This window comes from Carcharodon carcharias, chromosome 11 (assembly GCF_017639515.1).
Source record: "Carcharodon carcharias isolate sCarCar2 chromosome 11, sCarCar2.pri, whole genome shotgun sequence".
Classification (NCBI taxonomy): domain Eukaryota; kingdom Metazoa; phylum Chordata; class Chondrichthyes; order Lamniformes; family Lamnidae; genus Carcharodon; species Carcharodon carcharias.
In genome coordinates, this window is record NC_054477.1 from 75,337,878 (window position 1) to 75,455,624 (window position 117,747).

The 117,747-nt window shown below is 43.7% G+C and overlaps 1 protein-coding gene across 2 annotated transcripts; it reads left to right on the forward strand.

The window, feature by feature from the left end:
• Positions 1-45,730: 45,730 nt before the first annotated feature.
• On the forward strand, positions 45,731-115,343 carry LOC121284228 (E3 ubiquitin-protein ligase RNF149-like). Of its 2 annotated transcripts, none has more exons than XM_041199528.1 (9): positions 45,731-45,929; positions 46,234-47,130; positions 48,910-49,166; positions 87,304-87,554; positions 91,782-91,865; positions 95,219-95,301; positions 98,588-98,684; positions 105,009-105,201; positions 112,508-115,343. In XM_041199528.1, exons 2-9 carry the CDS (start codon positions 46,976-46,978, stop codon positions 112,576-112,578), a joined length of 1,191 nt encoding a protein of 396 aa, XP_041055462.1. In that variant the 5' UTR covers positions 45,731-45,929; positions 46,234-46,975; the 3' UTR covers positions 112,579-115,343. The 2 variants fall into 2 exon arrangements, with proteins under 2 accessions (XP_041055462.1, XP_041055463.1); XM_041199529.1 differs by having other exon boundaries at positions 45,731-45,858.
• Positions 115,344-117,747: the final 2,404 nt, after the last annotated feature.

Below are 117,747 nucleotides of genomic sequence, written 5' to 3' on the forward strand. Positions count from 1 at the left end.
GCAGGTGGCCACTCTTTGCAGTCATTACCACCTCCATGGAATGACTTGAGACATCATGATACTCATGTTTGAGATGGATTCCTTCAATCTCCCCCAAGCATGTGTAGTGCCTCTTTAAATGTTGACAGAACCTCCCATATTTCCCATTGCTCCACAAGTTTCCTTTCTGTGGATGATTAGTTGCAGTCATGCCAAACACAAAGGAAGGCATTTGTGATTGCTGGAGGCCAATCACCTCTGCCTCTGGACATCTCTGCGGGAGTTCCTCAGGGTAGTGTCCTAGGTCCAACTATCTTCAGCTGCTTCATCAATGACCTTCCATCATTAGATCAGAAGTGGGGATATTCGCTGAGGCCTGCAGTGTTCAGTCCCATTGGCAACTCCTCAGATACTGAAGGAATCAGAGTCCATATGTAGCAAGACCTGAACAACATTCAGGCTTAGACTGATAAGTGGCGAGCAACATTATCACCACAGAAATGTCAGGCAATGACCATCTCCAACAAGAGAAAATCTAACCATCTTGCTTTGAAATTCAATGGCATTGCCATCACTGAAGCCCCCACCATTAATATTCTGGGACTTACCATTGACCAGAAATTGAACTGGACTAGTCATATAAATACTGTGGCGACAAGAGCAGGTCAGAAGCTGGGAATTCTGCATCGAGTAACTCATTTCTTGACTCTCCAAAGCCTGTCCACCATCTACAAGGCACATGTCAAGAGTGTGATGAAGTACTTTCACTTGCCTGAATGAATGCAGCTCCAACCACACTCAAGAGGCTCGACACCATCCAGGACAAAGCAGCCCGCTTGATCAGCACCCCATACATCACATTAGACATTCACTCCCTCCACTAACTCACCAAGGCTCCTTTGACAGCACTTTCCAAACCCATGACCTCTACTCCCTAGAAGGACAAAGGCAACAGATGCAACATCACCACCTGCAAATTTCCCTCCAAGTCACACACCATCTAGATTTGGAACTATGTCCCTACTCCTTCGCCGTCACTAGATCAGAAAGCTGGAACTCCCTTCCTAACATCACTGTGGGTGTAACTACATCACATGGACTGCAGCAGTTCAAGATGGCAGCTCACAACCACCTTCTTAAGGGTAATTAGGGATGGGAAAGAAATGCTTGCCTTTTTAGCAATGCCCAAATTCCAAGAAAAAGAAATGACCTCTCATATTCAGATGTGTTTATTTGAATAGAACTTGAAGCGTCCTGTGCTTTCCAACAGGGACTCTCCACTGCTGTCCCTGCCTCCAGAGCTTGCTCCTGGTCAATTGTGATATGCACCATACAATGTGACAACCTACCTACCCCGCCTTGAGTCCCCACCAGTGTGTGTATCTGCATTGGTGGAGGTTGCGAATGAGTGTGGTGATGAATGTTTCCTTAGAGTACACAGCCTCCTCTGAGGACTCCTTAGCGTCCTTTCTCTCCAAATCCTGTGGGAAATAGGATACATGAATTTGATATGGGGCAAGATTCAAAGTCACCATTGTGCAGATGTTCACATTTCAGTGAGTGGTGATAGTAAATCAACACTGGTGATTGTTATGTGCCAAGGGGCAATGTGATACTTAATTCCGTCACCTGGACCAGAATTTTCCCAGTCATCTGGGGATAGTCTGGGAGACGAGAGGGTGGTAAATGTCAGCAAAAGGTGTCAGGAGGGAAGCTTGATGTGTTCCTGCCCCCGGGGGATATTCACAGTGGCTGGAATGGCAGCAAGTCAGCCACCCGCCTCCCAGAGGCAGTCAGACAATTAACTCAGAAAATGCTGGAAAAACTCAGCAGGCCTTGCAGCAACTGTAGAGAGAAAAACAGAGTTAACGTTTTGAGTCCATATGACCTAAGGCTCATACAGACTCAAAATGTTAACTCTGTTTCTCTCTCCACAGATGCTGCTAGACATGCTGAGTGTTTTCAGCATTTTCTGTTTTTGTTTCAGATTTCCAGCACCGGCAGTATTTTGCTTTTAAGACAATTAAGTCAATTGGTTTATTAACAACCATTTTACGAGGCTGCCAACATTTTGCCAGTGTCAGAATGGTCCCCCAATGCTTGAGGAGTTCACTTGCAATGGGACAGCCTCCCAGTGGCTTCCTGGGAAGTGGAGGCGAAGTTCCCTTTTGGATGCTCTATGACCTAAGGAGGGACCCTTCTGACAGCAAAAGCCAGCCTCGCCACCACTGCTGGAGAGTTCACCCCTCCACTTAATGGGTCTGACTGCCTGACCCTGGAACCTCAATAACTGACCTTTTGAGGGCACCTCAAAATGGAGGTGCCTGTTCCTTTTCCTTGCAGCCTCAGCAGCAGGCACCTCTATTAAATGGCTGCCACTGGTAAAATTGCCCCCAAATGCTCACAGTTCACCCAAGTGGGTCTGGGATCCACGTTTGGTCCTGACGCCAGGACACAACGAATGCCAGTAAAATCCTGGCCTAGATATCTTGGCGATCATCATTTCACCATCACCAAAAGCTACATGCTCTGTCATGCTGCTGATTTCCATGGCCTCCTCCGCAGCAGAAGTGTAGATGGTTATCGCTGGAGGGCCACCCAAGTTTTCTGTTTCTTCCTGGAGTTGTGCTTTCTTTTCTGAATCGAAGAATAGCAGAGAATAATGAGTATGAGAAATAGATTGTGTGTAGAGGATGGAATGACTATATTTGTTGAGGATGACAGTGACAGGGTGGGTGTGAGATGGTACTAAGACAAAGTTGAGTGTCACACCTACTCTGGACCAATCCTTTGTTTGTTTAATGTTATCATGACCATTCCCTTTACCTCTGGTTCCATGACATCTTTGTCATTTAATCTCCCCTGCCCTCTAATCTATTCCTGACTTTTTTGCCCCTCCCCCCTTTTCAACAGCATAAACCTAACACACCCCTACCTTTCTTCATTCCAAAAAAGTCACATTGAACTTGAAACGTTAATTCTTTTTCTCTCTCCAACAGATGCTGCCAGATCTGCTGAGTTTTTCCAGCACTTTCTGTTTTTATTTCAGATTTCCAGTATCCACAGTATTTTGCTTTTATTTTAGTTGAGTGTCAGTGTTGGCTGTTCAGTTGGGGATGTAAGGAGATGGTTGACCACAACGTCCTCCTCCAATTCCTCTCCACTGTTGTCCAGTTGGCTGGGACTGCTCTTGCTTGGTTCCATTCTCACCTATTTAATCATAGCCAGAATATCACTTGTAATGGCTTCTCTTCCTGCTCCTGCACTGTTATATCTGGTGTCCCCCAAGGATCTATCCTTGTTCCCCTCCCAATTCACATCTACATGCTGTCCCTCAGCAACATCATCAGAAAGCCTGGTACTGATTTTCGCAACACCCAGCTCTATCTCATCACCACTTCTGTCAATTCCTTCACTGTTGCTAACTTGCCAAGCAAAATAAAAGCAAAATACTGCGGATACTGGAAATCTAGAACAAAAACAAAAATACCTGGAAAAACTCAGCAGGCCTGACAGCATCTGCGGAGAGGGATACAGTTGACGTTTCGAGTTAGTATTACCCTTCATCAGAACTAAGACATATAGAAATGAAATGAAACATAAGCTGGTAGAAGGGGGTGGGACTGAAGAGCTCGATAGGGGGCCGTGGTAGGTGGAGGCCAAGAAGAGACTGCCAAAGATGTCATAGACAAAAGGACAAAGGGGTGTTGATGGTGGTGATATTATCTAAAAGATGGGGACATTACGGGAAGCAAGCTAGTGGCAGATGGCCCTAGTGCGGGTGGGATGGGGGGAAGGGATTGAAATGGGCTTAAAGGTGGAGATGAAGCAATAGTTCGAAATAAATTTAAAAATAGGAGGGAAAAGAAAAAATGTATAGTTGTAAAAAAATTATAAATTATTGGAAAAAGGGGGACTGGAAAGGGGGTGGGGATGGAGGAGAGAGTTCATGATCTGAAATTGTTGAACTCAATATTAAGTCTGGAAGACTGTAAAGCGCCTAGTCGGAAGATGAGGTGCTGTTCCTCCAGTTTGGGTTGAGCTTCCCTGGAACATTGCAGCAGGCCAAGGACGGACAAGTGGGCATGAGAGCAGGGTGGTGTGTTGAAATGGCAAGCGACAGGAAGGTCTGGGTCATGCTTGCAGACAGACCGAAGGTGTACCGCAAAGCGGTCACCCAGTGCCAGACTGCTTATCTGACATACAATATTGGACGAGTAGAAATTTTCTTCAATTAAATATTGGGAAGTCTGAGACTATTCGTTTTGGTCCCCATTCCAAATTCCATTCCCTAGCTATCCACTCTTTTCCTCTCCCTGACAACTATTTGAGACTAAACTAGACTGTTCACAAACTTGGAATCATATTTGACCTCAAGATGAGCTTCCAATCACATGTCTGCACTATCATAAAGTCTACCATTTCCTCTTCTGTAGCAGCCCCTGGCTTTGTCCCAGCCTCAGCTTTTCTGCTGTTGGAACCCCTCACCATCTGCATCCAGGTTTGTAGGACCACACACCTGCTCAATGTTTGCTCATCAGAATTCAACGGGGGGAGTTTTCCATGCCCGTAAGTGGCTTGCACGGACAATATGGTGCGATTGGTTTCACAATGGTGGGAAGGCAGTTCACGATCGTCTGCTCAGCCCGCCAATGGTGGGCAGCGTTTCCTGCCAACGGTCATCGGGGAGCTCATTGTAATACTTCAGCATATCAATAAAAGGCCATCCTGCTGGGCTCTTGGACCCCCGCCGGATCGTCCGTCCACGTTGGTGGAAAAGCACATCGACATGTTTCACGACAGCATTTAGACAACATGCACTTGGCAGACTGCACGTTGGGTCAATTGGAGATGAGTGAACAGCATCATTCTGCAGAGCTCACCAGGGTCGCCTGTCGCTTTGCAGGCTTCAGGGGCGCCGGGGGGTGGGGGAGCCAGGGTGAAGTGCTGCCCTGCCTTGGAGGTGGCTGTTGTCGGTGGTGGGGGGCGTTGGGGAGGTGGTGTCTGGGGGCAACTGCTGTCCTGGCATTGGATCCCATGCACAAGCAATTGAGGTGGGAGGCAGGGTAGGCGAGGGAAGTGGCCACGCAGTAGGGACACCTGCATAAACTGACCAAGCCTCTGCAACTGAGACAGTTCAAGTGCAGCCACAGTGATATGATTGGGGTCGGGCTCCTAGCCTGTTCACCCATGCAAGCAATGCGGAGGCACCAAAGTGCCACCAAGCGCTCTAGAGCTTACCACCACCACCACAACACCCCCCCCCCCCCCCCCCACCCCCCCAACCGCCCAGCACAGACTGCGAGTCCATGACCACTTTACTGGACTGCACCTGTTGTACAATCTCCTCGCTAACGCTGGCCATGCAGCAGTCACTGCTGGAGGCATTCACAGCCCCTTGCAATCTCAGCATCCTGATTTGGAGCAGTGTCCCCTATGTCACAAGTTAACAGGGCAGCCATGCGGCGCAGTCATCTCTGGCCATCCAAGGGGTGACCAGCACTATTTGGGAAGTGTTAAGGGGCAATCAAACAGGGCCAGGAGAGGTGATAATACAGCCATGCTAACCACATCTCTCACTCCTTCATGCTGCAGGAGGACCACAACAGGAGCATGGATCCTGGTGACCTAGCTGTGTGCCTGAAGGCCTACAGAGACCATCGAAGACAGAGGAGAGTGACTAAGACACCTGGCTGTGCAAAGGTAGGAGCAGCAACCTCAGGAAGAAGGGTTTATAGGGCTCCCACACATGCTGCCCAGGAGGGACAGTGAGCCATGGCTGGTCAGTGCCTAGTGACACCCAGGGTCTACAGACACCACCTGTCGTTCCTGTAGATGATCAAGAGCCAGTGTCGCTGATGACTGCACATGTCTAGGGAACTGGTCACTCACATCTGCCATTTACAGCAGGACTTGGTGCCAAGGGGACATGGAGGGCATCCACTGCCAGTGGCTGGAAAAGTGACCGCGGTGCTCAATTTCTATGCCAGTAGCTCCTTTCAGGGCTCCACGGGTTATCACAAGACGCCACCGACAAATGCATCCATGAGGTCACAGTTGCCATCTTCTTGAGGGCACACAACTTTGTGCATTTCACCCGGGACCAGGACAGCCAGGATGCAAGGGCCATTGGATTCGCCCTGATCTTGGGCCTCCCACAGGTGCAGGATGCGTTTGACTGCACCTACGCAGCACTCAGGTCTCCGTTGCTACACATGATGGACTACATCAACCGCAAGGGATTTCACTCACTGAATATGCAGCTGGTGTGCGACCACCAGAAACACATCCTGCAGGTGTACGCACGGTTTCCAGGGAGTGTGCATGATGCCTACGCCTTGGAGTCTTCCAGGGTCCACAGAAGCTGCAGGGATGGCTCCTTGGGAACAAGGGCTACCCACAGAAGCCGTGGCTGATGACACCCGTGCATCGGCCTCAGACTGCAGCAGAGTGACGCTATAATGTGACTCATGCAGCAGCTCACAGCTTGGTGCAGCAGACCATCAGGATGCTGAAAATGAGGTTCCGGTGCCTGGACCAGTCGGCCGGAGCCCTGCAATACAGTCCACAGAGGGTGTTATGCATCAGCGTCATCTGCTGCGCCCTTTACAACCTGGTGCTGCAATGGGGAGACGAGCTGCCTGAGGAGGAGATGGAGGAACTGCACTTCTCCTCCGATGAGGAGGACGCCAATGGGGATGAGAGTGAGGGGGTCCTCGGTGGTGACAACGATGGGGATGAGGTTCTCGTACTGGCTAGATGAGGCAGGCGCGCTCAGGAGGGCCTCATAGCTGCCAGATTTGTGGAGGATAGTGATGACATGCAGTGAGGTGACCCCATAGATCCTCACATTGCACTTATGATCGTTTGACTCCAGACTCGCTTATGGTAGTGCAAATACCCTCTGTGAGAATGCTCCTGTCATGGGGATACAGCGGAGGCCCTAATAGTCGCTCAGTTGCAGGAGGATGATGACGACATGCATTGTGGACACTCCATAGATCTTCACACAGCCTCTGAGAATGTCTGACTCTTGTCTGGCCGATGGCAGTTCGCTTGTGCTCCGTGATCAGGGTCATGTCATAGAGACGCAGCCATGAAACTTCACAAGTTCTAATGCTTTGTCTGCCTTCAGCACCTGAGCCCTTCAGGAGTTGGTGCACAGCATCCGTGGTCACAGATGTTGATGTGATGGGGGCCAGCTCCACCTTAAAGGTGCTGAGAGAGAATGCGGGAACTCTGTGGTGCCTGCCCACTACATTCTGGCAGTGATGACAAGCACTGTTGAGGTGCAAGCATCAGTAATGTTTCCAAGGAGTGCAAGGCCCGACCATCACTTCAGTCTGAAGGCTGCACAGAGCACAGGGGAGAGGCCCTGGACTGAGACACCTGTCCTTGTCTTGTGCAGAAAGATTTCACATCTGGGTGACAAGAACACTGGTTTTCAGAACAAGGAGCCATAGCCAGGGAAACATCCTTGGGAGTTTATTGGCAATATTGAACAGTTTGTACAAGTGATTAACACCCATGCCCAGGCTGTGCAACTAATTATCCTTAACTTTCCTAACCCCGCCACTACGTCTTGTTGCTCCCCGGACATCCACAGAAGAGATGGAGGCAGCCTGCTCACTGTTATACCCTGTCTGTGATGACCTTGGTGGATGTCCTCTGGAGGGCTGAGACTTGGAGGGCACTGGCCTGCTTTCAGGCTCATGTTGTGTGGCAGTGGCACCCTCCTCGGCCTTTCAGCAGTCCTCCGAGTGTCAGACACCTGGGACGTCCCTGCCGCCACCTGCTGTGGATCAGAAAGTGAGATGTGCTCACCAGGTTGTGGTCCCGGGGCTACTCTAAAACTAGGTACCACTGAGAGGTATATGTGTCTCTGTGCTGGTGAAGGGTGTGAGTGAGCGCTGTGATGAGACTTCAGGGAGGGTGCCTCCAGATTCCTCTCCAGAGATTTCTCCAGGGCTTGATTGGAGCCTCTGGGTCATAGACTCTGTCGGCTGTTTGGCAGATGTGCCTGCAAAAGCAAGGGGAGATAACTAGTGCACGGCAGTGGCCTGTGAAAGAGGACACACTACTCATGGCATGGCTGTCTGATGGATGTTGCACTGCTGGATCCTCACTTGGTAGAGCAGTGCCAACCTCACCGTCAGCGCAGAGCTGGTGCAGTTCGTGGCCGGCCCGCTGGATGGCTCTGTTTTCAAAGACTGAGAGGGTCCTGATTTTGGGCATTCCATCACTGGTCTGCGACCTCTCTCTCTCGTTGTGTGCCAACTTGTCCTGCATGGATAGGAATGGAGAAAGAATAAGCAAGACACTTGCCAGGCCAGATGATAAGAATGCCTGCCCTGTGTGGGTGGTGAGTGGTCCCATGGACTGGATGAGGATGATGACAGTGTATGTGTGTGAATGAATGAATGGTGCTGTCCCTTGTACTGGCAGTGAGTGAGGGCCCTGTGGATGTGTGGTGGGTTTGTGGGTGTGCGAGTTGGGAATGATGAGTAGAGTGACTTACCTTGGCGGAAAGGAGGAGATCATTCATCCTCTTGCGGCACTGGGTGGCTGTCTTCTTCTGAAGGGTGTTGGCGCTGACCACCACTGCAACCGCCTCCCAAACTGGATTGGTCACATTGCTGCCCATCCTGCGGCCAGAGTGGCTGTACAGGACATCCCAATGGGGCCTCCACAGCATCCAGCAGTTGCTCGAGGATCCACTGTTGAAGCGGGGGCTGTGGTCTTTTTTTCTTTGATGGCCATGTCTCCCAGGCAGCACTGGTGAGCTGGAATCAATGAGCACTGTGTGCGTGGCTGGACTTTAAATATGGCGCCTGGCGTGATGCGGCAGCAGGGTGATGGCGTGGTGAGCGAATGAGAGTCCCCCCGCCATGGAAACGGCGTGTTTCCCGGGAGTGCATAATTAATGAGGTTGGATTGGGACTATATGACATGAAAACCTGCCATGGCGGCCGGCGTGTAAAACGTTTTACCCGCATGTGCTACCGCACATAGTACAAATCTGGGAAAATTCCACCTAATCTCAGGAGATGGGAACTGCCAGCTTTGTCCAATTGTTTCTTCTATTAACACGATTCCACTGAGTAACTATGCTGAAAGCTAATTACAAGGACAGTCAAAAAACAGCCTTGTGACAGCAACACCCAGCTGAAGCCAGTTTCAGAAGGAACAAATGCTTCAATATGAGGGTGTTATCTGTACATTCATGATGTTTCTAAAGCTTTGTATCTCTGATAATGGGAGTTCAGCTGAACTACACTTAAGTGCCTCTGTAAAACCAGCACAAAATGCTTCAAGAGAACACATTGTACATAATTAAATGTTTGAATTGGTCATGTACACTCAGTATATAATAAAAAGAGAGATTATCCTTATCAGTTATGAATTCATGGTTGAGTAAAAGTTAAAATACTTCTTTCCCAACAGTCATTGCTTCATGATAAAGAGCTTAGGGCTGAAGAACAAATTCTAAATTATTAGTCTACATGAAAATCAGAAAAAAAATCATAAAAATGTCAATCTCAAATATAAAAAGTAAGAAGCCCAGATACATAACAAGTAAGCAATAGAAGACAAATAACTAACTAAAGCAATATTTTTTCACTTTGTGAATTAATTTGCTCTCCATTCACTATGGGCAGAATTTTCCCGTTGGCGTGCAGGGGCAGGCCACACATCCGCACGTAAAATGACGCAAGGTGACGTCGGGCGAGCATCCCAACGTCACTGTGCACCATCGCAATGCTCCATTGGGCAGGCGCACGATGATATCCGCTGCGTGCCCACCATTAATTAACGGGCCACTTAAGGCCCTTGACTCACCAATCAACGCTGATCTTTCGGCGTCCGTGCAATCTTCCGGTCGGCGCATGGGTGCAACAGGCAGGCAGGTGGGACACATTTGTATAAACCTCATCCACGGGCAGGATGAGAGGGCTCACTGGGGTCATGAGTGTGCTCTCTCAAGTATTGATTTTTCAAAGTTTTTGTAACTTGCCTGTGTGATCTGCAATACTTCAAAATGCATACCAGCTGTTTGGTCTGGACTCTTAATCCTCAGATCAGCACTCTACAATGAGGAACCTTTTTTGGGCCTGTAGGTTTCTGGGAGCCTTCCTATAGCCTGGGAATGGGAGCTGAACTCTCCACTGGAGGGACCTTCTCTAAGGAGGAAGGGAGGGCTAGAAGGGGGAGGAGGCCAAGAGTGCACAATCAGCCTCCGGGGAGCCATCTTTGGGAGGGCAGGTGCAGGCACAAGGAGCGCAGGGCCAAGAGATAGTCCAAGGTGGAAGGGGCCGCAGAAGTCACCACTATCCTGCTGCCAGGGTATACAGGCAGCGAAGCAGCTACCTCAGTATGTCTGAGGTGCCCTGCTGAAGGAGGTTCCATTTCTCAAGGGAGACAGTCAACACTATCTGTCAGATGATTGGGCCTGAAATCTCCGCTAACTCTGTGGGTGGACACTCCATGCCAGTGGCTCTAAAGGCCACAGCTGCCCTCAACTCCTATGCTTCTGGCTCCTTCCAGGGGTTGGCGAGTGATCTTTGCGGTGTCTCCCAATCTGCTTTCCACACTTGTGTCAAGCAGGTTACAGATGCTCTGTTTAGGCATGCATTGACCTTCATCCACTTCCGTTGGGGCCAGGCAAGCCAGACACAGTGAGCCAGAGGCTTCACAGCCATTGCTGGCTTCCCCCGTGTCCAGGATGCAATAGACTGTACACATGTGGCCATCAAGGCGCCAGCAGGTGAGCCCGGTGCCTTCGTCAACAGGAAGGGCTTCCACTCCATGAACTTGCAGATGGTGTGTGATCACAGGATGCTGATTCTACAAGTCTGTGCAAGGTACCCCAACAGCTCCCACGATGCCTACATCCTCAGACACTCCCAGGTGCCGGGACTCTTCAGTGCTCCAGGCCGGCTTGATGGATGGCTGCCAGGTGAGTCTATCCCCTCAGAAGGTGGCTCATGACACTCCTCCGCCATCCAAGAACAGAAGCTGAGCAGTGCTACAAAAGGAGCCACACCTCCACAAGGGCTGTGGTGGAGAGAACGATTGGTCTTCTCAAGATGCGCTTCTGATGCCTGGACCACCCGGGGGGGGGGGGGCACACTCCAGTACCCCCTAGATCGTGTCTCGGTGATAGTGGTTGCGTGCTGCGCTCTCCACAATCTTGCGTTGGAAAGGGGGGACGCAGTGGACGATGAGTCCAGCAGTGAGTCCGAGGATGAGGATGCACAGGGAAATGATGAGGGGGTAGACACTGACCCGGGCATACTGCAGGCTGGCAGGGACACCCGGGAGGCTTTAACCCAATGAACCTTCAGCTGGCACACCAAAGATGTACCATCAGGACAAGCCTGGGCTGTAGGCTCCATACTTGATACCTAAGTGCCACATCTTCCAGGTTAGGAACAGTAACTAAGGGCCTTGTTAATAAAGCTGAATGTTCCACAAAGCACTCCTCACATTTTTGGAAATCATACACATGCAGAAGGAAAAAGGCACCCTCAGCCATGGCCACATGTCTGAATTTAATATCACAAACATGGGTGTTCCGAGTCAAAGCAAATCATAAAGACCTCATCTCAGGCCAACACAAAAGCACCAGTGATAAACCTGTGGTGTGCTTAAGGTGCCGTATGTTTACATTTCCAGGTGCCACATCTTGGTGCTGTCCCATTGCTGGGAGTGGCATCTGAGACAGCCTGCTCATTCTGCTGTCCTGTTGGCCTCTATGACCTTGGTGGTCATCCTTAGGCCCTTGGAGCCTGTGCTGGCCCCACCTGGGAAGGAGCTGCCTGTTCCACAGCTGGCATCTCCCCAGTCGTCGCAGACTCACCGGATGCCAAAGTCACTGGGAGAGGGGCGGCGGAGCTGCCGCCCTCATTTGGAGCACCCTGAGAGATTCCCGCAGAGATGACAGGCAGCTGCTGCGCCGTGAGGTCGCTAAGGACCTCCCTGCTCACCGTGGATGAATGGGCACCAAGCTGGGAAACTTGGTGCCTACAACATCTCCCACACTGTCACTGATCAGCTGAGGTCAATGCCAATATGAGGGCTTGCTGGTCAGAGCGCATCCCCAGGAAGCCCTGATGGGTCTCCTGGAGTAGGCTCTCCACCAGGCACTGACTGGGCATGTGCCTGGTCCCCTGTTGTCCTCCGACTGCTGGCACCATGGGCACTCTCTGTCTCTGCCAGCTCCTCCAGTGACTGTGAAATGCCCTCACCACTTTGCCCCGGGACACTAGCCAATGTTCTAATTCCCACTGAGGTGCTAGTATCTGTGCTGGTGTCTGCCTGACAGAGATGGTGTGATGTTGGTGAGACTTCAGGGCCCTCAGGTGTGAGAGGGGGCCTCTGCTGCCCCTCCTCCCAGCCCTGCTCTGATGATGCTGAAAGGAAGAACAAGGACATTGGATCAGTTAACTTGGAGACAATGTCAAAGTGCATCCCTGTCCCCTGGATCATTATGCACTCATCCTTCGATAGCCAAAGGTCAAGCCATGTTGCAAAAATAAATCACTTAACATTCACCACTGCCATGGCTGTTGGGAGAACGATGCTGATCTCACTGCTGGGCATTCATACCTGGCTGTGGTACCCCAGCCTCACCAACACCAGTGGACCTGGGCACATGGCACCTCTCCAAATCCAGGGCCTTCAGCTCAAACCCATTGAGAATGGCTAACTGTGCCTGGCCACCACTAGACCTCACATGCTCTGCAGCATTATGAGCATTCTTCTTCTGAAAATGAGAGAAGAGCATTGACTTGTGCAAATTGTACCTGGACTCTCTTGGCGCATGGCCCACCCCAACCAGAGTGGGACATATCAGGGCTCCAGAGCCTCCTCACCCCGCTGCTGCTGAACACTCACACAAAGATACTAGGCCAGCTCCCCACCGTCCCCCCTAACCCTCACCTTGGACACATGCTGCCTGCATCACATTAGGCACTACACGGTATATCCTTCCATAGCAAGGAGGCACAAGCACGTGGAGTGCAGAGAGCAGCAGATGGTTCATTGCCAAGCCATCTTGAAGCTCCCCCCCCCCCCCCCCCCCCCCCCAGCATGTCATCACCCTGACTTGGACATGTCCTGCAGTTCAAGCACTGCGCCTAGGTGCAGCTCCTTCAGGCTGCCCCAAAAACAGTCATGTGGGTCTCAGTGTACCACATGCTGCAGGCACAGAACCCATCTCTTCACCACCTCCTCAGGCTGACCTTGGCATGGGCAATATCTACTGACCCACCCATCAAAGGACCTATGCCGTCAATGATTCAATGCAGTCACTACACTCAGACTTGGGGTGGGTGGGGTGCAGCAGGGTGGAAAGCTGACCTGCTGGGTTAAGTGACCCATGCCAACATTTTCCTCACCTTTCCTGAGTGCAACAAGTCATTGAAGCACTTGCGACATTGGATCCAGGTGCACTGCACCACGACGTGGGAGCTCATCACCTCTGCCACCTCCACCACCTCCTCCCAGGCACATTTCATCATGTTGGGGGAGCCTCCTCCTTCCGTCCTGGGGAACCAGCACTTCCCTCCGTGCTGCCACCTCCTCGAGGGGGGCCACAAGGCAGTCATCAGAAATAAGGGGCACACTGGCCCCCCGCCCTCTGGCCTGGCCTGCCCCGATGGCCTACCCTCCAGCCTGGCCTGTCCCAATGGCCTAACTTCCGGACTTGCATAACCTCCATTGCCTCTCTGCAGGGCCCTTTGCCCAGCCATTGCAAGCAGCCTTTCCAAGGCTCCCAGGCCTTCCATTATACAGGCTGCCGAGTCGCCATTGGACCCAGAGGGCGGAGCGCGCCCGCCGCCCACCCACTCCTGCTATCACAGGAGTTGTGAAGTATGCTGGGTGGGCCTTAATTGGTTCACCCACATAAAATGGCAGCATGGTCCCGATCGCAAGCGGCAACTGGGTCCACACCCAACCACACCCACTCTGCCCCACAACCCCCAACCCCCGCCATCCAGAAAATTCTGCCCTTTTTTCTACATAAAATCACTGAACCATTTATTCAAGCCATTCATTCAGAATAAGGGAAGAATCAATTTATCCCCTACAGTATAGGTATTCAGAAAATTGTTGCATGCACTGAGGAACAAAAAACTTTAGGATATCACATTAGCTTATGTTTTGTAGGAATATGAAACCATATGAATTAGTTGTAACAGTTTTTTGACTGAAATGTTACAATGTGAACCACTTGTTCCAAGGGTACAGGCTGAAATATATTCTGGAATACATTGCATGGTACAGACTGTGGGCTATCCATAGTTAATGCTTTGTTTCTCTTGTGCTCATCTGTAGGACAATCAACTGTTCTACCTGAAATTTAGTAAAAGGATGGCATAATTGGTTGTCTTAGGAGATGGTCATATAGAAAAAGGAGCAACTGTTATTTAAACTATTAACAATTCTGAAGTTTTACTGTTCTTTTATAGCATAATGCCAACATGATTCCACTATTTAATTTCTTGCAGAGTTTTGCAACAAGCACACATCCATCACAATTCATGGCCCCAATATTTGTAGAGAGGATGCTGGGGATGCTGAAAATAGCTAAAGATTCTGGTGACACTGGTGACAGGATGGTTCTGCCAAACTTAACAGCAGGGCTTTATTAGGATATTTTTGGTTGTTGGGGGTGGGAGGAGGGGTCTCTCATCCAGCAACCATGCACTGTAGGAGCCCTGATATCCACTGCTGTTTTAAAAAAAACACTGGGCATGTGCACACTGTACTTGGGATGCCTTTCCCATATTTAAATCTTTACCACTGCACCCCCCCGCCCCCACCTCCGATGCACGACTACCCAAGGTGAGGGAAACATAGTGACAGGAGTAGGCAATTCAGACCCCTCTTCTGTTCCACCATTCCGTGAGATCATGGCTGTCCTGTATCTTAATTCCATCCACCTGTCTTTGCTCCATATTCTTTAATAGCCTTTTCTAGCATTAATTTGTTGATCTTAGGTTTTAAAATTATTAACTAATTATTAACAGCCTTCCGGACTGAATATTGAGTTCAACAATTTTAGATCATGACCTCTCTCCTCCATCCCCACCCCCTTTCTGATCCCCCTTTTATTTTTCCAATAATTTATATGGATTTTTCTTTTCCCACCTATTTCCATTATTTTTAAATGTATTTCCATCCATTGTTTTATCTCTACCTTTTAGCCTATTTCTATCCCTTTCCTTCACCCCACCCCACCCCCACTAGGGCTATCTGTTCCTTGTTTGTCCTGCTTTCTTCCCTTAATTAGCACATTCCTTAAATAATATCACCACCTTCAACACCTCTTTGTCCTTTTGTCTATGACATCTTTTGGCTATCTCCACCTATCACTGGCACTCGGACTTGAAATGTTAACTGTGTTCCCCTCCACAGATGCTGCCAGACCCGCTGAGTTTTTCCAGGTATTTTTATTTTTGTTTTGGATTTCCAACATCCACAGTTTTTTGCTTTTAGCTTTAACCTAGGATATGACATTGGCACACCATGTCCTGTTGATCAGAAGCTTAACTGCCAAATAGAATTGCCATATAAATACAGTAACTACAAGATCAGGTCAGAGGTTGGGAATTCTGCAGCAGTAGCTCACCTCCTGACTCCCCAAAGCCTGTCCACCATCTACAAGGAACGAATCAGGAGTGTGATGCAATACTGTCAACTTGCCTGGATGAGTGCTCAAGAAACACTCAACAATCCGTGACAGAATAGCCTGGTTGATTGGCACCCTATCTACCATCTTAGATGTTCACTCCCTCCACAACCAATGCACAGTGGCAGCAGTGTGTACCAAATACAAGATGCACTGCAGCAACTCTCCAAGGCTCCTTTGACAGCACCTTCCAAACCTGCAACCTCTAACACCTAGAAGCAAAAGGGTACCTGACCCATGGCAACACTATCACCTGCAAGTTCCCCTCCAAGCCACACACCATCCTGACTTGAAACTATATCACTGTTTCTTCACTGTCTCTGGGTCAAAATCCTGGACTTCCCATCCTAACAGCACTGTAGATGTATCTACATCACATGGACTGCCATGGCTCAAGAAGACGGCTCACCACCACCTTCTCAGGGACAAATAGGGATGGGCAATAAATGCTGGCCTGATCCTCACATCATATGAAAGATTTATATGTAAAAAAAAAACAGGAAAAGGTGCTCTCTACCCTGTCCCTTCCTTTCAAAATCTCTGTCGTCTCCTTCCTGATCAATCTGCTAACCAGATTAACAATATACCTTCAGTTCCACGAGCAGTAATCAAATCATCCCTTAACCTTTTTTATTCCAGGAAATAAAAGTCTAGTTTATGTAATCTCTCCTCATAGAGTCCTGGTAACATTCTGGTGAATCTGCACTGCAATTGCTCCAAGGCCAATATATCTTTTCCAAGGTGTAGTGCCCAGAACTGTACATAGTACTCCGGATGTGGTCTAACAAGTACTTTGTGTAGCTGTAGCAAAACTTCCAACTCCTTATATTTTAGCCCTGTAGTTAGAAAGGCTCATGTTCCATTAGTCTTGCTGATGATTTTTTTTGTACTTGACTTCTACATTTTAGGAATCTGTGTACATAGACCACGAAATCTCTTTGGACCTCCACTGATCCAACTTTTCACCATTTAAATAATGCACAGTGATCTATCCTTTCTTGGTCCAAAATGAATGACCTCACACTTAGGGCGATAACTTGCCCGGAGTGGCTATCAGCATCGGATTGCCACTCCATGCCCAATTACTTACTGTAAATTTGTTCCATGCCTGTCTCGCCCAACCTTCCAACTCAGGGCGGGCGAGAGCCAGGCAGTGTAGCTGTCCTCAAGGCCCAGCGTTGCAGTCCAGCAGAGCTGGATTGAAGAAGGGCACACCCCCTTTTTTACATTTCCAGCCACAGTAAATCAGGTAAGTTAAAGGCCCAATTGAAATTGACCAGGGAGAAGGTAAGTGTCTAAGGGGTGCTGGGGATTGGAGGTCAGAGCCGGGGAATTGGTGGTCAGGGGGGATTGGAGGTTGTGGGGTATCGGAGGTCAGGTGGGTAGAGTGGTGTGGGGGCTTCGGATCTCGAAGTGGAGCAGGATTGGTGGGAGGTCAGATCGCAAGTGGTGGGGGATGGGGTCACAGACCTCAGGCGGTGGGGAATGGGGAGGTTGGACCTCAGGTGGGTTGGAGGGGTCCAACCTCACAGTGGATGGGGTCGAACCTTGGATAGGGGGGGGTCGAGTCAGTTCAGTGGGGTTCGGGTTGAGCTTGCAGGGGGGCATTGTGTCGGGTAAGGGGAGTGTCGAGCCTATGGGGGGAGTCAGGTCGGGTTGGGCCTGTGGGCTCAGGTCAGGCCAGGCCTGCAAGAAGGGGTGGGTTGGCTCAGGGGAAATCCCATGGGTGGTTGGGGGATGGGGAATACTGTGGGGGTGGGGGGGGGGTGGTTAGTCAGAGTGGTGGGGGGAGTCCCCTCGGGGATCGGCAGAGTGGGGGGAGGCCTGTTGGCAAGGGTCTTTATAAAGTTACCCAGAAGTTAGAAGAGGTTTAATTCTTCTAACTTTTTCTTTTTTGTGTAACACAGATGGAACCATCTGAAGTTTGCAATTTACATCACATTTTTGGATGGTTCCCAGCACAGCAGAGGAAGTTTGCACTTCTGGGCAATTGCCATACAAACTGTTACCTGTGAAGTTGAGAGAGATTCTCAGCACAGCTTTGGGGTACCCCCCAGTTCGACGCTGGGAAGCTCAGAAGTTACAGTCCTTAGTTGCATTGAAATCCATCTGTTACAGGTTTTGCCCATTCACTTAACCTATGAATGTCCTGTTGTACTTTTGTGTTCCTATCAACACTACTTACCAAGTCACCAACCTTTGTGTCATTGGAAAACTTGGATATGGACTTCTATTATGCTATTTAATTGATTCTTAAATAAAGTGAATTGTTGGGGCCCCAGATCCTTGTGGGATAATGCTAATCACTCCCTTCCAATTCAAGTATATACCATTATCCTTAATCTCTGTCTTCTATTTCCTGACCAATCTACAAAACAGGTCAATAATTTGTCTTCAGTTCCATGGGTATTAATTTTAGCTAACTGTCTCTTATGTGGAACCTTACTGAGTGACTTTTGGAAGTCCATATCAAGTATATCCATAGATATCTTTTGTTTACTACTTTAGTTACTTTCTCAAAAAGTTCAGTTAGGTTCATTAAACCTAATGTTTAATTTTAATTTTTTACAAATCCATGCTGGCTGTCAAATTTATCTAAGTGCTCAATCACTCTGTCCTTAATTACAGATTCCAATACACAACAGATATTAGATAATGTGTTAGATTATAATTTCCCAGTTTCTCTCACTTTCTTAAATAATAATTAATTTCAAGACCCATATTGTTTCAATCCCCTTGGGAGAACCATAAACCAAAATAACAAAATATACCAAATGTCACCCAAATGAAGAAATCACCAATAAGATTTCACTTTTATAACTTTTGCTTCAACATGAATCAGAATCAATGTAAATTAAACATGAATTAACAGGCAAGTTACACATGGAATATCAGATACAACAAAGACCATATCACAAGATTACAAGCATTTGCATCACTCCCCGCACAAATATGGCACCATGTGCAATCTCACAGTCTTTCCAACTCGGCCACCGGATTTCTCACTTTTCTCATTGAATGAATTTGGTCCTCAAGTCACCTGCAATAGTAATTCCACTCCTTCCGAATTCCCTGGACACAGTCGTCACCGAAATGGCACACTTCTTAGCTAGATTCACAAAAGTCTTGATGGTGCAGATTCCCCAGAGACTCCTTTAGCTGAGTCCTTTTTTAAACCTCGTTAAATGGTCTGGTTCACTCTGGTAGAACCGAAGCATAGCAGTGGAATTGTCCAATTCACAATCTTGGTCTAACCCTGTCTTTGAGTTTCTGTCCCTTTTAGTTGTATTACACACACACAGCTCCTTGTAAATGTGCATTTGCTGCTCTTCTCCATAGCAGCTTATTTGTGTCTGCCAGCTGCATGGTTTCTTTCTTAACTTCCTTCCTGTTGGTACTGCTTCCAGATCAAGGGTTGCCAGGTCACATGAACCAGTATTTCTCATTATCCAGGAAAATTACAATTGATCTCTTTACAATTAATGCAAACTCTTAAAAGTCCTTTTCAAACATTCTTGAAAACAATTACAGATTCCACAGTCATTTTAAAGAAATTACAAATTTTACTTATTATACTATTTCTGAGTCAAAGTTCATCTCAATATGTTAACACTTTTTACGAACTAAATAGTCATTCTATTCCTTATTCCAATGATCTGGTGGCAAAAATCTTCCAGCACCTGCAACTGGACCTATAAGATCTGTCTTGTGTGAATTTTCTTTCAGCTTGTGGAATCTGGCCAATTCATGTGTAAAGAACAGCTGTGCACGGTGAGTCTCTCTTTTTCTATATAATAGCCATTTGGGGCTACTGCCATTTTAATTAAATTTGTTGGAAGTCTTAAAAATGTAGAATATAAAAATGAAAATTAATTTTGCAATTAAGCACTTCTGTTTGTCCTTTCTGAATGATGTGATGTTCATTATATATTAAATTTCAGAGGTTCATTCTTTTTAGATACCATTCTTTTCTTGCCTGTTAAATTCAGATCAAGGAAAGGAGGTACATTGCCTACTTAAGGCTTACTTCTTTGTATTACTGTTTTGCATATAGAACAATGCTGATCGTACTATTAAGCACACTCTTTAGGCAGGATTTTCCAATCTGAGACTAAGTCCCATGATGGGGACAGGGGTTTTTCCCACTGCAGAGGCCACTTCGAATTTGCGACGTATTGCGAGATCCCAACCTTATTAAATATGCATTGGGGGTTTGCAACGTATCATGCAGGGCTCGGCTGGATGGCTCATGCCCCGCCGTCATATCTGGAACCATTTTTAAAAGGCGTCCTGACATAACCTACCATTGAAGATAGAAGGTGGACCTCTTGAAGATAGAAGATGGATTTCCAGGAACAGTCTGAAGCTGGAAGGTCCACCTGGTAGATGCACCCGCACCCCCCCCCCCCCCAACACTCTGCTGTGTATTCCAAAGTCTACGATTGCTGGAGGCCTCCATCTCAAACTCTGGAGGCTGCCCTACGCCTTCTTCCGATTTGTTGGCTGAGATGTATTCTGAATACATCGTGATTCGGCGTGATTTCCCACTGTGCGGTGTGGATGATCGGCCAGGGAGAGGTGCAATTCCAATTGGGCCTTCATCTGCATCCCACGAATGGGATGCAAATCAGTTTCACACTGGCCTCTCGTAGGAATCACGACCGCCTTAGCAGACGGGAGTGTAAGATCCCACTGTCAATTTATGCCAGCAGGAAACTGAGTTTTCAGCTTCCATTGTATTGTTCCCTCACCCCGCCCGCCCCACACTGGCTGCCATTAAACCTGCTGCTGTGGGGACTGGAAAAAGCCCACTCTTTACCCATGTTTAGAAAATTCTCACTAGTACATCATTCCATCACATAACAGACATTATGCTTCAATTTATTACAAGTATACATTAAAACATTTGTCAATTTCTGATATTTCCTTGCAGGAGCTAAGGAATTGTGAGCACCTGCCAAACAAATTGTCCATCAATAATTGCCCTCCAATTCACCACACTACCTATTTAGATCATCTCCACATGAGGAAAATCTGAACAGTAACTCTAAAATGACAGTTCACACTAAGCTTAATTCTATCTTTGCAGTTAAACATCAGCCACCTGCTCACCCATTAAGATACTGAATACCACAAGATATCACTCAGTATGTTTAAAAGAGCCTCTGTGACAGAATGCAGACTTCCTCTAATTTTTAAAAAGTCAGCAATTTTTAAAAAATAAAACACAAATGTTTGAGATCAGGTTACTTTACTTTTTTAGTTAATTCCAGAGTTTTCTGGCAGGAATGTTATTTCTCTACTATTCACTAAACAAGATTAATGGTCATGTGTTTCAGTGTTGTTAGTGGGAGATCACAGGTATGAAATAGCTTCAGCGCCTACAACAACTAATGCTGCTGACCAAAAAAAAAATTCACTGTGCGGAATGCTTTGACACATTTCCATAAGCACTTTATCACATTGTATAAATGCAAGTACTTACTTTAATTTGACTTTTTTCTGTTTTCAATAGTTTGATCATGTTTTAATCTATTCATCTATGATAATTTCCTTTTTATGAACATACACATACAGAAAAACCCAGCTTGTCCATCAAATCTGTCCCAAGACACCATGATACAATCTGTACAACCTCAATCCCCACCATAAACACAGGGTCATGTAATCTCCTGGGAGATTAAAAAAGGAAAAAATGTAGGCCACTTTGCCTTTACAATCCCTAAAGGTAATCAGGCAAGCTCTAGGAGCTTATGGTGACTAATAGTGCTGCTCCAAGCTAATCTGCCTATCTTCCATAACTCAAGATGTCTTCGACTCACAGGAACTTGCCTTTTGAAGACCTGCAGCAACTCTACACTCACCATATGGACTATCTGCTCACAGTTTAATGACTCCATAAGAAGAGTGATTCCTGGCATCTAATCTAACTACATTTTTGTAACTAATCCTCCAATACCTGTCAAGGTCAAATAACATTCCACTTGGACATAATGTCATCCTGTCAGTTCAAGGGCCTCAATCATGTCTCCTCCATATCTACACCTCTCCAGAGTAAAACACCACAACTCTCTAAGCCTGTCTTAATAAATAAGGCTCTTAATGAGGTATCAACTGAGAATGGTGCTTCTCTGAACCTTTTTCCAAGGTCACGTGGGGAGATCAAAACAGTATTCTAGATGTGTTAGAACTGAGATCATGGCATGAATTACATTTTTAGTTTTATCTTTAAATGTCCCAACATCCTATTTATTTTTGTGAAGCTGATCATGGATCTTCAATGTTTTTTTCTGATTTACAGCCTCCATTTTGTTCTTCCACTCTACACCCTGTATGTTGTATCTATGCTGGAAATGTCCCCGCCAAAATGCATCATCTTGCACTTATCTACATTGCGAGATCTGCTACACATTCCCTCATGCAACGATAATTGTCTGAAGACTATTTGTTTTGTCTTAACTCTTAATTCCTAGGCACAGCTTGTTTTAACAGTAAGCTTGGAGACTGTTCTCCCAATGCCTTCACTTACAGCATTAATAAAGATGGTGAATGGCAATGGACCTAATACCGATTCCTAGGGGACTTTTCCTGTGATTAGCTCTCATGCAAAGTTGTTACCTTATCAGTCAGCTTGAAGCCTGTTCCCCCAATGCCTTTAAAGAAGGACAGACAAAGAGGAAAAGGAGGCGGTGTTGCGCTGATAATAAGTGATGGGATCAGTAAGGTAGGATCTCACATTGGAAGAACAAAATGTGAAATCTGTTTGGGTGGAGCTAAGAAACAGCAAGGAACATTGGGAGGAGTTGTTTATAGGCCAATAAACAGTAGTGGTAGTGGGAGGCATGGTATTAATCAGGAGATTAGAGAAGCATGTAGCATGGGTAATACTGTGATCATGGGTGACTTCAATCTGCATTATAGACTGGGTAAATCTAATGAGCACTAATGCTATGGAACATGAGTTTCTGGAGTGCGTTAGGGATGGTTTTCTAGAGCAGTATGTTGAGGAACCGACTAGAGAACAAGCTATTTTAGATCTAATATTATATAATGAGAAAGGGCTAATTCATAATCTTGTTGTAAAAGAACCTTTAGGGATGAATGGCCATAATATGATAGAATTTTACATTATGTTTGAAAGTGAGGTAGTTCAATCTGAAGCCAGGGCGTTAAATTTGAACAAAGAAAATTATGAAGGTATGAGGAGCAAATTGGCTGAAATGGATGGCAAAATACACACAAAGGTATGACCATACATATGCAATGGACAGCCTTTAAAGAATTATTACATAGTTTACAGCAATTATACATTCCTTTAAGGCACCAAAACCCAAACAGAAAAGTCAGTCAATCATGGCTAACAAAGGAAGTTAGAATTGTGTAAGATTAAAAGAAAAGTCCTATAAATTTACCAAAAGTAGTAGTAAGCCTAAGGATTAGGAGGATTTTAAAATACAGCAAAGGAGGATCAATAAACTGATAAAGGGAGAATAGGATATGAATGTAAACTAGCAAAAACAAAAAAAAATGGCCAGGAAAAGCTTCTATAGGTACGTAAAAAGGGAAAGGTTGGTCAAGACAAATATAGGTTCATTACTTGCAGAGTCAGGAGAATTTATAATGGAGAATAGAGAAATGGCAGAGAAGTTAAATGATTACTTTGTGCCTGGCTTCACTGAGGAAGATACAAGGAATCTCCCAGAATTAGAAATCCAAGGGACTAGGGAGAACGAGGAATTTAAGGCAATTTGTATTACTAAGAAGGTTGTATTGGAGAAATTAATGGGACTGCGGTTGATAAGTCACTGGGACCTGATGACCTACATCTCATAGTGTTGTAAGAGGTAGCTATAGAGCTAGATGGTGGTCATCTTCCAAAATCCTATAGATTCTGGAATGGTTCCTGCAGATTGGAAGGTAGCAAATGGCATTCCAGTATTTAAGAAGGAAGGGAGAGAAAAAACAGGGAACTACAGACCTGTTAGCCTTACATCAGTAGTAGAGAAAATGCTAGAATCTATTATAAAGATGTGATAAGTGGACACTTGGATAATAATGATCTGATTGAGCATAGTCAACATGGATATATGAATGGGAAATCATATTTGACTAAGCTGTTGGAGTTTTTTGAGGATGTTACTAACAGAGTTGATAAAAGGGAGTCGGTGGACTTGGATTTTCAGAAAGCTTTCGATAAAGTCCCCCACAGGATGTTGCCTAGCAAAATTAAAGCACATGGGATAGGAGGTAATATACTGGCATGGATTAAGGATTAGTTAACAGGCAGAAAACAGAGGGTAGGATTTTCCAGCCCTGTCCACCGTCGGGATTGTCCAGTCCCAACGAAAGTCAATGGACTTTTGGCTGGGCCGCTGCATCCCTCACCATGGGTCCACAATGGGACTGGACAATCCCGGCCAGAAAGTATGAAGAAACAGGTCATTCTCGTGATGTCAGGCTGTGACTAGAGGGATACCGCAGGGATCAGTACTCAGGCCCGAGCTGTTCACAATATATATCAATGATTTGGATATGGGGACCAAATGTAATATTTCCAAGTTTGAGGATGACACAAAGCTACATAGAAATGTCCATTGTGAGGAAGATGCAAAGCAGCTTCGAGGGGATTTGGACAGACTTAGTCAGTGGACAAGAACAGGGCAGATGGAATAGAATGTGGAAAAATGTGAGGTTATCCACTTTGGTAGGAGGAACAGATGTGCAGAGTATTTCTTAAATGGTAAGAGATTAGAAAATGTAGATGTACAAAGCGTCCTGGGTGTCCTCGTCAATAAGTCACTGAAGACTAACATGCAGGTGCAGCAAGCAATTAGTAATGTTAATAGTATGTTGGCCTTTAGCGTAGGAAGGTTTGAGTACAGGAGTAGTGAAGTCTTGCTTCAATTGTATAGGATCTTGGTTAGACCACAGCTGGAGTACTGTGTGCAGTTTTGGTCCCCTTATCTTAGGAAGGATATTATTGCCATAGAGGGTGTGCAACAATGGTTCACCAAGACTTGTTCCTGGGATGGCAGGACTGTCCCATCATGAGAGATTGGAGAAACTGGATTTGTATTCTTTAGAGTTTCGAAGAATGAAAAATGATCTAATTGAAACCTACAAAATACTTAAAGGGATAGACAGTGTAGATGCTGGTGAGATGTTTCCCCTGGTTGAGGAGTCCAGAACCAGGGGACACAATCTGCAGATAAGGGGGAATCCACTTAGGACCAAGATGTGGAGAATTATATTTTACTTAGAAGGTTGTGAATCTTTGGAATTCTCTACCCCAGAGGGCTGTGGAACCTCAGTCATTGAGTTTTTAAAGTAGAGATTGACAGATTTCTAAATGTCAATGACATTAAGGGATATGGATATAATGTGAGAAAAAGGCATTGAAGTGGATGATCAGCCATCATCGTATTGAATGGCGGAGCAGGCTTGATAGGCTGAATGGCCTGCTCCTGTTTCTATGTGCATTTATATATTAATGAAGATGGTGAATGGTAATGAATCTAATACAAATCCCTATGGAACTCTTCTTGTGACTGGCTCTCATGCAAACTTACTACTATTGATAACTACCCTCTGTCTAAGTCAGGCTTGTCCAACCCGCTGGCCACGCCTCCATGTGGTCCCCGGAATGATTGAAGATCTCTTCAGGGACCTGCTCCTCCAATCACAGCCTGTTTCTCTCCTATGTTTGATGCTCAATAGTGAGTCAGCAGCAAATGTGGGAGAAAAACAGGCTGTGATTGGAGGAGCAGCGAACACTGGCTACTGTGAGTATTTGAAGGTAGAGAGAGAGACTTTGGAGTGCACGTTCACCAGGCTTTCCCATGGTTGCAGTCGCTTTTCCCCGGCTGCCAGTGCTTTGGCCCGGCTGCTTTCCCCGGTACTCCATGTGTCCGACTGGTTCTCCCCCGCATATCCCGGCTCTTGGCTCTCCCCTCAGCCGGCACCCATGTTCAGGCGCCGCTAGACCTTAGGCCTCGCTCCGCTCTCATTGCACCTACCTGAAGCCAAGTTCGTGAGTGATGGGGAGTGAGTGTGAGAGTCAGTGTGTGGGGGAGTGAGTGAATGTGGGGGTTGGCGAATTAATGTGAGGGTTGGTGAGTGAGAGTGTGAGAATTGGCAAGTGAGTGCGAGGGTTGGTGAGTACGTGTGAAAGTGTAAGGGTTGGTGAGTGAGTGTTGTGAAGGAAGTATATATTTTTTTCTTAATATTACTATGGGATACTGAAGCAAGCTTATGGGGGCTGTGTGTGTATGTTTGTGTGTGTATGACTAGTTTGCAGACAATCAGACTGCTAACATTTGCATTTGTAGGTAAGTTGAGAGGTTGTTTGATTTTCAAAGGGACATGATAAGATGTTTTACAACTGGCAAGATAGATAAGGCAAAGTTATTAGGTTTTTTTTTCCCTGAAAGTGCTGGCCACAAGAACAAAATGAATGATTTTTATATTCTGGAAAAAGTCACTTCCAAAGCAAATTTGAAACAATGGGATTTACAGATGAAAAGGGGGAAAATATATTTAAAGAAAGATGGAAAGCTGTATGGGGAGTGGCCGTGTGAGGTCTTTAAAGGTGGACTGTGTGAAACAGACCTGTGAAGAAGCAGCCTCTAAACACCCCAGAGAAGTGTCTGCTTGTTCCAGGGAGCAAAGATTTGTTCAAAGCTTTGGAATTCCATTGTCGAGTGAGAGAGAGAGAGACAGAAGCTGTGAAGTACCTCCCTTACAGCAACTGTAGGTGCTTGTGGTAATGTTTCTGGGTGTTTTATAGATTAAGAATCTATTGGGACTGTTGCCTGGAAGTGGTGTGTAGTTGGGAGCATAGTTAAGTAGAAATATTTTGGGAACTGTTGTAAGATTACGTTTAACTATGTGACTGTAATCTTGTGTGTTTAATGCTTTCTTTTGTTAGTAAATGTTTTAATTTAATCTTTAAAATCCCCAAAGGTGGTAGCAAACTCTTTAATTCTGACTTCAGTGTACAAAGTTTCTCGTAATAAATACAAATGCAAAATCTATAAGCTAGCTTGGCCAAGTTTCCCCTTGGAATTTGGTCAGCCTGGTAAATACCACTTGCCACATCATAACAGTATGAGAGTATGAGGGTTGGTGAGTGAGTGTGAGAGTTGGTCAGTGAATGTTAGGGTATGTGAAGGTTGGCGAGTGGGTGAGGGTGCATGAGAGTTGGTGAGGGGGTGGGGTAGAAAGGTGAGTGGGTGGGGGTGAGATGGAGTAAGCAGGTAAAGGGGGTGGTGGTGGAATGGAGGGTGGGGTGGGGGGGTGAGTGGGTGAGGGGGCGATGGTGGGGTGGAGGGGTGAGTGAGTGAGGGGGTCGGGGTGGGGTGTGAGTAAATGAGGGGGGTGGGGTTGGGGTGGTGGGTGTGTGTGTGTGCACGCAATTACAAGAGAGGGTGAGGGTATGCACTTATATATGTGTGTGTGTGTGTGTGTGAGAGAGAGAGAGAGGGGGCTGTTAGGGAGAGGAGAGTGTGTGTCTGGCTCACTCCCAGTTGCAGGGTTCTCATTCACGCTCACCCCCACAGACCAACAGGTACTCTCACAGTGGTGAGGGTGAGCAAGAGAGCACCCTGAGGCCTGGAGTTAGCTGGACACATGCATTCTCACACACTCGAATGGTCGTCTTCACTTATTCCTCATTTTTTAATCATCAATTTATTGTTGTGATTTTTTTAATTGCTCAACAAGTTGTTTCTAATCATACATTAGCTTTCCAAAAAAATTTATGTTTAGTATTTCACCACACCTCATCTTTCTGAAATTTGCTCATTGGCTCTGCCAATTGTGAGAAAAATTGAAACAGTGCCTCAGCGAGAAAGGATGGACAAGCCTGGTCTATATGAATGCACCCAATGTGTTAACTAACATAAAATCAACTCACCGTTCCCACAAGTCTAACTTCACTGAGCAGTCTTTTGAAAAATCTAGTTGCATAATAGCTACCCTACTTTATTATTCATGAACTTTGTAACCTCTTCAAAAGAATTCTCTCAAATTGGTGATACAGGACTTTTTCCGGAAATCGTGCAAGGATTCTCTAAAAACCTATACTTATCCTCGATAACATTTCTCCAATATTTAACATCTAACATCTTCTAGCAACTTTTTTTATAACTGAAGTTAAATTGCCCTAGTTTCTGGTTCTGACTTACTGCCCTCTTTAAAAAATAGAACCACCCTCTAGTTGGTGGGAACTATACTAAAAAAAAACTCTTAAGTATATCAGACATTCCTGTATTTTAAAGGCCCATTTACTTCAGCGTGAATCCCATCAGACCTACCAGCCCAACCTGGTTCAAGTGCCCCAATTCTAAATAAAATTATTTCTGGGTCCACTTTGACACATTAAATTTTAGCATCAACTGTACAACAGCATTAGTAACACAACACCAGTAGAAAAAGCTGGTGCGAAACTGCCATTTAAAACCCCAGCCATATCTTGGTACTTCTCCCAAATCTGATATGTAGAATCCTGTGGTAGCTCTTTATAGTTCTTAAAGATCCTGTGACACCAAAATAGCCTAATTAAATTTTTATCCCCACTACCCTATCAGTCATTTTCTGCCTTTTATTCTTTTTTTTTCATTCCTTCAGGTTCCTGCTGAGTTGACATGTGGTTTTCCTTCTTCCCTCCTTTTTGTTCCTTGAACAAATTACAAATCTTTCACATTTTTTCTTTGTCTATGCTGGCTCAATTCCCATCTGAGAAGCTCAATTGTAAATACAAATTCAATTTGAGGTGAATTTACCATATTTTAGTTCAAGTTTAACTTCACCTTAACTTATAAAATTGATTCCACTTTATCAAAATTGACCTGTAATTCAAATTTAATTTAATTTGGATTTGAATGAGAACTGAGAACGAAGTTAGACTGATGCAGCTAGACCCTTTTCTGAGCCTGTGATTAATGTGCATTGAGTATTTGAAAAGGTAGCTTTCCACTGTGTTTATGATAATGGGTTGGATCTTACAGCCCCTCACTGGGCATGTTTTTGCCGGACGGGCACGTGAAATGTGACAGGTGGCTAGCCAACTGCCTTACTGCCCATCTCCAGCCAGGTCCCCATAATATGAAAAGTGGGCTGGCACCAAAATCAGCACCCCCACTATTTTTTAAAAAATAATTAACAGGCAATTGAACTTGTTGTCAAGCAATTGACCCAAATATTACACTGTCCACGCCATAATGTGGCTCGTGTGGGCAGGTGGGTGAGATTCAGAACGTCGATTTTTAAAAAAACCTTGTTGAAAAGGCCATAAGGAAAGGGGGAGGCACATCATTATGGTGGTAGGTGTTGGGGGGTGGCGGGGGGTTGGGGGGGTGGGGGGGTGGTTGGGGGGGGGTGGTGTGTGTGTGTGTGTGTGTGTGTGTGTGTGACTTGTGCACATCAGGACCATGCAGCCCCCCAAGATGAAAAACACCCTTTGTTCCTCCTTGCCTGGCCTCCAAAACCCACCAACCTCCATGGCCTCTCCCTAGGGTGCCTGATTCCTTCCTGCCCTAAAAGCCTGGGACTGTCTTTACTCCTGGTCCTCCAGGAGCCATTGCTCCTCAGCAGCACCCGCTACTCAGTTCTGGTGCTGCTGGGAATGCCAAACTGTCTGTCAGGTCACGGGGGCCAGACTTCCTCCCACCGTGGGGGCCAGAAGTCCCACCCTCTGCTTGTTTACTCTGCCGACAGCACATTGTCACTTTTTTTTTAAGTCGCTTGGCTGGCGACCAACTTATGCAATGAGGCGTGAGCAATATGGGCCCCTGTGAAATTCAGCCCTATATCTGATTGCAAAATTTACAAAAAGGTGGCTGTGTTTGTATGAGAGGTAGAACAAATGAGTTAATGCTGTTCTCTTTTTATATTTAATGAAAGTATCAGAAATAAATAAAATAATTTGTCTTTTCCATATTATAAATGTTAGTATTAAGAAATGTCAGTACTTTACTATTAGATCCGTATTATAAATCCCCTAAATATTAATTTAACTTTTAATGCCCAATTTATTTAATTAAAGCATTGTTCTGAAGTTATTTCTAAACATCAGGTTTTGACTGTAACTGCAAAAAAGGTTTGTTCAATAAAATCACAATTATCATTCTTTTATGGGTTCTACTCTTTGTCCTGTATCAAAAAAATCAAGTTTCAACTAAGCTATGTTTGCAAATCCGTTGACCAAATAGCAATAATGATATAAGTGAATATGTATGGTAACAATAATAAATAGATAACAGTAAACATTGAAATAGAAATGAAAAGCTGCTGGATTTTGAAATGACACACACCTATGTTGTGCTGAGGCTCCCTGGCATTCTCAATGTCACCCTTAGATAGTGCTGTGGGTGCCATTTGGTACAAAAATAGCATCCATGATACACAAACACACGTCAACATGACCTGCGCTGGATGCCATTTTTGGTGATAGCATTAGTGTGTTGTTAGAAATGTGCACCAAAAGTATGCAAAGTAGACGGATCGTGGCGTCGATCAGTGTGTATCATTGATTTTATGTCAGTACTGTCATTTGCAACCTTGCTGCTCTAACACCCTCTCTTATGTGCACACAGCTAAACATGTCTTCAAAAGCAGGAAGCAGTCTCACTAGTATTATTTAAAGGATCATTAATAACTTGCAAGTTTGTTGCTGATGGATTGCCACTGTCTCTGTCTGAGTTTGTAAAAATGCTGTGAGTTTAGCACTGCTGTTTATGGTTGGTGGAGTCTGCAGGGAATGACGCTGCATGTGGAGAAGGCCTTGGTTTTGATTTTAAGGGTTCAGCTCACACCGCTCACTCACAGTCATGGATGCTGTGGTTACAAACCCTTTTGGTCGATAGCATGAGAGGGAGATTGAACAGAGGCAGCACAGAAGAGGACAAGTTGCTCACAAAGTAAGGAGGAGGAGGGGGAGAAGGGCTCTTAGATGAATGCTTTATCCACCCAGGGATCAGGGATCCTCCCAGCTGTCACAGCCCCAATCTCCAGCCTCCATCCCCAGCCTCCTTCCTCAGCCCCAATTTCTAGCCTCCTCCTCCCAGCCTCTTACCTCAGCTTAAGCCAGGAATACTGTGTGCGTCTTCTCTGCTTTATGAAGGAGGTGCTCACAGAAATCTGTCACTACTTGCAGGCAGACATGCAAATTGAGAATGGGACACTGCCAATGGCTGTGCAGCTGACTCTAGCCATGAATTACTTTGCTTCAGGATCCTTCCAGATTGGTGCAGGTGACCTCAGTAACATCTCCCAGTTTATTGTCCGATGCTGACCGACACTCATTCTACCAGAAGAGGGGAGTACACTGTGTTCTTTCTGACAAGACAAGTGTGTACATCGTTTTGCCAGGATAGTGGTCTTCCCCATGGTGCATGGTGTCATCAGCTGCATACCTGACTTTATGGGTACGATCAGAAGTCATCTAAATATGAGGCGTATTGCAACCGCAAAGAGTTCCACTCCCTTAGTTTGAGGTTGGTGTGTGACCATGCTTATCACATCATGCAGGTGAATGACTGAGATCCTATCAGTGGCCATGGTGCCTTTATTCTACATTAGTTTGCTGTTCCCTCAATGTTTGAGCCACCACATTAAACCATAGTGTGGCTGTTGGGGTGACATGGGTTCCTTGCTACTTCTTCTTTCATATGGCTGGGTATAGAGCAACAACAGTAATTATACATCAAGGTGATCAAGCCAGGATGTTATGTCAGGAGTGACGATATGTATTGGTGTAATACCTCCTTCGCATTTATGAATTGGGCATTTAGTTATTATGTGTCCATGGTCTGTTCTGGGTGACCACAGTCGCACGCAGGAGAGTTTTTAATTTTCCATTTTTGCATCAGCTGTCCACACCTGCCATGGTTTATATGGATGCCCTTGAGCTTTGTGGGAGGTCGAAACCAGGGACCTTCTGTGTCGGGTCTTTCACAAGTTGTTTGTTCATGACTTTTGTGAGGACCATTCATTTTTCCAAGCTTCTTCAGGTTTGGAATTGCATTGCCTGAGAATGTGTGCTTGTGTCCAAAAGAGCTTACGTGACTTCAAGCGGAAGTGAGGAATGTTGGATAGGGAGGCATTTGTTTTCCTCGATTTGGAGTGAAAGATGACAGCCCCACTCAATTAAGTGAGATATCATGACAAATGCCATCAACCCGGCGACCGAACATCGATCAACCATAACCCAATCTTCAGATCGTTAACTCAAGGTGACTTGCTTATGCCTCCAGTGCACATTCCAAGCAGGTGTGACCAGTCTGCAAAGTCAGTACAAAACCAATGTTATCAAACAAACCATCCAAAACTTCCTGCAAAAGTCAACTAATCACCCTTGTGCATTCCCTTAGTTCCTGTAGTGTGGGTGCTTTTGCCTGGTCTAATGTTCCTACACAGTGCTGCCCCAGTGGCTGTATCATGGTTGGTGGAAGGTTGCTGAAATTCAAACGGCTTTGCAGACACCCTCAGGCAGCTGCGGGCCTGGAAGGTCAGAGTACACAATATTGACATGGGTGGCAACAATCTGGGCTGGCTGGCTGACAGGCAACAGCAAGGGCATTGGCAGAGTGCCAGTGGTGGAAGAACAGATGCTGTCATCCTGTGAGAAAACAGAAGGTTTATACTCACAGAGCTTGTCACTTCCCCGAGTCAGTGCTTTGGCAATCTTAGGAATCCGTTGGAGAGCAGATTGTTGTCTGCTATGAGACCCTGCAAGCCCCTTTGAGCACTGGTATCTGCAGTCATGATGGCAGCAGTTGAAGGCTGCTTGGCAGCAAGCTGAGATTGCATGACCTCCATCTGAGCTTCTAGGTGGGTGTTTTCCGTTTGTGCCGCAATGGAAGCTGAGACATCAATCATTAAATGCTGCATCTTGGTTGGCTGCACAAAAGTTCTCATGGAGTTGGCCACCATTTACAAACTGGAAAGGGTGGGCTCCAAATCCCTGTAGCAAGCCGCTGCTGGACTCCTCCATGTTCCTTGGCACTGACAGCCGTCTTTCTGGCAGGTCTGCCAACTTACCAAGTATTTCATTGTGCATTCCCATCAAATTTTTGTTGTCTACCATGCCATCAAGAACCTCATCTGAGTCTTCTGCAGCAGAACTTTTTATCATTCACGGGATGTGGGCTTCGCTGGTTGGGCCAGTATTTATTGCCCATCCTTAATTGCCCTTGAGAAGGTGGTGATGAGCTGCCTTCTTGAACCGCTACTGTCCATGTGGTACACCCACAGTGCTGTTAGGGAGGGAGTTCCAGGATTTTGACCTAGCGACAGTGGAGGAACAGCGATATATTTCGAAGTCAGGATGGTGAATGACTTGGATGGGAACTTCCAGATGGTGGTGTTCACATCTATCTGTTGCCCTTGTCCTCTTAGGTTGTAGTGGTCGTGGGTTTGGAAGGTGCTGTCGAAGGAGCCTTGGTGAATTCCTGCAGTTCATCTTGTAGATGGTACACACTGCTGTTACTGTGCGTCGGCAGTGGAGGGGGTGAAAGTTTGTGGATGTGGTGCCAATCAAGTGGACTGCTTTGTCCTGGACGGTATCCAGCTTTTTCAGTGTTGTAGGAGCTGCCCTCATCCAACCAAGTGGGGAGTATTCCATCACATTCCTGACTTGTGCCTTGTAGATGGTGGACAGGTTTTGGGGAGTCAGGGGGCGAGTTACCCGTCGCAGGATTCTTAGCCTCTGACCTGCTCTTGTAGCCACAGTATTTATATGGCTAGTCCAGTTCAGTTTCTGGTCAATGGTAACCCCCAGGATGTTGCTAGTGGATGATTCAGTGATGGTAATGCCATTGAACATCAAGGGGCGATGGTTGGACTTTCTCTCTTGTTGGAGATGGTCATTGCCTGACACTTGTGTGGTGCGAATGTTACTTGCCACTTGTCAGCCCAAGCCTGAATATTGTCCAGGTCTTGCTGCATTTGCACATGGACTGCTTCAGTATCTGAGGAGACACGAATAGTTCTGAACACTGTGCAATCATCAGCGAACATCTCCACTTCTGACCTTATGATGGAAGGAAGTTCATTGATGAAGCAGCTGAAGATGGTCGGGCCTAAGACACTACCCTGAGGAACTTCTGCAGCGATGTCCTGGAGCTGATATGACTTACCTCCAACAATCACAACCATCTTCCTTTATGCTAGGTATGACTCCAACCAGCGGAAAGTTTTCCCTCGATTCCCATTGACTCCAGTTTTGCTAGAGCTCCTTGAAGCCACACTCAGTCAAATGCTGCCTTAGTCTCAAGGGCAGTCACTCTCAGCTCACTTTGGGAGTTCAGCTCTTTTGTCCATGTTTGAACCAAGGCTGTAATGAAGTCAGGACCTGAGTGGTCCTGGTGGAACCCAAACTGGGCATCAGTGAGTAGGTTATTGCTAAGCAAGTGCCACTTGATATCACTGTTGATGACCCCTTCCATTACTTGACTGACGATCGAGAGTAGGTGGTAATTGGCCAAGTTGGATTTGTCCTGCTTTTTGTGTACAAGACATACCTGGGCAATTTTCCACATAGCCAGATAGATGCCAGTGTTGTAGCTGTACTGGAACAGCTTGGCTGGGGTGCGGCAAGTTCTGAAGCACAAGTCTTCAGTTCTATTGCCAGAAAATTGTCAGGGCCCATAGCCTTTGCAGTATCCAGTGCCTTCAATCATTTCTTGATATCATGTGCAGTGAATCAAATTGGCTGGAGACTGGTATCTGTGATGCTGGGGAGGCCAAGATGGATCATCCACTCGGCACTTCAGGCTGAAGATTGTTGTGAATGCTTCAGCGTTATCTTTTGCACTTCTCTGCTGGGCTTCTCCATAATTGAGGATGGGGATATTTGTGGAGCCACCTCCTCCACTAAATTGTTCAATTATCCACCACCATTCACAACTGGATGTGGCAGGACTGCAGATTTTAGACCTGATCCATTGGTTGTGGGATCAGTTAGCTGTCTGTCACTTGCTGCTTATACTGTTTGCCATACAAGTAGTTCTGTCTTTTAGCTTAACCAGGCTGACACCTCATTTTTAAGTATGCCTGGTGCTGCTCCTGTCCTGCCCTCCTGCACACTTCATTGAACCAGGATTGATCCCTTGGCTTGATGATAATGGTAGAGTTGGGGATATGCTGGGCCATGAGGTTACAGATCGTGTATGAGTACAATTCTGCTGCCGCTAATGGTCCACAGCACCTCATTGTTGTCTAGTCTTGAGTTACTAGATCTCTTCGAAATCTATCCCATTCAGCACGGTGGTAGTGCCACACAACATGATGGAGGATATCATCAATGTGAAGATAGGACTTTGTCTCCACAATGACTGTGTGGTGGTCACTCCTACCAATGCTATCATGGACAAATGCATCTGCAGCAGGCGGATTGGTGAGGATGAGGTCAAGTATGTTTTTCCTTCTCGTTGGTTCCCTCACCACCAGCCGCAGACACAGTCTAGCAGCTGTCATTTAGGACTCAGCCAGCTCAGTCAGTAGTGGTGCTACCAAGCCACTCTTGGTGATGGACATTGAAGTCCTCCACCCAGATTATATTCTGCACCCTTGCCACCCTCAGTGCTTCCTCCAAGTGATGTTCAACATGGAGGAGCACTGATTCATCAGCTGAGGGAGGGCAGTACAGGGTAATCGTCAAGAGGTTTCCTTGCCCATGTTTGACCTGATGCTATGAGACTTCATGGGGTCTGGAGTCGATGTTGAGGACTCCCAGGGCAACTCCCTCCCAACTGTATACCACTGTGCAACCTCACCCCCTGGGGAGCTGCACCTGTGTTACACATTACCCCTGCTGCGGCTGCAGGCCACTTGTTGTTGGTGACTCCTGCACGCAGATCTTGCCTCTATTTTACCCTCTAAAATGCATGCTGTGTCAGTATTTGAGCTGCTGGCTGTGCATGTGGGATCAAGTGAAGGCGTTTTGTCATCATCAGTTTTCTCCTCCACTTGGACTTCACGCTCCCGTGCCACTGCTGGGCCAGATGGAAGCTCTTCAGTTATCTGAAAGGAGAAAGACGGAAGGATAGGGTTGTAGCGAAGGATAGAGTGAAAGCAAGGTGTGCATGCTTAAATCATCCGCAGTTTGTAAATCAGAAGAGATTGTAGGATGATGGGGAGATGGGATTTGAGAAGGTTGATTAGGTGGGCACGTACACACATTGTAATGTGACTTTCATAGTTGAATAGCTGTATGCAAGCTATAGATGCAGGTGTGATGTTTGCAGCAGTACTAAGTGTGTAAGTGTGAGGTGAAGCAATGAGTCATGGGTTGATGGAGTTTATTGGTGGGTGAGTGAAGGAGGGGATGGTATTCGGAGCAGCATGTGAGGCTTGTTAATTTGTGGCATTCGAAAAATGACATTTGAAGATGGGTTCACTGGCATTTTTTTATTCATTCACGGGATGTAGGCTTCGCTGGCTAGGCCAGCATTTATTGCTCATCCATAGTTGCCCTTGAGAAGGTGGTGATGAGCTGCCTTCTTGAACTGCTGCAGTTCATGTGGTGTAGGTCCACCCACAGTGCTGTTGGGAAGGGAGTTCCAGGATTTTGCCTAAGCGACAGTGAAGGAACAACGATATATGATGAGTGGCTTGGAGGGGAATTTCCAGGTGTTGGTGTTCCCATCTATCCGCTGCCCTTGTCCTTCTAGATGGTAGTGGTCGTGGGTTTGGAAGATGCTGTCTAAGGATCCTTGGTGAATTCTTGCAGTGCATCTTGTAGATGGCACTCACTGCTGCTACTGTGCGTCGGTGGTCGAAGGAGTGAATGTTTATGGATATGTGCCAATCAAGCGGGCTGCTTTGTCCTGGACAATGTCAAGCTTCTTAAGTGTTGTGGGAGCGGCGCTAATCCAGGCAAGGGGAGAGTATCCCATCACACTCCTGACCTGTGCCTTGTAGATGGTGGACAGGTTTTGGGGAGTCAGGAGGTGAGTTACTCATTGCGGGATTCCTAGCCTCTGACCTGCTCTTGTAGCCACAACATTTATATGGCTAGTCCAGTTCAGGTTCTGGCCAATTGTAACCCCCAAGATGTTGATGGTGGGGTCTCAGTGATGGTAATGCCATTGAACGTCAAGGGGAGAAGGTTAGATTCTCTCATGTTGGAGATTATCATTGCCTGGCACTTATGTGACGTGAATGTTATTTGCCACTTGTCAGCCCAAGCCTGGGTTTTGCCCAAGTTTTGCTGCTTTTGGACACAGAGTGCTTAAGTATCTGAGGAGTCACAAATGGTGCTGAACATTGTACAATTATCAGCGAACATCCCCATTTTTGACCTTATGATGGCCTTGACTACTAATGTGATGTGATTAAATTTCCTCCAGCACTCCCTCCAGATCCTCAAGTCTACACTACTTGCACTGACAGTAATGGCTATCGGCCCCCACTGTCTTCTCAGTATCTGTCTGAAGGGCTTCGTGTGGGAAGAGGTCCTCTCTCCTTCTGTCCACCTCTTGCAACAGCACCTCCAGTGTTGCATCTGAGAACATTGAGAGCATCCGCTTTGCCCTGTTGCACCATTTTCACTTTTATTCCTGCTCAGAATGTCTCCTGCAACTAGTTTCAACACCTATTGCAATCAACTCCCCGTTAGATAGTGCAGGCTAGCTTTCAGTGTTACAAACTTGAGACTCCTTCTGAGATGTGCAGTTACTCAGCAGAGTGTTTAGTAATGGGCTGCATACTACTGTCATATAAATTAGCAGTTTGTGTGCTGTCCCCATGTGAGCAAATGGGCATGATTTACAAATAATCATTGGTAGTACAGAACATGAGTATTGCTGAGAAAAGATATTTTGTTGAAGCTTTTCACCTTGCACTCATCTTGCTATTGTCCTGATGAGTGCAAGATGAAGAGCTTTGACAAAGTGTCTTTTTTCAGCAATACTCAGGCATGGTTTAATTGCGCATTACAATCTGTGCACCCATTTCAGGCCTAGAGACAGGAATGAAATTAGATAATGTCCCTTCAGTTTGTATTCAGGTAGGCTGAGTGTTGGAGAAAGGATGAAAGGTTTAAATGAGAATGGGATGGAGAATTAAAATGACAAGCCACAGTGAAATCAAGATCAAACTTGAGGACAGAATTGATATGTTGTCAAAGCAGAAAAAAAATGTATTTGATCTCTCCAACATAGAGATTTCATCATGAGTAGTAATGTTGCAAAAAACCTAGTTCAGAATTCATATGTTTTAGAATATAACTGACAGTTTTAGGAATTAAAGTTTTAATGGTAGCTATGTGGACACATCTGATTGTGAAACTGATATGCAACACTGCAGTAAATGCAATTCAAACAAGTTTGGAGTATATTAGTTAAAAGCTAACATATGTTTATTTTCAAGATTAGACTTAGAAGTTTAAACACTGAATGTATGACCCATTTCTGGATCTCTTGGTAGAGCCAAGGTGTCTATCGCTATCTCCATAAAAGAAGCTAAAAGCTGGCAATTCTGGGAAAAGGGCTGTAAACTCCATTAGCAATATAAATTATTCATATGGGTTACAGAATAAAAGAGCTTTGATGAAGGTAAAATAATTTGTTTACATCTCTGAGATCATCCCAAAGCAGGCCACATCGTCATACAGATGGGCTGTGGGGGTAGAAAGTTATTCTGTTTAAGTTATCTGGGTGTTTGCTGACAGAAGGAAGCAGTTCAGTTTTGGAACAGACAGAGACAGTTGCAGTTTTGCTTTGGTGTAGACAGTATCTCATTGGATAGGCAATGATAGTCAGTTAGGCCTGCAATTCAAGAAGAGAAAATACTAATTTCATTTGACACCATATGGAATGCAATAGACTCTATCTCAGCTTGGATTTTGTGAGGGAAAAGAAACCATTGAATCATAGAAGAGCTATGGTGCAGAAAGAGGCCATTCTGCCCAACATATCTGTGCCAGCCAGAAAAAGATGGAAAAAAATACTAGCAGCTCATTTTAATCCCACTTTCCAGCATCTGGTCTGTAACCTTGCAGGTTACAGCACTTCAGATGCAGATCAAAGTACTTTTTAAATGAGTTGAGCATTTCAGCCTCAACCATCAACTCAGGCAGTGAATTCCAGCTGCCCACCATCCTCTGGGTGAAAAAGTTTTTCCTCATGTCCCCTCTAATCCTTCTACCAGTCACCTTAAATCTATGCCCCCTGGTAATTGAGTCATCAGCTAGGGGAACAAGTCTTTATTGTCTACCCTATCTAGGTCCCTCATAATTTTGTACACTTCAACCCCTCAGCCTCCTCAGTTCTAAGGAAAACAACTCTAGCCTATCTAATCTTTCTTCACAGCTGCAATTTTCAAGCCCTGGCAACATTCTTGTAAATCTCCTCTGTACTCTCTGCAGAGCAAATATGTCCTTCCTGTAATGTGGTGACCAGGACTGTGCACAAAATTCCAGCTGTGGCCCAATGTCATGAAGATATTAATGTATATAATGTAATCGGAAATTATTTTAAATTGGACTTGTAGTAGGGTCTATATCTGTGGGTGTGAGTGTGTGTGGCTTAATTGGATTAAAATCAGCTATTCTGGGTGCTTTGATGTAGAGTATTTTGAGATGTTAAACAGTAAGGTAGAGGGTATATTTGCATTTTTGTTGAATAATCCATTCAAAGACCGGGGGTGAAATCTTGCACCTAGCTAGAAGACACCAAGCAATATGTTTATATTACTAATAAAATTGGTACTATGAAAGGGTTTTATTGTTAGAAGAGGTGGAGTTCAAAGGGCCTGGTGATACATTCACATTCAAAGGGAAGGCTAGGTATATACAGAAAAGAGTTTTGTGTGTATAGGTCAGAGGCATGAAATATCTAAGCAGCCTGTAAGCCATACAACTGTCTGCAAAGGAAACAAATTGAAAGGAACGTCATTTTGAATTTGTAAGATAAAATGTGCTTTGTCTGGTCTCTGTTGAAGTCTATGGGTTATTGTTGCCTTGGGGAAGTTTTACCTGGGAGTGATTAATTTGGGGATTTTTTAATAGTTATTATGGTAGTAATTTGTAGACATGTGTACAAATTTCTTGCTAAATTAATTTCTTGATAAATTAATAAATGTTTAATTTAATTTATTTAAAACTTCTATGAGACTTGGTGGTTTCATTTCTGAATTCTGAGCTGCATCTCAAACATGCCAATTGAAAATATAGGTTATGACAGTTGTTTAAAGTTTCCTTCTGGGATTTTAAATAACTCAGCCTTTACCAACTGCTGTGTCATAACACCTAACCAGCGTTTTATACTGTTCCATGCCTCATCCAATAAAGGAAAGCATTCCATTTGCTTTCTTTATCACCTTATCCACCTGTCCTGCCACCTTCAGGGACCTGTGGACATGCAGTCCAAAGTCTCTCATTTCCCCAATCCTTTGCAATATCCTCCCATTTAAAAAAGTCCTCTTGGAAAAGCAGTTGGAAGATTTGCTCTAGCTTCCAGCTAGTGGAAGAAATCTACAGTGGTCCTCATAGAGTCTTGTGGCAGAAAGCAGACAGCAGAGTTAGTTTGGAAAGCAGTGGGGAGGCAATTGAGTATCTGCCAGCAACCAGAACATGGAGCTGAGACCATTTCCCTCTTGTTCCTTCTCACAACAACAGTGTCTGAAGAACCCTTACACTCTCCTCCCTCCCCATTCATTAAATAGTCTTCTACCATTAACATGAGCCCCCTACCACAGTCTTAAAGAAAAGCTGGTAGGTCACTTAGCCAAAAAGCTAATGGAAGAATCCCCATTGAATCAGAGGATAGCAGGAACAATGAAGAAAATTAAAGTAAATTCCAGAGGGCTGTGGCATGCTTTTGGTATGGTCCCTAATGGGGGGAATGAACCTTCAAGATTGTTGTAATGTATAAGGGAATTCTTGAGGGGAAGTAAAGATAGAACAGAGTTTGTAACATAAATGCTTATAAACGATAGTGTTAAGTTAATTGTGTTTACTTTGTTTATATACAATAAAGTTCATTTTTGTTTAAAAATGTTAAATCTTTTGGTGTAACTCTGTTGGTTAATTGCTGGGTGTTTGGATTTCTTCTTTAAATGTTAACGGTCCCTAACAGGATCATGACACAATGAACGTAGCACAATAATTTGAGAAGGTATGTCCAAATCATTATTCACGTGGCAAGAGTGGTGCCCCAGCTAATGACATATGAAGAAACAATAAAGGAATTGCATCTAATACAGCATGATTACTGTACATGCCTAACAAGAGTACTTGGGAGAGGAGGTAATGGAAGAATGAACAAGGCTGTTGCAGAGGGAATAGTCCCTTCCAAATACTGTGCAGGGAGAGAAGAACCTGCTTGGTAAGGGTCTTGTGTTAATGGTAGAAGATTACTTTGTGAATGGGGAGGGAATGAAGTGTAAAAGAAGTGGGACACTGTGGCTGTTGTGAGAAGGAACAAGAGGCAAATGGAGATGTAAGTAGTTATGGACCCTGTTGATCACAGATAAGGGAAAAGGACATTTGAGAAGCACTATTATGGAAAGTGCATATCAGAGGATGAATGACAGAAATGTAGAGGTTAATGAAAAAGGATGGGGTCTTTGTGGGAAGGTTGAGAAGAATAAAGCACCCAAGTAGCTGGGAGTCTTCCTTCACTTAAAAAAAAATGTTTACATCTAATTATTTCTACCCTCAGTTATCTGTGCATATCTCATGTATTAGCATCTCCCACTTTGCCTGCCATGAAACAGGGTATAAGAACACCACCACTTGTGCATAGACTTTGTTTCCTGCCACCCTACTTCTAGTGCCAGCCAGTAGGCAATGACATTTTCTTTATTTTGCACCAAAATGATGATTTTTTTATTTTGAACTTTGAAAAAGTTCAAAAATGCATTTAAAATATTTACAGAATTTTGAAAGGCTAACAAATTTTCTTCTTCATGTTGCAACCAATCTCATCAGTAGCCTGAAATTTTTCCTCTCCACTACACAGCATTCATTCAATCAGGTGAGTACTAACCCCATGATGCATGCATCCAGCTGGGTCTATATATAGACCTAGATATTGGGCTTTCAGCATACTTTGATAGCCTGACTTTGAATTGTTGGTAAGTTTTTCCAATATCTGAGGAGTTGTTTTGCTCTATTAAAAATATAATGACTGATGGTCAGAACCATAGTTCTTTATGGGGAGGATTTTCCCCTCGTCAGGTGTGCCCAGGAATGACTGTGTGACTGCCCGTGATTGGACTTCAAACACAATTTCACGCTGGTTGGCCAATTAATGGCCAGCCAGTGTGAAAGGCGCGCTAAGAGCCTCAGTGCTGCCGGAATGGGGGCAGGAGGAGTGTGAGCGCTGAAGTGTGTGCAAGCACTGGGGAGCGTGCACTGACTGCTCCCTGAAGGCACAGAGCTGCCTCAGGGAGCTGATGCATTTTAAAAACAAAAATAAACTTTTTACATACGAGATAAACATGTGACTCTTGACACATGAAGAGGGACATGTAAAAGAGGATGTTAAAAAAGTCTTTTTTTTAGTAAGTGTTGGAAGCCTCATCCCTGCCACGGCTGAGGTTTCGTTAAAAATGCAAAGGCCACCTGACCTATTCGCCCGCCCATCAACCAAACGGTTGAGCAGGCAGTAAAAAATGCAGCTTAATTAATTACTTAAGGGCCTTAATAGGCCTCTTCAGTGTTGGCGGGTACGCTGCTGTCTCTTGCACGCACCCACCAACCGTAAGATCACGAGAGTGTGCGATGACGTTGGGACGCTTGCCTAATGTCATCACGTACTATTTCACTCCCGTTCGGGTCGGGTGTGCACCCACTCACGGGACGAAAAATTCTGCCCTATGTTTTCGATTCGTAGGTTTTCTGCATAAGGCAGCAAGGAAACCATCGAAACAGCATTTGTAAAGTATAAGATTGAAATTTTTTCTATTTCTAATTATTTTCAAAAAATTTGTCACTTTAAATTAAGATTATTTATGAAAGATAAATAAACAAGATTTAAAACACCATTGGGATGGCTCAAAATGGAACAGTCATGAAGGATAGGTGCTTGGCCCATTAAGATTCACATATAAATACTGCAAAAATTCAAACTGTACTAGGACTACAAATATGACATTATTATAACAGTGGGAACTATGACGTAAAAGGGTATCCCCACTGATGGAAATGAATAAAATATACAAAGCTTTAGAGTTTTCAGAAATGCATACCATAGCCTAGTGGTTATGGGATTGGAATAAGAATCCAAAGTTTAAATTCAAATCCCATGACAAGTTGTGAAACTGAGTTCAATTAAACAAGTAATTTGTCATTGGCAGCAGAAAAAAAATGAAAATTTGGCTCCTCTATGCAGTCTGGCCTATGTGGTTCATTCTTAAAGCTATTAGGGCAACTAGAATGAATAATACATTATGTCTTATCAATAAAATCCATAACCCAAGAATGGATTTTTTAAAAAAAGCTAGGCACAGTAATTTTATGTCAGGAACACCTGGAAGCTGTGCATTTGTAAAAGGAATAATCTCACATGAATAAGTTTCCAATTGAACTTGTCTTATTGAAATGATGTTTTGTAAAGGGAGCAAAAATCTAGGGGTTTCCTAATAGTCATTTAATGAAAACAAAAGGAGAGATAGGTTATTCTATGAAGAGATAAGGAAAGTAATTGGAAATGGTAAGGTGATATATTAGTATTGCTGAAAAAAAAGACATGCTGTCGAAGTTTTTCATCTTACAGGCATCAGATGCAAGAATGGTAAATTTCAAAGGAAGCAACAATTTATACTGCATGTGAAAAGGGTGCTGATTGGTTGTCAAGTCGACTCTGATTGGCCAAGGTGTCGCCATGAAGAGTGCACCTGGGAACTATTGTCCCCCATGTTTTTGTTTAAATCAAAATGGTGTAATGCCTGGACATGTTCTTTTTGCCTGCAGAGGACAGGTCCCTGTGTATGAATATATGTAGCTTCTAGCAAATGTAAATGAGCCACATTGCAAGTCTAACTATGAGTGCCGCATTGTGAACAGCCGAAGAGCCATGCTGTTTGATACAGTGGAAGAGTAAGGTATCTCAAAAAATTCGAGCAACAGGTGAAGCTAGCTGTTTCACGTTGCTACTACGAAGTAGCAACACGAGTGATATTTTCCACCAACAGGATGCTGCCATCAAGTCAAAAAGACGTTCTGCCTATCGCACAAATGAGTAATGTGGTAAATGAATTTCAGTACCACTGTGATGCCCCAACAACTGGTGGATCACACCAAACAACATATCCCTTTGCTGTTCGCAATAGATGGAGTATTGACTGTACTCAACCAGCCCGTGCTTGCAAAACCCAGGACATTAACATTAGATGTGATTCCACGATTGGGCAGCACTTGTTGAACAATCCCAAGTGTACAAATAGTCATTTGGTAGTACAGGACTTGAGTACTACTAAAAAAGAGACATGTCAAAGCTTTTCCTCTTGCACTCATTAGGACACTTCACAAGAATACTAATAAAAGAGCAAAACAACAATTTATACTGTATGTGAAGAGAACCGATCAGCACTCTCTTCACATACAGTAAAAATTGTATTCTTGCAAAGTGTCCTGGTGAGTGCAAGACAAAATGCTTTGACATGTCTCTTTTTTCAGCAATCCCAAGTGTGCTAAGAATTACACTAACAACCGATTAAAGATTATCAGTTGGGCTTGCAATGTGACTCACTTATGCTTACTAGAAGATACATATATTCATACACAGAGACCTACCCTCTGCAGGCAAAAGTAATGTGTCCAGGCATTGCAGCTTTATTGAATTAAACGCAAGTATGGTGGACAATAGTTCCCTGGTACATTCTCCATAGCAACGGCTTAGCTAATCAGAGTTGACTTGTCAACCAATCAGCATCCTTTTCTCATGTGGTATAACTTGTTGCTCCATTTGAAATTTCCCATTCTTGTGTCTGTCCCCATGAGTGCAAGACAAAAAGCTTTGATAGCATGTCTCTTTTTTCAGCAACTTTTTTCTGTACTACCAAGCAATGATATATTAATCGGGGTATTTTAACTGACCCCATAAACTGGAATATCTCAGCCATCCATTATCTGACCTAGTAAATGCAATGCATAACTGATTTCTGTCCTAGTACATTATGAATACCATATTTTGTAATTAATCTTGGCATGGCAATGACAAAACCCTGATAATATACTGGGAATTGAAGTAGAGGTATCTCAGGATGGCATAAACTTTATTTACGTTGTGGTTGTTTGGAGCAAATCAATACTTAATTATACGACTTTAAATGGGCCAAATTTAAAGGGTTTAAAGGAACAGGTTAATAATGAATGGTAGTATTCATGAATACCTTACCTAATGACCAATAGCTAACTTTCATTCAGAACATGGCACTGAGCATGAACATAAATACAGACTAAACAAGAATGATGCTTTTGTTCCCTCCCTCTTTGCCCTCCCATCACACAAGTCACTCACTGCAAGGCGAATTGTCCCACATCAACATGGAACAGCATGTAGTGTTCTTGCTTAAGTGGTGAGTGCTGATGACCTTAACGAGGAAATGGCTAGAATACCATTGGCCTCAACTTTGCTGATAATAGTGTTTTTGTTGGGTATTTATTATTTTCTTGCCTTTCTTAACTGTTGTGAACTCAGGTTTCTGACATTGTCACACTCAACTCCTACAATAACTCCACTGGTGTCATAAGTACGAACTCTACACAAAGTATTCAACAACATTTTTAGAGACATAGTTGAATAAAAATATGCTCTTCATTATTCTTTCTTATAAAGGGGATAGTAATAGTGAAATTCACTCTCATCTGCTGTGCCATGCAGTCAGTTATGGCTTCAATTATATCTAACTCCCCATGCTGGAAATCTGAAATAAAAACAGAAATGCTGTTTGGAAATACTCAGTAGGTCTGATAACATTTGTGGAGAAACAGAGTTAACATTTCAGATTGATGACCTGAAACGTTAACTCCCTTTCTACAGATGCTGCCAGACCTGCTGACTATTTCCAGCATTTCCTGTTGTTATACACTTGTAGCAATCTGTATCAGTCTCTCTGATGGGAATCTGTTTCTGAGTAAATTTTTTTCACTATATCCCATTTGCCGACGAGTTCGCTTCCAGCACGGAGCAGAATGATTCAAGTTCTCCTACCACCATGATTTCCCTCCCGTGGTGAGTCTCAATCTCAGTTCAGCTGATGACAGAAACAAGCAAACGGAGCTGGGATGATTCTCCAAAAGAGGGTAAATCATCTCATATTAATCTTGTAGCATCAGTTAATTTACACAGAACTATTCCCAAGGAATCAGGATTCCCTTGTAAAGAAGCATACATTGTGAAAAATGTACTGGATTTTTCTTTGCGTCACATAGTAAGATAAACTCAATCAAATCACATTGTTGTGTAGCCCGATTGTAACAAAAGTTATATATAGTCCTTCCGACATCTCCATGAAAAATATTTGCCAAATTATTTTTCATGATGACAGTATCCGTTTAATTATAAATGGTAACATTTTGAACACTTTTCCCTTGGATCATTTTTCAGGACCGTGGCACGAGAAAAAATATAGGGCAGTTTTTGCTTGCCACTCTGGAGGACATGGCATGGGTTAAATTCCGGATGCTAGGAGCAGGGAGAAGCCAGATGCTGGAGCGCCGAGCCATTGGCAATCTGCTGCAACTCCCGTTGAGCATCACTGTTCTCCCGTCTGTTACTGACGTCAACCCTTTTAAAGTCAAGTCACAACTGCATGGGAATGTAAAACAGGGAGAGTCAACAGCAACAGATTGGACAACCCTGCAGAAGAGAGTCAACAGGAAAGGATTAAAAACCCGAGACGGAGTTGAATAGACAGGCGGAATGGAGACGAGTGAATCCACAGTTAAAACAGATTGAGACGAGTCTAGGGACACAACCACCCGTGAGGACAGGGGTGGAACAGCAATAGCTCAGAAAAAGAAATTGGTGCACTCAGCAGGCACAATCTGGGAGTTAGAGACGCAGTGAGATAACACCGGAGGGATTTAAGGCAAGAGCGTATAGTGTCGGGAATTGACAGACACTGACGAAAAATAGTAAGGGAGACAGAGACTGGATTATATATAAAATCAGTGCATAAAAACAGACTGATTTATACAGAATCAAAGTGCAAATCCCGACACTGGTGTGAACAGTCAGATGGTGTGTGTGAACAGTCAGGGGCCGGTGTGAACTGAGTCGCTCAGGCCCGGGCTTGGGAAGTGGTGAAGCTGAGCTCCTCTGCCAAGGAAGCCGGTTTGGAGAGACGATGCGGTTCTGGGCCCCGAGCCTGTGCTTCCTGCTCCTGCTGCTCCTGGTGTCGGTGTCGGGCCGCACCGCCGAGTGGTACACGGCCTTCGTCAGCACTGCCTACCTGGATCCCGATACCAACATGACCGTGTCGACCAGCAGCGAGAGCGGCAGGTAAGGGTGAGGGAGGGGATAGGGCGAGGGGCATTGAGGGGGAGGGGGGAATAGAGGGGAGGGGGGGGTTAGAGGGGGGGGGATTAGGGGGATAGAGGGGAGGGGGTTAGAGGGATAGAGGGGAGGGGGGGTTAGGGGGATAGAGGGGAGGGGGTTAGAGGGATAGAGGGGAGGGGGGGTTAGAGGGATAGAGGGGAGGGGGGGTTAGAGGGGAGGGGGAGTTAGAGGGATAGAGGGGAGGGGGGTTAGAGGGGAGGGGGAGTCAGAGGGATAGAGGGGAGGGGGGTTAGAGGGGGGATGGGGGGATAGGGGCGGGAGGGGGGGGTTAGAGGGGGGATGGGGGATAGGGGCGGGAGGGGGGGGTTAGAGGGGGGATGGGGGATAGGGGCGGGAGGGGGGTTAGAGGGGGGATTAGGGGGATAGGGGCGGGAGGGGGGTTAGAGGGGGGATTAGGGGGATAGGGGCGGGAGGGGGGGTTAGAGGGGGGATTAGGGGGATAGGGGCGGGAGGGGGGTTAGAGGGGGGATTAGGGGGATAGGGGCGGGAGGGGGGTTAGAGGGGGATTAGGGGGATAGAGGGGAGGGGGGTTAGACGGGGGTTAGGGGGATAGGGGAGGGGAGGGGGGGTTAGAAGGGGGATAGGGGTGGGAGGGGCGATTGGGGGGATAGGGGTAGTGGGGGGGATAGGGGTGGGGATGGGGAGGGAGGAGGGGGGCAGGATAGGGGTGGGGTTGGGGGAGGAAGGAGGGGGGAAGGGGGGCAGGATAGGGGTGGGGTGGATAGGGTAGGGGAGGGGGATGATGGCAAAGGGAAAGAGGGAGGCGGTGGAGACGGAGGATGGGGGGTGGGGGAGAAAGACAGGGGGATGGGGGAGCGGGATAGGGTTGGGGGAGCATGCGGGGAGAGGGAAGTGTGTGGGTGTGGGGAAAGAGGTGCGTGTTGGGAGAAAGGAGGTGGGTGGGGAAGAGGGAAGGCGGGTAGGGGCCGGGAATGTGGGTAGAGAAGGGAAGGGAAGGGGGCATCAGTACAGGAGGGTTAGAGTGAGGGGAAAGGGTGTGAGGTCGGAAGGGGGTGGGAAGGCAGGGGCAGAGGGTGTAGTGAGGAGGGAAGGGTCTGGTGGGGGAGTGGAGAGAGGGATGTGGTGGGGGATGGGGGTGGTGGATTGGTGTGGGAGAGGGTTTGGTAGAATAGTCTGGGTAAGGGGGCAATGGTGGGGAGGAGGAAAAAATGGGAGGGGAGGAGGAAGGGCTGCAGATAGTGGAGAAGAGGACAGGTTTGAGTGAAGGGAGGGGTGGAGAGGGTAGCAAGGAATGGGTAGGGTGAGCAGGGTGGAAGGACAGTAAGAGAACAAGTGTGGAAAGGAGGGGAAGAGAAAGAAATTGGGAAATGGGGAGGTGTAGGACAGCATGAGGGGGGCTCAGGTCAGGGAGTGAGAAGTGGATGGGGTAAGGTATGGAAGAAGATGCAGACTAAGGGAGGGGAACAGTTGGCGAGATCGGTGTGGAGAAAGGGATAGAAAGATGGCGAAAGAGGACGAAGAAGGGAAAGGGAGTTGGATTAAGTGGATGAAACTTAGGGAGGATGTGGAGAGGAGAGGGGATAGGGTCTAGAGGAACAGAAGTGTGATAGGAGTGAAAGGAAAGGGAATTGGTGGGAGAAGGGGAGTGTCAAGGATGCAGAAGAGAGGGGGTGAGGAGTTAGAGAAACAATTTTCTTTTTAGAGAGAAAATAAAATTAGACCAGCCATGAGTTTGTTACAGTTTATAACTTGTTTTTCTAGGTATGGTGACAGTTCTCCTAAAGATAGTGTCCAGGGAGTGATTGGGATCCCCAGGACCAACCGGGACCAATTGGGATGTGACCCCAGCACAGAATACTTCATACCCAGATCAGGGGAACCATGGATAGCTCTCATTGCCAGAGGGAATTGTACTTTTAAGGAGAAGATTTTAAATGCTGCAAAAAAAATGGCATCTGCAGTTGTGATTTACAATTTTCTTGGGACTGGGAATGCAACAGTTACCATGAACCACATTGGTAAGTTTTGGTCCACCCACACATCCCACATCCACCATAATCATTTGTGAAAATAGAAAAGCATAAATGACAAATCTTGTTTTAAATTGCAGTTTGGTCCTTCAGCAAAACACAAAAAAATGTTTCTTTGCTCTAAATGCAATGATGGAGTCTAGTTACCAAAGAAATTTTGGTAATTGAGCAATTTGGTACTGCTGGAACTGAATAGTTTTTATGTTGCTGGCATGAGCAATTGTACATCAACTGTCACTTGACACTGTCAAAGCTTCCCAACCAGACTATTGTCATAGTTAAAAATCAGTAGAGCTTTAGTTACTGATATCAAAAAGGTTTGAATTGTTTGTTCTGTTTGCATAAAGGGCAGATTATGTCTCACAAAAAACAAGTCAAATTGGATGAATTCCGTGAAATAGTTAGCAGCATTATCCCTTTGAGCAAAAAAGGATTGGTTCATGATATTGCAAATACAAATGTTCACAACACATTTATATGCTAAGCATTCATAAGTTACTGTACATTTGGCCTTGTTTCTGAAATCCATTCTGTAATCAAAGAAGTGGGTGAGAAAATTACCAAAGTGTTAGTCATAACCTTTCAAAGTTCTCTTGATTCGGAAATAGTGACATTAGATTGGAAATTTGTTAATGCCACTCAGTTTCTCTCTTCCAACTATCTTAGACAACAAACATTAGTTATGAGAAGACTACTCAAACCGGTCACATATGAGCAGATCAGCAAGAGCCAACATGTTTTTGTTAAGGGCAAGTCATGTCTGAATAATCTAGTTAAATTTTATGAAGAGGTCAGTAATGAAGTAAATAAGGGAGTGTCTATGGATGTTACTAAAATGGACTCCCAGAAGACATTTGTTAATCTTGACATAACATGTTTAGCAAGAATGAGAGAACATAAAATTGCATGTAACCTTTTAACTTGGGTTAGAAATTAGTTGAGAGGTAGGAGAGAGTGTGGATAAAAGGTACTAATGGAATATATTTATTAAGCATTTAAGAATTTCTGTTCAATGGTTTACTTGAGAATTATTTGAATAGAAGTTAAAAAACAAATTACAACAGCTTTATTCTGGTAAAGTTAACTGAGTGTAAAGAAGAGACACTGGGCATTTGTGTCAGTGTGTGAGAGAATGAGGAAAGAACTGTTTGTACTGGTCATACACCAGTTGTAACTTTTGTGTTCCATAAACGTTAGAAAGCCTGTTAAACTGAGAGACAGAAAGAAAAAGGTGTTCCTTGTGTTATTATCAGGTCACATAAGACCGGTGGAATTTTTGAAACTAACTAGTTATCTAACATAAATAATAATAAAAACAGAAAATGCTAGAAAAACTCAGCAGGTCTGCAAGCATCTGTGGAGCGAGAAACAGAATTATCGTTTAGAGTCCATATGACTCTTCAGAGCTAAAGAGCAATAGAAATGTGATGAAATTTATACTGTAAAGGGGAAGCTGGATAGAAGGTCAGTGATAGGCGGGGGTTAAGGAGAGATTGACAAAGGTGTCATGGACAAAAAGACAAAGGGAGTGTTATGGTAGTGGTAAAGAGCAAAGAAGGTGCTGATAGTGGCATAAAGGTAAGAAAGCAGAATGTGTGAATAGCAGAACAAGAGTCAGCGTTCTGTGAAAGAACAACATGGAACAAGTGAGAGACAGCCCTTTTGGGGGTGGGGTGGTGGGAGGTGGTTGGGGAAAAAGGATAGAAAACGGATGAAAAAAGGGATAAAACAATGAATGAATAAATGAATAAAAATAAGTAGATAAAAAAATTATTTTTAAAAAAGGGGTGAAGATAGAGGAGAGAGTTCAAGGTCTGAAGTTGTTGACCTCGATGTTAAGTCCAGAAGGCTTCCAAGTGCCTAATCAGAAGATGAGGTGCTATTCCTCCAGTCTGCATTGGGCACCTGCTGGTGGAAGTTGAATTCTGTTAATAAATCTTGAATATAAAGCTAGACTCAGTAATGAAGGCCATGAAACTACCTTTGATTGTTGTAAAAATCCATCTGGTTCACTAATGTGCCATCCTCACCTGGCCTGGTGTACATGTGATTCCAAACCCACAGCAAGGTGATTGACCCTTAACTGCCCTCTGCAATGGCCTAGCAAGCCACTCAGTTCAAGGCCAGTTAGGGATGGACAACAAATACTCGCCTAGCCAGTGATGCCTACATCCCATGAAAGAATAAAGAAAAAAAACTGATGTGGGAGGGGTGCCAGGAAGGAGGGGTGTTGTAAGAAAGTATAGGTGATAAGCTGGAGCAGAGATTGTTGGTTGGCATGACTGAGAAGGGGTCTGATGAAGGATGCATTTTCTTCATAGAGCTTGTCCCAAATGCTATTGATGACTTCTTCCTTCACCCTGCAAAGCTTTACAACCCATCACTTTTCACCTGAAAGAGAAGAGAGAACCAGAATAAAATAGAAAGTGAAGCAAAAAGAGTGAGGGGGAGACCAGGAAATAAGAAGAGAGAAAACAGTGAAATAAAAGCAACGTCAAGACAACAAGGAAAAGTAACAATAACAGATTGCATTTATGTAATGGCTTTAGCACAGCAAAACATCATAAGACACTTCAGAGGAGTGTGATCAAACAAAATTTTACACTGCGCCACGCATGGAGATATTAGGACACATGACCCAAAGCTTGGTTCAAGAACTAGGTTTTGAGGAGCATCTGAAAGAAAAGCAAGATAGACTGGCTGAGAGAGATAGAGAGAAAATTTCAGAGCTTGGCACCCAAGTAGTTGTAGTGTCCTGATGGCTGCAAGAAGAAAAGCTTAGACATGACTTTTTTTTTCAGTAATACTCAAGTTCTGTACTACCAAATGACTATAAAAGATTTAACCAAAAGAACATTAAACACTTTTGCTGAGAGTCCACTCAATGGGCAGAATTTTCCGTGCCTGCGGGTGGTGGGTGTCATGGCGGGCATGAGTGGACAATATGGCAGGAAAGCCAAAAATCAGTTTCATGCCATCATGAAACCAGTTTGCAACCGTCCGCTCTGCCTGTCAATGGCGGGCCACGTTTCTTGCCACCAGACGTTGGGAACTTCATTTTAATAGATCTGCATATCATTATAAGCCCTGCTTACCAGTATTATCCCCCCATGAAAATTGAATGCCTACATCGGCGGGAAAACACACCAGTGCAGAACACATCTTGACAAGTGTGATGTGCTGAAATTGAGACTTACTGTCAGGGCCTTGCTTACATTGTGGACATCCGAGGAGCAGAAGATGCTGGAGCCCAACAGCAGCCGGACCCTGGGTGGATTCTCATGGACATGGCTGTACCGTGAAGCAGCTCATGGAAGGTAACCATTGAGGGTCTGCTTCGGGACATTGGTGTCTTGGCCATGTCTGCTACAGATGATTGTCAAGGGGTTGGAGAGGAAGGTCCAGCTGTGAGTGGGAGAGGAAGGTGTACCGGTGGGGTAGGAGAATGGTGTCAGAGGGGAGGAAGGTATAACAGATGAGAACGTGTCAACTGGGGAGGTAGGTGTTACGGGGAGGGAGTCCGGAGTGGGGGATGTATAGGTGAATGTGCAAAGGCGGGGTCAGTGAAGTCGCTGACTGTCTCCTGTGGAGCAAAATGAAGGTGGGCGTGGTAAGAGGGAATGTTGAGAATGAGAGGGGCCAGAGTGAGCTGGGAGGGTGAGGGTGCCGTATTAGCGGTAGAAGAGCTGGCATGGGGACTCAGAGGCAGACATGGACTCTGGGGTGAGTAGGAGGAGGCCAGGGAAGTCGGTGTGGATGGGGGTGGGATTCTCAGGAAGGCAGGGAATGTGGACATTTACCTGGACATCCTGGAATGAAAAGGGTTCTGGTTGGTAGATGAGGAGGTGGTGGAAGGTGATGCTGGGGGGGTCAACACTGATGGGGGAAAGGACATGGGTTACTGGGGAAGGGGGAAGACCGGAGGAGCTAAAGACGCACTTCACCAGTACCACAGTACCATTTTGCAAAATCGAAAGTGAAAGGAACCTCATGTTGGGCGGCAGTAGGTACTGCATAGGAGCGTAATCAGTGGATGACAGAGTTGCAGATCAGCTCAGATTGTCAACTGGAAGAGAACTCCAGCAGGCAGCATTGAAGTTGCTCAGGATGTTGAGATTAGATTGATGGAGGAAGGATCTGCGCTCATGGGAGAGTACTTGCATGAGGCTCTGAAAGGCATTGCCACACACACACTTCTCCCTCCAGAATCGCTCATGAGCCGCCTGCATGCAGCTGAACTGCTAGTGATGGGGGGATGCAGAGGAGGACTTGCAAAGCCTCTAAAAGAAGCTGAGAGTCACCATTACATATTATTCAGTGAAAGTTTCAGATTATAAAGTGACAAAATGTGTTCACCCATGCAACTGCTTGTAGTCAGAAATTCTTAACTTTTCTAGGCCTACCACTTCTTCTAGCTGCTGTCCTGACATCCGCAGCAGGGGTGGAGACAGCCTGTGCAATGATTGGCCCTGTTGCCTCTGATGCCTTCACCATGGGTCCTCTGGAGATCCGAGGCCTTGAGGACCCCGACTTGCTTTGGCTGCCACCCTGTGGGCCAGCTGCTCCCTCTGCGGTGATAGAGAACGAGGTTGAGGGGGTCACCGGCAAGGGGGACTCAGAGAAAGGACAGCCTCTGGGATTCCTGAGCGGATGATCTGGGGCGTCCAGCTGCCACTGCTCCTCCCTTTGGGTGCCCAAGCGTGCTGGCCTGACTCCTTGAGGGGAAGGAACACCTGGAGGGATGCTGAGGTGCCCGTTTTCCCCTCATGTTACCACTGCAGGAACTCACCCATGGCTACCACGATGGAGTGCAGGTCTGCACCCATCTCTGCATTCTGCTGGACCAGGGTCTCCATGATGTCTGTTATCCTTCCCATGGCGATCTCCATATGCGCACATGTGCGCACCTCTTCATCAGCGAGCAGGTCGGCACACTCCTCTGACTTGCGTGCCACTCTGTTGAGGCTTCCCACAGCTCTGTGTGATGTTCCCTCGCCTTCTGCTGACTTTCCATGATGAGTTGGAAGGCTGAATCCAGAGGCTTGTCATCTGACTTGGACCTCACAGATGCCTCTTTCACAGCAGTCCTCTGAGTGCCGAGGAGCTAAGCTGAATCTGCCTCTTTCTGCTGCAGACACGTGTCCGTGCCATGACCACCAGATTGTGAACTTCAGCCTGTTCTAGATCTAGGTCCCACCAAGGTGTGTGTCTCTGTGCTGGTGGAGGGTGTGGGTAAGCACTGTGATGGGCCTTCCAAACTGCTTATTTCCAGCTCTTCAATGAAGGAGTCTTCCTCTTTGCTGGAGGTGAGGACGTGAATGGAATTGAGGGACTGGTTGGCTGAGGGTGTCGGTGGCTTGGCAGAGCTCCCTGTGTACCAGAGTAGAGATGATTCTTGCATGGCACATAAGTAAAGCAGGAGAGAGAGCACTCACAGTTGCGTTGAGAGGGTGATGACGTGGTGCAGGATCCTCACGTGGATGTTTGCCACTGACTTCACTGTTGCCGCAGGTACAGTCCAAGCACCCCCCTTGCTAAATCCAGGGGCAGCATATTTCCTTTCTTTGGCAGCCATCCGTTCACAGCAGCTTCCTATCCCTTGAAGAATGTTAGCTCTTTCAGGGCGGCCTTTGAATATGGCACCCAGTTTACTGAAGGCCTGATGTGACGGCGGGGCAGGCAAATGAGAGGATGCCCTGCCAGTAACCTGGCGTGTTTATCGGGGATGCATAATTAATGAAGTGGGATTTGGATGATTTGGCGTGAAAAGCCGTCATTGTGGCCAGCAGATAAAACGTCCTTTTTTCCACCCACTATCACACTTAGTGCAAATCTAGGATGATTCCGCCCCATGTCTATACATTTGTTTGTTAATTTTATATTTCCATCTCCTAGTTCTGTGATTATTATTAAAGCAAAATAAACATCTACAGTTTATAGCTAGATGATGTCCTAGCCCATCTCTTCCAATGATGATTTCTGTTCTAGGAGTTTTTCTTTGTAACTTAAAGCCTCTGGTGCTAGAATGATCTTGTTGCTATTCTTTGAACTGTGCCTAATGGCAAGTAATGTAAAGGGGATTACATTTAACCATAGAAGCACAGAAAGAGGCCATTCAGCCCATTGTGTCTGCACCAGCCAAAAAAGCCTTGCAGGTTACAGCACTTTAGGTGCAAATCCAGTTACCTTTTAAATGAGTTGAAGGTTTCTGCCTCCACCACCAAACCAGGTAGTGAATACCAAACAACCACCATCTTCATGTCCCCTCTAATCCTTCTACCAATCACCTTAAATCTATGTCCCCCTGGTAATTGACCTCTCTGCTAGGGGAGAAACAGGGCATCCCTGACTACTCTATCTAGACCCTTTGTAATCTTGTACACCTCAATCGACCCCCTCAGCCTCCTCACTTCCAGGGAAAACAACACCATCCTATACAAACTTTCCCCACAGGTGCAATTTTCAAGCCCTGGCAACATTCTTAAAAATCTCCTTCCTGTAGCAACCAGAACTGTACACAGAATTCCAGCTGTGGCCTAACCAACATTTTATACAGTTCCATCATTACATCCTTGTTTTTGTATTCTATACCTCATCCAATAAAGGAAGGCATTCCATATTCTTTCTTTATCACCTTATCCACCTGTTCTATCACTTTCAGGGACCTGTGGACATGCACACCTAGGTCTCTCACTTCCTCTACCCCTCCCAATATCCTCCCATTTATTGTGTATTCCCTAGCTTTTTTCCCTCCCTAAATGCATTACCTCACACTTCTCTGGATTGAATTCCATCTGCTGCTTTTCTGCCCACTCAACCAAACCATTGATATAATTCTGGAGACAACAGCTATCCAGTTCACAATCAACTACATGGCCAATTTTTGTGTCATCTGGAAATTTTCTGATCATTCCACCCACATTTAAGTCCAAATCATTTAATATATACAACAAACTGCAAGGGACCCAACACTAAGCCCTGCGGAACACCACTGGAAACCATTTTCCATTTGCAAAAACATCCATCAGCCATTACCCTTTTTTCCCCTGTCACTGAGCCAATTTTGAATCCAACTCACCACATTCTCCGGTATCCCATGGCCTTTTTTCTTTTTTGACCAGTCTGCCATTTGGGACCTTGTGAAATGCCTTACTAAAATCCACGTAGACAACATCCACTGCACTACCCTCATCAATCCTCCTTGTTACTTCCTATAAAAGTTTGATTAAATTAGTACAACACGATCTTCCTCTAACAAAACCATGCTGACTAATCCGTTCCTTTCTAAGTGATAGTTATCCTGTCTCTCAGAATTGATTATAATAAAGTAAAGGATTTAGTAAAGACTAGCTAAATAAGGATAAGGTTAATTAAAATTGAAAAAGGAAATCTCTTTATAGAGAACGAAAGAATGACAGAGATATTGCATCATTACTCTACCTCAGTTTTCAAAGGAGAATGTGGTAGTGCAAATGAAAGGATGAATGAGATGGAACAATTAGATAATATTACTACAGACAAGGAAGGTATACTGAAAAAATGGCAGTTTGATTTGCAAATGTTGCAGTAGTCCCTTGGCAGTCAATGTAGAGTGTTCAGGAAATCCAGAGAGAAAATTGCAGAGGCTTTGACCACAATCTTTAGATTGTATGTTGTGCTCAAGGATCTGAGTGTTGCCAATGTGAAACCTTGGTTCTAAAGGGAGCCTGACGGAACAAAAGGCCAGTCGACTTAATATCAGTAGTGGGTAAGCTTTTAGAGGCCATAATATGTAATAGAATTCATACCTGCCTAACATGGGTTAATTAAGAAAATTTGTAGAAGGCAGTTCATGTTTGACAAATTTAACAATGATCTTTTAAGCAGTGTACTGATAAAGGAAATACTGGGAATGTAGACCATGTCATCTCTTCATGGCTTCACTATTGTCATTGCCTTTTCCACCTCTGTAAACATCAGCCTATCCAAAACTCTGCTGCCTGTATCCTATCCTACTTTAACACCCGGTCCTCCAACATCTCAAGTTTAAAATTTTCATCCTCATGTTTAAATCCCTTCATGAACTTATGCCTTTTTATTTCTGCATCCTCCATCGTTGCAGCCTCACCAGAGCTCCCAATTCCTCCAACTCAGACTTCTTGTGCAAATCGTCCTTTCTTTTGCCCAACACTGGCAGTAATGCCCTCAGCCACCTAGGCCCCATACTCTGGAATTTATTCTCTAAAAACCAAGAAGCCCACCTGCTAGTAGAAATCAATATTCTTTTCTGGTCCTTACCAGGCTTTCTTTCTACCATCAGGGTGGCACAGAGGAGCTCTAATTTTCAGACAATCTGTCAGGGTAAGTTACAGCTGATGTAGGCACCTACCCTGAGAATGCTAATTACCAAACACCCTAATTTGGGAAGGAGTCTGGGTTTCTTGCTCAGATGGATTTAGGGCTCCATCCATCACCCTTCCATGCACTATGATTCTGTTCTATCAATGACTTTTGAAGGTAGAATGTCAAAAATTGCACTGAACATGCTGAATGTGATCAAATAGATTTTCACAGTTAAAGTACCTTGTTTTACCTTGTTTTTACTTGCAGTTAAAAGCCAGTGTGAAGCATTTAAGTGTTCAATGGGCTTTGTTGGTATTTTCCTGCTGACCAGTTACATTTGGTGAATGGGCCGTAATCACACTTTAATCCTTATCTTTTTGCAGTTCAGCTGTTCTCACAATTCACTGTATATGCATATTTCCCACTCAAATGTATATAACCTTTCCTTTGAGTGTTAAAACCCATTTGCCATTCCAAAGCATATTGCCCTTGTTCGCGTTTCAGTTTTAATTCACTCAGCATCAATTTGTGTTTGTATGATGCCTTTGGTAAAATAAAATATCCCAAGGCATTTCACATGGACAGAGTGATAGTCAAAAGGATTAGAGAGAGTTGAATGAATGATTGATGACAAGGTCTGGGAGGAGTATTCCAAAGGCTGGGAGAGAAGTAGAAAGGATTTAAAGATTCTAGAAGTTCTACCACCAAGTGAGGAGCTACAGGATTGGGAATACATGGATGACAAATTCGGACGGACTTGGAATTGAAGAAAATTAGACTTAGGTTGTAAACTAGTTAGAAGTTTTGGTGGGAGCTGAATAAGAAAGCTTTGGTTTCCTAATATTTAATTGAAACTACTGATTATTGGAAATTTTAGAACATTCCTAGAAGTACTTTAGTAGGAATGACATGAGCAGTGGGAAAACCAGAGTGGGCTCCTCCAGGCAGAACCATTTCTATTTATTGTCACCTGCTTTGAATTAACAAGTCAACTTTCATTCAGTTAGACAATTTGTTGTTTAATGTCACGAGCCATGTTGAACTTCACCACATGCTGTCCGAAAATCTAAATGAATGGTGTCCACTGTAATACCTTCATTTGTTAATTTAAAAGATTTGAGGAATTCTACTAGAGGCACAATTTATTTTCTCTGGAACTAGTCTTTGTATGTAGGATTATGTAATATATTTAGGTTTTATTGTTGAAACAAAAAACTAGTTTGGTTTTGCTTGACAAAATGCTGGTCAAGTCACTAACATGTATATCTCTCTGACAAAACAGGTCATTGTGGAGCAACTAAAACATGAAACTTTTATATTGTAGGAATGCAACATCGAACAAATGGCTCTCCCTCCCATAAGATACAGAGAGCAATTTTGGTAAATATAGTGAGCAGATCCAATGGGGAATAGGCTGTGTTGTGATGGCACCAAACATGAAGAATTTCTCAAACTTTCTTCCTCCTTATTTTTTTGTAAACGGTTTTTATGGCACCACTATGTAACCCAGTAAATTTGAGGGCAAGTTAGACTTATGGCAAGATTTACAGCCAAGCAGGCTATCTTACAGCTAAAAAAAGCAAACAATAAAGTGGACACAGTCTATTTACAGAATCTATTTAAAAATGAACTATGAACTACAATGAACATAACTCATGACCGAAACTGCAGTAACTTCTCCCAATGAAATCACTCCAGTAAAAATGAGTGGAGGATAGTTACATAATACAAATTATGTGCATAAAATCAATTCCTCACTTGCAATCCAGGCATGATTGATGGAGGACTTAACTAATCGGCTCAATTCTGGCTGAGAATAATCCCTCTTTATGCAGCCATTTTTTTATTTCCCCTCCTCTGGCCCTCTCCAACTAGCATTGTTGACGGGAGGGAGATGGTGTCATAGTGGTAATATCACTGGACTAGTAATCACCAGGCCCAGGCTAATGCTCCAGGGATATGGGTTCAAATCCCACTAGGGCAGCTGGTGGAATTTAAATTAAATTAATAAATCTGGAATATAAAGCTAATCTTGGCAGCTATCATTGATTTATTGTAAAACTTATCTGTTATCCCTTTAGGTAAGGAAATCTGCCATCCTTATATGGTCTGGCCTTACCCTGACTCTTAACTGCCCTCTGAAATGGCCTAACAAACCACTCAATTCAAGGGCAGTTAGGGATGAGCCACAAATGCTAGCCTTTCCAGTGACTCCCACATCCCATGAAAGAATTTAAAAAATTGTTTGTTGGTTTTGTTTTTACTGACCAAGTACAAGTTACTAAATTCCAAGCTCATGGTCTACAGGGCTGCAGTGCTACCTGCCCTCCTGTGTACGTCAGAGACGTGGACAGTGTACAGCAGACATCTTAAATCACTGGAGAAATATCACCAGCAATGCCTCTGCAAAATTCTGCAAATTCAATGGCAGGATCGGTGCTCCAATAACAATGTCCTCTCTCAGGCCAAAATCGCCAGTATTGAGGCACTAGTTATGGTTAATCAGCTACGTTGGGTGGGTCACATCGTCTGCATGCTTGACACAAGACCTGCTTAACAAGTTTCTGTTCCAAGCAAGCGGTTACCAGGAGGGGAGAGGAAATGTTTCAGGGACGTCCTCAAAGCTTCCCTGAAAAAATGCAACATCTCCATCGATTTATGGGAATCTCTCACTCGAGACTGCCCAAACTGGAGAAGAAGCATCCACGAAGGTGCCAACCATTTTGAACGTCTCTGACAGGCCGAAGTGGAGGCCAAGCGCAAACAGCAGAAGGAACAAATCAAAACCTAAGCATCCCACCCATTCGCCTCAACAAACACTACCTGCACCACCTGCGGCAGAGTGTGCAGATCCAGCATTGGACTGTTTATTCATTTCAGAACCCACAGCCCCAGAGTGGAAGAAAGCCATCCTCGGTTCCAAGGGCCTGCCTAAGAGAAGATAAGTTGCTAATAAAAACAGAAAATGTGCAAAATTGTCAGCAGCATCTGATAAGATAAGAACAGAGCTAACTTTTCGGATTGGTGACATTTCATCAGAACCAGGAAAAATTAGAGATGTTACATTTGTAAGCAAGTAGAGTCAGGGAAAGATGGGGAGGGTGGTGGTGTTGGGACGTGGGTGATGGGGAGAGGAAATAACATTAGGATAGATCTGTGATAGGGTGGAAGGCAGGAGTGATTAGGTGACAAAAGAGATAATAGTGCAAGTAAAATGTGGTGGTAATGGGACAAGAAACAAAAGATGGGTTTTCAGGAGTTGTAAATGGTAACAGCAAAATTGCTAACAGGCACTGTCTGGAAAAAATGGGAGCAAATAAATGTTGTTCTATTTTGATTTTGTATAAATCGATTCTACAAACAATGTTACATGTGAACTTTCTATTATGGATGCAATATAACCATTTCTTCCCATATTTGTACACGTTAAGCATTAAGGTTTGGCCTTTTGATTTGAATTGGACTTCAGACAATTTGAATTCAATGTGGATCCAATTTTAGAACTTTTTTTAAATGCTAATTCGGAAACAATAAGTTCAAACAAAACTTTAACCATCACAAGCCAAAGATTAGAATGCAATTCATTTACATTGAAATATATTGCTAGTCATAACAGAAAGCAAGCTTTATTGACTTAGTGCATCACCGAATTGTAACAAGATATCTTGAATGCACTCCAATTCCATGCATTGGCATGTAATCGACTATGTCATCAATAGGCAGAGAGACAGGTAGGATGTGCGTCTAACAAAAGCCATGTGCGGCACTGACTGCTGGACTGACCACTACTTTATCATTTCAAATTAAACATCAAGATACATCCCCTTGATGCCCCAGGGCATGAAGGCCCGGAAGCATCTCGGTGTCACAAAGCTCAAATAGGTTGTCATGAAGGAATCTCTCTCAAAAAATTGATGCCCCATCCATTACCTTCAATATCCACTCCCTCCAACACTGACGCAGTGTGGCAGCAGTGTGTACCATCGACAAGTTGCACTGCAGCAATTTACCAAGACTCCTTCGACAGTATCTTCCAAACTCATGACCTCTATCACCTAGAAGGACAAGGGCAGCAAATGCATAGGAACACAACCTGCAAGTTCCCCTCCAAGCCACACACCATTCTGACTTGGAACTATATCACTTTTTTTTACTGTCACTGGGTCAAAAATCCTGGAACAGTTCAAGAAGGCAGCTCACCATCACCTCCTCAAGGGCAATTAGGGAAGAGCAATAAATGTATGCCCACACCCCGTGAAAGAATAATAAAAAAGAAACTCAAGAGTTGCCTGTGCACAGCAAAAATGGACACTCGCTGCTTGAGGATGACTGGGTGACCTTGAGGGATATAGCGTACTCCACTGCTCTAGTGACCCTTGGCCCTGTCCTCATATGTATCAAGATTGGTTTAATGAAAACAATGAAGTAATCAGGAAACTACTGGAGGAGAAATATCGCCTCGATAGGGTTTACCTCAGTGGCAAGACGATGCCTATAAAATATCTGCAGTGCAAACTCGGAGAGACGCAAGAAACTTGGCTAGACAGAAAGCAGACAAACTTCAATCATATGCAGACCGCAAAGACTGGAAGAGATGCAATGATGCTCTGAACTCTGTCTATGGACCCCAATCAACTGGTTCATCAGTCCACAATGCTCACAGAAGAAGCCCAAATGCTAGAAAGATGGGCAGAACACTTTAACCACATACTTAATTGCTCCTTCATTGAGGCTCTCATCCAAGCTAGCATGCCAAGCATCAACACCATATTGAGACAGTCAGAACTGAGTTGGGCTGTAGCCAGAATGCCAGATACTCGCTTACCAAAGCAATCTTCTTTAGAGAGCTTGAGTCTGGGGCGAGCTCTCATGGCAGCTAAAGGAAGCGCTACAAGGGTACTCTGCAGGAACACAGGAAATAGGAACAGGAGTAGGCCATTCCACCCCTCGAACCTAATCTACCATTCAACTAGATCATGTTGATCTTCTACCTCCATGCCATTTTTCTGCACTATCCCTATATTCCTTGATGTCTTTAACACAAAGAGTATCTGTCGACAGATTTTAGGGTCTTGATGGACTTCATCTTCAGGTCTTAAAAGATGTGGCTAGTGAGATAGTTGATACACTGGTTTTAATTTTCAAAAATTCCCTGGATTCGGGGAAGGTGCCTTTAGGTTGGAAAATAGCAAATGTAACTCCTTTATTCAAAAAGGAAGAGAGACAGAAAGCAGGAAATTACAGGCCAGTTAGCTTAACATCTGCCATAGGGAAAATGTTAGAAGCTATTATTAAAGATGTTATGACAGGGCACTTAGAAAAATTCAAGGCAACCAGGCACAGTCAACATGGTTTTGTGAAAGGAGAATCATGTTTACCCAATTTGTTGGAGTTCTTTGGAAGAGTCACAGGTACTGTGGATAAAGGGGAACCGGAGGATATACCATACTTAAATTTCCAGAAGGCATTTAATAAGATACCATATCAAAGGTTATTGCGGAAAATAAAAGTTCATGGTGTTGGGGGTAACATATTGGTATGGATAGAAGATTGGCTAGCTAACAGGAAACAGAGGATAGCCATAAATAGGTATTTTACTGGTTGGCAGCCTATAATTAGTGGTGTGCCACAGAGATCAGTGCTGGGCCCTCAGCTTTTCGCAATTTATATAAATGAGTTGGATGAAGGGATCAAACGTATAGTTGCTAAGTTTGCTGATGATACAAAGATAGTTAGGAAAGTAAGTTGTGAAGAGGACATAATGAGGTTACAAAGGGACATAGATTAAGTGAGTGGGCAAAGATCTGGTAAAAGAACATAATGAGGAAAAATGTGAAATTGTCCATTTTGGCAAGAAGAATAAAAAAGAAGCATATTATCTAAATAGTGAAAAATTGCAGAGCTCTTGAGGTTCAGAGGGGCCTGGGTTTTCTAGTGCATGAATTGCAAAAGGCTAGTATGCGGGTACAGCAAGTAATTAGGAAAGCTAATAGAATGTTATCATTTATTGCGAGGGGAATTGATTATAAAAGTAGGGAGGTTATGCTTCAGTTGTACAGGACACTGGTGGGACCAGATCTGGAATCCTGTGTACAGTATTGGTTTCCTAATTTAAGGAAGGATGTAAATGCATTAGAAACAATTAAGAGAATGTTTACTAAACTAATACCAGGAATGGGCTGGTTATCTTATGAGGAAAGGTTGGACAGGCTTGGCTTTTATCCACTAGAGTTTAGAAGAATAAGAGGCGATTTGATTTAAACATACAAGATCCTGAGGGGTCTTGACAGGTTGGATGTGGAAAGGATTCTCCCTTTGTAGGAGAATCTAGAACTAGGGGCCAATGTTTAAAAATAATGGGTTGCCCCTTGAAGAGGTTAAGTGCCTTGTCATGGAGTGCACTGTTACAGAGTGGATTTGCTGCGAGTTTGGTCAGGAGGGGAGGGAGGTGCTCTTTTCTTTTTTTCTCTCTTTTTCTCAGCCTGTAGGAGACCAGGAATTAAAAATCTGCACCAGAGGGCTGAGTTTTGAAAACATCCAAGAGTGACATCACAGGAGGGACACAAGTTCATCAGTTAGTGAGAAACTGCTGTTAGGGAGGATCTTCAAGTAGCTGAAAATTAAAAAAACACTTTCTTAAATGAAGGTGCTACTTCGACCTTAGTAAGAATCACAAGCAATAGGGAAGTAAAGTTAAGTCAAGGCCAGGTAAAATGAAGTAGTATTTGTAAACCAAGTAAAATAAAGTTAATATTAGGGGAGTAAATATTAGGGGAGTAAATTGTAGCAATGACAGGACAACTCGGTTTGTGGAATGCGCGTCCTGTGATATGTGTGGTCATGGACAGTACGGTATCCTAGATGACCACATGTGCAGGAAGTATCACCAGCTGCAGAACCTTGAGCTCCGAGTTTCAGAGCTTGAGCAATGGCTGGTGTCACTGTGGTGCATCCATGAGGCTGAGAGTTACGTGGATAGCATATTCAGAGAGGTGATCACACTGCAGCTTAGGAGCCTTAAGGTAGAAAGCGAACGGTTGGCTACCAGGCAGTCCATGAAAACTGGGCAGGTAATGCAGGAGTCCCCTGGACTCCCGTTCGCCAATTGGTTTTCCGTTTTGGATACTGGTGAGGGTGTTGGTTCCTCGGTGGAGTGCAGTCAGAGCCAGGTTTGTGGCACCACAGGTGGTTCTGCTGTACAGAAGGAGAGGAAGAAGAGGGGAAGAGCAGTAGTGATAGGGATTTGTTAGTTAGGGGAACTGACAGGCATTTCTGTGGCTGTAGACGTGACTCCAGAATGGTATGTTGCATCCCTGGTGCCAGGTCAAGGATGTCATGGAGCGGCTGCAGGACATTTTTTCGGGGAGGGTGATCAGCTAGAGGTTGTGGTCCTCGTTGGTACCACCGACATAGGTAGGAAAGGGGATGAGGTTCTGAAAGCAGATTTCAGGGAGTTAGGAAGGAGATTGAAAAGCAGGGCCTCTATTCTTCCATTTCTATACTCGCACGTGGGACTGGGAGTAATCCTGAGATTACTGCTTTAGAGGTTCTAATTGAACATGTCGCTGGACAGCTGGTGTAGGAGGGAGGGCATCAGATTTCTGAGGCTTTGGGACCGGTTCTGGGGAAGGTGGGACCTGTACAAGCTGGATGGTCTACACCTAAACAGGACGAATGTCCTTGCAGGGAAATTTGCTAGTGCTGTTGGGAGGGGTTTAAACTAGATTGGCAGGGGGTGGGGAACGTCAGTGCAAATTCAGAAGACAACTAAAAAAGAAATAAGGAGGGAGAAGATTAAATACGAGGGTAAACTAGCCAGTAATATAAAAGAAGATTGCAAGAGTTTTTTTAGATATATAAAGGGTAAGAGAGGGACAAAAGTGGACATTGGGCCGCTGGAAAATGACGCTGAAGAAGTAGTAGTGGGGAGCAAAGAAATGACGGAGGAACTGAATAGGTACTTTGCGTCAGTCTTCACAGTGGAAGACACGAGTGACATCCCCAAAGTTCAAGAGAGGGGGGCAGAGGTGAGTATGGTGGCCATTACCAAGGAGAAGGTGCTAGGAAAACTGAAAGGTCTGAAGGTGGATAAATCAGATGGATTACACACCAGAGTTCTGAAGGAGATAGCTGAAGAGATAGTGGAGGCGTTAGTGGTGATCTTCCAGGAATCACTGGAGTCAGGGAGGGTCCCAGAGGACTGGAAAATCACTAATGTAACCCCTCTGTTTAAGAAGGGAGTGAGGCAAAAGACGGGAAATTACAGGCCGATTAGCCTGACCTTGGTTGTTGGTAAGATTTTAGAGTCCATTATTAAGGATGAGATTTCAGAATACTTGGAAGTGCATGGTAAAATCAGGCAAAGTCAGCATGGTTTCATCAAGGGGAGATCATGCCTGACAAATCTGTTAGAATTCTTTGAGGAGGTAACAAGTGGGTTAGACAAAGGAGAGCCAATGGATGTTATCTACTTGGACTTCCAGAAGGCCTTTGACAAGATGCCGCACAGGAGGCTGCTCAGTAAGATAAGAGCCCATGGCGTTAGAGGCAAGGTATTAACATGGATAGAAGATTGGCTGTCTGGCAGGAGGCAGAGAGTGGGGATAAGGGGGTCCTTCTCAGGAGGGCAGCTGGTGACTAGTGGAGTTCTGCAGAGGTCAGTTTTGGGACCACAACTTTTCACTTTATATATTAATGATCTAGATGAAGGAACTGAGGGCATCCTGGCTAAGTTTGCAGATGATACAAAGATAGGTGGAGGGACAGGTAGTATTGAGGTGGGGAGGCTGCAGAAAGATTTGGACAGGTTAGGAGAATGGGCAAAGAAGTGGCAGATGGAATACAATGTGGGGAAGTGTGAGGTCATGCACTTTGGTAGGAAGAATAGTGACTATTTTCTAAATGGGGAGAGAATTCAGAAATCTGGAATGCAAAGGGACTTGGGAGTCCTAGTCCAGGATTCTCTTAAGGTTAACTTGCAGGTTGAGTCGGTAGTTAAGAAGGCAAATGCAATGTTGGCATTTATTTCGAGAGGACTAGAATATAAAAGCAGGGATGTGCTGCTGCGGCTTTATAAGGCTCTGGTCAGACCACATTTAGAATTTTGGGCCCCGTATCTCAGGAAGGCTGTGCTAGCCCTGGAGATGGTCCAGAGGAGGGTCACAAGAATGATCCCAGGAATGAAAGGCTTAACAAATGAGGAACATTTGAGGACTCTGGGTCTATACTCGATGGAGTTTAGAAGGATGAGGGGTGATCTGATTGAAGCTTACAAAATACTGAAAGGCCTGGATAGAGTGGACATGGGGAAGATGTTTCCATGAGTAGGAGAGACTAGGACCCAAGGGCACAGCCTCAGAGTTAAGGGAAGACCTTTTAGAACAGAGATGAGGAGAAACTTCTTTAGCCAGAGAGTGGTGAATTTATGGAATTAATTGCCACAGAAGGCTGTGGAGGCCAGGTCATTGACTGTATTTAAGACCGAGATAGATAGTTTCTTGATTGGTAAGGGGATCAAAGGTTACGGGAGAAGGCGGGAGAATGGGGTTGAGAAACTTATCAGCCATGATTGAATGGCGGAGCAGACTCGATGGGCCGAATGGCTTAATTTCTGCTCCTATGTCTAAGAAAAAATAGTGCAGGGAATGTGAGATAGAGAATTCGTGAGTGACTCTGAAAGATGGAAGAAGCACAGGTTAAAAAGTGTACAGCACAGGAATTTGGCAGTGTTAAAGGTGTATATGTAAATGCAAGGAGTATAGCAAATAAAGCCAGTGGGCTGAGGGCACAGATAGATACATGGCAGCATCATATCATCACTATAAAGCAAACTTTGCTTAAAGAGGGAGAAAAATGGCAGCTCAACACCCTTCAATATAGAGTTTTCAGACAGGATAGGAAAGGGGATAAACAAAGGTGGGGGTGTAGCATTATTGGTTAAAGAAACAATTACAGCTGTGAGGAAGGATGATATACTAAATGAAGCACCAAATGAGGCCATATGGGTTGAGCTCAGAAATTTAAAAAGGGCCGCCACATTGCTAGGAGTGTACTATAGACCCCCAAATAGTGGGAGGGAGTTGGAAGAGCAGATATGTAGGCAAAAACAATAGGGCAGTAATAGTTGGAGACTTCAACTACCCTAATATTAATTGGGATGCGAGCAGTGTGAAAGGCACAGGGGACACACAATTCTTGAATTGCATTCAAGACAACTTTTTCAGCCGGTGTATAACGAGCCCAATGGGAGGAGGCACAATTCTAGATTTAGTTTTAGGAAATGAAGCTGGGCAAGTGGATGAAGTAGCAGTGGGGGACCATTTTGGGGATAGTGACCATAATACAGTTAGATTTGGCATAATCATGGAAAAGGATAAAGATAGAACAGGAGCAAAAGTTCTAAATTGGAGGAAGACAAATTTTACAAAGCTGAGAGGTGAACTGGTGAAGTGGACTGGATACAGCTACTAGAAGGGAAAACTGTGTCAAATCAGTGGGAAGTATTCAAAAGCAAGATTCTATGGGCGCAGTGTAGACATGTACCCACAAAGAAAAAGGGGGATACTGCCAAATCTAGAGCCCCCTGGTCATCCAGAATCTTACAGGGTAAGATGAAACGGAAGAAGAAGAAAGCTTATGACAATCACAAAATGCTTAATACTGTAGAAAGCCTAGAGGAGTATAGAAAGTACAGGGGTGAAGTAAAAAAGGAAATTAAGAAAGCAGAGAGAGGATATGAAAAAGTAGGCAGTTAAAATCAAAGCAAACCCAAAAATGTATTTACCAGTACATTAAATGCGAGGCTAACTAAGGAAACCTCCCTGTCGCTTGCCATTTTAACACTCCACCCTGCTCTCTTGCCCACATGTCTGTCCTTGGCTTGCTGCATTGTTCCAGTGAAGCCCAACGCAAACTGGAGGAACAACACCTCATCTTCCGACTCGGCACTTTATAGCCTTCCGGACTGAATATTGAATTCAACAACTTTAGGTCGGGAGCTCCCTCCCCCATCCCCACCCCCTTTCTGTTTCTCCCTTCCTTTTTTTTCCAATAAATTATATAGATTTTTCTTTTCCCACCTATTTCCATTATTTTTAAATATTTTAAAATCTTTTATGCTCTCCCCACCCCCACTAGAGCCACACCTTGAGTGCCCTACCATCCATTCTTAATTAGCACATTCGTTTAGATAATATCACCAACTTTAACACCTATGTGTTCTTTTGTTCTACTGTTGTTGACATCTTTTGATGATCTGCTTCTATCACTGCTTGTTTGTCTCTACAACCACACCCCCCCCTCCACTTCTCTCTCTCTCTCTCCGCCCCCCACACACACACACCTTAAACCAGCTTATATTTCAACTCTTTCTTGGACTTGAACTCAAGTTCTGTCGAAGGGTCATGAGGACTCGAAACGTCAACTCTTTTCTTCTCCGCTGATGCTGCCAGACCTGCTGAGTTTTTCCAGGTAATTCTGTTTTTGTTTTGGATTTCCAGCATCCGCAGTTTTTTTGTTTTTATCTCTGTGTTTAATTGACTGCCACTGCTCTTCAAGAAATGCCTACTTCCTTGAAGAAGTTCTGTTCTTTTCTGCGACAAGATTTCCGTTCCTCTCTTTTGCCTTGCTCACCTTCATTGCTTTCCATTTCCCTCCTGGCGTTTGACAAGGTGTTTACTAAAACCCGCTTTCACAGCCATATCTCCTTTCTCAGTGACTGTCTCCGTCTCCGACTTACCCCACGTGGATTTCAACTGAAATTCCACCCCTCATGTTTCGAACCCATCCAGGATTACAGGTATCTCCGGGACATAAAACGTTTCTCGGACTGCTGTTCCCGTCACGTTCTGAAATCCACACTCAGTGCCATGCGCCGCCATATGAACACACTCAACCGCTCCCTCCAGCAGCACCGCCGTACCCTTTTTCAAAGCTGCGCGTGCCCCCAGTTTCATTTTATTCTTTGGCTCATCCGCCGCCTCAACAAGAAACTTTTTCTCTTTCTCTCAAGTGCTAAGGAACGCAAGCTCCAACAACTCATCGACACCAACACCCATCTAGGACCCTCCACCCCTGCCTGTCCCTCCGTCCCCACCCCATCTTCCAATCCCAACCCCAGCCATGTATTCACTATACCCCCTGACCTTCCCCTCTCCGATGCTAAACGTTCAGTGCTCAGCAAAGGACTTAGTTTCATACCCTTACGCCCTCACCTCAATGAATTTCGGGCTCGGCATGATGCTGAACTCTTCTTCCGCCGTCTTCGTCTCCGGGCTCACTTCTTTGGGCAAGAGTCCTCTCCCAGTTCAACGGATCCTTTTACCCATCTCCAATATTCTCCCTCCACCTGGACCCCTCCCTCTGGATTCTTACCTTCTCTTGATCTTTTCATTGAGAACTGTCGGCGTGACATTAGTCGTCTCAATTTCTCTGCTCCTCTCACCCATTCTAACCTGTGTCTCTCTGAACTTACTGCACTCCATTCTTTCAGGTCCAACCCTGACATTGTCATCAAACCCGCTGACAAGGGTGGTGCTGTTGTTGTCTGGCGCACTGACCTCTACCTCGCGGAGGCTGAGCGTCAACTCGCAGACACTTCCTCCTACCTCTCCCTGGACCATGACCCCACCACTGAACATCAAGCCATTGTTTCCAGGACTGTCATTGACCTTATCTCCTCTGGGGATCTCCCTCCCACAGCTTCCAACCTGATAGTCGCCCAACCTCGGACGGCCCGCTTCTATCTCCTACCCAAAATCCACAAACAGAACTGCCCCGGTGGACCGATCATCTCAGCTTGCTCCTGCCCCACAGAACTCATTTCTCGTTATCTTGACTCCCTTCTCTCTCCCCTTGTCCAGTCCCTTCCCACCTACATCCGTGATTCCTCTGACACCTTACGTCACATCAACAATTTCCAGTTCCCTGGCCCCAACTGCTTCCTCTTCACCATGGACGTCCAATCCCTCTACACCTCTATCCCCCACCAGGATGGTCTGAGGGCCCTTAGCTTCTTCCTCGAACAGAGGCCCGAACAATCCCCATCCACCACTACTCTCCTCCATCTGGCTGAACTTGTTCTCACACTGAACAATTTCTCCTTCAACTCCTCTCACTTCCTCCAAATAAAAGGTGTGGCTATGGGTACCCGCATGGGCCCCAGCTATGCCTGTCTCTTTATGGGGTATGTGGAACATTCCTTGTTCCAGTCATACTCCGGCCCCCTTCCACAACTCTTTCTCCGGTACATCGATGATTACTTTGGTGCCGCTTCATGCTCTCGTCAGGACTTGGAAAAATTTATTAATTTTGCTTCCAATCTCCACCCCTCCATCATTTTCACATGGTCCATCTCTGACACTTCCCTTCCCTTCCTTGACCTCTCTGTCTCAATCTCTGGTGATAGACTGTCCACCAATATCCATTACAAACCCACCGATTCCCACAGCTACCTCAACTACAGCTCCTCACACCCCGCTTCCTGTAAGGACTCCATCCCATTCTCTCAGTTCCTTCGCCTCCGTCGCATCTGTTCCAATGATGCTACCTTCAAAAACAGTTCCTCTGACATGTCCTCCTTCTTCCTTAACTGAGGTTTTCCACCCACGGTCGTTGACAGGGCCCTCAACCGTGTCCGGCCCATCTCCCGCGCATCCGCCCTCACGCCTTCTCCTCCCTCCCAGAAACATGATAGGGTCCCCCTTGTCCTCACTTATCACCCCACCAGCCTCCGCATTCAAAGGATCATCCTCCGCCATTTCCGCCAACTCCAGCATGATGCCACCACCAAACACATCTTCCCTTCACCCCCCCCGTCGGCATTCCGTAGGGATTGCTCCCTCCGTGACACCCTGGTCCACTCCTCCATCACCCCCTACTCCTCAACCCCCTCCTATGGCACCACCCCATGCCCACGCAAAAGATGCAACACCTGCCCCTTCACTTCCTCTCTCCTCACCGTCCAAGGGCCCAAACACTCCTTTCAAGTGAAGCAGCATTTCAATTGCATTTCCCCCAACTTAGTCTACTGCATTCGTTGCTCCCAATGTGGTCTCCTCTACATTGGAGAGACCAAACGTAAACTGGGCGACCGCTTTGCAGAACACCTGCGGTCTGTCCGCAAGAATGACCCAAACCTCCCTGTCGCTTGCCATTTTAACACTCCACCCTGCTCTCTTGCCCACATGTCTGTCCTTGGCTTGCTGCATTGTTCCAGTGAAGCCCAATGCAAACTGGAGGAACAACACCTCATCTTCCGACTAGGCACTTTACAGCCTTCCGGACTGAATATTGAACTCAACAGCTTTAGGTCGTGAGCTCCCTCCCCCATCCCCACCCCCTTTCTGTTTCTCCCTTCCTTTTTTTTCCAATAAATTATATAGATTTTTCTTTTCCCACCTATTTCCATTATTTTTAAATATTTTAAAATCTTTTATGCTCTCCCCACCCCCACTAGAGCCACACCCTTGAGTGCCCTACCATCCATTCTTAATTAGCACGTTCGTTTAGATAATATCACCAACTTTAACACCTATGTGTTCTTTTGTTCTACTGTTGTTGACATCTTTTGATGATCTGCTTCTATCACTGCTTGTTTGTCCCTACAACCACACCCCCCCTCCACTTCTCTCTCTCTCTCTCTCTCTCTCCGCCCCCACACACACACACCTTAAACCAGCTTATATTTCAACTCTTTCTTGGACTCGCACTCTAGTTCTTTCGAAGGGTCATGAGGACTCGAAACGTCAACTCTTTTCTTCTCCGCCGATGTTGCCAGACCTGCTGAGTTTTTCCAGGTAATTCCGTTTTTGTTAAGGAAAGGGTAGGGCCTATCAGAGATGTACATGGGCCTGAGTTTTAGCTTTGGCGGGCACACGTAATCAGTGAGCCCAGGACTGGTCGGGAAACGGGCCCCCAACCACGATCGGCCCCTGACTGCAATTTCACACTGGGTGGCCAATTAATGGCCAGCCAGCACGAAACACATGCTGAAAAGTTCAGAGCTGCTGGGGGGGGGGGGGGGGGGAGTTGTGGGAAGAGAGCAGGTGATGATATTTCTTCGGGCGTGGGTGAGCGCTGCGATAGAGCTCCCTGAAGGCAGACAGCTGCAGACCTGAAAAAGCTAAAATAAAGATTTAAAAAGCTGCAAAAAAACGTCCATGCATCGCAATCAATCACTTGAAAATATAGCTGATTAAAATGCTGTCTACAGATATTTGTTTTTATTTTATTTCAACATAGAAGTTTCATTCCACCCTTGGATGAGGCTTGATGAAAAACGTAAAGGCCACCTGGCAGATTCACCAGTCCGCAAACTGTCAAGTTGGATGGGCCACGAAAAATTGGAGACGATTGCGCCGTTAATGGGCCTAATTGTCGGTGGGCGCATGTCTGACTTTTGTACGTGTCCACAGAGTGAAATATCGTGTGAGTGCACAATGATGTCGGGACGCTCGCCTGACATCTTCTCGTGTGATTTTACACCCGATCGGGTCAGGCATGCGCCTACCCGGAGGACATAAAATTCAGCCCATGGTAACTTGTGCATTGATGCTGAAGATGTGGGCAGGATCTCTGCCCTCACTAAGGAGAGGGATGATGCAGACATTCTAGTTAAATAGGAAGAGTGAGAAATATTAGATACAATAAGCATACTGTGAGAGGAAGTACTGAAGGGACTGGTATCCCTGAAGGTGGTATTCAGGTCAGGATGGATTGTATCCCAAGTCATTAAAGGGCACCAGGGAGGAAACAGCGGATTCTCTGAGGATTATTTTCCCATCCTCACTAGATACAGGTGAGGTACCAGAGGATTAAAGTTCTGTGAATGTGGTACCAATATTTAAAAGCAGTGCAAGGGATAGGCCAGAAAATTTTAGGCCGGTCAGTTTGACTTTGGTGGTGAGCAAATTATTGGAATCAATTCTGAGAGACAGGATAAACCATCACTTAGAAATTCATGGATTGATCAGGGATAGTCAGCATGGTTTTGTTAGAGGAAGGTCGTGTCTTAGTAACTTAATGGAATTTTTATAGGAAGTAACGAGGGGGATTGATGAGGGTAGTGCAGTGGATGTTGTCTACATGAATTTTAGTAAGGCATTTGACAAGGTCCCACATGGCAAACTGGTCAAAAAATTGAGATCCCATGAGATACAGGGGAAGGTGGCGAGCTTGATCCAAAATTGGCTCTGTGACAGGAAACAAAGGGTAATGGTTGATGGGTGTTTTTGAGAGTGGAAAGCGGTTTCCAGTGGATTTCCACAGGTCTGTGTTGGGGCCCTTGCTGTTTGTCGTATATATTAAATGATTTGGACTTAAATGTGGGAGGCATGATTGGGAAGTGTACAGGTGACACAAAAATTGGCCACATAATTGATAGTGAAGAGGATAGCTGTTGTCTCCAGAATTATATTAATGGTTTGGTTGAGTGGGTGGAAAAGTGGTAAATGGAATTCAGTCCAGAGAAGTGTGAGGTAATGCATGGGGAGGACAAACAAAGCTAGGGAATATTCAATAAATGGAAGGATATTGAGAATGGTAGAGAAAGTAAGAGACCTTGGAGTACAGGTGGTACGACAGGTGGATAAGCTGGTAAAGAAAGCATATGGAATTCTTTCCTTTATTGGGTGAGGTATTGAATACAAAAGCAGGGATGTAATGATGGAACTGTACAAAATGCTGGTTAGGCCACAGCTGGAATTTTGTGTACAGTTCTAGTCACCACATTGCAGGAAGGACATATTTGCACTGCAGAGAGTACAGAGGAGATTTATAAGAATGCTGCCAGGGCTTGAAAATTGCAGCTGTGAAGAAAGATTGGATAGGCTAGAATTGTTTTTCTTAGGTGACCTGATTGAGGTGTACAAAATTATGAGGGACCTAGATAGGGTAAACAGGAAAGACTTGCTTCCCCTAGCTGAGGGGTCAGTTGCCAGGGGCATAGATTTAAGGTGATTGATAGAAGGATTAGAGGGGACAAGAGGAAAAACATTTTCACCCAGAGGTTAGTGGGCATCTGGAATTCACTGCCTAAATTGGTGGTTGAGGCTGAAACACTCAACTCATTTAAAAGGTACCTGGAAATGCACCTGAAGTGCTGTAACCTGTATGGACCAGTGCTAGAAAATGGGATTGAAAATGAGCAGCTAGCTTTTTTCTCGTTTTTTAATGGCCGCACAGACACGATGGGCTAAATGGCCACTTTGTGTAACGTAACTTTTCTATGGTTCTATATGAGACAGAGATGAGAAGCAATTTTTTTCCCTTGGAGGATGGCAGTGTAAGCAGAATCTTTGAATGTTTTCAGGCAGAGGTAGATAGATTCTTGATAAACAAGGGGTGAAGGGTTACTGGGGGAGTAGGCGGAGTGTTACATTTAGATCAGCCATGATCTTATCGAATTGAGGAGCAAGCTCGAAGGGCCGAGTGGCTTACTCCTGCTCCTAGTTCATATGTTTGTATCTTTGCCTCAGAGGATGAACAAGAAAATTGTAATGTATTTCAATATCCTCCTTCCCCAGTACAGCCCCTGTCCTGCAGCCTCTCCCCTTGCCTGACGCCATTTCTCTCCCTCCCCAAGCAAGCAATTGCTCAGCAGCCATTGAAAAGCCACCCACATCTGGCTGATCTGGTAGGTAGAGACCTACCTGTGAATCCCCCTAAAAGTGATGTGGCGCTGTCTGTGAAGCCTGGTGCTTATGACTGTGAGTGCTGACTGAAGCAAGGTAGGCAAACAAACTTTGAAGTCTCCAGTGAAGTGCAGTCCGCTAAGTTCACGCCTTAAATACGCTGTTGTGAAACATGTCGGCATGTTTTCCCTCTGATGTGGGCAGACAATCCAGTGAGGGGGGGCGCGGGGATGAGTCCAGTGGGCTGGCCTTATAATATTCAAATTCAATATACAATGAAGTTTCCGATGTCCGATGGTGGGAAGCGCAGCCCACCATCAACAGCCTGAGCGCACGATCACAATCTGGTTTCATAACATCGTGAAACTGATTTTTGGCCTTCTCACGATACTGACTGCTCAGGCCTGACACCAGCTGGCACGGAAAATTCAGTCTAAAATGTCAACTTCCTTTCAGGGTGATGAAATTTAGGAAGTAAGTTGGCGGCGGATAGTGGTTCCCAACAACAAGTGGTGGGAACATATTTTTACTGTATTAGAATGTCATGCATGCTCATTAAAACACATGGTCAGCAGATTAAATTGTACCTTTGCAATTCAGTCAGCAGCAAACAAGAAACCAGTGCCTTCAGATTTAATATTTGTTAAAGGTGGCATGCAGCAGGCAAGGTAGTCTCCTTGGTGCATTTGGTGAGCAGGAACTGCTTTTCTTATGTGAGGAACTTTATTGGACCAGGGAGATGGAGGCTGAACTGTTGGATTGTCCAGTGGGGTCGGGACACGGCTGTCCGAGCGAGGGAGGGAGGGTGGGTTGTGGCGGCCCTAAGTGGGCTTGTGAGGGACAGAGGAATGGAGCTGGATGACAGAGGAATGGTCAATATTTGCCAAAGGTAACTCAAGCATAATGGACGGAAGATCCAGGGTGATTGAGGGCAGATCAATGATGAGGATCAGAGGGGAGTCGAGGGTAATGGAGAGCAGGTGATAGACGGAGGGTCAAGGATGATGGGGCAAAGGTCAAAGGTGACTGAGGGAGGCTGCAAGGCTTGCAGCTCCAAGGATCCAGGTGTGTAGATGGGGAGGTGGTGGCAGCAGTTCAAGTTCAAAATCCTCCTCTCAGACAGGCAGAATGATGATGTTACCTTGCAGGGAGTAGATGCCTGTCCAGGTGCTGTTTAAATATGACCTTTGACCACTGTGACGTAATGGCAGGGCATTATTGTCGCACAATTGGCCAGACCCCTCCATTCTCCATCGCTCTAATTGGCTGGCCACAGTGTGATTGCATGTGACCAGCCGTCCTGCCTCCGAGCAGAAGTCCTACTCACTTCCAGTCGGGAAGCCCATGACTGTGACAAGATTCTACTTGTGGTGGAGGGAAGGAAATATGGAAAATTTCTCCTTAGGCAGTCAAAGCTAGTCTAGGAGACTCTTACCCTGATCAATGTTGGGACAAGCTAATCTCTGCTTCAGCTGCAAACAGGCCCTGTTCTTGCTTTAAGGAATTCAGCGAGTCAGCATTTATCATACAAACTGGAAACCTGTTTCACAGGTCCACTATGCCCTGTGAAAAGAATAATCTCCTAACATCTAATCTAGTTCTACTGTTACATACGTATAAGAGTGACTTCTGGTCCTCCCTAAACTATTCGATTGGAATATTTGATGTACAGAATCTTTATCACCTTATAAACGTTGATCAAATCATCATCACTAGGTCTACACTTCTCCAAAGTTTAGAGACATAGCTCTTTGAGCCTGTATGGCTAACTAAAATGCTTTCAGTTGGGAGTGTGGCCCTGCTCTGCCTCCTTTCCAAAGTATCAGTGTCACCCAGCATGTGAGGAGATCAAAATTCAACATAGTATTACAACTGAGACCAAACCAAGATTGTGCCCAAAGACAAATTGGTATGATTTATTTTGTAGCAAATTATCCTGTAAATACCCTAGCACCTTATTCGCTTTAGCATAAAACTTTGTCAAGGATAGGGTGAGAGATCTACGAACATACGGAAATATGAATTAGGAGCAGGAGTAGGCCACTCGAGCCTGCTCTGTCATTCAATAAGATCATGGCTGATCTGAATGTAACTTCAACCCCATATTCCTGCCTACCCCTTATAACCTCAACCGCGCCCCCCCGCAATGTTAATTAAGAATCTATCCAGCTCTGCCTTAAAAATACTCTGCCTTAAAAAGACTCTGCTTCCAATGCCTTTTGAGGAAGAGAGTTGCAAAGACACAACTGTCTGAGAGAGAAAATTTCTCCTCATCTCTCTCTTAAGTGAACAACCCTATATTTTTAAACCATGACCCCTAATTCTAGATTCTCCTACAAGAGAAGTCACCCTCTCCACATCCACCCTGTCAAGACCCCTCAGGATCTTAAAGGTTTCAATTAAGTCGCCCCTTACTCTTCTAAATTCCAGTGGATACAAGCTTAACCTGTCCAGTCTTTCCTCATAAGACAACCCACTCGTTCCTGGTATTAGTCTAGCAAACCTTCTCTGAACTGCTAACGCATTTGCATCTTTCTTTAAATAAGGAGATCAATACGGCCAAAGTCATTTCAGGATTCTCTCAAAGGGAGAGAAAAAAAGTGCTCTTTCAGCAGATCACGAAGTTGTCACTTGTCTCATTATCAGGATGTCAGTTTGCTGCATTGGTGGACCCAAAAAGGAACAGGCCTGAAGACCTTACGATGTTACAGTTTCCGGTTCTTAAAATATGTTATTGTACTTTCTGCTGCTGTGTCTTTCAGCAAGCACTTAAAGATTACAAAGGGACAAACATGGTTGGCTTTCCACGTGATTTCTCACAACTTCAGCTCCTTTTCCAAATTTGGTGGTGGTCGTGGGTTGATTAGCCACATCCTGGTTTATTGTTTGAAGACATTCATCCTGAGGGGGTTAAGATAATCACCTTCTTTGTTTCAAAAAAAGTTCTGTTCAAATCTGGATGGTCTCCAGGTAAGTGTAGCTGACCCTTCTTGTCTGGGCTGTCCTTGTTTGTCTCAGTTAGAAAGTGAGTCAGTTTTTGAATATACAAGCTAGGTAATCTGACCTTTGGCGTTCATCTTTGCAGCACATTGAAATTGACTTTTCCTTGAAAAAGTGGACAGAGTCCATGTTGAATAAAGTTTGTACCTTACCAGTTAGGAATACTGACATGCTGTTACTGGGTATGACAACTTAAATAGCATGTTATTTAATATCCAGCTATGAATATGTCATATGTGTGATATCATGATATAAAATCCATAATTTGAGCATTGTCCCTTCTTCCATTCATTGTTGTAAAACATAATTTGGAAAATAAGTTTATATGTAAGTAGTAGATACACTGTTCTTAACTCAGAATTGCTGAAGTTCTCTGACGTACCAGTGCACAGCTGTGGCACTTCAGATCAATGTCATTTCCTTATAATTCTGAGCACTTTTTTTATACAACTGTGCACAAATAACTCTAAGAAGTGAGGAACTAATCACTTTTTTAAAAAAAAAGCAGGCAGTGAATTTTCCTGGGCTATACTTGCATTATAAATATAAATTGTTACTGTACTGCATTGGCACATTGAACAATGGGCATAGCCTTTGCATTGTTTTGATAGCTCTATTGTGTGAAAGTTTCCATGAACCACGTTTATTGTTGACCTCATAGGATGCTGTTTTAAACCCAGTCAATAGGCAGAACCAGCCATTATGCAGAACATGCTAGTACTAGCAGAAGCTTACTTAGTTTTTAATATCACAACCCTTACCTTTCAACCTTTCATCATTTTGATTGAACAGTTGGATGTGATATTTTTGTGTACTGTTGGCAGTATTAAGGTAAATCGTATGATGCAATATGCTACTTGCATTCTTCAGAATTAGTGTGTGAACTTGGGTATGAGGATCAGAAAATTTCTAAAGTGGGCCATGACCTTACTCAATAGTGAGGTTGAACAGGCCAGCATTTTGCAATCTGAATGCAGTGTTACGAAAGGAGACACTCGATAACGCTTGTGCAATGGCTGGTTCTGCCTATTGACTGGGTTTAAAACAGCATCCTATGAGGTCAACAGTAAACGTGGTTCATGGAAACTTTCACACAATAGAGCTATCAAAACAATGCAAAGGCAATGCCCATTGTTCAATGTGCCAATGCAGTACAGTAACAATTTATATTTATAATGCAAGTATAGCCCAGGAAGCCCAGCAAGTTTAAATTGTCTAAAATTATACTCTTGTGGGTGAGACTTACTCTTTTCTTTTTCTCTTGGTGCATTCCAAAATAGCAAAGCTACTGCTTTGGAAGATAAAAAAAAAATTATCACACATTTTGAAACTCACTCACTGGCCTTTGAGAATGAGCTGACTTATTTGTGTGACCGAGAGATTGGATTTTTGTGTCATTCTGGTTGCTTTTGTTGTTCAGTCCCCACTATAGTGAGAGCTCAACTCTTAAGCTCTGAGAGATGGGAGGAAGGGCATTCCCTTTGGAAATTTTCCTGCCACTGAAAAGTGCAGTGGCAGGTCCACCTACATCTGGGGCAGCTGGCTGCTACCCTCCCAGCCACACCAATGCTACCCCGCCCCCCCCACCCCATTTACTCAGGGAGGGAAATCAGTAGATCCTATCTTAGGGAATGCCCAAAATTTGCCCTACCTCCTGCATCTCACCAGAAGGACAAGGCTGGATTTTCCCAAAAGACAGGTAGTTCCGCAACAGGACCAAAAGTAGGTCTCCAGTCGTGCAGGCGGGACCCTTGATGGGAGATTACGGGCAGTGGCCAATTACGAGATTGCCACTAGAACCATGCCCAATTAAGGACATTGACCCACTTCTAAGAGGGCCGTCGGCTTGGCAGCCTCAGCAGCTTGACTGACAAAGGAAGCCGCTGTTGAGACTGTATGAAGAAGAAGAAGCGTCCATGTTCAAAGCCAGATATTTATTTAATTGTGCTGGGGCCAGGCAGGCTCTGGTGATTGGAGGAGTGAACCCTCCAAAGGCAACGTCGGAGCCCTGGGGTGGCCATTGCCACCTGGGAGCCCCTCCGTAGACCATGGAGCTGCCTCAATGTTTAATCCAGCCCATTGTAACTGAAATAAAATATAATCGGGCATTAAGCGCAAATCCCCCTTTAATCAAAGAATTCAAAAGAGAACAGAAGACATCCCCAATCTTTGGTCAGATTGTGTGTGTGCGCGCGCGCACACACACACACACACACACACACACACACACACACACACCCCCACACACACACACACACACACACTCCCCGCCCCCCCCACAGTGATCTCCCTTTCTCCTAGTTCTTCTCTTGAGTGCAACCTGTGGGCTATTATCAGAATAAATGGTTGACAGTTCCTTTGGCACACAAAGCTCATAGGATTGAGCTGCCACTGCAGGCTGTATTTCTGGAGCTTCTGCTTGGAAATCCTGGTGTTGCCACTTGCATGCCATTTCTGAGGTGCTCGTGGAAACCAGATGTTTGACCATTGCTGATTTTCTGAGCAATGGCAGCCTCATGCAGGTCCATTCTATTTCCTTTACACTGTGCCCCGGATGTCTCGCTGTTGACCAGCAAGCTGGTTGATCTTCTGGTTGATATCAGATCCTGAAATCTTTGAGAGGCAGCATCGGGACTGAAGCAGGGTATCTGCCTAAACTGTGCATCACTACCTACAACCAGGGCCTCAGTCCGTGCTTCTCTGGAGGTGATGTTACTGACTGGACGAAGGTCACCTCTGAGGTTGGGGGGGTTATTTGAAGGTTCCAGTGCTGTTGTCACATGTTCTATTGATGTTGTCAACAAGGAGAAAGCCTTCCTGATACTATCAATTGCCATGTATCCTCAGAGACTGATTGCAGAGTCAGCCTACAGGTTTGAAGTTGTTTGAATATTCATTCCTGATGATTTTCAATTCCCACACCTCCACCAGCCTTTTCAGCTTCTGCTGGGAAGCAGCCACATCCTTACCCTCTCCCCACTTCACCTCTATTGTGTGTAGTGAATCACCCAGTGTCATTTATTCTTTTACATTATCTAACTTTCCCCCAAGAAGAAATTTTCTGAGAAGATGCACGTATTATGATATGGAAGGCGGTAATTGCCGGGCTGATCAACTCCCAAAGGGAAACTTCGTCAAGCTTCCACAACATTTTGCAATTTGTATTTATTGCGGGAAGGTATGGGTACTAAACTCAGAAGTAAGGATTCCACTACCACTTTGGAGATTTTAAATATTAAAGCATTTATTAACAAAAGAAAACTTAAACACAAAACTACAGTTACTTAGTTAAATTTAGCATTATAACATTTCGCATAAGATTTCTACTTAGCCAGACTCTCAAATAAACACTAAAGAGAAATAGAAATGTGGTGAAATATAAGCTGTTTAAGGGGGTTGGACAGGTGAAGCTGGATAGAGGGCCAATGATAGGTGGAGGCAAAGGAGGGATTGCCAAAGATGTCATAAACAAAAGGTCAAAGGGGTGTTGACAGTGGTGATATTGGCTAAAGGATGTGCTAATGGCGACATTAAGGGTTTGGGTAGGAGGTAGCGCTCTGTGCTCAGCACGATGCTGAACTCCTCTTCTGCCGCTTTCGTCTCCATGCTCACTTCTTTGGGCAGGAGTCCTCCTCCAACTGGACCCCTCCCTCTGGATTCTTTACCTGCTCTTGATCTTTTCATTGGGAACTGTCGGCATGACATCAGTCATCTCAATTTCTCTGCTCCTCTCACCCACTCTAACCTGACTCTCTCTGAACCTGCTGCACTCCGTTTTCTCAGGTCCAACCCTGACTTTGTCATCAAACCTGCTGACAAGGGTGGTGCTGTTGTTGTCTGGCGCACTGACCTCTACCTCGCAGAGGCTGAGTGCCAACTCGCAGACACTTCCTCCTGCCTCCCCCTGGACCATGACCCCACCACTGAACATCAAGCCATTGTTTCCAGGACTGTCACTGACCTCATCTCCTCTGGAGATTTTCCCTCCGCAGCTTCCAACCCCATAGTCTTCCAACCTCGGACGGCCCGCTTCTGCCTCCTACCCAAAATCCACAAAGAGGATTGTCCCAGTAGACGGATCGTTTCAGCCTGTTCCTGCCCCATGGAATTCATTTCTTGCTTTCGTGACTCCATTCTCTCTTCCCTTGTCCAGTCTCTTCTCATCTATATCTGCAATTCATCTGATGCCCTACATCATATCAACAATTTCCAGTTTCCTGGCCCCGAGCACCTCCTCTTCACCATGGACGTCCAATCCCTCTACACCTCCATCCCCTACCAGGATGGTCTGAGGGCTCTTCGTTTCTTCCTTGAACAGAGGCCTGAACAATCCCCATCCATCACCATTCTCCTCCGTCTGGCTGAATTTGTTCTCCCACTGAACAATTTCTCCTTAAACTCATCTCACTTCTTCCAAATAAAAGATGTGGCCATGGGTACCTGTCTCTTTATGGGGTATGTGGAACATTCCTTGTTCCAGTCCTACTCAGGCCCCCTCCCACAACTCTTTCTCCGGTAATTGATGACTGCTTCAGTGCCGCTTCATGCTCTCATCTGGACGTGGAAAAGTTTATTAATTTTCCTTCCAATTTCCACCCCTCCATCACTTTTACATGGTCCATCTCTGACACTTCCCTTCCCTTCCTTGACCTCTCTGTCTCAATTTCTGGTAATAGACTATCCACCAATATTCATTACAAGCCACAGCTACCTCGACTATAGCTCCTCACACCCAGCTTCCTGTAATGACTTCATCCCATTCTCTCAGTTCCTTCACCTCTGTCACATCTGTTCCGATGATGCCACTTTCCAAAACAGTTCTTCTGACATGTCTTCCTTCTTCCTTAAGTGAGGTTTTCCACCCATCGTGGATGACAGGGCCCTCAACTGTGTCTGACCCATCTCCGGCGCATCTGCCCTCACACCTTCCTCTCCTTCCCAGAACCATGACAGGGTCCCCCTTGTCCTCACTTATCACCCCACCAGCCACCGCATTCAAAGGATCATCCTCCGCCAACTCCAGCATGATGCTACCACTAAACACATCTTCCCTTCACACCCCCGTCAGCATTCCGTAGGTACCATTCCCTCTGGATCACCCTGGTCCACTCCTCCATCACCCCCTACACCTCAACTTCCTCCCACGGCACATTCCTATGCAATTGCAGAAGGTGCAACACCTGCCCCTTTACTTCCCCCCCTCCTCACCGTCCAAGGGCCCAAACACTTCAAGTGAAGCAGCACTTCACTTGCACTTCCCTCAATTTAGTCTACTGCATTCGCCGCTCCCAATGCGGTCTCCTCTACATAGGACCATAAGACTTAGGAGCAGAAATTAGGCCATTTGGCCCTTCTAGTCTGCTCCGCCATTCAATCATGGCTGATAAATTTCTCAACCCCATTCTCCCGCCTTCTCCCCGTAACCTTTGATCCCCTTACCAATCAAGAACCTATCTATTTCGGTCTTAAATACACTCAATGACCTGGCCTCCTCAGCCCTCTGTGGCAATTAATTCCATAGATTCAACACTCTCTGGCTAAAGAAGTTTCTCCTCATCTCTGTTCTAAAAGGTCTTCCCTTAACTCTGAGGCTGTGCCTTTGGGTCCTAGTCTCTCCTACTAATGGAAACATCTTCCCCACATCCACTCTATCCAGGCCTTTCAGTATTCTATAAGTTTCAATTAGATCCCCCACTCATCCTTCTAAACTCCATCGAGTATATACCCAGAATCCTCAAATGTTCCTCATATGTTAAGCCTTTCATTCCTGGGATCATTCTCGTGAACCTCCTCTGGACCCTCTCCAGGGCCAGCACATCCTTCCTGAGATACGTGGCCCAAAGTTGCTCACAATATTCTAAATGTGATCTGACCAGAGCCTTATAAAGCCTCAGCAGCACTTCCCTGCTTTTATATTCTAGTCCTCTCGAAATAAATGCCAACATTGCATTTACCTTCCTAACTACCGACTCAACCTGCAAGTTAACCTTAAGAGAATCCTGGACTAGGACTCCCAAGTCCCTTTGCACTCCAGATTTCTGAATTCTCTCCCCATTTAGAAAATAGTCTATGCCTCTATTCTTCCTACCAAATTGCATGACCTCACACTTCCCCACATTGTATTCCATTGGAGAGAATATACATTGGAGAGACCAAATGCAAACTGGATCACCGCATTGCGTAACACCTTCGGTCTGTTCGCAAGCATGACCCAGACCTTCCTGTCGCTTGCCATTTCAACACTCCACCCAGCTCTCATGCCCACATGTCCATCCTTGGCCTGCTGCAATGTTCCAGTGAAGCTCAATGCAAACTGGAGGAACAGCACCTCATCTTCCGATTAGGCACTTTACAGCCTTCCAGACTTAACATTAAGTTCAATAACTTCAGATCATGAACTCTCTCCTCCATCCTCACCCCTTTTTTATCCCCTTTTTCTATTTTTTTCTTTTCCCACCTATTTCTATTATTATTTTTACAATTTATTTCCATATTGGTTTATCCCCACCTTTTAGCCTATTTCGATCCCCTCCCCCCACCCCACCCCCACTAGGGCCATCTGTCATTTGCTTATCCTGCTTTCTATCCTTAATGTCACCATTAGCACATCCTTTAGCTAATATCACCACCGTCAGCACCCCTTCGACCTTTTATTTATGACATCTTTGGCAATCTCTCCTTTGCCTCCACCTATCACTGGCCCTCTATCCAGCTTCACCTGTCCAACCCCCCCTTAAACAGCTTATATTTCACCACATTTCTATTTCTCTTTAGTTCTGAAGAAGAGTCATACGGACTCGGAACGTTACCTCTGTCTTCCTCTCCACAGATGCTGTCAGATCTGCTGAGTTTTTCCAGCAATTTTTTTTGTTTTTGTTCCAGGTTTCCAGCATCGGCAGTATTTTGCTTTTATCACAAATAAACACCCTTTTTCAGGCAACAATCCCAATTGATTCTTAATCTATAAAAATAAATCCAGTAACCTTACTGCAAGGCACCCACTGTTGCTATAGGGGAGGTATTTCATAGGCTTCTCTCTCCCCTTCACTTGATAATGGAAATCCAAGGCTTGTAACAAAACCTTGCCTTCTGGAACAAACAAACACTTCTCTGGGTGGCTAAAGACTGCTTACTTCACAGGTTCATACTTGCACAGCACACTCTTCAAGGTCACATGGCCACAAACCTCATACGTTTTTCAATCTTTCCTTAAATATGTTTTTTCTCTTTTCATCTTTAAACCTATTGTTCTTAACTTTCTTTGGAAGTTACCTTTCCCAGAATGTAAAAATCTTTCATGTTGGCTTTAAGGCCAGTACTTTCAGAAAAAATAAACTTAATAACTTTGCTTTATTCATTTATGATCTTTGTCAGTTGTAAAACTTCCTTTTCTTTCTCTTTGAAATTCAACAGCTAAAATTCAGCTCCTCACTCATCTAATGTAAATTCCTGTTCATGTTGTATTTACTGGTATCCCATCTTAGCTTGTTCATCTCCACTTCAAAATGCCTGCTTTTACACCTAACCCTTTGATGATTTAAACCTTGCAGCCTGACCGTGTTCAATTAATTAAATTAGTCTCACACACACAACATACACACAGCCCCCACAAGCCTGCTTCACAGTATCCCACAGTAATATTGGCAAAAATTATTTTTTCTTTACACATGATATTGGGAAATCAGCAACATCAGGGGTGATTAAGTAGGTTGGGGTCAAGGAACTTGGGGCAGGATCTTGCTTCAAGAGCTTCTATTGACATTATTCTCTACTTTCTCTTCCTCCCCTTCATTGTCATTTTCATCATTCCCTGCGGAGAATTTTCATCTCTTCCTCACCACCACCAATATCACCGTCATCCTGAATCACTATTTGTTGTGATAGTTCAGCAGAAAGGAAGTACATAAATTAAAAATTGCTGAGCATACTCACCTTGCAATTACGGAGACAGAGGATTGTCTGATGTTCACAGGGTTGCCATGGGCACTGTGTAGGTGTGCACCTAGTAAGATGCCAATTACACTATCCTACCAATCTTTCTATCTCCATAACTGCAGTTGAGTATCTCCCCAGTAGCTTCATGAACTTTTCACTGAAGGTAAGCTCCCTATTGCTGAGAATGTTACCTTGATCCCCTGCACTTCACAGGAATTGCAATCAGGTTTTACCTGTAGAAGTTTAAACAAATTAATGAAGACTAGCATTTGATGGCTGCCTTCCAATCGCATCAGACAACTGATGTAATGTATCTGCTGGTTTCACATTGTCCCAGTGGAGGATGAGGTTTTAAAATTCCGCATGCAGATAGTTGCAGTTAGGGGAACTGGGTAGAAATATTGTGCAATCCTGAGATAGTGACCCTTTTATCTATAGTACAGTGTGAAGGATAACTTGTGAGATATTAATTTTACAGGGTGAACAGTGTAGTAAAGAGACAGTGGCTAATATATTACCTTGCTTTCCCTAGTGTTGTTGTTGAGCTTCTTGTGGCACTGCTGTGTAGTCCAGGGATGAGAAATGGCATTTAGTGCCACAGCGACCTCTATCCACATGGTTTTTTTCCTTCCTTTGGCGTTCAGTCCCTCCATTTAGTGCCTCTTATCCCAGGTCTGGCTCATTAAAATGTTATGCTCTTTTTGACTTCTTTTGTAATGCCATGCTTCCTTCCTTGTATGCCTCAGTCAGATCCTACACTTGAAGATGTGCTCTAAAGTCCTCTATGATTGTTCCTTCAGCTTTTAAACCTGGTCAGTACTTTTTGGTAGCTTCTCCAGCTAGCTGCTTCAGTCTTATTCCATTGTAGATTTATTTTTTTTTTTATTCACTTCACCTCCTATGTTACGTGGCACTTGTGTTCAGCCAGTGCCAGAAGGCTGTGCAAAGGAGCTGCCCTTACTATTTACGATGGAATCATTGGGCAGAATCCCATCTCCAGGGCGCAACATCATTGTAAATGTTTGTAATATTTTTTGCTGAAATATCCTAATTGAACTGAAGGAGCACTAGGGAATGCATCATTTTTGATGGAAACTATGCTTAATCTCAATTCTTCCCATTTTTGTCCTTTTTAATTAGAATTCTTCGAATTGAGAGCCACTTTCTTTTATCCAAGTCTTGCCTCACATTTGGATACAATCAGTTACCTACAATTGTTCTGTTTTCTTTGTTTTCAGGGACTGGAAATACTGTTGCTATCATGATTGGCAATTCAAAGGGAATGGAAATCCTGGAGTTAGTTCGTCGAGGTATCCCAGTGATCATGTCCATAACCGTTGGTACCCGTCATGTACAAGAGTGGATGAGCTCTCAGTCAGTAGTATTTGTAATTATTGCTTTCATAACAATGATGATCATCTCCCTTGCTTGGCTCATCTTCTACTACATTCAGAGATTTCTATATGCAGGATCACAGTTTTCAAGTCAGGTAAATATTTATGAATGATAATTTTAAAAGTACTTCAAAATGATCATCAGTTCTCTGAAATATTCACTTGAGGCTTTTAGTTTCATATCTTTCAAATAAAGCATAACTCTGGATATCAAAATTCTCCTGGTAGTTTATTTAACTGGAGTTTTGTTAAATAATATGCATAATATGATAAACACTATTTGAAAATGATTACTTTCTCTTTCTAAATTCAAGTTTTAAATTTTCCTCCTTTTTTGCTGTCCCACACAATGATCCATTTACAATTGAAAAGGTGAGTAATGAACTGCATCCAGGTCTCTGTATATATCATTTTCCAAAAGGTGTGCAAATATGGTCTGATTTTCCCTTTACCCTGGTTTTAAAGCACCTGCCTTTAAAAGTACTTCAGCGTGCTGTATTACCGTAGTACTTTGATAGCCTTAAAATCTTATCGAGTCTACTAGAGGTCATTGCATTGTAGCAGTGATTTGGACAGAATTTTAGACTATGCATTCTTTAATTATGCTCCAATTTCTTTGGTAGAGGTGTAGGAGCAACATACGGCTTTGTCACCGATCACTGCGATTGAATAATAAAGTATATACCTTTACTTCTAGATGGTAATTCATTTACTTGCTCAGCTCTCAGTTTTCTGCATGAGAGGCAAGCAAACCATATCTAAGACCGGGAGATCCCAGATCCCCTGGATTATGTGACAGAAAAATCAGCAAGGACAATCAAGTGGCCCGATGATACTTGATTTCTAGGCTCACGTGTGAAGCATGGCCACTTGAATGAGACAACTGTTGTCTGTTAACCATGCCCCAGAAAAAGGGGCAAGAGCTTTAAGTGAGGATGAAGGAGAATACATACTTCATAACAACAAAAAAGAAAACTTCAAGGAGCATTAATAAACCTTGACAGCTAGTCCAGAAATGACAATTGATAGTCCAACTAGCAAAGATTTTCAAAATCCTGGAACTCTCCCTAACAGCACTGTGGATGTTCCTGCAGCATATGGACTTCTGCGGGGTTCAAGAAGGCAGCTCACCACAACCTTCTCAAGGGCAATTAGAGATGGGCAATAAATGCCAGTGATGTCCACATCCCATGAACGAATTAGAAAAACCCAAAAAGGCTTATTTTTCAACCAAGGGATGTTTCTCTAATTGACATTAGGGAATTTGGAAGGTGAGGAGGGTGTGAAATGGGATAGTGCCAGCAGGCTGGCTCAGTCTGACTACAGGATACAATCTCGTCATGCCACTCAGGCCTCATTTTACTTGAATCATTGAGCTGTGGAGACCAGCTGCTTGGCTACAGATAAAGCAGTTTTAAATTTTAGTCCATTTTGTTGTTGACAGCAGCCCTCTGGTAGCTCCTGCTCTTCTCCAGCTCCACATTGAGGTAATTTTCGGTGGTGATCTCCAGTGGTTTCTTTAGTTGATGCAAATTGGGTCGCATGTAGATTTGGTTATACTGATGTAGCTGGACCAGTGCTGGTTTTGATCGGTTTTGGGAAGTGGTCCTGAAACATAAAGCTGTTTCAGGTATGACTGTGGACACAAATACTTCAGCCTTTACTAGTACAGTGGGTGGTGCAATTTCAGTGTGAAATGCACGCTCACCACGTTGAATGTTTAGACATCCATTTTACTTCCTTAAAGCAAGCACAATATCAACTAATTTCTATGCCAAGAAGTGCAAAGCAATGCAGCTTGCATAGCTGGGCTTTAGAGCAGACTTTACAAGTTCAAAATTAAACACACTTAAAATATTTAAGAGACTAAACTATCATATTTTTCATAATATTATTGTGGGATATTATAAAGTAGGCTTGTGTGTATGGCTGATTTAATTAAATTAGAGATGTGTGGACTGCAAGGTTTAAAGTATCAAAAGAGTTATGCGTAAAAGGGCATTTGAAATGCTAAGGAGTGAGCTAGGGTAAAGTCAGCAGGTAGAGTATGAATGAAATTTGCATTTTTAGATAAGGGGAAAAGTTGTTGTATTTTCAAAGAGACATGATAAGGTTTTTATACTGACAAGATAAATAGAGCAATGTTATTACATTGATTATTTTCCCAAAAATGCTGGCTATAATGACAACATAAAAGATTTTTATATTATGGGGAAAATAAATTCCAAAGACATGGGGGAACAATGGGATTTACAAATCAAAGAAGGAGAAATATATTTAAAGAAGGATGGAAGGCTGTGTGACGTGTGGCCATGTGATATCTGAAAGGTACATTGTGAAACAGACTTGGGGGGAAAAGCATTTAGCCACTTTGCTGAAGTCTGCTGTTCCAGTAACCAAAGTTGTGTTAAAAGCCTTTGGAATTCTACTATCAAGTGGCTGCTTGTGGTAAGCTTGTTGGATTGTCTCTATAAATTTAAAATCTATTTTGGACTGTTGCCTTAAAGGGGGTGTGTGGCTGGGAGTCTGGTTAATTAGGAATTTTGGGAATTGTTATAATATTAAGCAACTGTCTAACTGTAACAAAAATAAAAATACCTGGAAAAACTCAGCAGGTCTGGCGGTATCTGCAGAGAGGAACACAGTTAACGTTTCAAGTCCGTATGACTCTTCAACAGAACTAAGTAAAAATAGAAAAGAGGTGAAATATAAGTAGTTTAAAGGTGGGGGGGGGAAACAGGTAGAGTTGGATAGAGGGCCAGTGATAGGTGGAGATAGCTAAAAGATGTCATAGGCAAAAGGACAAAGAGGTGTTGAAGGTGGTGATATTATCTAAGAAATGTGCTAATAAGTGACATTAAGGGTCGAAAGCAGGACAAGCAAGGTACAGATAGCCCTACTAGGGGTGGGGTGGGGGAGAGAGTTCATGATCTAAAATTGTTGAACTCAATGTTCAGTCTGGCAGGCTGTAAAGTGCCTAGTCGGAAGATGTGCTGGAGGTGCTGTTCCTTCAGTTTACGTTGAGCTTCACTGGAACAATGCAGCAGGCCAAGGACAGACATGTGGGATGAGGACAGGGTGGAGTGTTGAAATGGCAAGCGACAGGGAGGTCTGGGTCACTTTCAAGTGAAGCAGCATTTCACTTGCACTTCCCTCAATTTAGTCAACAGCATTCGCTGCTCCCAATGTGGTTTCCTCTACATTGGAGAGACCAAATGCAGACTGGGTGACCGCTTTGCGGAACACCTTCGGTCTGTTTGCAAGCATGACCCAGACCTCCCTGTCTCTTGCCATTTCAACGCTCCATCCTGCTCTCATGCCTACATGTCCGTCCTTGGCCTACTGCAATGTTCCAGTGAAGCTCAACGCAAACTGGAGGAACAGCACCTCATCTTCCGACTCGGCACTTTACAGCCTTCCGGACTGAACGTTGAGTTCAACAATTTTAGATCATGAACTCTCTCCTCCATCCCCACCCCCTTTCTGATCCCCCTCTTTTTTCTTTTTTTTCCCCCAATCATTTATATAGATTTTTCTTTTCCTACCTATTTCCATTATTTTTAAATGTATTTCCACCCATTGTTTTATCTCTACCTTTTAGCCTATTTCGATTCCTTCCCCCCATCCCACTCCTACTAGGGCTATCTGTACCTTGCTTGTCCTGCTTTCTACTCTTAATGTCACTTATTAGTACATTCCTTAGATTATATCACCACCTTCAACACCTCTTAGTCCTTTTGTCTATGACATCTTTTAGCTATCTCCACCTATCACTGGCCCTCTATCCAGCTCTACCTGTCCCACCACCACCGCGCCCCCCCACCCCCCCCCCCCCCCCCCCCCCCCCCCCCACCCCCCAAACCAGCTTATTTCACCTCTTCTCTATTTTTACTTAGTTCTGTTGAAGAGTCATATGGACTTGAAACGTTAACTGTGTTCCTCTCCGCAGATGCTGCCAGACCTGCTGAGTTTTTCCAGGTATTTTTATTTTTGTTTTGGATTTCCAGCATCTGTAGTTTTTTGCTTTTATCTTAATGTCTAACTGTATTCTTGTGTATGTGTTTTATTCTTTCCTTTTGTTAATAAATGTTTTAATATAAGTTTTAGAATCTCTAAGGATGCTGTGGACTCATTACTTCTGAATTCATTGTACAAACCTTTTCATAATAAATACAAATTGCAAAATTGTTGTGATAGCGTGGCCAGGTTTCCCTTGTGGATTTGGTCAACCTGGCAAATACCACCTACCATATCATAACGTTAGCTTAAAACATATGACATGCTAATTTTTAATATAATCAATCTTTTTCATCTATTATCAGAACAAGAAAAATAAGAATAACAGGAAAGAAGCCAAGAAGGCTATTAGTAAATTGCAGCTGCATACTGTCAAGCATGGAGTTAGGGTAAGTCCTTGTTATTGTACTGCTTATCTGCTGATGAGATTTTGTTTTCAACTTTTTTTAACAACAACTTGCAGGATGCGAGGTCCTGTTGATAGTGCAGGACTTCGTTAAAAATTTGCCTTGTATCCATTTGAATAGCATAATTAGGTTATTTTTCAGAAAGTAAGATTTCCACTTGCATTGTGATTTTATTTTAGGACATTTTAGCTTTTTTAGTATATTTTCCTGTTCTGGGCGGGGGGGAGAGGGAATCCCCATCTGTCAAAATGTCCTCTTTCGCACATGTGTGCGAAAGAGCGCACTTCTCCTTGAGGCAAAGTCCTGTCTCGGAGAATACTGACAGTGGGAAAAACTTTAAAAATAGAAACATTAAAAAATTATTAACATGCCCCCCTCATGTGACATGAGATGGGACATGTTAATAAAAAAACACACAAACTTTATTAATTTTTCATAAAACGAACATGAAACTTCATCCCACCAGTGGATGAAGTTTCATGAATAATCTGGAGCCCACTGGGACTCCTGGCCTGCCCGCCAGCCTTAAGGTTGGCCGGGCAGGTCTTTAATTACTTTAATTAGCCTGTCAATGGCCTCAATTGGCTATTGACTGGTCGGCAGGCGGAAGCTGATTTCGCTGTCCGCCCGCCTTTCTAAAAATTTAAAGGGACCAGGATGATGTTGGGAGTTCCTCCCAACGTCATTACGCATCATTTTCCCCTCGGCGAGTGGGCCCTGCCCCCAAATCACCGAAGGGAAAATCCTGGCCCGGGTGGTGTTCAAATACATAATGCATTGAAAGTACAGATCCAGTAAATGTAATCCTAAAAAGAACCAATAGCTTTTTGAGTTTTATACATAGGAATGTATGGAATAGGAAGAAGCAAGTAATGAAAAATTCATACAAAACATGAGTTAGGCTACTATATGTGCATTTTTGGGTGCCCCTTATAGAAAAGGCATTAAACCCAGAGAGAGGATTCACCAAGGATTGGAAAGAATAGTATTGAGGAGACATTTGAGATACAGGGAATAGAGAAGGCCAAAAAGAAAGTTGTAGAATTTAAAACAAATATATGAAGTTTTCTCATATTTCCTCTTCCGAGGGATCTAGTAAAGTAGAATTTTTGGAAACTTTGATGTCCTGTTTGGGGCAGGCTTGATGGGCCAGCTGGTCTATTCCTGCCCATTAATGAGTTATGTTTGACTCTAAATCTTATATTCTATCCATCATCAAAACCACCTGTTTCCACCCTCGGCATTCTTCACCTCAACTCCAATGAACCTCTCTCATGCTGAAACATTTATTCATTCTTTGCCACTTCCAGATTTAATTATGCTAATACAGTAACCTGTCTGGTACTAAATATTCCTCGTCCAAACCTAAACTTGTCCCTGGCTGAAGAAGGCACTCTCTCCAATCCAACAACTACCACATAGGCCTGTTGAAGAGGAGAAGTTACAATCCCTGCTCACACAGCGGCCACAGAGACTCAGGCTTCCATTAACCGGCTTTATTCAGGCATATGCCAGGGAGCGCAATCATTCCTAAGAATGAAGACCCAGCTCCCAGATTGATTACGTTTCATTACTTTTGTACTTTTTCTTATCATAATACATTTGAGCACATTTGAATACATCCAATCGGTAACTGACACACCGGTCCCATGCTAACTCTAACTATTGAGTACATAAACATGTGATTTTGCTAACCAATTATTCTAAAGGCTGTATACATAATTATATTAACCAATCAAAATTAAAACATGTACACAAAGACCTTGGCCCTCACAACTCAAGACTGTGTTTCATCAAAGCCCCCTCTTTGTCCATTGTATGTCTTCCCATATCTAAGCTAAAACCATCTGCTCCTTCCCTATGTGAGAATGGAGTACAAATAATCTAATTTATTTCCTTTCTTGTATCTCCAGTCTGACTCTCAAGGCTGTGCAATGTTCATCTGGCAATCTTCAACTCTTAACATGTTTAGCAGCCATGTCTGCCTGGAGATTTTTAGTGTTCTTCAGTAAATTCTTAATGTTTTCTTTTAACATTTTTAATTTTCCCATAACACTGGCATATTAAATTAAAATCAGCATCTTCTTCATATCCCTACATGGCCTTGACTCATCCTATCTCTGCAATGTCTCCCAAGCTTGTATCTCTCTTCTCCTCTGTCCTCTCAAACCTTTGACTCTGGCATTTCCATAACTTTGGCATTAGGACCTTCAGCCAGGTTGCCCCCACTCAGTGGAATTTGCTCCCAGGATCCTTCTGTATCTCCATTTCTCCATCCTCTGTTAAAAGCATTTTCACAACCAGTCATTTGTCACCAGTCTAATGAGACCATGCAAATGCTGCCCACATTTGCATTACTGTGACAATATGGTCAATCCAGCACACTTCAGTGCTGTTTAAAGTGACATTACATTTTTCTTTTCACCATCTTTTCCACATACACTCATCTGGGACTGTAACCAACTGAGGGACTTTGGCCCAGCCTAAAATTAGGTTTTGGGCATCGTTAGCATTTTATTTGTTAGCTGCCAGTGCCTGTCACCCTCCACAGGCTGCTCTCACATTAAAGATGTTGAATTTTGGACTGCTTGTAAGTCCCTGCAGAAGAATTGGTGCGGATGATCACAACAACTTTGGTGTTAAAGGAGCGCTCCTGCTCGTCAGGAATGTTTTCTTTTAAAATTTAAATTAACAAAACACCTATCCTTTGTTGGCAGCAACAGGGGCCACTGAAGAAACCTGAACATGTTATGCTGGGCACCAGCATCACCAGTTGTAAACAAACCTTAATATGTAGGGGCCTAATGCCAGTTCTATTTAAACACACGAGCACTGACCAATTTAGTACAGACCTAAACACATCTCTGGCTGCGTGCCTTCCTATTGCTAAATTTGTCAATATTGTGGCCATTAGTAACCTAGAAAAACAGGCATACCAATTTCTGTCTCAGTATCCTCCCTGGAAAAGAACTGCTGAGGTGTGACATTTACTCCATATGGCTGTCCTATTTGTCAAGAACAACTAGTTAGGTAATTTTGCTTGAGATAACCATAACTCAAGTTCTCCAATTATGCCCTCCAGCTAATAAACATCTTAAAATAGAGAATATGGAAACTAAGCCAATTACTAAATAAAATTCTAAAACTGGACTATCTACGGCTTAAATCCAAAAAAATGCATACTTATGTATCAGACATTGTATTGTAAAAAAAAAAGTAGTAATCCTTTAAAAACATATTGTTTCCACTGTAGAGGGTAACTCATTTCTACACCAAAAATAATTTGCAAAGAAATTTTTTATACTGTGTCTAACTTCACGCTTTACTCTTATTAGGAAATAGATTTGGACATTGATGGTTGTGCTGTTTGCATTGAAGTTTATAAATCCCGAGATGTTGTGCGAATTCTTCCATGCAAGTATGTGCCTTTAATATAATACATCGGTTTCAATATTTTAACCTGAAAGGACTTTTAGTATAATCTTAATTTATAAAGACAAAACTTTGAATTATATCTCAAATAAAATGAAAAGGAGTTTTGGAATATTTTCTGGACTCTTATCTTTGTTACAATAAAAACAAAATTTTGAAGTTGGAAAATGGGCTTCTGTAGAACTGTAATGATCACCTTGATTTTACATAAGTAAGTGAACTCTTATCTTGGCGAGGGAAGAACTCCTCCACAAGAAGAAATGTAAGTCATTGTGTAACTCACACAAGCCATCTGGACAAAAAAATTGGGTGAAAAAATCAGACTTTAAAAATACAACAGTCTTGAAAGTTGTAGAGCAATGGATTTTCATCCAGATGAGAAACATGAATGTGGGACTCAGTGACTACCTTTCAGTTTGCTATTTTCCTTTAACTGGGCATGTATGGTGCTCTTGTTTTGAGGAGGGGAGAGAGAGAGGCACACTAATCCATTAAGCAAACCTGGAAAGGTTGTTGAGTAATACAAGGTCTTATTTCATACATACCTGGTACTACAGTCAAATTTCAGTGTAGCTGAAATGTGCAGGATGCCTTGGATTCTCAGCTGCCTTTTTTTATGCAGTTATATCTGATTTTGGGAAATTGTTTCTGGAAATGTCAACAACTAGTATTGGGCAAAAGATAGCGACTGTTATATTATAGAGAAATTAGTGTAGTATATGAAGGCAAGATTAAGTGAATGTAGATCGTGAGGGGTGGGTTTTAGCATATATAATAGTGACAATTTGGTATTTAGTCTGCTACCTGACTTTGATACACAAAACAAACGCAAGGTAGGCCTGGGTTTAGTGGTACTGATGTGAAGTGTAGAAATTGATTCAAATTAATTTAGCATTATCATTTATTAAATATCTTCCAACATTTGCACGAATTGGGACGATTTAGGTTTTGAGAAAGCTTCAGATTATTCACATTAAATAATCATTATTTTCCTAAAATTATGTCCAATCATGTACACAGCTCATATATCCAAACAAATAGGCAAAGATTTGATATGAATTTGTTAACTCATACACAAGTGGTTGTTGTGTAAATCAAGTCATGTTTAAGGCCTTAGCATTAATAATCTCCTTCATTCCTAAAACCCTCCAAGTCTCTGAGAATGTAAGAATATAAGAAATAGGAGTCTGAGTAGGCCATTTCACCCTCAGCCTGCTGTGCAATTCCACTAGATAATGGCTGATCTTCTACTCAAACTTACCTTTCTGCACTATTCCCATATCCCTTAATTTCCTTAGTATCCAAAAATCTATCCACCCCTGTCCTGAATATACTAAACAACTGAGCATCCACAGCTTTCTAGGGTAGAGAATTCCAAAGATTCCTAACACTTTGAGTGAAGAAATTTCTCCTCATCTTAGTCTTAAATAAACAACCCCTATTTCCGTGTTCTAGATTCCCCAGCCATAGGAAATTTTTTCTCAATATCTACCCTGTCAAATCAGTGAAGAATTTTGTATGTTTCAATTAGGTCACTTATTATTTATCTGAACTCCAGGGAATATAGGCTTAGTCTACTCAATCTTTCCTGAAAGGGCAATTCCTTGATTCCAAGAACTTTCATTGCATTCCTTCTAGGGCCAGTACATCCTTTTTAAGGTAAGGGGTCTAAAATTGCACATGGTAATCTAGATGTGGTCTTACCAATGCCTTGTATAATTGTCGTAAAACTTCTTTCCTCTTATACTCCAATCCCTTTGTAACAATATCTAACATAACATTTGCCTTCCTCATTATGTCCTGTACCAGCATATTCTGGCCTCTTGTGCAGTTTTTTTTTTCATTCTACCATCGGCAGCTGTGCCTTCAGCTGCCAATGCCTTTAACTCTGGAGTTCTCTCTCTAAAACTCCACACCTGTCTATTTTTCTCTCTCCTCCTTAAAACCCAATTTTTGACCAAGATCATTGGCTAATATCTTCTTTTGTGACTTGTGTCAAATTTAATTTGATAATACTTCCTGAGAAATACCTTGGAGCATTTTATTGTGTTAAAGGTGCTATAAAAAGTAAGCTGCTGTTATTTTTAGAAATTTTTTGAAACCATACCCAAACAAAATTCTCCATATATGGAATTCTCACTAATACTCCATAAATGATTGATGATTTGAATTTTGAAATGATGTTGGGCAGGGTTGGAGGGGTGGGGAGTTGAAGTGTGGGCACGCAGAGGCACGCCCCCGATCAGGGGCGCACCGCCATTTTATGCGGACGGGCCAATTAAAGCCCACCCAGCGTGATGTCCACACGAAAGCGCTGTGTGCTCCCTGTGCAGGCTGTGGGGGGGGGTGGGGGGGCGATCCCTAAACTCAAGCTTGCGCTCTTTTGCACATGTGCATGGAAGAGTGCACTCATCTCCCTGAGGCTAAGCGCTGCCTAGGGGAGATCATCTCTACTGTACAAGTTATTAAAAACAGAAAAAAAAAATCCCTGACACTGTCACATGAGTTGGGACATGTCCATAACTTTTAAAAAAATTTAATTACATTTTTTAAAACCTACATGAAACCTCATCCTGCCCGTGGATAAAGTTTCATGCTTTTTCTAATGCCCGCCAGGGCTCCTGGCCTGCCCGCCAACATTAAGGTTGAACGAGCAGGTCCATTAATTACTTAAATGACCCTGTCAATGGCCTCAATTAGCCATTGACAGGTTGGCGGGCGCACAGCTGATTTTGCTGAGCCCCCGCCTACCTGAAAATTTAAATGGGGCGCGGTGACATCGGGAGTTCTGCCTGACGTCATCGCGCGTCACTTTACACGTCGGCAAGCAGGCCGCACCCCCGCTCGCCGATGGGAAAATCCTGCCCATTGTGTTTGAAATTTTATATAAATTCCTACATGAAGAATAGAAAGTAGGAGAATGCTTGAATTGTGCTGCTCAATTATCTATGGTGATTAACATATTTCCAGACTCTATTCCTGTACTTGGGTACCAATCAAGTTTCAATCAGTGAGTGCAAATTATGATTGTGAATGAACATATTATGTTTTAGCAATCAGTGTAAGTATCAGCATTTTTGCAATAGAATACATTCTCGGATAAATGTTTAGACATTCTTTGCCTCCTGTTTATATGAAATTAATAGGAATTGAATTGACACAATACTTATAAACCAATTTCGTGGAGAACATGACCAGCAAGAAATAGTTAGGTAGCTGTGGTTTGAAATCAATTCAAATACATACAGCAATCTGTTTATGCTTTTCTTTAGGCATGTTTTCCACAGAATATGCATTGATCCATGGCTTCTTGAGCACCGAACCTGTCCAATGTGTAAACTTGATGTCATTAAAGCGCTTGGCTTTGTGGTAAGTAGTGAAAAACGAATTGGATGAAATAATGGGTTATTCAAATGGCACAACATTAAAAGAGAAAATGTGTAATTAGCAGAATATAATTTACAATGTCATATCAAGTGTCATCCTTGGCTCAGTCTTAGCTCTGAGTCAGAACAATGTGAGTTTAAGCCTCCCTCCAGAGAGTTGAGCACGTAATGTCAGCTGACATTTCAGCACATCTCTAAGGAAGTACTGCACTGATGAAAACGTTAAATTGGGACCACATTTCCCTGCACAGCTGGTTCTAAGAGATCTCTTGGCAGTATTAGTGAAAGAAGAACAGGGGAGTTTCCACTTTTTCTTGATCAACATTCATCACATAACAACCACTATTAAAAATGATATTTTCTATCTATCTCATTGCTGTTTATGAAACCTTGCTGATGACTTTGCCTATATTAGAGCAGTGACTATATTTCAAAAGTACTTCACTGACTACGAGTGCTTTGGGTTGTCCTGAGGATATAAAAGGCGCAAGACAAATGGAACTTTTTTTCTTTCCTACTGAACATACCATTGTATATTTGTCAGTAGGTGGACTGAATAATTCCCAAAGGACAATTGGGAATATTTTCCAATTTATATAATCAGTAATTCACTTCCCCCTCCCCCATCCCTTTTTTTTTCTTGCCTTTTTCACCCCACTTCTCTCCTGGACATTTTCTCCTTATTAAGGTAAGGATTCTTTGGGACCCATAATGCTAAATGTTGATAGGCTGTTTAGTCACAGGAAGCATCACGGTCAAGCCCTCCAGTGCCCTTGCACACTTCCAGCAGAAGCACCAGCTAATGAACAGAAGTGGAAATTCTGACTGCTTTTCACTTCTCTAACCCAGAGGGGTGGTTCTTCATTTGTGTGGCTCAGCCACTCACTATAAATTTTTGCAGCATCATGAAGAAACAGATTATTCTGTTTGTACCACACATTTAAATTAATGATTAATGTTTGTGTTTTCTTGCAATATTTATATTGGAAATTTGCATATGCATAGTAGTAAAAATCAGCCCCATATGCTCAAACTGCATATCCTACCTCTCTCTGGTGCACAGTTGAACTCAAGCATACTATAAAGTACCTCAGAACCACTGATGGAAAATAAAGTCTTAAGTTGCCAGAGAAATCTGCAGGCTTTTTCAGTTATAAAAAATCGAAGTAATAAATCTAAGTTGACCAGTTGGTGAGTTAACCGTCTTTTGCCTGGAGTTAATGGAGCAATAATGGCCTCAAAATTGGACTGGTAGCCCTGTTACTACCAGTGATGTAGCATCTGCATTTGAAAGAGGCCTACCATTGGGTGTCCCACGCACCTACCTGTTTTAGGTAATAGGCCCTATTTAATATTACCTGATTACCATTTTTGATTTGAAGTGGTTAGACCGATCAGTTCCGTGGGTGATGGAATCATAGAGGACCATTAAAAGCATGCGTCAAATTATTTTGTAGGCCCCAGAAGAGCAGGAGTACTCATCTTCAATGATTTGATCTCCATCACAGCTTTCCTTGCTGTATTTTCCCTAAATTCAGCACCCTTTCTCTTCCCTAAATCTCTTCCTCCATAAATCTCTTTCACTCATATTCACAAACATGCCCTAAGCCTCATCATCTCCCTCTGCCACAGCCATGGTCTTGATCATTGACAGGCAATCTCCACCCATTTCCTTTTATCTGCCTAAAACTCCCTTTCAACTCCACTTCCTTATGCATCTGCACTGGATAAAATCTCTCACCAAGGTCGTTTGCAATAGCAATTTAAAACTTGCTACTGCCTCGTCATTGTTCCTCTTTTCACTGCAATATGTCTGCAGTCATGATTTGCTCTGTCACTTCCTTACCCACACATTTGATGCCCTGGTATGGCCCCAGTCTTCTCTGTTCAAGGTCCAATGGCCACAAGTTATGGTATGTTTTGATGTAACTGGTTTAGCCATTCATCATCAGTTCTGATTGGCCCACATCAAGTTTTCTGAGACTTTTTATTCATGGCTGAAACTGACCCATGACTCCAGCTTCCTCCTGGACAGCAAAGGAGGTTGTTTCCTGCATGGTGCCAGGGTTAAAGGCCGGAGAAGAGCTTGGAGTGGGAGGTAGAGGATCCAGTGCTATTGATGTAGGAATCAACAACATAGGTAGAATTATGCCCTGCTGAGAGAATTTGAGGAGTTAGGTTCCAAATTAAGAAGAAAAACCTCAAAGGTAATAATTTCTGTATTGTTGGAATACAGGATACAATTGGAATAGGGAAAAACGGATAAGTGGGTGGCTAAAGGAGTGGTCTGGGAGGCAGAAGTTTTGTTTCATGGGTCACTAGCTCCAGAACTGAGGAAAGAGGGAGCAGTTCCGTTGGGACAGGCTTCAATTGAACCAGGCTGGGACCAGTGTCCTAGCAAATTGAATATCTAGGGCATATAGACTGAACTTTAACCTAATAAAGGCTGTACAGTGAGGAGAAAGGGAGGATTCAAAAGCAACAAGGGAAATGTTAAGGCTGTAAAACAGTGTCTTGGGTAAAAGTAAGCAGAATGGATCTGGAAAGGACACAGAGAGTAATAAAGGTAATAGGGCATTAATGACTAGCATGATGTCAGGAAATATTAGAAAAAAAAGTCAAAAATAAAGGCACTATATCTGAGTGTGTGAAGTATTATCAATAAATTAGATAAATTACTGACCTAGATCCACCACAAAGCACCAGTCGTAGTCAGATTACCACTCTGCTCAAACTTTTCCCCGCCCTGCCACTGCTCCACAGTTCTTGCTGGGTCTTCCAACCCCCCCTCCAGAAATGCAGAGCACAGCATCATTCAAAGCACTGTAGCATCAGGGGGAAGACAAAATACACCATTTTTTATGGCACTAGCTGCCGTATGGTAAATTTACATGTCCAGTGTGAACGTTAGTGAATGGGTGAGTGGATTGTTGGGTTCCTACAACATGAGAAGAACCCCAGCACCATACATTCAAAACTTTATCCTTATTACAATTTTTAAAAATGGATTTCCTGCTGAACCAAAAAGATGGCTACTACAAGTCACCTGACCACAGGGTTGGCCCTTTGTCTAGGAGCTATCCTCAGAAGTTACAAGAACAAAAGAAGTCTTTGCTCAGCTTCTGGAATCTCAAACAAAAACAGAATTACCTGGAAAAACTCAGCAGGTCTGGCAGCATTGGCGGAGAAGAAAAGAGTTGACGTTTCGAGTCCTCATGACCCTTCAACAGAACTCTGGAATCTCAAACCTCATTGCACACAGTCGTTGTAATCACAAAAGACCAGCAGACTGGTATATCAGAACTCATTATGCTGACAGCTGCTAACAGACTCATATTACATTTGGGACAGTCCAGACCCACTTTAAAGGGAGCCACCTTGCTAGTGGAGTCAGTGGGTCTGCCTAGACAATGGCTTCTGAAACACCAGACCCTCAGCTTAGTTGGTAGTGCTTTCAACCACTAAAAACTGAGATATTATCAATTCTGAAGCCAAAGCCAACTCCAGATGCTGGATAAGCATCCATTTTGAAGTCATTGTGGAGAAGGAAGGTCGCGTGACTCAAGTGACCATTTTGAACTTGCTATATGCCTTTGAGAATTAGGAAATACGCAGTCTGCTGTAACATCCAGCTGGGGAACCACCAAGAATCAGGCCCCTCAAGCCAGCCAACAGCCTGTACCTCGGAGCCTGGCTCTGCAGGAAGATTTTGTATCATCACCGACAGAACCGACTCAGTCTCTGCGTACCTACTTCATCTTGCAGTCAGCATCGACTGAAAAGCGAATACCACAATCCCAGTCTTCAGGCAGCTGAACTCGAATGCCTGCATGAAAGAATTCCTCATTGGTCCCTTATATTGTGCAGATCTGGGTAAAGCAAGGAGACTTAAACAACAAAACATTAGCATCCTTAAGCACAGAACAACTTAAAACTGTAGCTAGGGAGGTATGGTTGAAACTACCCAGTAAGGTGAAAAGAAGTCAACTGATCCAGTTGCTGATCCAGCACTTGGACCTCAGCTATCAAACAGAGCAGGTAGATGATGAGTTCAACCCTGACTCTGAATCCCTTCTCCTAGCCAAATTCAAGCTGGGCAAACTCAAAATGCAGCTAGAGTTTGAGGAGAGCGAAAGGGAAAAGGAGAGGGAAAGAGAGAGAGAAAGGGAGAGACAAGACTTCCAACTCTGAAAATTAGAAATGGAGTTAACAGCTTAAAGGGAGAGAGAGAGAGAGACCAGACAGCTGGAGGCTATGAGGGAAAACCCCTCTCTACCCGGTAGCAGCCCCTATTCCCCTACCCCAGAACCACTCTCCCTTAAGTACATGAGAGTCATCCCCAAATTTGAGGAGAGGGATGTGGAATCCTTTCTTGCCACTTTTGAGAAAGTACCAGGACAGCTAAAATGGTCATCAGCTATCTGGACATTTTAATTCAAGGCCAGCTGTCAGAGAGAGCCCAAGAGGTGGACTCCATGCTAACTCCTGTTGGGAGTCCATTAATTGTGAGCAGACCAAGGCTTCCATCCTGACTGCCGGAATAAGTCCCGGAGGCATAGTTCCAGCAATTCCGGAACACACCCACACAGACCTACAGAGCTCAAATGTCTGAAACAAATAGCATTTGACTGGTTTGGCTGGCAGCACAGTGTTAGCTAACGAAAGAAAAGAGGCCAACAACAGCCAGCAGGAATCTGCAGGAGTGCAGGGAGTTGGAGAATGTTCTGAGGCACTAAAGGGTGAAATAGAATCTGTAACAATTGAGAGAACTGCTTGGCTTTAACAAGGCCGAAATTAGGCCAGTAGAGTTAAAGGAAGTCCAGGAAGGACCAGTTGAATTTAAAACAGATCCACAGAATATCCCAGAAATTGGATTGGCAGAAACATCCATCCCAGAATTAAACAGGGACCAGAGAAGCCCAAGAGCAGGAAAAGAGATATTGAGCCAAAGAGCCTGAGGGAAGGCAAATTATCAAAGCAGGAAAGATAAAGGTTGAAGAAGTGCCTGATGTATGGCCAGTAAAAAACTTTTTTCCAGATTTAAACAGGAACAAAAGGAGATCCCAAACAGATAAGTAGATAGTGAGTGAGACGCCCCACACAGTCGAAAAGCTACAAGGAAGTACAACTGAAACTGAACATCCACTTGGGGGCAGAAGTGTTCATGGGGTCATGGAACAAGTTAAGTGAACGCCCATTCCCAAGCTAAAGACACGAGCTAATGAGCCAATGATTGCTTTGGCCGCTAGCCTTATGGCAGATCTAAATGGGGACAAGGGAAGTTCCCAAATAAGAGTGTGGGTGATGCTTCCCCTAGCTGAAGAGCAACAGGGGAGTACAACAGAAGCTGAACATCCACTTGAGGGCAGTAGTGTTCCAAAAAATAGAAATTAATAGGTTTGATCTAATGGCCATTATGGAAACATGGTTGCAAAGTGACCTACATTGAGGACTAAATATATTTCTCTTAAGAAATACGCAAAATGAAAAGGAGGAGGGGTAACCCTAATGATGAAGGATGGGTTAAGGACAGCAGAGAGAAAGGATCTGAGGCAGTGGGTGGGCAACCTGCGGCCCATCGGGGTCCTGAGTTTGTTGACAGTTGCCCACGCGCAGGGTTGCCAGATTCCGCTGGTTTCCATCTGCGTAATTTTCTCCCTACTGATATTACTAAAGTGATACACACACAAAGCAAGGGCATGTGAAGTGAGGTGCCTGCTGATTGCATTCTCTCGTCTATCCAGCCAGTTTCTGCCCTTCCGAATTGACATTTTGCGTTCTTTGTGACTGGGTGCATCATCCCTACTCATCCTTCTTGACCTCGCTGCAACCCTTTGGCATGGTGATCCACTCTGACTATCTCCAATGTCTCCACTCTGCTTTGCAGTTTAGTATAGACTGTTCTTAATGTTTTCACTCTTCATCTGATCATAATCACAGCAACTCCAGCAATAGAATCTGTTCTCCTCTGTGCACTGAGTCCCCAAACTTCTATTCCTGGCCTCTTATTTTCCTCATCTACATGTTGCCCCATGTGCTTCATCCTTTGCACAATTAGCAGCAGTCGCTTCAGCCACATATATCCCTTACTCTGAAGTTTCCTCCTTAAACTCTTCTGTTTCTTTCTATCTTCCTAAAAATTTACCTCTGACCAAACTTTGGTTGCTTGTCCTAATCTCTCCTTCTTTGGCTCAATTTTTTTTTGATCATGCCTCTGAGGTGCTGTGCAACGTTTTTCCACATTAAATGTCTTTTGTTATTGTCTTTATTGTTTACGTAGACATCTGTGTCTTTATTGTTTACATAGGTGGATGCGCATGAAAATGTTGAAGTAGTTGTACCAGAATCAGTGCCTGACAGTATCTCAGTTGGCAATTCAAATGTTGCTTTACAAGAAGGAGCAGGAGCTGAAGCAAGCATCTTCCCAAACTCTCCAACCTTTGAATCACTGCAGCATGATGATAGACTAATGGAGGAGGATGAAGCTGCAGCATTAATTGGTAAGGATAATTGCTCAATGTTACTGACTGTAGTAAAGCTCAGCTTCAATTAAGGCCATCATGGATTAAAGCATATGGGTGTTGCTGAAAATTCAAAACCTGTGCACCTCACTTTTAATGAATTTCTTTCAATTTTACTTGATATCATAGGAAGCTTGTTGATAAAATTAAGGCCCACAAGAGTGTGGTAGCATAGATAGACATTAGGTTAAAGGGAAGAAAATGGTGAGTAAAGCTTATTAGATGTATTTCAGCCTGAAGGAATGTAAACACTAAGTTCAGTATTGGATCCATTACTTCCACTTCTCTTCTTTACTCTTCCCTTGGGTATTGAACACCAATTATATAATAGCAAACATAAAAATGGGATTGTGTTAACAGAAGACTACTATATGTAGCTTTGGGATGGCATAAATAGGTTAGTGGATTAAACAGATCGATGTTGATGAAATTTGAGCTGGTACATTTGGGAAAGAAAAATTACATGACTTGCATTAAATAGCATAACGGGATAGAAGAGCAGAGACACTTATAGGAGGAGTTAGACAAACCTTTACAAAGGGATCCCACAATCAACGGTTCGGATCTAAGCTCTGCAGTCCTGCTACATCCAATTGTGAAGGGTGGTGGACCATTAAACAACTCACTGGAGGAGGAAGCTCCACAAATATTCCCATCCTCAATGATGGAGGAGCTCAGCATCTCAGTGCAAAAGACAAGGCTGAAACATTTGCAACAATCTTCAGCCAGAAGTGCCAAGTGGGTGATACATCTCGGCCTCCTCCTGAGGTCTCCATGAACGCAGATGCCAGTCTTCAGCCAGATCAATTCATCCCACGTGATATCAAGAAACAGCTGAAAGCACTGGATACTGCAAAGGCTAAGGGCCCTGACAACATACCAACAATAGTGTTAAAGTCTTGTGTTCCAGAACTTGCTGTGCCCTTAGCCAAGCAGTTCCAGTACAGCTACAACATCTACCCAGCAATGTGGAGGATTGCCCAGGTATGTCCTGTCCATAAAAAGCAGGACAAATCTAAGCCAGCCAAGAACTGCCCTATCAGTCTACCCTCGATCATCAGCAAAGTGATGGAACGGGTCATCAACAGTACTATCAGGCGGCACATACTCAGAAACAGCATACACACTGATGCTTGGTTTGGTTCCGCCAGGGCCACTTGGTACCTGACCTCATTTCAGCCTTAGTCCAAACATGGACAAAAGAGCTGAACCGAGAGACGATGTGAGAGTCACTCCCCTTGACATCAAGGCAGCAATCGACTGAGTGTGGCATCAAGGAGCCCGAGCAAAACTGGAGTAATTGGGAATCGGGAGGAAAACTCTCCACTGGTTGGAGCCATGCCTAGCGCAAAGGAAGACGATTGTGATTGTTGAAGGTCAATCATCTCAGTCCCAGAAAGACATTGCAGGACTTCATTTAGCTTTCAGCTGCTTCATTAATGACCTTCCCTCCATCATAATGTCAGAAGTGAGGATGTTCACTCTGCAATGTTCAGCATCATTCGCGACTCCCCAGGTACTGAAGCAGTCCATGCCATGTGCAGCAAGACCTGGACGATATTCAGGATTGGGCTGACCAAGTGGCAAGTTACATTTGTGGCACACAAGTGCCAGGCAATGACCATCTCCAGCACAAGAGAATCCTAGCATCTCTCCTTGACATTCAATAGCATTAACATCACTGAATCCCCCTCAATCAACATCCTGGGGGTTACCATTTGCCAGGAACTGAACTGAACTGAACTGGACTATCCATATAAATACTGTGGCCACAAGAGCTGGTCAGAGACTGGGAATTCTGCAATGAGTAACTCATCTCCTGAATCCTCAAAGCTTGTCCACCATCTACAAGGCACAAGTCAGAAGTGTGATGGAATACTCTCCACTTGCCTGGATGAGTGCAGCTGCAACAACACTAAAGAAGCTCGACACCATCCAGAACAAAACAACCTGCTTAATTGGCACCCCATCCACCACCTTCAACATTTACTCCTGCCAGCACCGACGTATAGTGGCAGCAGTGTGTACCATCTACAAGATGCATTGCAGCAACTCACCAAGGCTTCTTTGATATCTTCCAAACCTGTGACCTCTACCATCTAGAAGGACAAGGGCAGCAGATAGATGGGAACACCACCATGTGCAAGTTCCGCTCCAAGCCACACACCATTCTGATTTGGAACTATTTCACCATTCCTTCACTGTCGCTGTCCTTCAAATCCTGGAACTCCCTCCCAAACAGCAGTGTGTGTGTACTTACACCACATGGAGTGTAGCAGTCCAAGAAGACAGCTCACCACCACCTTTTCAAGGGCAATTAGGAATGGGCAGTAAAAATGCTGGCATAGTCAGTGATGCCCACATCCTGTGAATGAAAAAAAAATAAGTTGATAAAACTGTTTTTTGTTAAGTATTGTATCCTTGTTTTTGTAAACAGATTGTTAGGGTATAAAAGGAATAAAAGTAATTTGCAAACAATATCATTATTATATTTCAGCCACGGATGGAATATTTTGACCAGTATTGGGTGCCTTACTTTAACCTAGATCTCAGTATCATGCAGAAGGGACTCATTAAGATGATACCAAAGATGAGACGCTTTAGCCATGAGGGGATGCTAGAGTAATTTTTTCATTAGAACAAAGAGTTAAGAGCTGATCTGATGAATTGTTCAAAATTGAGTAGTTTTGATGAGGTAATTCAAGAAATGGTATTTCCACTGGTCAATTAGTCAGTAAATAGATGACATACATATATTGATGATTATCAGCAGAAGAATGTTACGAGTTATTTTTGCAGAAGGTTGTTAGGACACGGACTGCTATACCAAAGACAGTGTTGGAAGGAAATCTATGGTAGCTTTTAAAAAGGAAGTGGATAAATATCTGAAAATAAAAACATTAAAAGTTATGAGGAAAGTGTAGAAGTGCATTGATTGTTTACAGTCATACAGGCATGATTATCACAATGGCTTCCTTCTGTGCTGTAAACTCTATGACATGCTGATCCACAAATTGCGAAAGACAAACACTACTAAAGGGCTCAGTTTTAACTCTAAATGATTGGATTTTGTGTTAGTTAAAATTGGGGTTCTGTCATAGTTTCAAGCAAAGCAGAAGGGTAGAATATTGATAAGACCAAACTTTAACATGCTTGAGCTATTTCATATTTTTAAGGGGAGTTTTTATACTGTGATAACATGTTTAGTAATTTAGACAACAAAACAAAATCTGAGGGAAAAGTATGCAGTCAAACACCAGATTTTTATGAATATGAAAAACACTGAATTTCTATACTGATTGGTACATTTTATATTTTAACTGACTTAAGGGGCAGGATTTTAACCCTTAAATGGGTGTGAGAATAGAGACAAGTGGTCATGTAATTTTGTGCCGCCGGTGTGCTGGTTTGCGAACACCGTCCAATTGCTGAACCATTTTGCTGGAGGCTGATTCAGGGGTGGAATGGTAACCTGCCCAGAAGGAGTGGGTAGCTTGTTAAGTTAATTTAAAGGCCAATTATAACAGCCCAACTGAAATTTTCCTGTGGGCCCCCATGGTGTCAGGAGTTACAGCTGCCTGGAGGCCGCCACCCAGTGACATAACCTGTGCATAATGGTGGCCCGGTAACTATGGCCATTTTTAATGTCAAATTTCTTAAAATTGCTAAGAGGGCACCTCAAGATGGAGGCCCCTCTCTCTCTCCCTTACCTGCAATGGCAAGCTGCAGCTCCTTCCATGCTGGAGGGTCTCCTACTGACCCTCTAACTTCAAGAGCCCACCCACTGTCTTTAATTAGATGATGAGCATGCCCTCCGGCCATTAATTGGTCAATTCAGCCAAATGATTGTTGGGTGACTGCTCCTGACATAGTGCAGGGTCAGAACTCACGTTTAACTCTGATGTTAGGATCCCGACCCAAATGTAAAACCCTGCCCAAAGAATTCAAATTGTGATGCAGAAATAGAAGTGTTTCAGTCTACATCTGCTGATCTCTTATTTGATAGTTCAGTCAAAGCTAGATTTATATCACTTGAGATTTTATGCTTAAATTCAATTTAAATCTAAGTATGTTTGAATTAAACTTTTACAGAAGTCTTTAAACACTATACAAAAAAAATTGAAAATGGTCACATTAATTAAGTTTTTGAACAATGTGATCATCTTTAATTTTGGTCTTGCAGGGAAAAAAAAGGAAACAAAGCATGAAAGTTCTAAGAAAAGAAATAATATTGCACAATACATAAACTGCTGACCACCCATTTTCCCTTTCTGGCTCCCATGCTAGTTGATATTAACAGTTCTCTTTTCCCAGGTATTGTCCTCTCCTTCAAATCTGCTATCATCACCCCTCTCCTGGAAAAAAAATAGCACTTGGCTTTATTGATCTTGCATATTATTGCCTCACCTCCAATCTCCTTTTCCTTCCCAAAATCCTTAATCTTGTTGTCATCTCCCAAATTTGTGCACATTGTTCCCGGAACTCAATGTTTGAATCACTCCAATCAGATTTCCACCCTTACCATTGTACAGAAACTGCTCTTCTTAAAGTAACAAATGATATGCCCATGTGATTCTTGACAAAGGTAAACTATCCCTCCTTGGCTTTCTCAACCTGTCTGCAGCCTTTAATACAGTTGGACCATGCCATCCTTCTTCAACATCACTCTACTGTCATCCAGCTGGGTGGGAGAGCACAAGTCTGGTTCCATTCTTATCTATCCAGTCGTAGCTAGAAAATCACTTGCAGTGGCTTCTATTCCCACCACCGCAATGTTACCTTCGGTGACCCCAAAAATCTATCCTTGGGCTCCTCCTATCTCTCATCTACATTCTGCCCCTCAGCAACAACATCCGAAAACACAGTGCCAGTTTCTATGTGCTCTGGTGACACCCAGCTTTACCTTACCATTACCTCGAGGGCCCCCGTCCCCACCCCCACCATCTCTAAATTGTCAGACTGCTTGTCCAGCATCCAGTATTGGATGAACAGAAACTTCCCCCAGCTATATATTGGGAAGACAGAAGTCATTTTCTTAAGTCTCGATCACAAACTCCTTTCACTAGCAACCGACTCCAACCCTTTCCCTGGGAATTGTCTGAGGCTGATCCAGATTGTCCATACCTTAAACCCGGAGATAAACTTCTGACCAGATATCCGCAGCATTACTAAGACCACCATCTCCACTTCTGTACTGCCTATTTCACCTGACTGCCCTTCTTCAGCTCATCTGCTGCTGAAATCCTCATTCCTGCCTGTTACCTCCAGACTTCCAGCTAGCTTCTCCATAAACCTAACGTCAGCCAAAACTCTGTTGCCTGTGACCTAACTCGTATCAAGTCCTGCTCATCCATCACCTCTGTGTTCACTGACCTATATTGGCTCTAGGTTAAGCAAAGCCTCAATTTTAAAATTCTCACTCTTGTTTTCAAATCTGTGAACGGTTTCACCACCCCCGCCCCATCTCAATAACCTCCTCCAACCCTATAGACCCTTCAAAATATCTGTACTGTTCCAATTCTGCCTCTTTAGCAACCCTGTTTTTAATCTCTCTGCCATTAGCAGCCATGCCCTTCAACTGCCAAAGTCTTAAGCTCTGGAATTCTCTCCCTAAGCCTCTCTGCCTTTCTATCCCTCATCTTCTTTAAGATGATCCTTAATATCCACCTCTGACCAGGCTTTTGGTGATCAGCCCTAATATCTCCTTATGTAGTTTGGTGTCAAATTTTGTTTGATGGTCCTCCTGTGAAGCGCCTTGAGATGTTTTACAATGGTAAAGATGCTATATAAATACCTCAAGTTGTTGTTGAAGATTTAAAGATGATACTGGAAGAAAGGATGGTGTTATTTCAGTCTTCTACTGCTGATGAACCCATGAGTGCAAGCTGAGGTTTAAACCTCAAAAATATAAAAGCTCTGTGAAATATTAATCAAATGTAAAGTGTAGTAATTTATCCTCATGTGACTCAGATGTACAGATTATGTTACAGTGTGTATTGAGAAAGACCAAGTTCACAACTTTGTCCAGTTATCCTAAATCTTCCACTCAGGCAGGGACAGGAAGTCCATTGCTTGGCTGGCAATGGGGCAATGTCATCTCTCACTTTGCATGGAAAATACACTTTCATGCTTCACTTGTGCCTAAAATATCGAGCTTCTTCCACAGATTTTCTAGCACTTCATTTAGAAACTAAATGGGCAATATTGACTTTGTGCAATAATCTAAAATGGGTGATAACAAAAGATCAGTCCAAAATTTTAGGTCAATGGAAATGAAAATCATGAGAAAAGTAAAATAGGCTGCCGATTCACCATTACCAGTTTCACACTATTGCATAAGGTCAAAATTACACCCAGGATGTCCTCTGTATGCAGAAAAATCATAAATATGTTTGTAAAGATTTTGCTACATGTAATGTATGGAGAAAATCTTCCTGCACTCTTTCAGAGAACAGGTTTGCATGCTGAGTATGTGAAATATAACAAAATGGGCCAGAACTTGAGGTATTGGTGGAAGGGAGATGGGGATTCACTGTGAACTGAAAATATTTGCAGTCATTAGCATTCTGAAACTGACCATGACTTCAGGTTGTAGGGCATCTGCAGATTAGCACAGAAACCCTGAAGTTGCAGTCTGTCACCCAGGGCTCCTCCCAGAGTGGGCAATCACTGAAATCAGCAGATATTTCAACTTTCCCACTCCACATCACCATTTGAAACCCCTTAAAAAGTTTTAAAACCTTGTTTAATAAGGTGTAAATGGATTTCTAACAGCAATGTTATTAATAAAATTTGATGAACAACAGAACTGGCTTTGAAAAAATGATTTCATAATCGTGGAATGTTGTGAAATTATTAATTAGTAGATTGTTTAAGCTAAGTTGTTTTAATAACTTTAAAAGAAATTTCAGAATAATTTAGTTACTACTTCACCCCATGTGCAAATCACAATTTTTAATTTGCTCTATGTGAACATTTTTGAAAGGTGGTTTTACTTTAGTGTTTTCAGATTCCTGTTTGTGAAAATTCTTTAATGTAATTGGCTGCTTGGACAGTCTGAAGACATCACTGATGTTCCATGCTGTGAATACCAGTAAAGAACACTGCAATCAGTTACAATACCACTGTATGATGATAGGGGTGAAATTCTCGCTAGAGTGATCACTTGATCTCCCAGCAAGTCTTACTTCATAGAATCTGGTCCAATTTATGGTTAGTTCTTCTTTAAAACTTAAAGCCTTGCACCTTCCTAGAGTTTTATGTTTTCTCTCCTTTTTATTTCTAGAAGCGAATTTAGAAAATCAAATAAATAGTGACAGTTCGTCTTGTCCCATTGGATGTCCAGATGCCAGATGAATATTTTTGAAGAAAATAATTTGAAAATTGGTTTTGATTTAAAGCACAAGAGAGGCCACTTGTGGATTCTTAGAACAGAAATAAAAATACGGTTTAATGTGTGCAACAAAATATTAGGTCATGCATTTTTAATTAATTTAATTGCAGCTCTAACTGATTAAAATAACCTTAGTTGAAGTGGAAAAAATGGATAATGCTTTACACAAGTGAATATGTTGATTTGATAACACATGGGACTCCTGCTTAGTCACAGCAAAATTCCTGTTCTTCCACTCTTTAAAAAGAGGTACTTTGAACTTATGGTGTGTTTACTGAAACTGGAATTGATAGCTTTTAATCACTGTTTGGTTACACATGTGTCTATTTTGCCTTCATATATTATTCTCCATGTACTGTGCAGCCTATAAAATATATTTGTAAATATGCTATTTTCATTGAATTTATCTTTAGCCAATTTTACAGATGTTTAGAGAGCTAAAGAGTTACTTGTACTGTACTTGGGTATTGTCAATAATTTTAATTGAAATAGTAATCTATAACGTTATATAGAAGCATTAATCTACAGCACTGGTTTGGCTCTCTACCTTTACTTAGTGTTTAGTAGCTTTGTCTGTAAGTAGCCATTCCTCTTTACGGATATTGTATGGTAATTTAATTTTTGCAATTGTATAGATAAATCTATAATGGCAAAATGCTTTCTCTATTAAAGTGCACTAAAAAGAGTGAAGAATTTAAAAAAGCATATGTTAAACTTCTGATTATCACAGCTGTCGTAAAAGCCTTCATGATGTAATTGGATCGGAATATATTTTACAAAGACTAGGTTTATTTTGTTGAATTAGCCATACTGCAGAATTGCCCTGAAAGAGATTTTGCAAATTGTTTGGTAAAGATTTCCATAAAAATAATAATTGTAATAAACTTAACCTCGGTAGTTATGAAGCAATGATCAGGTTAAAGCTAATTTCTATATGTGTTATTGCAATACTGTGTCACCACATCATACAAAATAACTAAAGGACATGACTCGAAAGTGGTAATATTTTCTAATTAGGCCAAAGAGTAAGACCTTGTGCTTCTACTTCATTTCAGTGTAAAAAAAAAAGCAATAAAGCCTTATGCCTTATGCCAACAAAGTAGAGTTTATAAGTGCACAATAATTTATCATTCTCAAAACCTCTTACTTATACAATGATTTGGACATCAATTTGGAAAAGTATATTAACCTTAGGAACACTTGTGAGAGGATACATTATATCATTCTCAAGTAATTTTAAAGCGTGTAACAAATGGATTCATTCCCAATTGTTATAGAATTATTGAATATTAACCAAAAAGTATGGAATTGTAAGGAAATTTCAATCTAAACAGCAAATCGCACAGGCCATAATTGACTAGCATTTTAATTTTGAAGTGAGGCCCAGATCAAACCAGTGAAGTGCCAGGAGTCTACAAAGTACTGGGGCTTTTCTACTTTATGCATTGCTGGCATTTAATTTGTTATGACAGGATGCAATTTGTTATAAGAAAGTTGTAGCAAGACTGTATGTGCCTGCAGCTCCTTTTATTGGAATTTGCTTCAATCTGTCATTTTACTTCCTTTGTGCCTGGCTAACAACGCCATTTAAACATGTCTGTTGTAAAAGCTGTCGGGTCAATTTATAATAATTGTTGCAAATAAGTATAGGTATTTGCAAGGATTTTAAAGACTAGCCCTTTGGTGAATTTGTATACATGCAATAAACACACTTTGAACTGTGCATTATATTAGATTTTTATTGTACTGTTCAATTACAGTGGGTTTTTGGAATTAAAAAATTGCTCAGAAGTACAGATTTGAATTGGTTAAAGCACAAATTCTAGGCCTACTCTACTGTCCATATTTTTTTTTACCTCTTCAATGTCCCTTGTAATTTTTGAATTTACCCTTCCCTCCCTCTTGAGCAAATACTAGGATGTAGTCTTCATTTTTTCCAGCTTCAGTTTTAATTGTCTTGACTTGAAATATGTGGCTCTGCCTGTAATTTGGTAGCACAACTAAGTTTACCCTTGTCCATGCGTAAGCATTTCATCAGAGTCACTAGAAAGTAATCTGTTTGGCATAATAACCCTGTTTGTTTGTATCCGTATTCTTCTTGAGGGGCAAGGACAGTTGTGCTCTTCAAGGTGTCCTGCTCTGCATCTTTTAGTGGTGCATTTGGGCATTAATGCTCAAGTTTTCTGCTTTTGCACTCACCAGTCCAAAATTTTTCACCCATTCGTTCTGATGAGAGTCACAAACTAGCAAACCTGGAATCAGAAAACTCTGGTTTTAAATCCTATGGCATTATTCAAAGACGAATGGGGAATATACCCGGTACCTTGCCTCTCCTCTAGTTAACACTACAGAAAAAGAACATTGTAAACTGATCATTCAATTTACTACTGTTTGTAGCATCTTGCTTTATATGGAATGCATTGTTTAGTTGAGCAATGAAATACAAGTTTGAGAACACAAAATGTTCTATTACTTGAGGCTACTTTAAGTAAATTAAATTTTCCCACCAAGAAAAGTTGGAATTGGAAATTATTATTGAAGACCTGGGTTTGGTCTTTGGTCCATTACTTGTAAATCAGTTTTTGTATTGACCTTTCCTTTGTTTCCATTATAGCAAAATCTTGAATATGCACAACCTCCTTTCTTCAAACCAAAACTAATCTGATCTTAAATCAGCACTGTTATAATGCGTTATTGTTGCAATCTAATTAAAAAGTGCTTAATCTGACATGTTAGTGTTGTGCAATTCTTTTGTCACTTCTACTAACTTTTTAGTAAAGAGAAATGGTACGTTTCTCACTGAAGAGTTACTAAACAAAAGAACTGTAATGTAGAAGATCTTTTGATAGATCAGTTTAAGTAAAGTGTCTTTAATATGATTCATCAGTATGAAGAGAATTACTTTGTGACTGGACATGATGAAACAGTGGGGGGAAAAAAGATATCCTTTCCTGTATTGATCAACCTTCAATCTTTCTGGCAGATTGAATAAAGACTGGCATTGATTATATTTATGGATTCTGATATTTTGCCATGCTGACTAGGCATGCCAATGTGGCTACAGTGAATAATGAGACACAGTCAAATAGGGATAGGCTGTCTACTAATAAGCCCGCCAACTCCCACAGCAACCTCGACTTCACTTCCACCTACCCTGCCTTCTATAAGGATTCCATTCCATTTTCCCAGTTCCTCCATCTCCATCACTCCTGTTCTGATGATGCAACCTTCCACAACAGCACTTCTGATGTGTGTTCCTTTCCCCTCCCCCCACTCACCGCTGTGGTTGACAGGCCCCTCAACCATGTCCGACCCATTTCCCATACTTCTCTCATCCCTTCCCTTCCCAGACTCCAGAACCGCAATTGGATCCCACTTGTCCTCATTTTCCAACCTACCAGCCTACACATTCAAAGGACCATCATCTGCCATTTCCACCACCAGACACATCTTCCCTTCCCCTCTCTTGTCAGCATTCTGAAGGGACCTCTGTGACACCCTGGTCCACTCCTCAATCACCCCCAATACCGTGCCCCCTTCCCACAGCACCTACACATGCAATCAAGGGAGGTATAATACCTGCTCTTTATCTTCCTCTGTCCTCAGTATCCAAGGCTCCTAATACTCCTTCCAGGTGAAGCAGCATTTACTTGTTGTACTTTCAATTTAGTCTTATTGTATTCGCTGCTCACAATGTGGTCTCTTTTACATTGGGGAGATCAAACACAGATTGGGTGACTGCTTTGCTCAGTCCGCAAGCATGACCCAGACCTTCCAGTTTCTTGCCATTTTAATTCAGCATCTTGCTTTCTCGCTTGTGTTTTTGTCCTTGGCTTGCTGCAGTGTTCCAGTGAAGCTCAACACAAGTTCGAGGAACAGTACCTCATCTTCTGATTAGGCACTTTACAACCTTCTGGACACAACATTGAGCTGAACAATTTCAGACCATGAACTCTGTCCCCGACTTTGATTCTGTGTTTTTGCCATGTGCTGGCCTGAGTCATGTTTTACTTTTGGACAAACTGTTCCTTATTCTGCAAATTAATTATGATACTTTGCCATGCTGACTATGTATGCCAGTGGTGGATACAGTAAATAATGAGAAGCAGTCAAATAGAGATAGACTAAATTTTATAATTAGTCTGCTCACTCTGGACAAATGCTTTGATTCTTCACTACAACCATTACTGGATTTTTTGGTTTTTGTTCCATGACATTGTTGTCGTTTAATCTCTCCCACCTGCTACTCTATCCCAGACCTTTTGTTCTTCCTTTCTTTTCTCCCACCCTCCTTCCAATGGCATAAAACCCATCATTACGACTCAAAATCTTAACTCTGTTATTCTCTTCATAGATGCTGCCAGACTTGCTGCATATTTCCAGCACTTTGTTTTTATTTCAGATTTCCAGCAACTGTAGTATTTTGCTTTTTTTATATTAGAAACAACCCAGTTGGGAGAAGTGGAGAAGATGCTGTCTCTAAAATGTGTTCATTTGCGCGTCATTCAAGCTTAACATCATCAGCAAATAGCGAAGCAGGTGGCCCGTGCTCCAGAAGAAATATTCCAATAGATTCTCATTGTGTCCGTTGGGATATCCGGGTGGGAAGATGATAAAGCCTGTGTGGTAACTGGATGCATAGTCAGTCCCTCTTGTCAATCATGGATCAAGTGATGTACTGCAGGGGCCCTGACCAGAGAGCTCTTAACACAGGCAACTTGGGGGGAATGTTTCTCCGATGAGAGATCTGGTCGAGCGCAAAAGCATTGAAAATATTTCTGTTATAAAGTTTAACTGTTTCTTGACGAAGTCAGTCTGCTGCATAGAGTCATTACATTTGGCAATGAGCATAAAATCAACTTCAGCTCTGCACCTCCACCCTATTACTGTGAGTAAATCGAATTTCAAAAGTAAAAAGTCATGCCACTGTTTGGAAGGATCGATCCATATGATGCTAATATTAAAGATTAGAGCCAGTATGTTGAGTGCCTCGGATTAGACTTTGTAGCAAATGAAATAACCGCTGAAGAAAAGTGAAAAGTGATCCTCTTAAGTGTATGTGGCAGTAAAACGTGATTCGTAACTTGACTGTCTTGAGTGCGCCCAATTTCGAGTCATAACAAATTAGTGGA

Excerpts from the sequence above, each read along its gene's own strand:
- LOC121284228 (XM_041199528.1), top strand. The coding sequence starts at position 46,976 with ATGCGGTTCTGGGCCCCGAGCCTGTGCTTCCTGCTCCTGCTGCTCCTG. Across the intron at positions 87,555-91,781 it reads GATCACAGTTTTCAAGTCAG|AACAAGAAAAATAAGAATAA; the intron begins GTAAATATTTAT and ends ATCTATTATCAG. Across the intron at positions 91,866-95,218 it reads CTGTCAAGCATGGAGTTAGG|GAAATAGATTTGGACATTGA; the intron begins GTAAGTCCTTGT and ends TACTCTTATTAG.